Raw genomic sequence first — 144,179 nt, 5'->3', positions numbered from 1 at the left:
ATCATCATCATTATAATCATTATCATAATCATCACCATTTTATCATCATCATAATCTTCACCATCATCATCCTCATCATCGTTATCCTCAAGATCTGACCACATTACTCCTGTTCTCCAATCCCTCCACTGGCTCCCCATACATCAACGTATCACCTTCAAAATCCTCCTTATCGTTTACAAGATATGTAATAATCTTGCTCCATCTTACCTCAAAGACTTAATTTCTTTCCGCTCCTCCACTTCAACTCGTTCTCTTCGTTCTTCCTCCACTCTCCAACTATCACATGGTCCCCGCACCTGCACCCGCTATGGTGATAGGGCTTTTTCTGTAATTTCCCCGTCTCTCTGGAATAAACTTCCTCTCCATATTCGTAATGCTGATAACGTTGATAAGTTCAAGTCATTGTTGAAAACTTATCTGTTTACTCAACTTTAATTATGTTGTTTTGCTGCTGCATGTTATATCATAATACGTATATTTAAATGCTGTATTTTATTTTAATGTCATACTTCTTTTTTTTCCCGGATCGATGCGCTTAGAAACATCAGTATTAAGCGCTATATAAATGTTATTCATTATCATTATCATTATCGTCACATCGTCCTTGTCATAATCATTACATTCATCATTTTTATGCAGTAGCATGCCTGTTACAGAATTCGGCGGTTATTTTCAGTCAACATCGTACAAGGCCTCCGAAAATAATATGGACTGCATGCTACAGTCTGTGGACTCACATGTTCGGAAGGACACCGTGGTTGAAACGAGGTGCTCGCTGAGGTATGGGTAAACGTAGACATTGACAATGGGTGCCAGAGCTACGCCGACTGCCGGCAGGATGGAGGTCACGATGTCGGGAGAAATGGCGTGGCCGAAAATCTGAGGTCTGAGATGTTGGGCTTGCTCCAAGAATGAGGACGATGTCTAACACATTTAGAAGATAACATGATATGCAAATCGAAACTGTAACCCCATTTCATGTTTCAGTCGACTACAACAGCTAGAATGAAATGCAATATGGCTGCAAATTTGTACTCAAAATGTAAAAGAACGATAAAGACGTGGTACTTTAAACAAGATTTCATGAAACAAAGTAAAGAAAATCGAGAGAAGGGAAAGAACCGGAGAGAATGCTTGTGTTCACGGCACAACTAGATAATTGGTCTTAGCTTAGAAACAACTGTTTTATAGCACGTCCTCAACTGTTAAACCATGTATGTAAAGTTTGAAATATTTACAGCGATTAGAAGGCATCTTGAAGGAAACCAAAGCCCCAAAATGAAAAACATGAATATTTGTTGAATGAAAAAGGAGCAACATCAGTAGACATGGTAGAACGCGTCGGTTAACTTAAAAAAAAAAAATGTGACAGTCAGGTTTTTTCAACGTTTTGGTGTCGTAATCGCTGGATAAGGAGTTTACTACATTTTATGACATCAGAATGGACAACACCAATCGAGAAAATGTAAAGAAAATATAACATATTTTTTTACTTTTCTAGCAAAATCAGTTGAGCCTCACTGCTTGCGCTCTTAAATTCCTCCACATCAATATTCTTCTTCCTACTGTAAAGACTACGGAACGCGTGAACAGCTGGCTTTGTTGTACTCACTTCACTTCATTGCTACTGGTCGATAAATCTTTCTTGAATTGTTAGTACATGTATGTCTCTTCTGAGGACCCACATGTCGAGTTTTATCTTACCGGTATTGTTCAAATCGTATTATTACATTATATTGTTAACATCGCGCCAAAACAACTGTTCATACGTTTGCAGAATTTGGTTATTTGTTTCCACTATCTGTATTCTTAGAAGAATGTGTTATTTCCTCTGGTATCCTTGCCTTTAATTTTTGTTTTCTATATTTTGGTCCTAGATGTTGCACCCGTGCTCTTCATCTGTTTTTTTTTTTATACTCTGTACAGGACATACGCTTAACAAGTTTGCTTTTAAGTAGGTTCCATCATATTTCTTTAGCATTTATGAAAATGGAGCCAAACTTAGGAAGATTGACCGCCATGTTGTATATGTTTACAATAATTTACAGTGCATCTTAGCCGGATATTGTGATTCACTTTATTTTATCATAATTGATGTACATTCCTTCATTGAGAAATATGAACATAAATTGAATTGAATTGAATATTAAAGAGTATACAACCAACCTCTTTCCAAAAGCATGGAAAATTATATTACCCTGACATATCTCATAACAGGTTGATGGAACGTGTATTTTTATGAAAACTATTTTTTGTAAATTCTCCTTATGAAACGAATTCTTTTCATGTTGTCCGCAATGAAATAATGTAGTATAGGTTCCTTATCCAAGGATGACTCACCCGAAACTTTAAAAGTTCATAACTTTCGTCTGGATTATCCATTTTACCTTTAATATTCACTGATTTTTCTACTAATATTGCCACTTTCGAGCAATTAATGTTTACAATTGGACGTTTCAAAGTCATTCATGGAAAGACTATAAATTCTTAATGTTGAATCTAAACTGAAGTCTTGAAATGTAGCATTAAATGGATTACATGCGGTAGTTCGTTGGCTTACAGACTTCAGTAATATGACACTTCCTGTAAAAAAAAATAAATAAAGTTTTGAATCGGGATGATGTACTATAACTAGCCAAGAACTAAGACCCCGTTTACAGTGCGGGGCTGGGCTGCGGCTCGGCCGCGGCCGAGCTCGCCTCCATTTCAGTGTAAACGCGCAAAAGGCCAAATGCGGGACCAAAATTGGAGGTGGTCTCGGCTGCGGCTCGGCCCGGCCTTTTCTCAATGTAAACGCAAACTGGGCCAAATGCGCGGCCAATTTTAGTCTGGCTTCCAGACCCTCTGCCCGTACTATTTCGTTATTCAGGATATTGACCCTCTCAACGTCAAAAACTAGTATAGTTTAAGGTGGTTTTGTCCTGCAAAAGGTTTTTCCATCGGCAAAGGCCTTTGCCCGAACGGGCCGCGGAATCCATTTGGCAAAAGGTCTGAAAACCAGACTATACCAAATTGCGTTTGTTTAGCAGAGCGCCACTACGACAAAATATTGAAAGGTTTGAATTAAAAGCGCGGCCGAGCCTGGCAGTCTGACAAAATTGCGGGGCTCGGCCGCGGCCTTGGCCGCGGTTCGGCCCAGCCCCGCACTGTAAACGGGGTCTAAGTGTCCATCGGATTACCTGGTAGCGTACAATACCATAAGGTAGAAGGGCCGAGAGCAGGAGAGAGGCGTATAAGATTTTCAGACTTGACACCACCATGTCTTCTGAAATGCCGCTGACGCTAGCAAAGTTTTGCACATAGATCCTGCCATAGTACTTGGGTGGGGTCTCGGGAGGTGTAGTTGGTGGGGGTGCGGCCAGTAGTGCTGGTCCCGGTTGTGATGTGTCTGCAGTGATAACGCCGCCGTCGTTCGAAGCGGTTGTTGGGCCAGGATCGAGGACGCCGATCAGAGGGATGGTCTCGTCGACGACGACTTCCATATCATCGACAACGGTGGATGACAAACAGCTCGGACATGAAGTACATGAGATCTTGTCTCGGATCCAGGAACAAAGATTGCCACACGTAGACTTGAGTGAGCCGGTAACTGTTTTATGTGCCACTTTAGCGACCGTTACAGCTGGTGTGGTACCTGCCCTCAGCGAGAAACAAATCCACTTAGTTACTTCAATTATACTGCAATGCTTGATGCTTCGATAACTGCAATATCTACCAATTTCCTGTACAGGTTAGTAACGTCATACAAATTTGCTAACTGGTATACTGGTTCATAAATTTTGGAGGAACTGAAAAAAAAAAATGTTTACCTGATGCTGTAAATTTTCACACTCTGTCACGTTGTCTCCTACGCAATAATAACATACAGATTGAACACAGATAAAAATAACTCTTGGTTTGTGCCATACACTGTATTATGCAATTGGAACAATGATAAATGGAACAAGTCCGGTAATGTGTTTTGTTACTCTATGTTTTATCTTTGTTGTTGTTGTTCAGACAATAACTTCGAAAGGCCATGCTGCTTTGAAATACCAAAGGAGTGGACTGACGAAACATGTCGTAACTTTTCAAAATCGGAGAAAAAACAGAAATATGAATATCAATGTTAATTTTACATTTTGGTGGTGGACCGGACACAGTGTTTTGTGATTTAAGAATCTACTCAAAGCGTCGTCTTATTTTTCATGGGGGTAGAGAAACATCCAACTGTCGTGTTTTTTGTTTAAATATAAAAAGTTTTGCTTGCATAATATCATTAAAACTGGTTAAAGCCCCTCAATGTGGCAGGTTATCACGGCTATACACTCACTGCAGACAGCTTGATGGGTCGTCTTGTAATAATCCTTGGCGTAAACGAAGAATCCCATGATTCCGAGGTTGACAATGACGACAATGACGAAGCCGACGAAGAAAGAGACTCTTGTTTGAACGAACGTCAGGCTGGTGTAGGCAATCAGAGGAGCAAACTGCAGCGCGCTGTAGAGTCTAAAGAAGAGAAGAATCAAGATTGTAGTTTAAGTTCCAGACAGTCATCTCGTGCTAATTTATTCATTTGATTAAGTCATTATTTCCAAATATTCAGACAGAAAAGAACGTCATGGTTTACACTGAATAATGTCAGTCGCATAAAATTTGAATGTAGCCATTATTTTTCATTGTATCCGGTCAACGTTGACCAAAAGGAAAAATCAAACTCACAAATTAATAGGAACATAACAATGACCGAATATTTCTATCCCCTCCTCTTATTGGTATACAATGGGGGATCGGGGGGGGGGGCGCACCGGGCGCGCCCCCCCTTTTTTTTTTTGCTAGAACAAAATAAAGAAAATAGAAAAAAATGAAGGGGACGGGGAAAGGTGCGTCCGCCCACTTTGATTTTATAAAGGCACCCCTTTTTACGGAATTCCTGGATCCGCCCGTGGGTATACACTAGTGGACATAAAAAAAGTCAGTGTAGTGTGTATTGCCAGTGTGTGGTGATGCAGTTGACAATTATTCCTTATCCCGAAGGTTTGTTAATCCACAAATGCAGAAAAGTTAGTTATTCCGAGGAAAAGTTAAACATCTAAAAATGGAAAAAGTTTGTTATTCTGGAGGTTCGAAAATCAAGTTTATCCGTAAACGAAATAATGTATGTAATTCCGAAGGCTCCTTAGTACGCACTTTTTTTTTACTTTCTAAAGGGTTTGGTTTGTTTTGTTTTTTTTACTTTTAGACTAAAAACCGTAGGAATAAAGAACCTTTGAATCAAAGCCGCAGATGTTGCAATTAGCAACGATCTTAGAGAACGTTATTTCATTTTCGGACAACAGGATATCTTGGTATGAGGAATTTGTTTGTTTCAAAATAAAGAACCGTCGGAACAATGAACCTTAGTTCACTTTTAAAAAATACAGCGTACAACAAAAGAAAAAGAAAAAAACTCTTACATGTGGAAAAATGTTTGCAAGACGGCATCACCGTACCGCTCAACCTGTGAGGCAGCAAACGGAGGTGCCGTCGTGTTGATGGCTACGACTCCCAGGCCGATCAGGAGCCGACCAATGAAGTAATAGATTTGCCTCTGATATATGGGTAGACCGTACTGCGGACCATATTGAGCCCAGTCGAAGGAAATCAGAGGAAAGACGCAGGTACCTGCGTGGACGTAGAGAGAACGAGAAGGTGGGTCAGGGTGGTCGGTGATCGGTGATCGGTGATCGGTCAATGTGTAACGTGATAGAGCAGAAATTGTGAGGAATGTCATCTTATCATTTAGTCTTCATCTAGTGTACAGTACAAAGAAATTACTCCTTTGTTTTCATCCGATTTCGTTTCTGTATTTGTCCACAGAGTGTCACTCGGTTAAGATTTGTCCCCGTTTTTTTTTTTAATTGAAGAGACGGTCAGTAACAAATATGTATTAAAAAAGGGCAAAAGAAGGACGAGAGAAGAGCGCATGGTCTAATTGCCGTCACGAGAAAAAAATTAACGCTGATGACACCAAGTCAGGAAGTGACAACTACTATTGTTTCCTGACTTTTTGATGAAAATAACTGTTTGCCTATACATACCAAAGTCCTTCCTGCGTCTCTTTTCTTATACCTCATCTCCTTTTCTTTCCGTTCTTTTCTCCTATCCCTTATCTCTTCTTGTGCGATCGCCTCAATTCTCTGCTTCTTATTCTTTGTGCGTTCTATATTAGTTGCTGTTTTTGCCTCTTCAGTTTCTGGTTTGAACACTTTAAAGGTCCTGTCTATCTTTGGGAGGAGTGATTTAAAACAATGTTCATGATATCACATTTGATGCATATGTGTAAGTCTGTTGTATCACAAAACATCCTACCATATAAAATTTCCACAATAAACCCTAAAATATAAGGAGACACAGTATTTTTCTTTATTATCAACACAACTGTAGACAGTCTACTCTGGAAACATTTTATTATAACTATTGTTCGTATTTTGTGTATTTAACAATCCTCAACATCAATAATAAGGATTCAAATTTTTAAAATTGTTGTTTTTATCCCTAACTCATATTTTAGAACTATTTTAATGCACTAATGCTAGATTTTTGTTTCATCTGCAAATGGTAAATTATAACTTTAATCGCTCGAAACACACTGCACTTGAGCTAAGATTGTGTTTCTTAAGATGTATATCACTCACCCAATAGGCAAGATACACCACCCACGTGCATTACTGAGTACGGCCCCGTGCAAGAGTCAGATATCAGTCCAATGATGGGGAAGAGGAGAATGTTGATGGCGAAGACAATGATCTCAGTGGTTTGGGCTTCGGAATAGCCATAGTCGAGGAATTCCTTGGTGAATAAGGTGAGGTTGGTGGCCACGGAGAAGAAAATGAGTTGGGCGGAAAAAGCCCCCAAGACGATGAAGAAGGTGTTGTATACAACCTCCTTCGGAACCGGTGCATTGCCGTCTGTGCCATCTATCAAGTCCCCCAGGTGCGACGCCATGTCGGAGAAGAAGCCCCCTACGATTGATGGTGCAACATCACCCACAATACTAACGACTTCAGAGACCGCATCCTCGGATGTAGCTGAAACGCTGTTATCCGTTGTGTTGGTTGTTTCATTCGCCTGAGACGATGTTGGTGGCGCAGGATTAGACGTCGTGGAAGACATCGGATCGGAAGGAGGGTTTTCCGAAGACATGCTGTCTAGATTTGCTCTTGTTATAGGTTTGTTTAGTTTATCCTGTGTGTTTTTTTTTTATGCCGGCCAATAAAGATCCACCTTATGAAGTGAGGAAACACCTAATAGTCGCCTGTTTCGAAGTAAAGCAAACAGAAGTGTATCTAGCCTGGAGAGGTCTTGCTTGAGCACTTTCATAGGACGTTCCTCGTTCCGGCCGTCAAGCAGAAGTACTGGTTGCATAAAGGACTCAGTTGATATATAGACGTCCTAACCATGCAGGGTGTCTTCTCAGTCTAGATGTAAACAAATACCTACACGCAGATAAAAAGCTATTAATTTGTTATTGCTAGAAACGATTATTTGATTCGTGGCTGAGTGCATTGCCCTTAATTCTCTTCCAAATGTTCTGTCAATTTTGAAGTCCGACAGTAGTAGTTTAACTCACCGCTTTTCACCAGGGCGAATTAAATTAAGGAGAAACTGACGAACTTAAAGCAGACGCCCAAAAAAGTGTAGAAATTATAAAAAGTTGTATATCAAATGTCGACTAGGAAAAACTTTGTTCCTGTAACTCGTGTTTCTTTGTTCATCATTCCTTATAGCTAATGAGTGTTACACTTAATAAGAACGCGACGTCATTTGATTTCCTTTTCCTTTATCATGTTTATGTCTACAGTATTTGCGAATTCTATATTTCAATATTCCAATCTCAACATAGATTTCGTTTTATTTAATCGGTTTCATTTTCAGCAAAAAATACAAACATAGAAACCATGATAATGCTGATTAAAAAAAAACAATGCACATGTTCCAAATATGTCGAAATATAACAAATTACAATGATAGTAGGTTGTAAAGCAAAACTACGTGATGTTTACTCAATAATGTTGAAAACGAATGTTAACTGAGTTGAAGGGATGGTATAATTTTGGTTGAGATGGGGATGCGTTTTTTTTTTTGTGACTTAATGATTAGAAACTACATATGCAAAATATTGAAGAGCATGCAATTATATGACCAACTAAAGATTTATCTGATGAAAATTAATTTTGAAATGGCTATATAAAAAAGTGAAACAAAGTGGTCCTAATAAAAAAAGTGATCCCACATTTCATTAGGATATGTTTCTTTCCGGACATCTCAGTTATTTCAAAACCGATTTTCGTCAAGTAAACTTTAAATTCCTCTTAGAATTGAATAATCTTTAATATTTCATCAATAGGTTGTTTCTTATTATCTTGCCAAAAAAAAGAAAACCCAGAATCCCAATCTCAACCAAAACGATCCTTTTAATATCCCAAAGAGTCACAATATAGTTTAATAAAGTCCTTGCCAAATTTGTAGTTTTCGTAAATTCCAAGAATTGCAGGACACTCTGGGATGTTTATGTTAGCCAGCAAATGCAATGTAAGCCTGATAGGGGTCATAATTATTTCCTCAACAGTCGCCCTCTTTCCGTTTAAATGCCAATGAGTTGTTCTTTCTAGTCCCAAGGGGGTTGGGGTGGTGGAGGAAGTTTCTCGTCAAGCATAATATTATGGTATAAGCATTTTACCAATCGATCTTGCTGGTAGCAGCTTTAACGGGTCAGTTATCTGATCTCATCTTCATCAAGGGTCTTGAAAGTGCAATCCCATTATCAGTTCCAATGTTAAGAATAACAACATCAACAACAACAACAACAAAACAACAAAGTTCATTGCAGCTAAAGTTTGGCGGCTGATTATATCTGGCAAAGATGTGCATAATTTTGAGTACATAACTTTATCACTCATAGTTTTTAATCATGCTATACTTTTATCGTACATCTTCCGTTGTCGTGGTAATTATCTATTCATTCTATCTATTCTTATTGTCACTACTGTCACTCTCACTTTCGTTCAACGTTGGCATCCCTTGGACATAAAACTCGACATGCTTGATATATATGCGTCATCAATACTGCCATATTATTTACAAGCTACCAGCACAATTTCCAGAAAATTAGTGGAATCGACGAGAAGCACAGAGCAATATTAATGTACAATTGATTTTATAAAGCACTTATTGAGAGTTCAGGTTCAGCACACACACACACACACACACACACACACACACACACACACACAAACACACACACCAACACACACATGCAAAGCACGCACGCACAAAATATCGTCAAACTCGCTTTCCTTTCACAATAATTATGATCAATATAATTATAAAATTACTTAAAGCAGTGTTTGCTTGTTTTCAAGTAACCGTCTAGGCTGTAAAATACACTCAGCAAAAAAAGAAAGAAAGTAAACGCTTTTTCAAGTTTAGATTTCTTATAGAATATTGGGCTGAAAGCTAATGTATTACACCATATTGAAGGTAATTTAATTGGCTATCAATCTGGTAGGTCAAGATAAAGGGAAACTTTACGCATGAGTGAACACCATTATTATTCTCTTCCAGGACACAAAAGTAAAAATTGGAAAAACTGAACAAGTTGTCATTCATACGTATTTGCTCTTCCATAGAACAATAAGAACAAACTACAAATTTCACACAAAAAGAAACGTGAACTGCGTTGAAAAAAAGTAAAGCCCAATAGATCAATGAAGGCTAGAAATAATTAAGGAAAATAAAGCATCTTATGTCAAATCTAAATTCAAATGAAATAAGAGAAGAAGTAATAGTCCTATTTAACAAAAACGGTTGAAATTGGAGGATTTTTTTTTCGAATTAGTAAATTGTAAATAACTTTCGGTTCTTGAAATTGTCACATGGATTAATCACTAGCTTCTTTTTAATCACTAGATTAAAAGAAATAAAGAAATTCTGCTCCTTTGATCATCTTTATGCTTATTATTCTCTATGTCATTTGAAGTTTGACTTGAAAGAAAATTCTTATTTTTTTCCCTTTAGTCTCCTTTGTTTTCCTTAGAGGTTATAAAGAGATAAAGAGAACAAAAACTTATTTTTCCTATGTCATTCAAGTCTTTCATTGTGTTAAACTGGTCTTTTGTTGTCCGAATGTTATCGTGAAAGAGAACATGTCAATTTTTGAAATTGTTAATTTTGTGCCTTGGAGGACAAAACGAATGTGCTCACTCATGCGTAAAGTTATCTTTTTAATTAACCTATTAGCTTAATAGCCAATTAAATTACTGTTGATATGGTATATAAACAATTGATTTTCATAAAAATCTTCTATCAAAAACATGATCTCGAAAAAGCGCATTTCTGTCTGAACCGTCTAAGTCAAACTTGTGCCATATTCTCACATTCATGTTAGGAAGCTGAAGACACCAAAATTACTGATTATCAATTGGCTTTAGAGAAAACTGAGTATGCTCGTTCAATTTTATTTGACTTTGTGAGGCAATTAATGACTGTTTCAGTGACAATTTTTTACTCCCATAGCTTCATTTGCCCCCGATGTCAATGTAGCCGGTAATAAGTACGATCATGTTGCTGGAATTAACACAAGAAGAAGCATTGCTCTCTCTCTCTTGAGAGTGAAATGTAGGCTAAAGTGGGTATAGACGAAACGGAACATTGTAACCCTTTGGCGTTTGGCTTTATGATCATTATATCAATGTAATGTCATCGGTAAGCGTGAGTAAACGTGTTCAGCGGCTTGTTATATACAGGTACATTGTGTTTCATCAAACTTAATCCTGGTCAATGAACTTTAAAGTCGCATATATCACCTCCCCCCTTCATGTGCAAAGCAAGGGGGTCAATCTCCTCTCGAACTTTTCTTTATTGATATTTGTATGTGGGAGGGGGAGGAAGGGAAAGCGATTCCCGTATTTTAATGATTCTATAGAGCTCTCTACTTGCAAACGAACTACTACTAGTAATTGGAACAAAAATATTCTGTTATACCCAAGCTGTAACTTCCTATGCCTACACATAACCATAGGACGACTTGCAATCTATTTTCTTCAACATCATGCAGATTTCCTTGAATTTCTTGGTTTTTGTCTGCTGCTTTTCAGCTCTGATTTATTCTAATGGACATTTCCCCCCTTGGCAAAATGAATAAAATTCAATTGAATGAAATGATTTACCTTCTTATCATGCCATTATACGTCACACTATATTGTGACCCTGCATCACAAAACGAACAAAAAGTTTCGGACCTTGATTTTGTGTGAGGATTCTAAAATGGTGAAATGGGTCAACCCAGTCAATGTTGAGTTTTTCATATTTTCCGAAAAAGCTATCCTTTTTCTTCATAATTCTTTAGTTGGAATCATAACATGAATGGGAAATTATGTTTTCAGCAGTTCCTCTACAACCCTTTTTTTTTTTGGGGGGGGGGGGAGAGTATAGAATGATCGGGTATGTCTTAGATGGCCCTTTTCGTTTCTTGAAATTGTTTGCACGCTCTTCACTCTCAGGTCTAATAACTTTTTGAATGGATAATGCTACTTCTTTGAAAGTTCTCATTAATCATGAATTTTAGGATCAGCCTTTAACTAAAAATCGAATCTGGCGGTTTTATGTTTGTTTTGTGATGCAGGGTCACATAATTTTCTTTCCCGAGGGTCGTGGAGTAAAAATACAACTTTAACATTTTCGAAACCGAAGATACTCATTGGTCTTTGGTGTGACACACACTTTGTTTCATAATCTAACACTCTTGTTACTTGAAGATTATTTGGACATAACATTATTACAACATCACAATATGTAATATCTTCAAACAGCATTCTAGTTGTTCTAGTATCTGTTTTACTCATTAAATGTATTTCTCATGTGGCTCTATGGCTGTATCTAGGAATGGGGCTATCACAGTGTGCGTTTATAATAATTAGTGACACAGGTAATGATAACTTATTATCATCTGCTGTCAGCTCACAATCATTGCTCTTACTATAGTCATCTGCTTGATCATCAACGTTATTGATCATAACGATAATAGTGATCATCCTCTAAAATGATTATTTGAAGACCACTCAACAGCTTGATAACGATGATTTATGTTATTATAGTGCTATGATGCACTAACTAGGGTTTCGCACTGCGCTTTCAAACTGAATGATCATAATTATATTAAAGCGTGTGGGCAAGATAAGCGTGGAAAAATTGCCAGGTATATTGTATGAACTCTGATGGTCCCCAATCATCCTGTGCTCTAACTATACACAGCCCTGTCGCTGTACACAAGTTAGTGTAAGTCGCGACAGGGCTGTACCGTGTGGACACTACGTAATATTGTAATTCCGGGGCGCCGACTCTATTTTCAATTTACTGCACCATATTCGTTACTAAGACTACATAAGATGAAAACTTTATCTTCTTAGCTACCGCTTTGAAGTATTGATATTGACATACATATTTCACAACTTACCAATAATGACACCTTTTTTAATCCAGAAATCGTAGAAATCGCAGAAATGATTCGAAATGTCGGCGCATCACTGGGCAAAGGGGGTGCTTAATAGTCTAAGAGCATAAGGTAAAAAAAGGCTTAAACCTGGACATTTTTGGTAACAAGCTGATTTTTTTTCAGGATAGGTCCAGAAAAATGTCTAGAATAACATACTGAAAGTCCTCATAAATCCTCTTTGAGCGTTTTCCGCAATCCAAGATGGCGTCCAAAATGGCCGCTATTTCCAGAAATTCTTAGAACTTCTCAACCTGAGGACCAACGTACTAAATTTAAATGTCTAAATATATGTTTTGAAGCATGAAGAACTCAATAAAACACATATCAAGAGATTTTGGTGCACGCAAGTACGGTAATCCAAGATGGCGTCCAAAATGGCCGCCATATTTTGAAATTCTTATAACTTTCCAGCCAGGTAACCCAAATACAAATTTAAATGTCTAAATACATGTTTTGAAGAATTAAGAACTCAATTGAATACATGTTAAGAGATGTTAACGGACACAAGTACAGTAAGCCAAGATGGCATCCAAAATGGCCGCCATTTCCTGAAATATGTCAAATAGGCAACCCAATACAAAATTTAAGTGTCTATTTTTCGAAACATTTATAAAGAACCTAATGAAATACATATGATGTTAAGAGATGATGACGCACGCATGTAACGATTAAACCGCTCGAGCTCTTCCTAAACCGCAGAATGGCGTGCAAAATGGCCGGCAGTCACAATTCTATCTCACAATTATGTAAATAAATGTCAGTATAGTTTATAAGAAACTTTTTATTTAAAAAATAGTTCTAATGAGTAAAGTATACAAATAAAACATTTTGATGTTAAACTCATGGCGTGTGTCCTTGTTACGAGAGAAACATTTCACCATCAGATTTGTTGGTAAACAGAGAGCCTACTAGATCTTTTTACCACATGGTCTATTTTCGTCACCTCAAGCATATAAAATGAAATATAGTGTTAGCCCTTTTTTATTACCAACGCATTTGGTGTCTACCATGAGGTGAGTTCCATTTGAAACTGTCACTTATCACTCATGAAGTAAAAACAATTCTTTCTGATGTCTGTGCTACGTAAATGTTGAAAATTAGTGTCTCCATGTGCGACAAAATGATATGTAATTCATCACATGACAGTGAATCTCTTTGCTGCAGTATATTGCTCCACCTTAACACAAAGTGTCTAAATTATCTTATTCATTTCGTGTAGATTTGGTAAAATTATATTACAGATAGAAATCAGAGAATGTGGCACTCATAGTTATTGGTACATGGACGATGAATACTCCTCTCCCACACGAGGGATCTTCTTTTTTTTTACTCGAAAGTGAAACAAATAGTGAAAACGTTTGGTAAGATATTGAATTGTTTCCATTAATGAGTTAGAAATATATAAAGTAGTATTCAGGGAAATGGGCAATATATGGGAGGGGTGGAAGGGGGATCCCCTCCCCCTCCCCCAATATGAGGGAGATTTTGCATGTTCAGACGTGATATTCAGACATCTGATGCACCCTTTTGGTGAAATATTAAATTTTTGTTTCCATACATAAAGGAACAAAAAGTTATGTAATCATGGAAGTGCGCGGTCATAGGGATGTCCGCTCCCACACGAGGGCAAAATTTCTTATTTTCAGACTTGAAATTTACAGATCTGTTGCACCTATTTGGTGAAATATCTGATATTTGTTTTCTTTTTAACGCTGGAAGAAATATATATTCAGGAAAGTGTCGGGGAGGGGGAAGTGTGTGGGGAGAATACTCCTTCCCATACGATGGGGATTTTGGCATTTTCCAATTTGAAATTCAGAGATTTAGCGCACTCTTTTGGTGAAATATCTGAGATTTGTTTTTGTCCTAAAAGTAAGAAAATATATATTAATGGAAATATGCAGGGGAGGTGTAAATGGGGTGATGCACGCTCCCACAAAATGGAGTTTGTTTTAATCAGGTTACGGGTTTTATGGTGCAAAATGTTGATGACATACTAGATTTTTGTTTCTATTAAAAAGTGTGAGTAGAATAAAGACTAGTATATCCAAGGCAATGAGTTGTAGAGGATGTAGGGGGATCCCTTTCGACTGGAGGGAGTTTTGCATTTCTATGATCATTAACCGGCCTAGTGCACCTTTGGTGTTATATTGATAGTTCATCCTCAAAGAGCAGATAATTAATTGTCTCGGTATCCCCATCCCCTCCAACTCCAGGGAGGTATATTACACTTGAATTGAAATGAAAACAATTATATCACTTACACACATTTGATGGAATATTTGGGAATTGTTAATCAAAGGAGTATTTAATTTATTGGGGAAGTTAGCGGTGGAAGGGTTTTGTAGGAAGGGCAAATTACCCTTACTTTTGCATTTTGTAAGTGAAAGATCTAGTGCACATTTTTGATGATATATTCGAAAATTTGTTAATCTCAAAAGTGTACAAAGTCTAAGGAAAGGGGCCGAGCGAGGGACGTTTTGCATTTTTATGATTGCAATTCAATGACAAAGTGCATATACTTCAGGATGAATATTTGGAAAATAATGATTGTACAGGCCACCCCTTTCCCCAAGGGGAAGGGGGATGCATCCAAGCGAACCTTTACCAGTGGACCATCTGAGTTGTTGAATCTCGAACATTATGTTGAATATCTTTGTCTCTTGATAAACAAACGGCGGCCATTTTGGGCAACATTTGGTTTTCGCGAAGAACTCACGTGGTTTTATTTGTACTTACGTGCTTCATGGTCACTGAATAAGTATTTTGTTGGGTTCCTTATGTCTCAAAATAAATATTTATACATTTAAGTGCGCATCGCGGTTACGTAGTTGCAGGGTTATGAGAAAAACAGGAAATGGCAGCCATTTTGGACACCATTTTGGATTTCTGAAAGTGCTCAAGTGCTTTATTTGTGTTTCAAAATCTCCGAATAAGTATCATATTTGGTTCCCTGAGACTCAAAACGTAGGCCTATATTTCGACATTACAATTAGTGAGTACAGTTGAAATCTACTTGCAAAATTATGAGAAAAAACAAATCAGGAAATGGCGACCATTTTGGACGCCATATTGGATTACGGTACTTGCGTGCTTCAACAACTCTTAATAAGTATTTTATTGAGTTCTTCATCCTTCAAAACATATATTCAGACATTTTTTTTTAATTTTGTATTTGGGTTACCTGGCTGAAAAGTTATAAGAATTTCAGAAAATGGCGGCCATTTTGGACGCCATCTTGGATTACGGTACTTGCGTGCATCGACATCTCTTAGTATGTGTTTTATTGAGTTCTTCATGCTTGAAAACATATATTTAGACATTTAGATTTTTTCATTTGGGTTCGCTGGTTGAAAACTTATAAGAATTTCTGGATATGGCGGCCATTTTTACGCCATCTTGGATCGCGGAAAACGCTCAAAGAGGATTTATGAGGACTTTTAGTATGCTATTCTAGACATTTTTCTGGACCTATCCTGAAAAAATCAGCTTGTTACCAAAAATATCCAGGTTTAAAACTAATGCTCTTGGACTAGCAGTCGAACGCGTGGACGTACAAATTCCGTAGCACCGCAATTTGCATCATTCAAAGCTGGGAAAGATTTATTTTGAATCGCCCAGCGATGATCACAGCATTTCGGGTTAAGATTGGACATTTTGCTCAGTGTATGTTGCGCGAGGGCTCACTATGGACTGAAATACAATGCTCACAGTCCAAGCATCTCAATTCACGTGAGTGATTCGTAAAATTTGTGATAAGAATGTAGAAATTTTCAACAGTTTTGTTGTTGTGTGGCCGTGTTCGAGGGGTTTAGTAGATATGTGTACGGGGTTTAGTATGTGTATATCACACCGTCAGACGCCGTGCTAGCGCATGGCGTCTGGTCGGGCTACCTGTTCACGTAAGTCTGACAAGCAGACGAGCGAACTTCAGGCGATGTGAGTGCGCCACTCTCGTAATTTCACATCTCCGGTGCATCAGGGAATGGAAGAGCTCTCCCCCACGAAGGTGAGCGGATGACCAATCGGGCAAGCTCACTAATGGAAGATTGCTCGACTTCCGGCTCGGGGTTAATGCAGTGTGCTTGATTGAAACTGACTTTTCTCGAGTACAAGCCGCCATTTAGGCGCGTAAACGGGCTTTTCACCGGGATACATCGTGAATTATTATAGCTTGGATGGTTATCGCAAAAGCGAGGGCGACCGATTGTGCTTGAATGGTAGTGGTCCGACAATTAAGTTGATAGTTCACTAACCCCATAAGATAGGAATAACACTTTGGTGTGGAAGATGATTCTTACATCACGAAAATAACTTAAACTTGTATTTGCTGCTCGTAATAGCTGAGGGCCGTGACGATTTTTGTTTTTTGTTGTTATGAGGAAATTTGTAACGGATTCGGACTGAGAAATTAATAATCGCTCGAAGCATGGACTGTTCCACAGATTTAATCTCCGGATCCACACGGTTATCGCCAACGCCTTCCATTCCCGGGCCGACTCGGTGGCATGGCGTCGGCAGAACATCGGACACCAGACCAACCCCATGTACAACCATGTGTACCTGGGGGCATCGGCACCTTCATCAATGTTAATCGACCACTACGAGCAACGGAAGAGCGACGAGGAGTTTCGCAAGCTTCTGGTGAGGAAGTTCGAGCGCTGTCTCTGCAACCGCGGCGCCGGTAAGATGCTGACGAAGCTAGCGTATGCCCGCTTCTGGAGAACTCTGAGAAATGTCGATACGGTAAGACCTCCTTATATCCCAGAATCATAGGAAATCAACTATTTTTCGATTTGAAGCAAATTGCAGATGTCATGTCAGATATGTATTATTTTTTCCATTTTTTTTTTATTTTCAAAACTTCCAAAACCTAACGCACATTCTCCGCTTTTCAGAACCCTTATTTCCCTTGAAAAATAGAATGTAAAAACGAAGCAATATGGCTTGTTCTGTCAAGTCGTCGCAGCAAGAGGCTCACTTGTGAATGACTAAAAGACAATAGGACAATAAAAGACAAGAGAGTGATGAGTAAAATTACAGGCTAAACATCATTACTTTTGCGAGACATAGACTTCTATAAGATTGCACGACAGGAAACTTAGACGACCCAAATCCCGAATATCACAAATTATAACTCCTAACTTATGCCACAATAATACTGAAACATAAGTCCCTATATTTGGATCAAAAGTGAGAGAAAATCAGCGAGCTTTTGCATCTACACTCGTCTGGAAGGATGGAGATCAATGTGCTACGATTCGGTATCCACAGGATGAGATTTTTGTGGACAATAAAAACTTGCACACACACACACACACACACACACACACACACACACACAAACAAACACACAAACTATAGAGGGGCCGTCAAAGGCGGCAGACCCACGCCTTAGCGGCGCTACAGAGTAGACATGCTGTGCATTTGGTCACCTACCAGAATTCGGTCTTTTACCAGAATAAATTATCACCAGCCAGTGAGTTCTACCAAAGATCGTACACGGAAGTGTACGATCTTGGTTCCAAAGTCACATCACACGCAAATCACATTATTTCACGTACCGGAATATTCATTCACAACAGGAACGTCCTTTAATCTCCTCCAAAACTCCATCGAAAAACCCAAATTCCACCGTCAAAAGTGCAGAATCAGAACTTTTCCAAGCGCGCGCGAATTAAGTCCAGTTTTAAGAGTAGGGTCTACGGGTCTCCGAAAAAGCGCTGAAAATCGAGAAATACGCCGTTCTCTTGCGGGATATTTTGCTTATAGCAACTACCAAAGCCGAAAGTGTGATGGTATCAAAGGTCGTATAAGTGCACGATCTTTGATGGTATCCACAAAAGCGCAAAAGAAAACCAAAATTTACGTACGTGCCGATGCAATTATTGGGTCTAGGGCAATTTCCTCCTGGGCAATTACCCCTATAACCGGAGGGCCAAAACCCCCCAAAACTCGCTTACTTTTCGAGTGAATTCCACTCTCTCTACAAACTAAGTCGACCATGCTTTTTTTCAAGTTTTAATTGTAACAAACAACATTCCACTGGTCTACCTCAAAAAATTTTTTGCGAAAGCCTCCAAATCCAAGATGGCGTCCAAGATGGCCGCTATATTTACTGAATCTGTTATTTGAAAGATAGAATTTGACAGAAACATCAGACTGCAACAAATTTGATGTAATTATGAAAGAGAATAAAATTTTCTACAAGTTAGATACCATTTTTGTGGGTTATTGTGATAACTGGATTGAGATTTTAAGGAAAAAACACTCATTTTTTTATATTTTTCTGAAAAAAGGAAAATCATGAAAATGCTTGATTCAGCATAAATCAGAGAAAGACTGAAGGATTATCTTGAAACGTTTCAAGAATTTTGTTTGATATATAACTAATATTTGGAGAAAATTAGGGGTCAGTACCATTTTTGGTTCAGGAGTAATAATGTCTCAAACTTGAAAACTCACTATGTAAAAATGGCCACTTTAGTTGTGACCGAGACCTTGCTGGTCGTAAAAAAGTCTGCGCGTGCCAAGACTACTACTGGCACTGGCGCTTGTAGCATTGCTAGTGGTAGCAGTGTTTGGCACACGCAGACTTTTTTTTTGACAAACAATTAAAGGGTTTGTGCCTGCAAACTAACTTTTAATACCAAGTGGTAGCTCAGGTGACGCTGATCGCTATTATTTCAATGTAGATTGTTCTAAAGCAGATGAGATGAAGCAAAAAATATTTTTCAAATAGAGGTAGAAGCTTGAAACAGCCTTGCTATAGAAAGTTTAAAACAAAATTTAGATCAATCACTCAAAAAATTCTAGATTGCAGGCCATCAAAGCTGACATAGTGTATTACGCCAAAGTAAATGTATTATTTCGATTTTGATACAATTTTGTCTGTTTTGCTGTCTATTTATAGGTTTTTATATATTCTGAATATTGTAATGCTATTTCAAACCGTCTTAGGTTTTTATGGAGACATTTTTCAGAATGCACCATGAATATTTCTCTAAAAAGTAAGAAATTTTTTTTTTTAGAAATGTTTATGAAAACCATGTAGAAATTAACATCTTTCCCATATAATTAATATTTGGAGAAAATTAGAGGTCAGTATTGTCTTTGGTTCAGGAGTTATAATGTCTCAAACTTGAAATCTCATTTTACATAATATCATGTATTTACATGCATCTGTTCCCAAAGACTTCACAGAGTGTCAAATCCAAGATCGTGCTTACTTTTCGAGTTCCACTCTCTCTATAAACAAGACCATACATAATATCAAACATACTAAGCAATGTTCCAGAAGTACACCTCAGTAGATTTGTTGCAAAAACCTTCAAAGTACAGATGCGGTCCAATAGGGCCGCCATTTTTATTGAATTTAACATTTCAAATATAAAATTTGATAGAGACTTTGGATTGCAACGAATTTGACGTCATATGAAGGAGAGGAAAACTTCCTAAAAGTTGATACCATTTTAGCTGTGTATTGTGATAAATGGGGGGTCGTTTGCTTCTCTATGTTTTTTTTTTTTTTGGGAGGGGGGAGGAAATCTATATTTTTATATTGTTTTGAAAAAAGGAAGAAATGTGAAAATGCGTGATTTAGTATTTATCAAAAAAGAAGTGAAGGATTATTTTGAAACCTGCGATTGAGATTGAGATTTACTGAGATTGAGACACAATTCATATTTATGGAATTACAGGCAATATCATACACTGTTGACAAACTTGAAAAAAATTATATTTATACATTATAAATTTTGCATACAATGTGTTTACATGGTCACATGTAATACTGTAATAGTCTAATGACTTGCAAGTGCCTGCAAACTAAATTTTCATGCCAAGTGGTAGGTGACGCTGGTCGCTATTACTGTAGCATTTCATAGTAGATTGTTCTGAGGCAGATATGATTGAACAGAAAGTATTTTCCAAAAAGAGATAGGAGCTTGGAATTTGGCACAAATTTTGCCAATGTGTCATATTTAGCGACAAAAATAGTATCCACACGAAATTCAAGATGGCGGTAATTAATCGAGGTTGTCGTTAAAGGCATTATTCACCATTAGTGCACGTGAAACAAAAACTCAGCTTTAGTTAATTCCACAAACTAGTTCTAAACTGTGAGTTAGGGATAGAACAACTAATGTACAAACTTAAATCAGTATAATTAATGCTAAATATTGTTAGATATACTAAATAGATCTGATAAGAATGTATTTTTTTCTTTATACTAAGCTTTCAACAGTTATTATGGTTATGGTTTCTTGAAAAGAAATGGTGGTATATTATCTCCGTATGTTTTAGGCTTTATTATATATATGTTTCTTTTTACATGGTAGAATGTTTTGTGATACAACTAACCTACACATATAAATCGAATGTGATATCTCTCCCAATGGTAAACAATACCTTTAATGTGTTGTGTCAAAGTTAAATCTCAACTTATAATTTGATATAATTTTTAATCTTCTTATATTGCTGTCTATCATATGCTTCTATACATCCGAACGATATTGTACTAGTGTAAACCATATTGAGGGTCTTTTTTTTTTGGGGGGGGAGGGGGGGGGGGGTGGAGCTCATTCCAGTGTTTGGGTAAGGCCCGATCTTTGATAAAAAAAGTCATGCTTCTGTATCAAAGATATGCTTTTTTACTTGTATGTTACTCTGCTGTTGTAGAAACGTGAATGATGATGGTATATGTGTAATAATGTCTGATCTGATCCGTAGATGTCCTTGAAAGCCCTTCTGATCCGACAAAAAAAAAAACGCCCCCCCCCCCCCCCCCCGAAAAATCCGACATGGCGGCAATTTCTCAAATTTGCTCTTAAATGTGTTGTGAGAGAATGTCTCAACGACATCAAAGCCTGGTCCACTGCCAACAGACTCCGTCTGAATGAAGACAAGTCTGAACTCATCCATTTCTCATCACAGTTTAGGAGCACAGTTCCTCTACCAGATCTAACTACTCGGGATGGGATTATTAAGGTCTCTGACTGTGTTAGAGACCTTGGCTTTACTTTGGACAAACACTTAACTCTTAAACACCATATCACAAACATTTGTAAGTCTGCATCATGGGGTATTTTCAAAAATAGGGAAGATCAGGCGTCTGCTTGATCAATCATCAGCTGAGCGGCTCGTCCATGCCTTCGTCTCCTCCTATCTGGACTACTGCAACTCCCTCCTTGCCGGCCTCCCTCTTTCTCACATATCCCCTCTCCAACGTATCCAAAATTCAGCCGCTAGATTAGTCTCCCTTAGTAGGAGACATGACCATATCTCTCCTGTTCTCCGCTCACTCCATTGGCTTCCAGTCCATTCCCGTATTACTTTCAAGATCCTACTTCTGACGTACAAAATCACACGTAATCTTGCACCCATATATCTTCAAAACCTAGTCTCTCTCCGCTCCTCCTCTTCTGCCAGACCCCTCCGTTCATCTTCCTCTCTCCAATTACTTCATGGCCCACGTACAAAAACCCGTTATGGTGACCGAGCCTTCTCTTCCATTGCTCCCACTCTTTGGAATAAACTCCCTCTTTATATTCAGAATGCCTCATCTGTCGAATCATTTAAAATTCTTCTTAAAACTCACCTGTTTAATCAGCTGTAATTTTTTTTTTCTGGAGGCGCACACAGTTATCAATTATTGTACCATTGTATCACATGTATTTTTCTTTTCTTTTCTTTTCTTTCTTCTTCTTTTGTTACTGTTAACGTTAATTTTGTTAATGTTATTGTGTTTTCTAGTCTATTTGTATGAGTAGCAAAGTGCGCTTAGAAACGTCAGTATGAAGCGCCATATAAATGCAATTATTATTATTATTATTATTATTGTGCGAAATTACTTTTCAGTATATTGTTCGAATAAAACTGTCCTAATTGATTATTCGCGCTGTATATTCACATTTATAAATAAGCATGCTGAAACTGTATTTACTGTTATCAGATTTTTCTTACATTGTTTTAAGGCTGATTTCATGTGGGTTATAGTGTCACAATTGATCTGAACTTGTGCCATTGGTAACTGCTTTCCCGTATTAGATATCAGGATCACTCGAGAGTGAAAATGTTCATTTTCATTCAATTTAGAGTGACCTCTGGGATCACTCGAAGAGTGACGAGTGATCCCTGAGATCGAAATCGAGTGGAAGTTTTCACTTTTGAAGGAGTGAATAACAGAAAACAGTGAATTTAGAGTGAAGTTGGAGTGAATTTTGAGTGAAAATGTTCATTTTCACTCATTTTATAGTGACCTCAGGGATCACTCGAAGAGTGACGAGTGATCCCTAAGGTCACTCTAAAATGAGTGAAAAAATGCGGAGAGTTGACAAAGACATTTTCTCTATCTTTTCACGCTCTTTTACTCTTCCCGTCGACAGTTAGGTGTATACAAACCTCTATAGAATGTGTATACACTCGAAGTAATCAGGGGGGCATTTCAAGAATCTTTTGTCGGATATTTTTTTTTCCTTGAAATATCATATGTAATAGAATTGAAACTATTTTCATGCAAGAGATATAGAATGCATTCCAAATCTATCCAAACCGTGTCAAATAATCGGGTGCTGTTCGTTATTCCGAAGGTTCGTTAATCCGGAACACACAAATTCCCTATACCTAGAAGTTCGTTAATCCGAGCATTTGTGGCGTTATTCCTAAGATTCATTAATCCGAAAATGAAATAGGATTTGTTATCCCGAAGATTCGTTGATCCGACAATGAAATAGGGTTCATAAAGAACCTTCGGAATAACGAGCTTTGTTTCACTTTCGGATTAACGAACCTTCGGAATAACGAACCCTCGGACTAAAGAACCTGCGGAATAACGAACCTTCGGACTAAAGAACCTTCGGAATAACGAACCTTTGAAATAACGAACTGTAACCCAGATAATCAACAGTCATGTTGTTTGACAGTTTTACCGCAAGCTTCTCCTAGCTTCACATCAAATTAAGCACGGCACCAGCGATGTCACGAGGCATAGAATGACTCTTAAACTTTTGTTGTTTTTTGTTTCTAGGGTAGGTTTATCTCTCAATCGAAGTAACATGCTTCATAGACATAAATTGATTTTTAGAAATGTTTGAAATGGCTCAGTAACCCTCATGTACTACAATTTTTCGCTTGTTAATATACCATCAATCAATGATTACAATTGTAGCAAACTACGTGCGTTTTCAAAGTCATTCCTCAGGGGAAAAAAATGTAGCAGCGTAATTCTGCCCTCACCTTCCTAAACAGTTGTCAGACCTTTTAACTACCAGCGGGAAATCACTAGGCCTATTGGCGTCCATTTATCTCTTCATCATGACTCTTCTTTTTTTTCGGTGTACTTAATTTCGGACACGTTCCTGGCAAACGTAAAGGGCGATGTGACGTGATTATTTGTGATTATTTGAATTAACGCCGAGAAATAGGAGCGGACTTGATGGGGAGAGGAGGGGAGGGTAGGGATGTGGGAGGGGAGAGGAGGGGATGAGGGCTCGTGAAAGGGGTGGAGTTAAAGTGGGTGAGTATTCAGTCCGGAGTTTATTCATGAAACGTCCTATTTGAACTAAAGCATGCATATGGAAGGGTAGCCTTCCTCCCCTTTTACTTGCCTCTAGGGATCGATACTGTGCGTTCGTACGGATACAATGTACAGAAAATAGCATACTGGATAATACAATCTCACGCTATTCATTGACCTCATTGCTTATACCGAAGTCTCTGTACCCACGGCTAATAGCTATGTGATTTACAAGTTTCCAATGTTTTCTGTTGCAATAGTGATACATAAAGAAGACAAGAAAGTTTACAGTGTAATGCGTTGATGAAACTTTGCCTGGGCCCCGTTTTATCAAGATAAAATTAGCGTTGATTGTGAAATCAACGCTAACTTTATCCAACTCAAGTCTGCTTTAACTTTAAAGGTGCATAGTCCCGGTAGTGTAGAGGGCGCTGTTGATGATACTGCCGATTACCGCTAGCATTGATACGAAGATTGCCGAAATTGAGCTGTCATCAAGAGTAAAGCGTGTAGGTGTTGCTGAGTAAATTTCATAAAAGGAAAAGACCATGATTACATGAAAGAAACGCAACTAAATGTCAGAGAAAGTGAGCAGTTAACAGACAAACATTTGTGACAAGACCCCAGCTAGACTAGGAAAGTATGACAGTCATCTCTCTTCTGTAATTTGCCTTACAATTGAGTCTACCTAGCTTCTAGACTATCTTTACTTAAAGTTAATATTTTATCAACTTTAAAGTTGTCATGGATTTGGAGCGGTTGACAAAACTTACTTGTATGTGTTGATTATGGAAGAAGTTAAAGTTGTTTCCGACTCTGGGTCTCTTGATAAAACGGACTTGAAATTTATTTGGAAGTTAATAATTGATTAAGTGGACTTAGAGTTGATTTGAAAGGTTAATCATAGATTATCTTGACTTAACGGTAAATTTATTTTTTGATAAAATGGGGCCCTTATATATATTATACAAATAATGACTGCTATGAGGGGCACAATAAATATTATGGGCCCAAGGTGATGTGACAACCATAACTATGCCCGAAGCGAAGCTGAGGGCACAGTTATGGTTTTCACATCACCGAGGGCCTACATAATTTTAACTGTGCCTCGAATATCAAGCGGTCATTATTTGTTTTATATACCGAAAACATAGATTCCGAAATATAGATACCGAAAATATAGATTCTAGTCCCTTTTACAGCACTCGTGATCAACGCTGATCGACAGCGCGGCGGTCGTATCATTGGCGTGTACATATTATGAGTGATCATCTAGGTGTACGGCCGGGGTTGCGACTGTCTCCAAACCTATTTACAGGCACAGTGACCGCGTCTCTTTTACAGCACGCTGATCTAATGCGCGGCGGTCGTATCATTGGTGCGTACATATGAGCGATCTACGTGTACGGGGTCGCGACTGTCTCCAAACCTTTTTACAGGGCACAGTTGATTTACTGTGCCCCGGCCCCGGGCACAGTAAATCAAAAATGGGGCACAGCTATTTTCATGACTCCACTTTTAACCAATCAGATGAGAGGATTCTATATATCGAGGTAGTGTATATAATGATTTGTAATTAAGCTATTTAAAAAGATAGTCGTAAGTGTACTGTACTACACTATTTCTTTGAAACAACAAGACATAGTTCATGTAGTTATAAATGATTTTTTTATGTCATTACTTCATATCGATATTGTGAGTTGTAGACATTCATTTTTCATGAATTTTCCTCAAATCAAGCCTCAAAGGCCGCTGGTAACCACTTGAATGCTGAGTAACTTACAACCCTTACATGCCTCAAGAATGATACCAGAATGTTTTCACTTTGATCATTATTGACATTTCATGCATTGGGAGTAGGCCTACTTAGATTAAAGATATAGTTCGTCTGTACCAGTCCTATAGCCGATTTGATGGCATGAAGAAGTTCAATGAGAGTGGCTTTGGGCACATGTTGGTAAATCCAATATAGTCAGGAAAGATTTGTAATGGCATACATAAATCGCGTTCCAGAATTACATGATAGATGGCCAGACATTTATTGATGATTGCTCTAGAGGAACTCGCATTCTTCGATTTTGTGGTTCTCTGGATGAGTAGTGGTAAAACTGAAGAGGATATCCTAGGTAAATAAGACCAAGATGTGACCCGCCCAGCTCAAGGCGCACAAATAAGTAGGCCAAAATGAATTTCCACTTTTCTTAAACGTTCATTATAAAGAGTAAGCACTAAGTTTTAAGGTGATTGATACATAACTTGGAAAAACAATTCCAACCCATTCAAATAGTGATTTCAATACGGTAGAGTTAGGAGGAGCAGTTTCATAGAAAAGAGAGAAGGGATGAAACATTAGGTTCACTCAGGCGTCCCGTGCAGTAGTGTCAATGAAAACATGTTGTATTTCACAGTGAAAGCAGTGCCTGTCAAAAAAAAAATATATATGGTCAAGAAAGTCTACTAATATCTCGATTTCGGTTTGGTTCAATCTGCCAAAGATTGACAGTAGGTAGAGAAAACATTACACTCCCAGATGAGACCAAAAAAAAAAGTGAGTCTGTTAACCCGAATGACAAACATTTTGTAGTTTAGTCCATTGCAGAAAGTCTTAATCTGCGAATATTTCTGGGTTTCGAGCTGGGCTATGACATATTACAATATTGTACATCATTTACCATCCTTACTTATTCCCTTTCGACCTTTTTTACTGGTCTTCTTCAGGGCTGGATTTGTGGCAGTGGGCATGGTGGGCAGGTGGGAATGAGTTGGGTCTGGCTGGAAGCGTCTTGGGTCAGTTTGGCACCATCAAACCTGACTCAGTCCACTTCCATATCACAACTCAAGTCTTGAAGAGGATCAACCCGAAGGTCAAAAGGTTGGCATCCAAAAGGCTACGTGAACAAAACGGCAACGTCCCACAGGCCACTAGCTCTTTTTTTAGTTATTCAATACACCACATTATTATAGCCTCTTCCAAGTACAGTCGCGACAAAATCATGGAAGTTATTGTCGATACATAATGTCGAGAATGGTATCGTATCTGACTATGACGTCACTGTCGTCTGCGGTTGCAGCGGCTGCGTTGCGGTGTTGTTGTTAGCGGTGGTGCCACCATCGTCGGCAGATTCGTCCACCTGACCGTTGACGTAGTCAAATCCCTTAAAAAGCACGTAGAGTACAACGGTATTGACGGTGTTGATGGCCGCCAGAACAAGAAAGTAGTAGGCGAGATGGCCGTTGTTGATATCGGGTGGATACCACTCATCCCCTGGAAGCATTGGTGATGATAATGAGAAGAAATGAGCTTCATGATGATATAAATTGGAAAATGATAATGATAATATTAAACGATGACAACAAAAATGAAAACGGTGAGAACACATGCAAGAAAAAAAGCTTAAGTTAGCCGATAGTTGTCTTTGTATAATATAAGTGTACCTCGAAATATTTCTTCGTGCGATTGTACTAAAAAAAAGAGAGCTTTTCACACGTGCTCATCCTTTCGCATAATGCAAAGAGAGTCTATATACATGTAGTAGGTATTGAACTGGAGATGAAATAAGCAGTCACTCATACTGCGTCATAATAATTGTTGTGTTTTAGGTTAAGATGTCCTCTTTTCCAACATCGTCAGAAGTCCCAAAATGATTATGTTTCAAGCTACAGGTAGTTGTCACAAAGAGTCGATACTTCGATCGCATTGGTACGTTCAACACTTGATAACATACCGATGGAAAGTACAGTATGTCCCCCCCCCCCCCCAAAAAAAAAAAAAAAAATAAATAAAATAAAAATTACAACGGGCCCCTCCGCAATGATATCTTTACAAATAGTGAATCAATCTAAATACAAATTCTGGGTATGAAACTATAACTCATTGCCCACATCTTACAGAAAACCCCACTCGATTTGCTTCAGTGGTCAAAGAGAAATACGGAATTTCGTAGAGGATGTCGGTAATCTCTTCTGTCCAAGTTCTGTCTATTATTCTCACACACAAGATCAACGAAATGCTAAACTCGGAAGAATCCGATTCATGACATGCTTTACAACAATCCACATTTCTCTGTGACCGCTTAACCAAAGCAACTGGCCAGTGAAAACCACTTGCTTTTGTTTGTTTGTTTGTTTGGTTGGTTTTTGTCGAGCCCACCGGAGGTGAGGGAGACTAAGGGATCGCCTGCCGCGTCTGTCAGTCCGTCCGTCGTCCGTCAGTCCGTCCGTCGTCCGTCCGTCCGTCCGTCGTCTGTCCGTCGTCTGTCCGTAACGCTACAAAAACTTCAAGAACTCTTTACTCTGGGCTTCAATTGCAATCAAACTTCGAGGGAAGTGGGGTCATGCAAAGTTTCACATTTTACCATATATGGAGGTCACCTCAAGGTCAAAGGTCACAGACAGGGGTCAATGAACTTTAGGGCCCAATGTTAAGTTTTTATGGCGCTTTTTTATTATGGGTCATAACTTTCGATCCATAACTCCATTTGAGACCAAACTTGGATGGTAGATGTCTCTTGGGGAGTGGATGGTCACCACAACTAAGGTCAAAGGTCACAGGCAGGGGTCAACGAACTTTTAGAGCCCAATGTTAAGTTTTTATGGCTCGTTTCTATTATGGGTCATAACTTTTGATCCATAACTCCATTTGTGACTAAACTTGGATGGTAGATGTCCCTTGGGGAGTGGATGGTCACAAGGTCAATGGTCAAAAGCATGGGTCAACAAACTTTTAGAGCCCAATGTTAAGTTTTTATGGCGGTCTTCTATTATGGGTCATAACTTTTGATCCATAGGTCCGTTTGTTACCAAACTTGGATGGTAGATGTCCCTTGAGGAGTGGATGGTCACCACAAGGTCAAAGGTCACAGGCAGGGATCGACGAACTTTAAGGGCCCAATGTTAAGTTTTCATGGCATGTTTCTTTTTTTCCATAATTTTTTACCCGTTTATATCTCTTTTTATCTGTTATATCCCATTCGCGTACAATTTCTTGTACGCGAATTGGCGAGACACATTATGACACTTGCCTTTTTTTTGCGCTGGATCTCTGTTCTTGTCACAGCCATATACATCTTATTCTCGCTCACTACGTTAGTTCAGTTGCTTGTTGTGCTGCATAGGTGACAGCTGTGACAATTCGATGACCTCAAATGAAATGCATGACTCAGTTATATCTACACCTGGAATAAAAACCGGAAAGACCAAACAAATAGAACATACCTGCTGTAAGCGCGTTTATGGCGGGAACCAGAAGGATTCCTACCAGGTGACCCAAAGTGAAGTAAAAGAAGAAGATACCTGTCAAGGTAGCCGGGAGGAGCTGTAGCGACTGTTTGAAGGCGAACTCGAGTCCTGGATAGAGAGAGAGAGAGAGAGAGAGAGAGAGAAGGGGAGAGAAGGGGGTAAGAGATTGAGAGTCACAGAGAGAGGGGCGGGGAGAGGAATTGAGAGATTACACATCATAGAGTTGCCTTATACATCGTCTATATTTATCTTATTCGTAAGCCCCAGTCACATATAAATACTGATCCTCATGGATCTACACGGCAATCCCCGGATCATACCGGCAATGATCCGGGGAGTTTTAGGATAGTTTTGCCCTAGATGGAGTCTCGACGAGCGTTGATGACTGTACACACGGTATCAACACGGCAGCACAACTCATGAGGCCGGCCCAGCACGGCATCTGCACGGCATCTACACGGCGCTTCCACGGACCATGCCGGACCCACCCAGCGTCTACACGGACCATCAGGGCGTATACATGGACCAACATGGCAGCTACATGGAGCAACGGCAGCTACACGGACCACGTACGCCGGTAGACGAAAATCTGCCATAAAAAGCGAGCTGATGTTAGATTTTCATCAATCTTCTCGTTCTCGTCACGTAGGGACCGTGTAGATCCGTGTCCATCCTTGTAATACCGTGTTTGAATGTGATGGTCCGTGTAAATGCCGTGTGGCTGCCGTGTAGGTCCATGTAGCTGCCTTGATGATCCGTGACTGTCTTTGGACTGCCAAGGATACTCACGGCGCCTTGGCGATCGTTCTAAGCAGCCACACGGACCTTTACGGCAACTACACCGCAGCCACACGGGTCATCCCGGATTGCTCGGCCAACGCGGCAGTCCCCGGATGTCCCCAGATCTACACGGACCTAAATGGTCCTCCAAGGACGCCCAAGACGTCAACGCGGATCTCTCCCCGGATCACCCCTGATCAGATCCGGGGTGATCCGGCATGTTTATGTGACTGGGGCTTTACTTTGTAAACTCTGACATACTATAATAAAGTCGGCCTTGACAGCGTAGATTCGCAAGCATATAGCTTAGATTCCGAACTCGCAAAGAGGAAGAAAAGGATAAATGCTACGTCTACACTGATTGCTCAATAGATGACCTATAGCTGTTCTTCTCAAGCAATATTGCCTCCATCTGTGGTGCGGATTTGTTACGTTCTTTTTTTTTCGAACATTTTTCAAACTTTCCTTTCCTATATTGTCGTTGATGAGAAATATATATTTTGTGGCCGCCTCCGAAGAGGTCGCCTGTATTAGACATGAGATTGTGACGTCATTTCAAGAGCTTTCGTCGTAATTCATTTCGATTAATCACACAAGTCAACGTCAAGAAACCAATGCAAGCCACTTCCCCCCCCCCCCCCCAAAAAAAAGCTCTTCGTATTCTTTAATAGCCACACTCTAACTTTATAAACATATTAAACTTTGCACCTTTACCAATGAAATGTACAACTTTGCACCTTTTCTCGTCTGAAACGTGCAAAGTTGCACCAGTACAGGTGTTCCTGCTGTGTCTTTGGTCTGCACCTTTAAAAGTGCAAAGTTGAACGATTTTTCCTAGTGGGCACCATGTCAGTGTCCTGATTTGGCTAACATCACCCATTTCTTTATTTCCTGTTATTTCCCTCTCTTTTTCTTCTCTAAATGACGTTTCCGAATAATTGTCTGCCTCTAGCTTTATTTATCAAAGGGAACAAGCACACCAACCTGAAATATATACGAGAACGTCGGCTAAGGCCATGAGTAGGTACTGTGGAATGATATAGACCAGGGACAGATCGGACACGACATACTCGATGCCATCTGCGCTTGTGATTACCGAGCTCCCTCCATCGGCAATGATGTTCAGCCGAGCGCTCTCTACGGCAGCGGCAAATAAAACCGACAGCGTGGCGCACACGAGGCCCCAGACTGGTCCAAAGCAAACGAACAGGAGGCAAGTTACTCCAAGCTAAAAGGCACATGCAATTCAATGAATGCTATAAGGGGACAAACAAAAATAACTTACGACTCAAGCTTTCTCGTCCATTAACCAACGTAGCTCTGGTGTAATTGTTGGATGATTTCTGGCCTCCCTTCAGAAACACGATCTCTAGTTGGAAATAATCCATTTGACCAAATCAAATCGCAGACGTTCTAAAGACGAATTCCTAAATTCATTCATTCATTGATGTTTTATTTTCATTTGCAAACAAAATGCATGGGTAATACAAACGTCAAATGATGGTATATCCCTTGTAACATACAATGTCACACGATCAGTTGAAATACATCGTTTCATTAAGGACTTGATGGAAATGAAAATTGAGGGGCTGCTAAAAGTAGTCTAAATATTGTTTTCTTCATCATCATTATCATCATCATCATTATCATCATTATCATCTTCATTACAATCATCATTATTATCATCACCATCCTTATCGTCATCATGACCATGACCATCATCATCCTCATCATCGTCACATCGTCGTCGTTGTTGTCATAATCCTCGTCATCATTACATTCATCATTATTATGTAGTAGCATGCCTGTTACAGAATTCGGCGGTTATTTTCAGCCAACATCGTACAAGGCCTCCGAAGAAAATATGGACTGCATGCTTCAGTCTGTGCACTCACATGTTCGGAAGGACAGCGTGGTGGAAACGAGGCGCTCGCTGAGGTATGGGTAGACGTAGACATTGACGATGGGTGCCAGAGCCACCCCGACTGCCGGCAGAATGGAGCTCACGATGTCGGGAGAAATGGCGTTGCCAAAAATCTGAGGTCTGAGAAGTTGGGCTTGCTCCAAGAATGAGGACGATGTCTAAAACATAAAGAAGATAATAATTATGATATGCAAATCTAAACTGTAACCCCAGTTCATGTTTCAGTCGACTCCAACAGACGGAATGAAATGCAACGTGGCTGCAAATTTGTACTCAAAATGTAAAAGAACGGTAAAAACGTGGCACTATAAACAAGTTTTCATGAAACAAAGAAAAGGAAATAAAGATGAGGAGAGAGAAGGGAAAGAACCGGAGAGAATGCTTGCGTTCACGGCACAACTAGATAATTGGTCTTAGCTTAGAAACAATTGTTTTATAGCACGTCCTCAACTGCTAAAACCATCTGTGTAAAGTTTGAAATGTTTACATCGATTAGAAGGCATCTTGAAGGAAACCAAAGCGACAAAATGCAAAACATGAATATTTGTTGAGTGAAAAAGCAGTAATATCGGTAGAACGCATCAGTTAACTTTGAAGTAAATTTGACAGTCGGTTTTTCTAAAGTTTTGGTGTCGTCATCGCTGGATAAGGAGTCTACTACATTTTATGACATCACAATGGACAACAATTAATGAAGAAAATGTAAAGAAAATGTAACATATTTTCACTTTCCTGGCAAAATCAGTTGAACCTCACTGCTTGCGCTCTTAAATTTTTCCACATCAGTATTCTTCTTCCTCCTGTAAAGACTTCTGAACGCGTGAACAGCTTGCTTTGTTGAACTCACTTCATTGCTACTGGCTGGTAAATCTTTCGTGAATCGTTAGTACATGTATGTTCTCCCTTATTAAGGCTTCTCATGTTTCTTTTGAGGACCCACATGTCGAGTTGTTTTTTTTTTTTCCAGTATTGTTCAAATCGTATCATTACATCATACATTGTATTGTTAACATCGCTGAAACAACTGTTCATACGTATGCAGAATTTAGTTTTTTGTTTTCACTGTCTGTATTTTGAGAATAATGTGTTATTTCCTCGGGTATCCTTGCCTTTCATTTTTGCTTTCAACATTTTGGTCCTAGATGTTGCATCCGTGCTCTTCGTCTGTTTTTTAATACTCTGTACAGGACCTACGCTTAACAAGCTAGCTTTTAAATAGGTTCCATTATATTTCTTTAGCATTTATAGGAATAGAGCCAAACTTAGGAAGATTGACCGCCATGTTTTATATGTTTACAAAAATTTTACTATGCATCCTAGCCGGATATTGTGATTCATTTTATTTTATCGTATTTGATGTACATTCCTTCATTGAAAAATATGAACATAAATTGAATTAAATTGAATTGAAAATTAAAGAGTATATAATACGACCAACCGCTTTCCAAAAGCATGAAAAATTATATTGCCCTAACCAGGTGCTAACATATCTCAGTAACAAGTCGATGAAACGTGTATTTTCATGATTGTTTTTTTCGTTTCATATTTTCCACAATGAGAATAATGTTGTATAGGTTCCTTATCCAAGGATGACTCAACCGAAACTTTAAAAGTTTATAACTTTTGTCTCGATTATCCATTCTACCTTAAATATTCACAGATTTTTCTACTAATATTGCAGCTTTCACGCAATTCATGTATACATTTGGACTTTGTTTTCTTTTAAGGATTTAGAAACTTTCAAAGTCATTCATTGAAAGACTATAAATTTGCAATGCTGAATCTAAACTGAAGTCTTCAAATGGAGCATAAAATGGATTACATGCGGTAGTTCGTTGGGTTACAGACTTCAGTAATACGACATTTCCTTTAAAAAAAAGTTTGAAATCGGAATGATGTACTACAGCCAAGAACTAAGTGTCCATCGGATTACCTGGTAACGTAGGATACCGTAAGGTAGAAGGGCCGAGAGCAGGAGAGAGGCGTATAAGATTTTCAGACTGGATATCACCATGTCTTCTGAAATGCCGCTGACACTAGCAAAATCTTGCACATTGATCCTGCCATAGTACTTGGGTGGAGTTGGTGGGGATGCGGCCAGTAGTGCTGGTCCCGGTTGTGATGTGTCTGCGGTGATACCGCCGTCGTTCGAAGCGGTTGTTGGGCCAGGATCGAGGACGCCGATCAGAGGGATGGTCTCGTCGACGACGACTTCCATATCATCGACAACGGTGGATGACAAACAGCTCGGGCATGAAGTACATGAGATCTTGTCTCGGATCCAGGAACAAAGATTGCCACACGTAGACGTGAGTGAGCCGGTAACTGTTTTCTGTGCCACTTTAGCGACCGTTACAGCTGGTGTGGTACCTGTCCTCAGCGAGAAACAAATCCACTTAGTTACTGCGATGCAATTGTACTGCAATGCTTGATTATGCAAAAACGTATAACAAATTTCGATAACTGCTATATCTACCACTTCCCTTCACAGGTTAGTAACGTCATACAAATTTGCTGACGGGTATACTAGTTAACAGAATGCTACTGGTCCATTAATTTTGGAGGAACTGAAAAAAAAAATGTGTACGTGATGCTGTGAGTTTCCACACTTTGTCACGTTGTCTCTTACGCAATAATAACATACAGATTAAACACAGATAAAAATAACGTGTGGTTTGAGTTACATCATGCAATTGAAACAACGATAAATGGAACCAGTCTGGTACGTGTTTTGTTACCCTATGGTTTATCTTGTTGTTGTTGTTGTTCAGACAATAACTTCGAAAGGCTAAGCTGCTTTGAAATACCAAAGGAGTGGATTGACGAAACATGTACTCACTCCATGCTTTACTACAAACCTACGGTATAATGCAAAAGGACCCTTTTTGAGGGGTTTTGGTATATTCATTTTCTATGATGCAGTGTACTTTACTTAATGAACCTTATCTTTAACTACACCAACTCAATTTTAAACTCAGTTCATGGACCAAGCTTAAGTCTGCAATTATTGTAAATTGTATCAGGGAGGGGAGGGTGGGTTGGCAGTCGATATCTCATGACTCTAAGAAATGTATAGTTTGACATTTTTTGTCACCTTATTATCACTTGTGATGACAGTGATGTGCTCTAAGATAGAGCCAGTGTTGTACATGCTTATTTTTCTTTTGTTTGTTTTTGCGTTTTTGTCTAAATGTTACATTTTCGTATTTATTAGCAATGCCAAGTGTGCATGTCTGCTCTTAGGGAAGGTCACATGTTCGCAATTCTTAATTGAACCTACAGGAATGTTATTCGCACCAGTTGAATCTATGTATCCACTGTATCCGTTGTATACATTGTTTCACGCGTTATCCAATCGAGTGACACATTCCATTCGTGTTTGCAGAACCCCAGTACTTTTTATTCGCTCACTCGCTATTTGCACTTCCGAATTCCATGCGTTGATGCTGGTGTATTTTTCCCCGTTCTTACGTAAACATGTTTTCCCAATGTCGGCAATAGCTACTCAGGTGCATACATGTCCCCAGGACAAATATTATACCGTGTCTTTTACCACCATGTATCTTGGTCAATGGCAATATGTCATGTTTAGTATTCCTGCTCATTTTGTCACATTTCTCAACGAAAATACTGTGGAAAATAGGATGATTTGCATAGAGTTTTATCCCAATGAATATGAATGATACTCTTGCAGATGTTCAGTTATCGGAAGGTGGAAGTTCCGTAACCACTACAAATAATGAGAACGATGATAATTTTGCTTCTAAAATGTTCTTAAGTACAGAATCTGATGAATTAAAACTAGATTTTGATCTAAATGACATTCCAGCATATATGTTTTCTGCAAATTACTGCTCAGAAAAAGATCTCATTTCATCATCCCATTCTGACCCAAATCAACTTTTCATTTCTCATTTTAATATAAGGAGTTTAAACCAACATTTTGATCAATTTCTTCTATTCATTGATGAACTACGATTTACTCATGGTGTCATCGGCCTCAGTGAAACATGGTTACAGGAGAAGTCACCTTCCTCCTTGTTTCACATTGATCAATTTAAACTTATAACAAACAATAGATTATGTAAGAAAGGAGGTGGAGTTGGTTTTTATGTCACAGAAAATTTAAACCATCGGTTATTAGAGGAGTTCAGTTTTATGACAGAATTTTTTGAAAGTATTTTCATCGAGATAAAAGTACCAAATAAAGGAAATGTAATTGTCGGGGAAATTTACAGGCCACCAAATTCGAATTTAACTGAGTTCGTTGAATTACTCGATGGCATTTTGTTGAACCAGTATTTCAGAAATAAATCATGTTTTCTTATGGGTGATTTTAATTTAAATCTTTTAAACTACGATAACCATAATTGTCAAGAATTTCTCAATCAAATGCTGTCTGAGTCTTTCATTCCTCTTATAAGAAAACCTACAAGAACCACTGATATTTCTTCTACTTTAATCGATAATATATTTGTTAACAAGTTATCTTCTCCTATTTCACCTGGTATTGTGGTTACTGATATCTCTGATCATTTTCCTGTGTATGCACTTATTGGTAACGTTGACACTCTGACAGAAAGTGTGCACAACACTTCCGGTTTTCGTGTGATGTCAGACTCAAATATTAACAGGCTTAGAAAAAAGTTAAAACTCGTTGATTGGTCGATTGTTTATAATCAAAATGACGTAAACTTATCATTTGATATTTTCATAGATATTTTCATTACTCAGCTCAATACTGTTATCCCTTGTCGTAAATGTTTTAAATCAAATCATAAAAAAGTACCTCGGCAGCCATGGGTTACTAAATCACTTTTAAAATCCATTAATAAGAAAAATAAACTGTTTCGTAAATATCGTAAAGTACCCACTGTTATGAATAAGTCCCGATATACTCGGTATCGTAATATCCTTACTTCTTCATTACGGTTAGCCAAACGGATGTATTTCATGAATCAATTCGATAAATGCAAATATGATGTGAAGGGTACGTGGAGGGTGATAAATCAGGCGTTGAAATGTAATACTGACAATAATGCTCCTAGTTATGTTCAAGAGGATGATGTTCGTATTGACGACCCCATAGACATAGCTGAAGTTTTTAATGATTACTTTGTACACATTGGCCCAAATCTGGCTGACAAAATCCCTTCAGCGCACCAGGAATTTCACTCTTTTCTGGATAATAGGAATGTGGCATCTTTATTTTTTGTACCGATTGTTGAAGATGAAATAATAAAGATTGTTGATAGATTAAATAACAAAAAAAGTTCGGGATACGATGGAATCACAAATTTTTTGGTAAAGAACGTGATTCATGAAATAATTTCACCCCTTACTTTCATTTTGAATCAATCCTTATCTAGTGGTAAAGTTCCTTGTAAAATGAAAGTAGCCAGAGTTGTTCCCATTTTTAAAAAAGGGCGAAAAGATTTTGTTAGTAATTATCGTCCTATTTCCCTTTTAACTTCCTTTTCAAAGATACTCGAAAGACTTGTGTATAAACGTACCCTTAATTTTCTTCTTCAGTCAAAAATATTTACTGATTCTCAATTTGGATTTCGCAAAAAACATAGTACAACTCACGCATTACTCAAGTTTATTGATAAGATAGCTCATGCTATAGATGATGTATCTCATACTGTTGGTGTTTTTCTTGACTTTTCAAAGGCGTTTGATACAATAGATCATGATATTTTACTTTATAAATTAAATCATTACGGAATTCGGGGTAAGGCGCTAGAATGGTTTTCTGATTATCTGACAAATAGAAAACAATTTGTAAGTATCCACGGTCACGATTCCCAACCTAAGTTAATTTCTTGCGGGGTTCCTCAGGGTTCCCTGTTAGGTCCACTTCTTTTCATTTTGTATATCAACGATATTCAACACTCATCTAAGATCCTTTCCTTCGTTTGTTTTGCAGACGATACAAATTTGTTCTTTTCTCATCCAAATCCTGATGACCTTATAAACATAATAAATGAAGAACTTGTTTCTGTTCAATCTTGGATTTTTGCAAACAAACTTTCCTTAAACCTTGAAAAAACTCATTATATTTTGTTTAGTAATTCCCCACCTGTACTACCTATTTCTGTCAAGATCAACAACATTGATTTGTCACAGGTCAACAGCACAAAATTCTTGGGTCTTTACATTGATAAGTCACTATGATTTATCTTGGAGAACCCATGTTGGTTATGTAAGTAGAATTATTGCTAGAAATACAGGGGTTCTAAACAAACTTAGTTATTATTTTCCATGTAATATTCTACAGAGTATATATTCAACTTTGATATCTCCCTATCTTAATTATGGGATTCTGGCGTGGGGAAATGCTTCTAAAAATCTTATCGATTTGTTATTTATTGTGCAAAAACGCGCTATTAGAATTGTAAACCACGCTGGATACTTATCGCATACGAATGAACTTTTTATAAGCAATAAAATTTTGAAAATTCCTGAGTTATTTTCTTACAACGTTTGCCTGTTTATGTTTCAATTCTCAACTGGCCAATTACCAGATGCATTTTCCAAAATGTTCACAAGAAACTATACAGTTCATGATTATCCAACCCGCCAACGTTATGCGTATCACCTTCCACGTACCCGAACAATCATGTTCACTGGACCTAAGTACTGGAATGAACTCCCTACGGAACTTACAAGCTGCACCACTTTAACCTCATTCAAACGAAAATTAAAACAATATCTTTTGAGCAGCTACGGCATGCATATTGTATAGTACTTGTTGCTCAGTATTTCCTCCCTTGTCTTTCTCATTTATCTTCTAGTAGTAGTCCGACGGGATCCTAACCATGTACATTATTATTCTTCGATCAGTCTGCCTGTTGCGCTCTCTAAGTTTTTATTGTTACACTCGATTGTTGGAATTCTTGCGCGTGGCAGCTGTCTGTTACCATGGTCACACGGCCTGCATGGTTTAGGACCCCGCTGGAATTTGACACCTGAGCTCCATTGTCCTTGTGTGTATATTTTATATTCACGACAAAATTCTTTTAGCCCACCTTCCATTTATGTATGTATGCCAATTGTTACGTCATCATCTATACCTCCACACCCACTTAAATCCTTACAATCTCAGTCGTTGTTCTCTCAATGTCCTTACTTGTAGTAGGTTATAGTTGCAACATGTGACCTTTCAGTGTTTTATTCTGTATTTTATATAGCAACATTTGATTTGATCTTGTTCGTTTTAATCGGATCCCCCAATTATAGTATGGTCTAAAAATATCTGTACTTATGCTTCCCCTAATCTGATTTTACCACGGGACCTGCGGCTCTATACAAGCTTGCTTTTACGCAGGCCCCATCATATTTTTTTTTCGCATTATGATCTCAGTTTAACTCGCATGTATACAGACCTTCCGGTGAAGTTCTATTTTGAATTATGTTCTGTATAGATTTCGTATCAATTTATTTTATATTGTGATATATGTGAGAAATATGAAAATAAATTGAAATTGAAATTGAAATGAAATGTCGTAACTTTTCACAATCGGAGAAAAAAAAAACAGAAATATGAATATCAACGTTAACTTTACATCTTGTTGGTGGGCCGGACACAGTGTTTTGTGATTTAAGAATCTATTCATAGCGTCGTCTTATTTTCATGGGAGTAGAGAAACATACAACTTTCGTGTTATTTTAATATCAAAAGTTTTGCTTCCATATTAAAACTGGTTAAAGCCTCTCAATGTGGCAGGTTATCACGGCTACACACTCACTGCAGACCGCTTGATGGGTCGTCTTGTAATAATCCTTGGCGTAAACGAAGAATACCATGATTGCGAGGTTGACGATGACGACGATGACGAAGCCGACGAAGAAAGAGACTTTGGTTTGAACGAACGTCAGGCTGGTGTAGGCAATCAGAGGAGCAAACTGCAGCGCGCTGTAGAGACTACGAAAGAGAAGGAGCAAGATTAGTCTAAGTTCCAGACCGTCAACTCGTGCTAATTTATTTATTTGATTAGGTCATTATTTCGAAATATTCAGCTAGAAAACGATTTCGTAAACGAAATAATGTGTGTAATTCCGAAGGCTCCTTAGTACGCACCCTTTTTTTTTTACTTTCTAAAGATTCTTTTTTTACTTTTACTTTTAGACAAAAAACCTTAGGAATAAAGAACTTTTGATTTAACTCCGCAGATGTTCCGATTAGCAACGATTTTAGAGAACGCATTTCATATTCGGACAACAGGACATCTTGGTATGAGGAATTTGTTTGTTTCAAAATAAAGAACAGTCGGAACAATGAACCTTAGTTCAGTTTTAAAAATACAGCGTACGACAAAAAAAAAAAAAACTCTTACATGTGGAAAAATGTTTGCAAGACGGCATCACCGTACTGCTCAACCTGTGAGGCAGCGAATGGAGGTGCCGTCGTGTTGATGGCTACGACTCCCAGGCCGATCAGGATCCGACCAATGAAGTAATAGATTTGCCTCTGATATATGGGTAGACCGTACTGCGGACCATATTGAGCCCAGTCGAAGGTAATCAGAGGAAAAATGCAGGTACCTGTGGACGCAGAGAAAAGTAGAACCAGGAGATGGGTCAGGGTGGTCGACTTGTTATCAGCCAACTTGATCGGTCAATGTGTAGCGTAGATAGAGCAGACATGGTGAGGAATGTCATCTTGTCTTTAAAACTTCATCTAGCGTAAAGTACAAAAAAGTGGCTCCTTTGTTTTCATCCATTTTGTTTCTGTCTTTGTCCATCAGAGGGTGTCACTTGGTTAAGATTTGTCCCTTTTTGTCTCGCCCACCGGAGGTGAAGGCGAGACTAAGGGATCCAAATGGCGTCCGTCGTCCGTCCGTCGTCCGTCACAAATGTTAAAGTTTACCTGCAAGACTCTCTTATGATGCATAACTTGCCAACAGTTACAGCAATGGCAGCCACACTTGGGTGATAGATGCACTAGGGGTATCTTCATGTTATGGTGTTGTCGGAGGTCATGTGATGATGTCAAAGTCATTTGAGGTCATATATTAAAGAGTATGTGCAAGACTCTTTTCTATGTTAAAGTTTACCTGCGAGACTCTCTTTTGACAAATAACTTCACATAAGTTGCTTGGATTACAACCTAACTTTGGTCATAGATGCACTGGGGGTACCTTCATGTCATGGTGCCGTTGGAGGTCACAGGATAAGGTCAAAGGTCATTTGAGGTCATACGTTAAAGTTTACTTGCAAGACTCTCTTATCACACGTAACTCGACACATGTTGCTACAATGGCAATCAAACGTGGGTGATGGATGCACTTGGGGTACCTTCATGTTATGGCGCCGTAAGAGGTCACATGATAAGGTCAAAGGTCATTTGAGGTCATACGTTAAAGTTTACTTGCAAGAGTCTTATCACACGTAACTCAGCACATGTTGCTACAAAGGCAATCAAACTTGGGTGATGGTAGATGTCTCCTGGGAAGTTGAAGGTTACCACAAGGTCAGAGGTCACAGATGGGTCAACGAACTTTTAGGGCCCAATGTTTAAGTTTTTAGGGCGCATTTCGTTTATGGCTCATAACTTTTGATCCCTTTGTCCGTTTGTGACCAAACTTGGATGGAAGATGTCCCTTGGGGACGTGAAGGTCGTCACAAGGTCAAAGGTCACAGACAGGGGTCAACAAACTTTTAGGGCCCAATGTTATGTTTTTAGGGTGCATTTTGATTGTGGCTCATAACTTTTGATCCCTATGTCCGTTTGTGACCAAACTTGGACGGTAGCTGTCCCTTGGGGAGTCAAAGGTCATCACAAGGTCAAAGGTCACAGAAAGGGGTCAAATTTTAGGGGCCCAATGTTAAGTTTTTATGGCGCGTTTCGATTATGGCTCATTACTTTTGATCCCTTTGTCCGTTTGTGACCAAACTTGCATGGTAAATGTCCCTTGGGGTGTTGAAGGTCACCACAAGGTCAAAGGTCATAAGCAAGTCAATTAACTTCTGGGAGTTATAAAAAACATTAATTCCTTGTACACGAATGGGCGAGACACAATTTGGCACTTGCCTTGTTTATATGAAGAGACGGTCAGTAACAAATATGTACACAAAAGTGCAAAAGAAGAAGGACGAGAGAAAAGTGCATGGTCTAATTGCCGTCACGAGAAGAATTTCCCTCTAATGACACTCAGTCAGCTACTATTGACAACTACTGTTTCCCGATTTTTTGACGAAAATAACTGTTTGCGTATATATACATACTTCTGGGGCCACCAAAGTCCTTCCCGCGTCTCTCTTCTAATACCTCATCTCTTTTTTCTTTCTGTTCTTCCTCCTATCCCTTACATCTTCTTCTGCTTAATTCTCTGCTTCTTATTCCTTGTGCGTTCGATGTTAGTTGCTGTTTTTGCCTCTTTAGTTTGTGGTTTGAACACACTGCACTAGAGCTAAGACACCACTTACCCAATAAGCAAGATACACCACCAACGTGCATTACTGAGTACGGCCCCGTGCACGAGTCAGATATCAGTCCAATGATGGGGAAGAGGAGAATGTTGATGGCGAAGACAATGATCTCAGTGGTTTGGGCTTCGGAATAGCCATAGTGGAGGAATTCCTTGGAGAATAAGGTGAGGTTGGTGGCCACGGAGAAAAAAATGAGTTGGGCGGAAAACGCCCCCAAGACGATGAAGAAGGTGTTGTATACAACCTCCTTCGGAACCGGTGCATTGCCGTCTGTACCATCTACCAAGTCCCCGAGGTGTGACGCCATGTCGGAGAAGAAGCCCCCTACGACTGGTGGGGCGTCTTCATCCGCAATACTAACGACTTCAGAGACCGCATCCTCGGCTGTAGCTGAAACGCTGTTATCCGTTGTGTTGGTTGCTTCCTTCGCCTGAGACGATGTTGGTGGCGCAGAATTAGACTTCGTGGAAGACGTCGGATCGGAAGACATACTGTCTAAATTTGCTCTTTTGCTTGTTATGGGTTTGTATAATAGTTTATCCGTATGTTTTTATTCCGACCAATAAAGATCCATTTATGAAGTGAGGAAACACTATATAGGCGCCTGTTTCGAAGTAAAGCAAACAGAAGTGTAATGTAGCCTGGAGATGTCTTGCTGAGCACTTTCAAAGGACGTTCCTCGTTCCTGCCGTCAAGCAGAAGTAATGGCTGCATAGGGTTCAGTTGATATGTAGACGTCCTATCCATGGTACGTATCTTCTCTAAATGTGAACAAATACCTATACACGCACATTAAAAGCTATAAATTTTTATTGCTACAAACTATCATTTGATTCGCGGGAGAGTGTACTGCTGTTAATTGTTTTCCAAATGTCTTGTCAATTTTGAGGTCCGACAGTAGGCACTAGTAGTTTAACTCACCGCTTTTCACTAGGCACGCTAGGGCGAATTGAATTAAAGAGAAAATGACTGACGACGAAAGCAGACGCAAAAAAAAACAAACAAAGTATACGATAGAAATAATGAAAAGTAGTATTATAAAATGGCGACGTAGAAAAACAAACTCTGTTCTTGTAACTCATGTTTTTTCTTCTTTATTGCTTAAAACTGATGAGTGTTATGTTTAATAAGTATGTGACGTCATTTAATTTCATTTTTCTTCATGTCTACAGTATTTGCAAATTCTAGATTTCAATATTTCAATCTCAACATACATTTCGTTTCATTTTAAACAAAAAATACAAATATAGAAGCCATATAATGCTGATTAAGAAAAACAATGCACATGTTCTAAATATGTCGAAATATAACAAATTACAATGATAATAGATTGTAAAGCAAAAATACATGATGCTTACTCAATAATGTTGAAAATGATTGTTAACTGAATTAAAGGGATGGTTCAGTTTTGGTTGAGGCGGGAGCACTGGTTTTAACTTTTTGCGAAATGATCAGAAACTACTTACATAAGATATCAAAGAACATACAATTCTAAAAGGAATTAAAAGTTTATTTGAGGGAAATAGATTTTGAAACGGCTGTATGTATTATATATATAAAGTGAAAAAAGTTGGCCCCACCTTTTAGTAGGAGATCTATTTCAAAACCAATTTTCGTCAAATAAACTTTAAATTCCTCTCAGAATTGAATGATCTTTAATATTAAATCTATAGGTTGTTTCTTACTATCTTGCAAATAGTAAAAAAAAAAACCTGAACCCCTATCTCAACCAGAACTATTACTATCCCTTTAACATCTCAAAGAGTCACATAGTTCAATAAAGTCCAACAATTGCAGGACACTTCGGAATATTTATGTTAGCCGGTTAAAATGCAATGTAAGCTTTACGTAGCTACCAGAAAGGCACTTTCTGACAATGTTTCTTACTCTTAATTCTCAGCAGTAAGGTCGTACATGTTACCGGTGACATTGACATTGTTCATAGTTCAAAGTATTGTTCATAATATCAGCATCATATATCAATTCAATGAGTAAATGTACAATAGTATATAGAAGAATTTAAGATGAATATGTTTTATTGATATAACAAATTGGTGCTCTTGTTGTTTTGTTCCAGTGTTCCACGTCTTACAAGCTTGGCTTTTTCAGTGGAACACTGTTTTCCATCATTGTGATTATTTACTATTTTTGTTGCCATGGCAAAGTGCATTGTTTCTTTCTTATGACATCATTCGTGCATATACTTAATATTGTATTTGGAAAAAAAAATCCTTTATCAGACGAGTGTAAAAAAAAATGAAAAAATTGTATCACTTTGGATTATGTCAACTTTTTCTTTTCTTTTTAATGATGGAAATAAATAAACTATTGAATTGAATTGAATTGAATTGAATTGTGGACAAACGAAGGTATGAGAGTAAACACTCACTGAAACGATCATTCATATCCTCACAGAGTGAAATGAAATTGATTTGAATAAACTCAATTTTCCCTATATCCAAGTGATAAACGGGAGACAGTAATTTTGGCCTCGTCAGCGTCCTATTACATGAATATGAGAATATGGCACAAGTTTGATATAGGCGGTTCAGACAGAAATGTACCAGGTAGTTATAAAGAGTCATATTTCGTAGCCTAAATGGTTACTCGCAAACAAGCAACAACTGCATTTCCATGCAAACAAAGGAAAGCCAAGTTTGACGTTTTGTGTGTGGTGTGTGGGTGCGTGTGCGTATATGTGTGTTAGCTGAACCTGAAATCTAAATAAGCGCTTTACATGATATCCATCAATATGATAATTATGCTCTGCGCTTCATGTTGACTGCACTTATTTTCTGGAAATTGTGCTGGTAGTGTGTAAATGATATGGCAGTATTGCTGACGCATATCGAGCATGTCGAGTTTAATGTCCAAGGGATGCCAACATGGAACGAAAGTGAGAGTGACAGTATAGTGACAATGAGAATAGATAGAATGAATAGATAATTACCATGGCAACGGAAGATGTAACAAGTAAGGATGAAAGTATGATAACCACAACTGCATAATCCTGCTAAAGATACCCAGTAAACAAGTGTCAATTTCTCTCACGTTCTTTCGTGATTCACACTGTAACATTTGAAGACTATACTTTTACATTTCGGCAACTCAAGCTTCGATATGAAAGGAATATTGACGACAAGCATAGCTACTTGTTAATCAAATTTCCTTTTACTCAACTTTTTTTATCACGTTTATCGTCAGTTTTCATCAATGAAGTGTGCAATAAAGTGCATACTTTGGGGTACTCAAAGTTATGCACATCTTTGCCAGATATAATCAACCGCCAATCTGTAGCTGCAATGACCCCTGTTGTTGTTTTTCTAAACATCGGAATTGATAATGGGATTGCACTTTCATGACCTCGATGAAGATGAGATTAGATAATTGACCCATTAAAGCTGCTACCAGCAAGATCGATTGATAGAATGCCTATGCCATTATATTATGCTTGACGAGAAACTACCTCCACAGCCCCCCCCCCCCCCCCCCCGCCCTTGGGACTAGAAATAACAACTTATTGGCATTTAAACGGAGAGAGGACGGCTATGGAGGAAATAATTATGCCCCTTTGAATGACACTTAACAAGGCATATCTTTCTTGAGAGTGAAATGTAGGCTAGAATGAGTATAGACGAAACAGAATGTTATAACCCTTTGGCGTTTGGCTTTATAATCATAAATATCAATGTAATGCCATCGGTATGCGTATACTCATATCTTAGGGTGGGATTTCACGGAGCACGCGAACGATTTGCGAAGAACGCGAATGGCAAAATCCAGCATTCGCATTTTGGTCTGCAAAAGATCGCCAAACGAACGTGAGGGTTCGGAAGCGTCGTCAATTGTTCGCGAATGTCGTTTTTACTTCGGCGAGAGTTTCAAAAAAGTTTGAAATTTTCTGCGAACCTTTTCCGCACACTTGGTCGTGATTTGCCCGTGAATTGTTCTCGAAAGTGTCTTTAAAGCCTCGTCATATGCGCAAGACCTTCGCAAGACACGCGCGATGTTCGCAAAATGTTCGTGAAACCCCAAACAGTCTCCGAAACTTTGGAGAATGTCTCGCGTATGTTACGCGAAATCTGCGAAGTTTTTCCGATCATTTTACGACGTAATCGCAAACTGTTCGCGTACCTTTTGAGACATTCTCGCGAACGTTTAGCGCACGTTTGGGGGATGGGTATGACCTATACGTTTTCTACAAATAAAAATCGTAACATACATCTAAACATCAAACAATTATTAACAACTATAGTAACAAAAGAAATTAAAGACTAGCAAAGAGAAATAAATGTTTGATAAAAAAAAAATCGCAGAATACACTTAAAATTAATCTAAAATATGTAAAATTTCATTTGAACTACATGTATAGAGATTATGTGTTGGAGGAACTGCGAAAAAAGATCAAATGCTTTACTATATAGTGGAGATATATGTCCTAGGAAAAAAAATGTAGGCTAGCACACGATAGAGAAATGAGAGAAAAAGAAAGGAGAAATAGAGGAAAGAAAAAAATTCAACTCAAGACAGCTTCCACCTCTCCTTGGGTACATTTTCTCCCATGATTATTGAAAATTTTTCATTGTTCGCATTTCCGTCGCGCGTTCTTCGTGTACGTAACATGCTGTACTTTAGCAATGATACACACGACATTCGCACATACGTCGTGGAAACTTTGCACAAATTTCGCAAGAATAGTTTTCGGCTTCATTATCGGAAAACATTCGGAGAAAAACTTTTCCGAATGTTGGATTTTGTCATTCGCGTCCTTCGCAAATCGTTCGCGTGCTCCGTGAAATCCCACCCTTAGGGGTAAGCCATTTCCGGTGGCTTGTAGTTACAGGTACATTATGTTTCATGAAACTTCATCCTGGTCAACTGACTTTAAGTCGTATACATATCACACACCCTTGCATTCACCATAAATAAGTTCTGGCTAAGAAACTTAAATTTACTCGGTTATAATTTTGGCATTCCACACTCCGACGATGTCTCACTAATTGGTGAGAAGAGCTAGAGAGCTAACGATACGCTGCTCAAAAACAACAGCATGACGGCTAGCAGCAGTGCGCAGCACGCACCACGCTGGACTACGAGACGAATAGGCATAATTTTCATCACGTGTGTATTTTGACCAATGGTAATGAAGAAATTCGCTTCAAATCAGACATCGAATTTGATTTGGTGACGAATGGAGCTAGCCACAAATGATTTGGAATCCGTTTCATAATGATTAGTTTCTAATCATAATACTAATACATAACTAATCATTTCTTTTTTATTAGATCACCTTACATGCCTTATGGTATCATAAGGCATGTAAGGTGATCTAATAAAAAAGAAATTATTAGTTTGTTTTTAGAGTTAAGGGCCGGGGTCAATTTCCTAATCAAACTTTTCTGTATTGATATTTGTTTTTTGGAGGGGGAGGAAGGGAAAACGATTTCCGTATTTTAATGATTCTACAGAGCTCTCTACATAGAAACAAAATAGTACTAGTTATTGGACCCAAGCTGTAACTTCATATGCCTACACATAACAATAGGACGACTTGCAATTTGTTTCCTTCAACATCATGCAGATTTCCTAAAATTTCTTGTTGTTGCTGCCGCTTCTGCTGCTTTTCAGTTCTGATTCATATTAATGCACATTTCACCCTTGGCAAAATGAATAAAATTCAATTAAATGAAATAATTTACCTTCTTATCATGCCATTGTTGGAGACCACATAATAAAGATCATCTAAGTTATCAGAGTGATATGATGCAAGAACCAGAGTTCACACTTCGCTTTCAAACCGAATCATTATAATCATAAGTGTGTAGGCAAGATGAGCGTGGAAAAATCGCCAGGTATATTGTATGAACTCTGATGGTCCCCCCATCATCCTGTTCACGTAAGTGTGACGAGCAAACGAGCGAACTTCAGGCGATGTGAGTGCGCCGCTCTCGTAATTTCACATCTCCGGTGCATCAGGAATGGAAGAGCTCTGCCCCACAAAAGGTGAGCAGATGACCAATCGGGCAAGCTCGCTAATGGAAGATAGCTCGATTTCCTGCTCGGGGTTAATGCAGTGTGCTTGATTGAAACTGACTTTTCTCGAGAACAAGCCGCCATTTAGGCGCGTAAACGGGCTTTTCACCGGGGTACGTCGTGAATTATCATAGCATGGATGGTTATCGCAAAAGCGAGGGGTATCCTGCAGGGCGACCGATTGTGCTTGAATGGTAGTGGTCCCACAAGTTGATAGTTCACTAACCCCATAGGATAGGAATAACACTTTGGTGTGGAAGATGATTCTTACATCACGAAAATAACAAAAACTTGTATTCACTGCTCCTAACAGCTGAGGGCCGTGACGAACTTTTTTTTTGTTACGAGGAAATTTGTAACGGATTCGGACTGAGAAATGAATAATCGCTCAAAGCATGGGCTGTTCCACAGATTTAATCTCCGGGTGCACACGGCCATCGCCGACGCCTTCCATTCCCGGGCCGACTCGGTGGCATGGCGTCGGCAGAACATCGGACACCAGACCAACCCCATGTACAACCATGTGTACCTTGGGGGCATCGGCACCTTAATCGACCACTACGAGCAACGGAAGAGCGACGAGGAGTTTCGTAAGCTTCTGGTGAGGAAGTTCGAGCGCTGTCTCTGCAACCGCGGCGCCGGTAAGATGCTGACGAAGCTAGAGTATGCCCGCTTCTGGAAAACTCTGAGAAATGTCGATACGGTAAGACCTCATTATATCCAAGAATCATAGAAAATAAACTATTTTTCGATTTGAAGCAAATTGCAGATTTCATGTCAGTTATGTATTTTTTGAATCTTTTTTTTTAAGTTTTCAATACTTCCGAAACCTAACGCACATGCTCCCCTTTTCACAACCCTTATTCCCCTTGAAAAATAGTAAAAATGTATTCAAAGAAAGGAAATGAATGGCTTGTTCTGTCATGTCATCGCAGCCAGAGACTCACTTGTGAATGATTAAAGATGCTTAAAACAATACGAGGGGGTGAATAAGATTACAGACTGAACATCATTACTTTTGCAAGACATATAGACTTCTATAAGATTAGACGACAGGGAACTTACATAACCCAAAATCCCGAATACCACAAATTATATCTCCTAACTTATGCCACAATGATACTGAAATATAAGCCCCTTATTTTGGATCAAAAGTGAGAGAAGATATCGGCGAGCTGTTGCATCTACACTTATCTGGCATTACGGAGATCGACGTGCAAGGAATCGGTATCCACATAAGATGAGCTTTTTGTCCTGTTTGCGGACAATAAAAAACTTTAGAAAAAGAACAACTCTCAATCTTATTGCTTTTCCGTAAAGGCCCAGAGAAATTCTTTTCAAAATTTTGCTGGTGTCGCCCACATATTGCAAGGGGAACGCATGCATTAAACTTTGAGACATTTTGTAAAAGCGATTAGTGGATGAAAGTCTGTATTTTGAGTCGGTATATTTGCTCCGATGTATAATGCGTGCTTGATTATCTTGTTCGTGACTATGTAGGCCTATGTGTCAATGTGTTTGTGTGCATAAAGTGCAGACCAATATCTTCTATCAATTTCTGCCCATTGTAATCCCGTGGAGAGTTGACAAAGATATTTTCTGAATCTTTTGACGCTCTGTCACTCTTCCCGTCGACAGTTAGGTGTATGCAAACCTCTATAGAATGAGTATATACTCGAGGTAATCAGGGGGACATTTCATGAATCCTTTGTCGGTTATTTTTTCTTGAAATATTTGCTCTCAGCCAATCAGATGCAAGGATTTCGGTAGCTTATAACAGTTTGTTAAAAAAAATCTGACAAAACGCTTCGTGAAAATGTCCCCCAGATACATCTTTGATATATAGACGGAAAATTACATAATAGTCAAAGCTATACAGTATATATCATTGATCCACGACATTATTATCTACTTATTATTTTTTGTCAAATCCTTCTGATCTGTAAGACCAGGGCCCCGTTTCATAAAAGATGACAGGATGGCAACTCTTTGCTGGAATGTCAACTTTCCATTGCAACAGCTAATCAGGAAGCTGGACGCTTGTCGTTACCATGACAATTCCATTCCAGCAAGAGTTGCTATCATAGCAGGCTTTTATGTAATGGGGCCCTGATCTTCCGTTAAGCAGGCATTTACGATATACGATGTGGGATTTCACCAGCATGTTCCTGCTAACAGTAAGGTCTATTTCCTTTATTCATGTAATTATCTCTCTTTTTTTTTTACTAAGGAGTGTACAAAATAATTATGCAATACACATTATACTTTCCTTGCACCCCCCCCCCACAATGCAGGAATGTCTTTAGTTCTTTTGTTTTGTTTCATCTTCAACGGTGCGTACGTTTGACAGCGATGTAATGCACACAAAAGGAATAAGATAATGGCAAATGTACTCAACCCAATGTTTGCAATCTCCGTTTGACAATAACAGGGAAAAGGTATACACACTAATTGGCACACGCTACTGCCGAAAATCGACTTAAGTGAACCTCTGGTGTAGCGAGTTTACCATTATTGTATGCAATCAGAGCTCTCAAGAAAGATGGACAGCAGTAACAAGATATCTCGACTGATTCTGTAATTGCTCAATCGGCTCGTGATGTTCTGCGTAACTCCGTAGAATCATCTGAGACCACACGCCCTACTATTAAACAGCCGTCACTTCATTTTTCTGTAAGAATACTTCACCAACGCCTTATATTGGCATACCAAGTAAAAGTGCCAAGTTAGTACAGATGCATCTGTAGAATATGAAACACTGAGACAGTAACAAAGCTTTAAACACCAAACATCCTGATTACGAAAATTTTCGAAAATCTTTTCTCATTCTCATTTCGTTTCATTTCATTTCCAACACACATGATTACGACATTTGAATAAACATTTGTTGTTTTCGTTGCATTGTTGCTTTTCATTGTATCGTTTATTTCATTTCCAACACATACGATTACAACATTTGAATACACATTTATAGTTTTTCATTGCTTTGTTGTATTATTAGTATGTGTATTCAAATGTTGTAGTCATATGTGTTGGAGATGAAATAAAACAAAACGAGGAAATAAAACAAAACGAGAAAATGAATTAATGCGCAATGAATAAAGATTGTTATCATACTTGAAAAACAATTCATAATTACTGGAGTTCCCTCTTTAGATATACACCAAGACGCCGCTTGACACAGCACGTATGACCAAGGAAGAGATGCCCATTTTCCGAATAATTTTCTATGACGTCGTTAAACTGTCGGAACAGAACGTGCAGAAATCCTCGCAATTACATAAGTTGTTGTTTTTCATATCTCTCTCTCTCTCTCTCTCTCTCTCTCTCTCTCTCCATCTGTAGTTACCTTCTACCGAAATGACATTTCCCGATAAAAGGTTGGTCTAAATGGTCAAACGAATTCAAATGAATGTAAATGGCACTTTGCTCTCCAGTAGAGAGCATATTGTCAAGATCAAAGGCTGTCTCTAAACACACACATGACTTTCTTGTGTGTATGTGTCCTGTGTGCGCTCTCTGTCACTTACAGAATACACTTAAGTGTGTATACAATTCTCAAATTTCCCGTTGGCATGCCCACCTTCTGTCGTCGAATGTTATTTCATTGCTCTCAATGTACACCCTGTAATGTCTTCCGACGTCATGTCTCATTCCTTAGAGTATCAAGCAAGGGACTGTACAGATTAGAATGTGCTAATTCAAACTGCGAACAACTATTAAATCATGAGGGTTCGCAATATCTGTCTCTTCACCCCATAGTCGTGCTTCTATTACATTTTTTACAAGGCAATAATTCCCAATTGGTTGTCATTGGTTGTATGTAGGAACATGACATAGCTTTCCGCACTTTGTACAAATCAGGTCAAGATCAACATATGATCAAGACAAGATCAATACAATTTCGAAGACATCGGCCGTAAAATCAAGTATGTAGAGCGTGTATGTGTATGTGTGTGCGTGTGAATGTTTGTTTTCCTCCTGGCTGTAACCCAGTCCTCATAATGACACTAACGATGATAGCAGCCAATCACATGGCGCGCAATAATTCATCACCACGACGTGTTCCTTGCATCTTTTGCTTTCTACATGTATGTACCCTCGTCGTGTTTGTCAACTGGAATGACGACAAATTGTTTTTCTCATGTGCAGATTAATTTGTCTTGGACTGTGATTGTCACACACGGGACCACCACCCCCCCCCCTCCCCCCCCCCCCCCCCCCCCCGCCACCACCACCACAATAATTTGTCCTGTACTACAAAAATATAACATTTCCCATCAAGTGCGTATTCCAATCATACATGTATCCTTGATTCAATCATCATAAATATCATTCTATACAATCCTTGCATGCAACAGATATTTCTGTTATCAACGATTAAAAAAGAAGAAGAGAAGATTCACCCATTTTTCACCAGAGGAAATGGAGGGAAATGGAAGGAGAGCTACAATTTGTAACATGCTACACCAGTGTTGTCAGTTTGTACTTGATTGATCACAACTTTTATGATAACAACAGGTATGAACAGAACTCACAATTTTCTTGGTTGTGATCAGAATTTGCTCAAGCGTTCACAGTCTTGTTTCTGTAGCTCTTCTGTTTCTATTCACACAAACTATATCAGGATGGACTTCCCCTCTGTACTAGTAGCTCATACTGCTGTTGATCATATTTTGCACACGAAAAGTTAACGATGATGACAGTGTGTGATTCTACGTTGATGTAGCATTTATTACTTCATCTTAAGATTTCAATTATGACCTGACTTGTGTTCTTATCGTATAGGGCCTACGAGTACTTAAAAGTTGGCTATTATGTAAGCAGAATTGACACTATTTTCATACAGGAGATATAGAATGTATTTCAAATCTATCCAAACCGTGTCAGATAATCGGGTGCTGTTCGTTATTCCGAAGGTTCGTTAATCCGAAACACACAATTCCCTATACCTAGAGGATCGTTAATCCGAAAATGAAAAAGGGTTCGTTAATTCGAGCATTTGTGGCGTTATTCCGAAGGTTCGTTAATCCGAAAAATGAAATAGGGTTCGTTATTCCGAAGGTTCGTTGATCCGGCAATGAAATAGGGTTCGTAAAGAACCTTTGGAATAACGAGCTTTGTTTCATTTTCGGATCAACGAACCTTCGGAATAACGAATCTTCGGAATAACGAACTTTCGGAATAACGAACCTTCGGACTAAATAACCTTCGGAATTACGAACAACGTTCAGGATGTTTGACAGTTTTACCGCAAGCCTCTCTTTGCTTCACATCATTCAAATTAGGTCCGGCACCAGTGATGTCACATGGCATAGAATGACTCTTAAATTTCTGTTGTTTTTGTTTCTGTGGTTATAGGTTTATCTTTCAATCAAACTAACATGCTTCATAGACATGAATAATATTATTGATTTCTAGGAATGATTAGAAATGATTCAATAACCATCATGCACTGAAGCAATTTTTCGCTTTGCTAATATACCACCAATGCTTACAAAATAATGTAGCAAACTTGGTGCATTTTCAAAGTCTTTCCCCAGGAAAAAAAAATGTAGCGGCGTAATTCTACCCTCTATATCAGCTACCTAAACAGTTTTCAGACCTTTTAACTATCAGCGGGAAATCACTAGGCGTCCATTTATCTCTTTATCACGACTCTTTTTTTCCCCTCGGCGTACTTAATTTCGGACACGTTTCTGACAGACGAAAAGGGCGATGTGACGGGAGAGCCATTATTTGAATTAACGCCGAGCAATAGGAGCGGACTTGATGGGGAGAGGAGGGGAGGGGTGGGGGTGCGGAAGGCGAGGGGAGAGTGATAGGGATCGGGTTAAATGGGTGAGTATCCAGTCCGGAATTTATTCATGAAACGTCCTATTTGAACTTAACCATGCATATGGAAGGGTAGCCTTCCTCTCTTTTTACTTGCCTCGAGGGATCGATACTGTTATATACGGATGTACAGAGAATAGTATACTGGATAATACGATCTCACGCTATTCATTGACCGACGCAAGTACTTATTCCCAAGTCTCTGTACCCATGGGTAATAGCTATATGATTTACAAGTTCCCATATTTTCTGTTGCAGTAGTGATACGTAAAGAAGGCAAGAAAATCCAACTAAAGTGTAATGGTGGAACTTTGCCTGATCTTATATAATATTGATTTGTAACGAGACATGAAAACTCGTCACATTGAGGACGAGTTAGGTGATACGCTTGTGGTCATCAGATGACGGTCATCTGTGATCGAGAAGAAAAGAATGTGATATAGGCACCTTGAAGTTATATTGAGCGTGCATGCGAAACCGTTTCTGTAACCACTCGGCCACGGGTCATCCACGGAAATGGTAAGACAAAAAAAAAAAACAATGTATAGATATAACAGGGGGAAAGTCAATGCCCACTCAACTAACGTGGCCGCGTGAACATGTATTGCATTGCTAGACAGAAATGCGGCCTTGTAACGACTGATGTCGCTATGCCATTTCTGGCAGCTTGGGAAAAATACGTCCCGCAGACATAAAACCTATAATCGGCTGGTTTTGATACCTTGCCTTTAATCACAATTTTCAATGTGATGACGTCATCAAAGTACAAAACAATGACATCGTCTTGAAAGACAATTGTTCAAAGTACGACACCTCCGTCGTCGTCATTACATACTATGATCGGTTTGACAAAGTCAGCCTGCAAAATTTTGCAGCAGTCGAAGCAATGTGGTCTCCAACACAAAAAAGAGGGATATGGTGTGTGTCTGTGTGTCTGTGTGTGTGTATAGGTGCGTTTATATACGAACGTGATTTCTACATGGACGAATATGTAATACAAAATTGAAGAAAAAAAAAGTAAAATAGCTAAGTATTTTGTTTCGTGATCTTGTGGGGTTCGAACCCGCAACTTCACGTCTCTGAGACCGTCGCCTTTAACCACTCGGCCATACGTCTCGGCGAGAAAATATGAGGAACGTAAACTTATGTATGTGAAAGCTGAATCGGGAATCGTTTTGTCCACATTCCATTCTCATTTTCAGTTTTAAACTGCAGAATTGTCAACCTGATGATGAGATTTCAAAAAATAAAATGCATGATTACTGCAGCTTATTGTCTCAGCTACAACATACTTAAGTTTCAGAGGAAATGAAGCAAAATCAGCTGAGATAAATGTGCTTAAACGTTGTCAAGTCAATGCATGGTTTAAAAAAAAATCACCTCCCATAGACATAACACGTAAACTTGTCCGATTTTGCGTCTTTACCTTTAAACACAATTTAAAGCATGATGACGTCATCAAATTTCAAAACCATGACATGGACTTGAAAGGCAAATGTTCAAAGTACAACATATCTGAATTTGGGATAATATTGAGCTTAAACAACAGAGATACGAGCAAATGAATGTCAGAAACAGTACCTCAAAAAAATTAATTCCACTTTTTTGATTTCAGATGACGATATGATGACGTCATAATGTAATTATGGAAATAATGATACTTGAAACGTCATGTCCAATTTATATGCTTTTGTAATATGCAATAAAAACATAGGGTCACCTGACGTTTTAAAGAGCTATGGCGAAATAAACAAAGACATGTTTTTTCACTATATTTGCACATAGACGCGCACGCGAAATTTGAACTTTGACGCAAGTGCATTGCTTTGTTATTTGTAGGAATCGATTAGAAATCAATGGATATTGTTGCTCAAAGTATCAGGAATCCAAATCTGTCAAAAAAAGTGTATTTTCATGTTGCTGACGCGCTGTGCGCGCGAAAATGCGCGGACGGACGCGCACGCGCAAAATTGTTTGAAACGCATAAAATTGTCTGAAACTTCGAGATTTCCCATTGGAAAGTTGTTTTGAGCCTTTTAAAATTTTGACGCGCGCTTACGCGCACTTAATGATGTCCTAGGTAATTAGCATCAAAAGAAGTAAGATAGAACGTGACCTGAACTTTATGTCCACAAAAAATGATACAGAAATGACCTTTAGTTATGAAGTTATGATCGATCATGTAACATGGTCCAAAAATCACAAAATGGCGCCTAGACGACGTCATAGATATGTTACTGTCATGAAAACCTTATTGTGGCTAGATATTGTCATGAGACATGTTCCCTGAAAATGTCATGTTATTCCGTAATGTCATTCTTGAGATATTGATGACACAAAATTGTCCAGAAAGAAAGAAGAATAAAAAGAAACGAGATATGAAACTCGTCACGCTGACGAGTTAGGTGATACGCTTGGGGTCATCAGGTGTCGGTCATCTGTGATCGACAAAGAAAAGAATGTGATATAGGCACCTTGAAGTTATATTGAGCTTGCATGCAAAACCGTTTCTCTAACCACTCGGCCACGGGACATCCCCGGAAATGGTAAGGCAAAAAAGAAATGTATAGAAATTACAGGGGGGAAAAGTCAATGCCCACTCAATAATCGTGGCCGCGTGAACATGTATTGCATTGCTAGACGGAAATGCGGCCTTGTAACGACTGATGTCGCTATGCCATTTCTGGCAACTTGGGAAAAATACGCGCCGTAGACATAAAGCCTATAATCGGCTGGTTTTGATACCTTGCCTTTAATCACAATTTTCAGTGTGATGACGTCATCAAAGTACAAAACAATGACATGGTCTTGAAAGACAATTGTTCAAAGTACAACACCTCCGTCGTCGTCATTACATACTATGATCGGTTTGACAAAGTCAGCCTGCAAAATTTTGCAGCAGTCGAAGCAATGTGGTCTCCAACACGAAAAAAGAGGGATATGGTGTGTGTCTGTTTGTCTGTGTGTGTGTGTATAGGTGCGTTTATATACGAACGTGATTTCTACATGGACGAATATGTAATACAAAATTGAAGAAAAAAAGTAAAATAGCTAAGTATTTTGTTTCGTGATCTTGTGGGGTTCGAACCCGCAACCTCACGTCTCTGAGACGTCGCCTTTAACCACTCGGCCATACGTCTCGGCGAGAAAATATGAGGAACGTAAACTTATGTATGTGAAAGCTGAATCGGGAATCGTTTTGTCCACATTCCATTCTCATTTTCAGTTTTAAACTGCAAAATTGTCAACCTGATGATGAGATTTCAAAAAATAAAATGCATGATTACTGAAGCTTATTGTCTCAGCTACAACATACTTAAGTTTCAGAGGAAATGAAGCAAAATCAGCTGAGAGAAAGGTGCTTAAACGTTGTCAAGTCAATGCATAGTTTTAAAAAAAATCACCTCCCATAGACATAACACGTAAACTTGTCCGATTTTGCATCTCTACCTTTAATCACAATTTAAGGTATGATGACGTCATCAAATTTCAAAACCATGACTTGGACCTGAAAGGCAAATGTTCAAAGTACAACATATCTGAATTTGGGATAATATTGAGCTTAAACAACAGAGATACGAGCAAATGAATGTCAGAAACAGTACCTCAAAAAAATTAATTCCACTTTTTTGATTTCAGATGATGATATGATGACGTCATAATGTATTTAGGGAAATATTGATACTTGAAACGTTATTTTCAATTCATATGCTTTTGTAATATGCAATAAAAACATAGGGTCACCTGACGTTTTAAAGAGCTATGGCGAAATAAACAAAGACATGTTTTTCGCTATATTTCCACATAGACGCGCACACGAAATTTCAACTTTGACGCCAGAGCATTCCTTTGTTATAGGTCGAAATTGATCGGAAATCAATGGATATTAATACTTAATGTATCAGGAATCCAAATCTGTCAAAAAATGTGCATTTTCATGTTGCTTACGCGCACTGCGCGCGGAAATGCGCGGACGGACGCGAACGCGCGGAACGCTTAAAATTGTCTGAAACTTCGAGATTTCCCATTGGGAAGTCGTTTTAAGCGTTTAAAAACTTTGACGCGCGCTAATGCGCGCGTAATGATGTCCTAGGTAATTAGCATTAAAATGTAAGATAGAGCGTGACCTGAACTTTACGTCCAACGAAAATGATACAGAAATGACCTTTAGTTATGAAGTTATGATCGATCATGTAACATGGTCCGAAAATCACAAAATGGCGCCTAGATGACGTCATAGATATGTTACTGTCATGAAAACCTTATTGTGGCTAGATATTGTCATGAGACATGTTGACTGAAAATGTCATGTTATTCCGTCATGTCAATGTTGAGATATTCACGACACAAAATGTGCCAGAAAGAAAGAAGAATAAAAAGAAAGAAAGGAAGATTTTGACAAACACAATAGGTGATACGCTAAAAGCGTATCACCTAATAAAGAGAGATTTTGACAATCACAATAGGTGATACGCTGATAGCGTATCACCTAATTAAGCTATCTAAAAAGATAGTAGTAAGTGTACTGTACTACAATATTTCTCTGAAACAACGAGCCATAGTTTATGTAGTTATAAATTATTATTTCTCATGTCATCACTTTATATCAACATTGTGAGTTGTAGATATTCATTTTTCATAAATTTGCTCAAATCAAGCCTCAAAAGTTACTGCTAACAACTTGAATGCTGAGTAAATTACAACCCTTATATACATGCCTTAAGAATGACACCAGGATGTTTCTACTTTGATCATTATTATAATTTCATTCATTGGGAGTACTTAAGTTAAAGATAGTTCGTCTGCACCAGTCCTATCGCCGATTTGATGTCATAGAAGTTCAAGGAGAGTGGCGTTGAGCACATGTTGGTAAATCCGATATACTCAGGAAAGATTTGTAATGGCATACATAAATCCCTTTCCAGAATTGCATAATAGACCTGCTTTATGGCCAGACATTTATTGATGATTGCTCTTGAGGAACTCACATTCTTGGATTTTGTGGCTCAAACTACTGGAGTTAAAGTGCAGTATATATAAGAAAACTGTGTAATAACAAACATATGAATCTTGCTCTGAATTGTTCAACGAACTAGCCCTAATGGATACAGACTTTCATTTTATGTGCACGCTGCTTGGAGACACGACTCTTCAAAATGTAATTCTACTTGACGTCACAGACATGATCATGCCGCCATCGTGCGGTGCTCCTGTAGTCTTTTTTTTTTTCTTCTCGAAGACGACATATCCCTTCCAAATCTTACACCTCACTATCATACTAAAGAGTATGTTTTCCTCTCTGTCTCTTCTCCTTCTTTCTCTCCTATTATTTTTCTTTAATTTTCTCCTTCTGCTCCTCCTATTGTTTTTTTTTTCATCTTCTTGTTTAGTCAGCGTCTATGTGCTGTGTGCTTCAAACCATAGGAGCTGCAGCTCCATGTTCAGACGTGTTTATACTCGGAACATTCATTGCTTGTGATATTTGAGAATGTATACATTGGACTAATCGATGGAGAATGTCTATGTGTAGCACGCTGTCGTGGTCGTTCCAATCAAATAGGTGGGCATCCATGGATGTCATGAATCGACACTCACGATAATTCACTATCGACTGAGCCACGATCTGCCAAACACAAGACAAGGCACTCTCCAGAGCTGGTGCCGACAGGCGTAATTGATCTCGTGTATACTGTTCACGTCGTGCAACTGTATGGGACGATCGCAAAACTTACAGAAAAAAAAGGAAAAAATACATCCTATATTGATATTTTGTGAGTTAGCTCAGTCGGTAGCGCGTCTACCTCACGATCAAACGGACCCCGGTTCGATTCCCGGGTCCCACTGAGCAATGCTGTGTGTAATCTTACCGCCTCTGGCCAAACACTCTGTCCTTTGGATAGGACGTTATGGTATATAAGTGGAGGTCCGGTATGTGAGAGAGTCACAACTCATGCAAAAAACAAAACAAAACAAAAACAAAAAAGATCCTTCATTTATTCATCGCAAAGGGCAAGGTGTTAACCCTTGAAGTGGTCCCGCCTTACATCCAACTAAGGGCTTTTTACACTTTTAAATTTTTGCTTATAGTCCCGTTCCAACGGTGGGGCTAAGGGGGGGGGGGCCTTAGCCCCACCGTTGGTACGGGACTATCCTTAGCCCACTTTCTGTTTACACTCGTTTTTGCCAAAGTGGGCTAGCCCCACCGATAGTACGGTACTATCTGGCCCTGCAAAATAGCAGAGTTAGCACCGCAGTTGCGGTGCCAAGCAAGACTAGTGAGTGTAAACAGAACGAAAAAATAATCCTGGGCTAAGCGACGGAGACGAAGTCCGACCCTCACTGACCAATCAGAAACGAGGTAATCAAGTGCTGCCGGTGCGTGCGTGTGCGTGTACAGTATACACAGCGTAATCATGAATATTCATGTGGTTTGGAAAGTACCGGACTAAGAAATACGAGTGTAAAAAGGTCAGTTTTCTCCTTAGTCCCGGACAAGAGATAGTACGGGACTAATTGGCCAGTGTAAAAAGCTGAAAAAATTGGTACGGGACTAACGATAGTCCTGGGTCAGAGAAAGTCCGGGGTTAAAAAGGCTCTAGACCCCATGAAAGACAAGCTATACAGCTGAATATGGGCTATCCAGCCATCTTCTCAGATGAATGAAACAAATGAAACAAACAAACAAACAAACAAACACAAGCCTTATGATAATCAACATAATGATAAGTATGGTCTTATATTTCTCCAGGTTAGCCTATAAAGCACTAGCACTGTATTCTCCTCGAGTCTCTGCCATTATCATTATCATTATCATTCGTGAATATACATTGTGGATAACATGCCCCGCCCAAGGATGTAAGCACAGGGTATGATTTGAAATCATGAATTTACGTCCAAGAGCTTGACGCCGCATTTCACAATCCCCTCTTCAATTTGCACGTACAGCTGCAATGAGATGTCTACGACGCGTGCAGAATCATCGCAAACTACTTAACCTGCTTAAAGCATATGAATAGAAGAAATGTATGCTGTGAAAGCGAAAAAAAGGTCACAAGATGAAATGTCAGACATCTGGCAATTTACGTTGAGTTCAATGACTTGTAGGTATTTATTATACCATGTACACCCTGCCACAAATTTGCACTCGTGCCATTGGGTTAATTCTAAAGATCTCATGGTTACAATTCGTTATTGCTAAGGTTCGTTAGTATCATCTTTATTATCTAAGTTTTGTTTTTCTGATTAACGAACCTTACGACCAACAAACCTTATTTCATTTTTGGATTAACAAACCTTCGGAATAACGAACATCAACCATTTTGTATCTGCATGAACACTTACGCACAAACTCATCACTAAAAACACACGTACATATCGTACTAAACGTAACAACTCTCAGAGAAAGCTTGCAATGTTATGTTTTATAATTTCAGTTATGGGAGTAAAATCCTCATCTCTCATTGGTTGTTGCCAAGCCGCTGCCATGGTAACTGCCTTCACAGTAAGACGCAAAGAGGAGTGCATTTAAACCTACTGTAATCTGTTGCTTACAATAATATGACACCAATGGAAGTGTTCAAACCTAATTGCTTGTTGTACCAAACTACTGCAGTATATGATGTCCTTCTGTACGTATATTTTATAGTAGGTTTAAATTGTTATTAAGCGTCGATGCACTTTGCATGTCATTTTCATAATTATTTTGATCATGCTTCACCTGAAGAACCAGGGATGAGACCTTCACTTTCGGAAATTATCATGAGAAGGGTCCCCCCGTTTCTCTATAATTATCTCTCTTTTTCTCGCTTGTGGGGATATCACCGGTAAATTATTTAGGAGCATATTATATCCAGCACTAATTGTTATTCCCTCCAGAATTCATCTGTTCTAATGTGTTTGGTCTAGTTTCACCCGATTCGATAATCAACAGAAGCAGCTAGCTAAACGCGTAATAACGATTTGGGTCCATAGTCATGTAGTAGTAGTAGTAGTAGTAGTAGTAGTAGTAGTAGTAGTAGTAGTAGTAGTTGTTGTTGTAGTAGTAGTAGTTGTTGTTGTTGTTTTTGTTGTTGTTGTACAAATACCGGACGACCAAGTTTTTGACTCTTTTATTTAAAAAAAATACATTTTCCAATTTATGTTCATGTGATGTTAAAAATTCGTGTGGAGAAAACAAGGAGCATGCTCAGTGCGATATGCGTTTAACCTTGCGCCTCCACCTAGGTAATCAAAATAATGTTTCGTTTGCTCATCAACGAATTGACCTTAAACTGCAATTATCGAGGAAAGTGATGCGTTACCTGGGAGGATCGGGCTAGCCTTTTTTGTGGCCCCTCACACTGTCATATTGTTTGTTTGTAGTTTGTAGTTCCATTAAGTCATTATTCGTTCTCTTGTGTATTTTCTTATGGTCCCATATCGTACAAGCTTTGCTTTTTGGTGGGACCCTCCATTTCCATTTCCATTCCAATCCTTATCTAATTTGTACCGTGCATAATGTTTATACCTTAAGAAATACAATTATGTTGTTACTCATGATCACATGTATTTTGTTAATTTACGTTTTTGACATTATTAGAAATATATTCGGCTAATGCATTGTATGTAATTTTCCATGTTTATTTAATAGAAATGAAAATAAAGTTGAATTGAATTAAACTGAATTGCCACAGCAGTGGCAGTCGTGAGCGAAGAGTTGGATAGTGAGTTAGAGCGAGGGTCTTTTGAGATCTGCGATTATGATTATTCTTCAAGATCGGAAGAAAGCCTAACCAAGCATCACTCTTTCCAATCAATTTAGTCGCTGAATAACTCAGTTTGTCACTTAGACTAATAAAATCGATTCCCCTACCGACTGTCAGTACGAAGTGTGTATGCACGGGGTTCTTTTGACGGCGCTCTCCTGATCTCGATTTTTGCTATCAAATAATGCTAGTAGCAAGATTCTGGGATTCAAAAGCGTAAGGTATACAATTTCAGACCAAACTTGCTGAGTCTTGGCTCTCCCTGGTATCTTGACTAGTCTCTCGTCATAATGGTTCTTTACTTGCGATCTTGCAATCACTACAGGAGGGGGGGGGGCGTTTGGCAAAAGCTAGAGAGGAGCTAATCCCCCACGAGGGTTATGACGCAATAATCCCCTTATATAAATAATTATCAATATGTGTAATCAGTTCTTCATTCGTGTTCTAATTTTGTTTCGGTTCTAGAATCTCCTAGGAAAAATGTATCCTTATAGACCCACTGATCGATTTCACTATCCCTGCATGCCTGGGCATTTGTGGGCATCATTAGGCATGCAGTCTTATGAGGGGGGGGGGGAGCTATGAGGGGAAGGTAATAACATGAATAAGCTTTAGAACGCAGCATTCGGAGAATGTCATTGTATTGTGGAAGACCTGTAGCGGATGAGTTGTTTGTTTGATTGTCTGTTTCCATTCATACAAGCACACCATTGTAGGGGCAACACATTATTAATCAAATACATGGTTGCCATGCGAGGGCTACCATCTTTGAAAAGAAGTGTATATGGTGCTCCAACCCATTTTCCATGACTGACTGCCATATTCTATGTATATAATCCATTTTCTGTGTGTATAAATACCGTATTTTACTGTCATTGGCCTCTCATGTCGATCATGCAGCTTTGCATGATCAGAAACTGTGATGATGATTATTGCCGCGTGCCAATTGGAAGAGAGAGGAAGGCACTGAATTTTGCATCGATTTGTCTGATCCCAAGTCACCAATTAAAGGCATTAACAAGGAAATCATCAAAAGTACATTACACATCGAGGCTGCAGGTTTTGGTATGTTTTCGTTATGATGAAATTATCACCATTAACAATGCGTGGTTTTCACTGTGATCCATATTCCTACATCAACCCCTATATTCCCATAAAAAAGTAAAAGAAAAAATGTAGTGGCAATATATGTATAACGAATCTTGAAAAAGGCGTAGGACGCCGCAAATTTGAGTCGAATAAACTCATGTTTTATTGGCCAAAAATGCATTACCAGTTGTTCTTCATTTTTTCTTGGAGTCAATGCGTGAAATCTCAACATGTTTATATATATGTATGATATATACAGTATTATATCATTTATATATATATATATATATATATATATATATATATATATATATATATATTTCTTTGCTCAAAGTTTTCTATATATATATATGAAATTTGAGATCACTTTTCATTGAACAATACACGCTCTAAAATCCAATGGGGCATTTTGGCAAATAAGATGAGGTATCGAGGTGCGATTGAATAAGTTTCCATCTGTGACTGCATTCCTAGATGATGAGAATAATTACGTTCCAGGAGATATTGATGGCGTATGATTACTCCTCATGGGCTCCTGGGAGCAAAATGCCGGAACACTATTCATAATTTAAAATGGGCCAGACGTGTCTTTTCGGGGAGGACCGCCATGATTTCACGCCTCGATTGATTGGCGGCTGATTAAAATGGAGAAATGATACACTCCCAGAAGGACAGAGGGGAGGGTATTATACAAAAACACGCGCGCACACGCACACATATGCGCGCACACCAAGGAGATACAGCTGTATCATTCACCACATAATCTCTTTGGGCCGGGCACAGACACATGCACGCACACTCAGGTCAGACAGCTGTGATTTTTCGATTCAGAGGCCTAAACGACTCGAATTCTGTTTGTTGTTTTGTTTATTTGTTGTTGTTTTTTTCTATGGGCGGGAATAGCTCAAAAACATTGCACTTGTTCCGTCAGGTTGGGGTGAACCTTGCACGTGATTATAATCCCATTATCTTTGATGAGTGTGATCCTGAAAATTATGCAAGTAACCAAAATGTGCACAGATTTGCAGTGTGTGACTGTATGAAATTTTAAGACTCATCATTTTAGACCTCTCAAAAAGTTTGCCTTTTTTCGTTTGTTTCTTTGTCTGTGTGTATGCATGACAGAGTGTGCATGGTGTACACATTCATTATTGTCATCATTGCGCATTCTACACAGAAAGATATCACCTGGAAATACAAATAAGCCGGTGGCGTTTTTCGTAGGCGATGCTGCAAACAATATTTTGTTTTCGATGATGGCACACATGAATAGCTCCATCGACGAGATATAACCACTTCGAGTTTGAAAGCTAAAACTTCGAAAGATTTCGAGTTCAAAAGATAAGTCACACAGAGACACAAGATCGCAATCACATACAGAACAATGTTGGGCGTTTCAGTGATGATGAATGTACAAATTTGATGACATAGGTATTGGAGCGGTGCCAGGTAAAAATGGCAGAGGTAAAAATGGCAGGGGTAAAAATGGCAGAGGTAAAAATGGCAGGGGTAAAAATGGCAGAGGTAAAAATGGCAGAGGTAAAAATGGCAGGGGTAAAAATGGCAGGGGTAAAAATGGCAGAGGTAAAAATGGCAGAGGTAAAAATGGCAGAGGTAAAAATGGCAGGGGTAAAAATGGCAGAGGTAAAAATGGCAGAGGTAAAAATGGCAGAGGTAAAAATGGCAGAGGTAAAAATGGCAGGGGTAAAAATGGCAGAGGTAAAAATGACAGAGGTAAAAATGGCAGAGGTAAAATGTTAGAAGTAATGAGGGTGATTTCGTCAGCGATAAACGTATGAAGAGGTTTTGAATGATAACCTAGCCAGAGCAAACTGTATTTATCGAATTATCACATCCAAACTGCAGATTTGAAGAATGTTTATTGAATGTTTTAAAAAGATTAGAGCACTCTCAGTATTCTGAGTATGAATTAAGTGCAGTGGCGTAATCTGTCTGTTCAGAGGTATGATAAACCAGCTAAGAGCCTAGTAGGCCTATGGGAAATTATTTTTGTTATTCAGTATTATTATTATTGTTATTATTATTATTATTATTATTATTATTATTATTATTATTATTATCTATCATTATAAGGGGGTTCCAACAATGCTGCAAAGCCCTTAAACAGTATAATCCTACGTTGTTTCGCCAAATGAAGTTATCATACACACACACACACACACACACACACACACACACACACGAACCCACTTTTGGTATAAACATATACTTCTACACGCAGATATACATACTCTCACATACACACTCTTACACAAACGAATTCCGCTCATGTCCAGGCTGGCATTGTCATTTATTTTTCATTTTTTGAACTGTTTAGTGTAAAGAAGTGAAGGAGACATGCGAAGGAAACCGCTAATTTTTCACCTGTTCTATGTTAATTTCTCACATTTAGGTTTCGTAGGAGCCTATTTATCTCACAAGGCCTGATCAGGACATAATGTAGAAGTAAGAAATGAATACAAAACGCAAAAAAACAAACTAGAGCAGATGTATCGGCAGACATAAGTAAGCTCTTGCAAAATATTTTATTACATTGTTCAAGTATCACATGGCGCAAAAACAAATATCTCGAAGTTTAATGAACACTTTGTGGTCACTTTACAAACTTATGCCTATTAAAACTGGAGACGAACTTTAGCAATAAACTGTTCTAGTGAGAGAAAAAAACCGATAGTTTGCCATGGGATTTCTTTCAATCATTGTTGAACGAATCCGCAGGCGAAAAAATGTAAATGTTTGATGCCTTTCAAACTTAGCTGTTGCCCCAAAGCATTGGCGTAAATCCCGGAACACGCCAGAATCAGGTCAATAGCACCATTAGACCCAGAGATAATCGCAACTGTAGATTTCAAATGGCGACCATTTTGAAATCCAATATGGCGGACATAAAGAGAGAATTCCAAGTGGCTCAATATCTGAAAACGTTCGCAATATGTTAATGTACATTATTTGTGCCAAATTTGGCGCTTGTATCACAAAATGCGCGATAGGTTTGCTAAGCTGCGCCACTAAGAGTATTTAGTGATACCGCTATAATATGAAACATTGTTGTGTAATTAATGATTTGTTTAACCCCTAATTTGGGGGGGGGGGGGGGAATGGGACATCAAGAGGGGAGAAATGAGACAACCTGGAGAGAAATTGGATAACCATCATGACCAAAGTAGGATTTACATGTGCCGCGGGGAGAAATGTAACCGTTGACTGCCCTATTAAATTTCTCCCAGTGGTAACAGAAACAGTAAAAGATCCATGCCAATTTTTCATACCTGCATGTCTGCTATCAAGCAATTTTATTTTCAGAAGTTTGCACACTTATCAAAATACCTATTAACATAGTATAGGACCTACCAGATCTATAGTAAGTTTGATATTTTACTGATAAGATGAGTGTACCTGTAGAGCTGTAGAGCGGTTAATATGTCCATTTTCAGGTGTACCGAGGCTTATCTTTTTACTGATATAATTGGATTTTTGCCTGGCCAAGCATTTTTCAAGTTACATGAGTGTCCCATATTTCTCCCCGTGTCCCATTTCTCCCCGGTCTCCCCCGTGCTTTATTTCAGAAGGCACGAAAAGCGCGTATTTGGAGAAAGGTGTCAGAAACATGAAGAAAAAAAATCTGTCACTTTTACCTCGTCCTCTTGCATTTCAACGACTAAATTTTTATCAATGGCATTTTTATCTCTAGCATTTTGACCACTGACATTTCGACCACAGACAACTTTACCTCTGACATTTTTACCCCTGCTATTTTTACCTCTGCCATTTTTTATACCTCTGCCATTTTTACCTCTGCCATTTTTACCTCTGCCATTTTTACCTCTGCCATTTTTACCCCTGCCATTTTTACCTCTGCCATTTTTACCCCTGCCATTTTTACCCCTGCCATTTTTACTTCTGCCATTTTTACCTCTGCCATTTTTACCCCTGTCATTTTTACCCCTGCCATTTTTACCTCTGCCATTTTTACCTCTGCCATTTTTACCCCTGCCATTTTTACCTCTGCCATTTTTACCTCTGCCATTTTTACCCCTGCCATTTTTACCTCTGCCATTTTTACCTCTGCCATTTTTACACCGAACCATTGGAGCATGCATCCATTGAGTAGGCCCCGTGTCTCATATCTCAAGTTCCTAACTAAACTATTCGTCTCTCTCTCTCTCTCTCTCTCTCTCTCTCTGTTTTGTTTAGTTCAGCAATTTTAGCATTCCTCCCCATTTCCAGCATTTCTGTATACTTTCTTTATTATGTAAACCTATACATATCTTTTCTCATACATTATGATGTAATCTATGCATTCAATTTCGATAAATTATGTATCATATGTTTCTGCTGGAAATGGAAAAAATAGATGGATGAAAAAATGAATAAATGAATGAATGAATGAATGATGACGCCTTTCCAGGCATGGCGCTGTCTCTTGGCTTAGAATAATGAAACTAATTACTAGTACGTTGGACTGTAGATCGAAACTGTGTTAATAAAATATCAAACAATTTCAATACTAAGAATAATCGCATCTTCGTGTGTCTTCGTGGCATAGTCACAATAAGAAGTATACTCGTACATATATGTCCGCAGCACATGCAACGATGGTTAGCATATCACGAAGAAAGGAAATGGCATAAAGGTTGTTCTCACCAGCTTAGCTCGGACTGTGCGAGAGTAATCACATTTCGGCGCAGAACTTATTCAGTAGTTGATGATATAGTCGATGAAAAAAAAAAGCGCGACAGCTCTCACAACGAGCTTTGATATTGGTAGCTGTATCAAAAAACGTGGCATAATAATATCCCGTATTGATTTTGTCTCTTCGATTTGGTAGATGCTACGCATGGCAAAGAACTGTATAGCAGGTGACTAGTTTATAGGGTAAAGGGGGGGGGGGTGAGAGGGGAGGGGTTAAGTGATTTGATATAAATATCAACTTCTTGTCATATGACCCAATCTTTTCTGACCTTATGTCTTTCTCTTATTTTCTTTCAATACCTATCATACGAAGGTATTTTCGTCGACACATTTAGATAAAACTTTCGGTAGACTTTGATGTAAGTATAAAGAAAGTGGATTTTCATGATTTCGTGTTAGAAGCGTTATGCCTAACAACTAAAGCGTTTTATCACCAAACAGTAAAACATTTAATATCGCAGATATAATTATTGCTGGTCCTTACTACCAGTTTATCACTAAGTTTCCAAACATTTCAGTCTATCTTTTCTGTTTTTATTATCTTCTAGTTTCTGTTTTATTATCTGGTTTCTGTTTTACTATCTTCTCATTTTCCTTAGATCCTAGAACGTCGTAGTTCGTTTGATGTTTTCCTTGTTTGTAATCGTGTTTTTCATGCCTTGTTTTCACATTTGTGCAAGACACTTATCATGATATGTGAACGAATCGCTCCCTCCATCACGCGTGCGTTAGCATTGCGTGTCCACAATCTCATAAACTCGCGTGAAATGTCCAGAGTCGGAATTGCTAACGACAGTTGCCGCGGGCGAGCCGGCATACGATACGTCAGTTATAGAGGCTCGAGCTGGTTCGATTGAAGTGTCGGTGGATACAATTCCAATTTGGTTTAAAGGACCTGGTGTTCATCTGCATTGTTTAAATCGTTCCATATGACCTATGTCTTCAAAACAACAACAAAAAGTCAGTGTCTTCTGATAAGTTACATGGAGACGAAACTGTGCTTTCCCTTTAATTCTTGTTTAAGCAGTAGGGCTTACTGCCAAAATGCCTAAGGGGATGAGATATTTTCCACGAGACCGCCATAATTTCAAGGTTTATTGATGTCCTTCAAATTAGCCCATTAATGTGAAACTTAGACCATGAAAGATAACAATTAATAATTGTAATAAAAATTATGATAATTGTGCTGGAAACAAGCGCATCGTCGATTCCTTTGATCTCATTGTCGTTATATTTAAACTTTAAAGATTGTGATTATCATACTATGAATGTAATATTGTTTTTTTCCTATTCTGTTGTCAGACACACGTGTTGTCATTTTCACATATGATTTCCTTGAAAAAAAATGCAGGAATAAAATCGAACTGGACTGAACTAAACTGAACTAATGAAAATAATGGATATTAAATAATATTAAACATGATAAGATTTTGTTAAAAACGATATCATAAATGCTGATGATAATGATAACAACAGCAACAATAGTTATAATGATGATAATGATGATTAGAAATGATAATGATATTAGTGATAATCGTAATCACTATTTAACACACAATCACAAGCATCCATGTATCTGGTGTAGATGAGGAGTATTATATCCAAATTGATTACATAATTCACCCAAAATTATTACAGGAAGCAATGACACAATCACCTGAATGTCGAATACCACTTTATTGTTATTATCATTATTGTTATTATTATTATTATTATTATTATTATCATCATTATTATTATCATTGCTATTATTGTTATTAATCATTATCATTATCATTATCAATATCATTATCATTATATTATCATCATTATCATTATTATTTATTCAACATCTCAGACATGCGTACATGGGTAAACACAAAACACATTTGACTTCACATATCAACTAGAAAATAAATGATAACGCAGAGACAAAGCACAAACTAAGAAAAGAAATACACTGCAGATTGTGACATAAAAAAACAACTCTGCCAGGGGCACGAAAAGGTAAACTTGATTACCATTACCCGCAGGTCTTCTACCCCACACCCCATAAACTGTGTCAAAATCTGTGCGTCAAATAGCACTTGATACATTGTATTAGTCGCAGTAAATTAAACATGCAGTCATACAGGAAGAAATGGGGAGATAGATAATCTAAATATTATGTCATTTTATCTCCAGGAGACCCGAAAATGTCGCTTCGATACTATTGAAGTTAAAGGAGGTTTGACGAGTTCTGATATCCCTCTTGTGATGTCATCAGCTAATGTGGTATAGAATGAGCTGATACCCTGCACAAGCCATTTTTGGTTTTAATGTGCTATCTTCAGACAACTGTTAATGGAGAGTTATAGATAGAGAGCTTCGGCTCTCGTCTGTTATGGAGCCATTTAGCTCATCGCTCATTTGCGCACAAGCAAATGTCAGCATTCTTAAAACGAGAATCTGTGATGAGTGTGATGCGTGGATCGAGCGAGGACACTGCAGCTCTCAAGAATGATCACTAACCGGTTTCATTAGGCCCATCCCTCCTCCATTACGTCATGATCGCACCATCCTTTCCAAAGTTACCGAAAGGGAGATGGACAATCACAGTGCGGTGATCGATTCGTACTGTGGTACTTTTTTTTTTCACGTTTACATTTTCCCCTTTAATCTGCATTGCTGTTTTTTTTTTGTTTCAAACAATTATTTTATTTCGATTTCATCATCCATCATTGATTACAATTCAATATTTAGTTGTGTTGCTTGCAGCGTGACATTTCAAACGTATATCAAAATATTACAAAATAATTCTTAGGACTGTCATTGTGTCAATTTCCGATTGTTCTACTACTAGTATACAATACACAGTAACTGCTTCACAAATATAATCATCCCCGCAATAATTATAAGGTCAATTGTTGTTAATGCCTAATGGGTCAGCAAAACCAAAATGTACACTTTACGGTGATCGATTCTTATCATGGTACACTGTCATGACTGTATTCATTTCAGTTCTTCCCATTTTAATAAGCACCTCTGAGATTTATATTACGCTCTTGCGTGACTCTTTTTTCTTCTTTCCTGTTTAATTAGTGGAGCAATAATACCTGATGAAAATATACGGGTAAAGACACTCTCACCCTCACAAACACACATCGTATAAACACATAAACATACGCACATACAGAATGCAGTTTCCAGGATAATCAGGATTAGTTTAGCAATTCATCATTACTAGTCACTATTCGAAAATTCCTTCCTTGGAAATTTATAGCATTTTGTTCGCAAGTTGGACATTATTCATTACTTTAACCTAAATCGATGAGTCGATTATGGTTATGTTTTATTTCTACATCTAATGATATATCAAACAACAATGACATAATAAAGAACCATAAGTGTAAGTAAATAATGACAAAAATAAACCAGAATTCACTCAAGAGATAGTGTGTAAATGCGGTATTGAATGAGAGAAAAAAAGAGGATTAACAGAACATACTACTATCATTAGAAAGAAAGAAAGATGCGAGGAAAATTCAAGCTAAGGCAACTTGCAAGGTCAATCTGTCTAATTTTTGCTGTAAGGTTGGTATGACCTCCGAGTGCATGCAGACACGTGGATGTTTTATTGTTTTCATTTGGTTAAAGAAATATACCCCCACTTTTGGTAACACTGTCATATACACATTGTACTCTAAAATATACTGAATGGACGTTTTGTGCCTTTTTTCATAGGTAGTTTTGGGTGTGTGTGTCTGTGTTTTGTAATCTAATTCATCACATGGCTATAAGAACAAAACTAGGAGTTGTGTGATACCTACCTGGCAGGAATGAACAGAGCACAGAAAAATGAGGGTATAGACAGTCTTTCTTGGCAAGTTAAAAGCTTTACCTCGAGCAGTCGAGTGGAAAACACACTCGTCTTATAAAGGAGGGCGTCTGCTATTCGATCCAGGAGATAAATCTAGCCATGAAAAAAAAACACACAAAAAAAACAACAACCAAAAAATTCAAATACGACGAAGACGAAAGATGAGTCACGCTGCATGCACGTTAGGGTAATACCTGTAATGTGTGTTTATGAATACCTCCTTCGACAGAGCCTTATCCTCTCGAGATATAAACGCGAAACGACATGCACATGATGCAGAAAGACGAGGATAAACCGAGGGACCCATTAGATAGCAGACGACATGACTTCGCTCATTCTCATTGGTCAAACCACCTTGGGTTAATCCATATCTAATACGATGGGTATTGGCATACGAAGAACAGCAGGAAGTGATCAGGGGCATGTCGCTGACAACTGTCATTAGTATGCATACCTGCATAATCAATGAACAAATAAACACTGAAGCCATTTCCATCTCGAGTCATTTTTTTTAAATTTCATCATGTTGATACATAATTATATGTTTTGCTCCCCATATTTTCTAACAAAACAATTAATCACTCAATCAATCACTAAAATCAATCAATGACATTGTCACTAATATAAAGATCAAAAGAAATTAACGAATGACATTCAATTCAATTCTATCAAACCTTTTCGTTTTATTCGTGTCAGTTTTGATTTCAGGTAGTTTTATGATTGAGTTGAAATTTGATATTGAGCAAGAGGGCATTCGAATTTGGTGTTGTGAATACATGTAGCGTTTTCTGACGTTTTATTTAATATTCTTATGACCAGATCGATTCTTATCGCACGACCAGTAAGGATTTGCTCCGCGAGCTCGACCGCTGGTTCCTGGCCGAGTTCGACTTCCCCTTCGAGGAGCACGAGACGTGCTGGGACATCCGGCAGCGGGGCGAGGTCGGTGAGACCATCCTCCATCTGTGCTACCTCAACAACACTGAGGTGCACATCGCCATCGCAGAACATCTCCTTCATCTCTACCCCAAGCTCTGCCTCGACGTCTACGAGGGGTTTGAATACTATGGTAAGTTCCCGACGTCAAACATCGGGCAACCTGTGGAAGAGTTTATCTCTTCAATGGGGTTTGTAGATTTCATAATTGTTTTCCCTAAAAATCCAACCCGAAATAGGATGTGGTGGTAAAGGTGGTAAATGAAGACCTGTACATTCGTTCATTTCCTTCATTCATCTTCCATCTCCTACAGAAGCATGTAGATATGAATTCTTACAGAATATGAAGTGCATAATATTGACATTACAATGTACAATAAACGGGATTTATAACTGTGCAATTAGTAAAGAAGGCTTAAAAAACGAACAAACCCAAACATTTAAGTGTATGAAAGTGTATGAAAATGCTGGAGACAGGCGTGCTGAGGATTAGGCAACATGGGGGATGGCTCATATACTTGTCTCAATGACTATCGCAATAAAAATGAATTTCATCAACACATTCTTCTGTATGGAAGGCTTTGTTTGACCCGTCAATTTCTCATTGCTTATAATGCAATATACATTATGTGATCATTGCCTTGTATTTCTGCTCATATGAAAACGGTCTAGTAGCAACAGCTAGAAATATTTTCACCTTCTCTAAAATCAGGCGAGTCGTGTCTTCATCTGGCAATAGTCAACGGGGATCTGAACTCGGTGAAGCTACTGTGTCGGTGCGGGGCAAATCTTCAGCAGCGGGCAACAGGCAGGTTCTTCCGGCCGACGAAGATACTCATCGAAGGTAAGAAAAATCGCTGAATGTCGTAGCAAAGAATCCGTCACACTGACGAGAAAGCCCTTACCAATATAGTCTGGGTGCCAAAGCCACTTTTTGGGCCTAACCTTGTTTTACCGTCCACCCAATGTTTTTTGATGGTTTTACCCTATTTCGGGGGTGCTGAATCCGAATCTGGATGATGCAACTCTTGCATCCTTGAGGGTTTTGAGATATTCAAGATGGCCGCCAAAATGGCCGCCAAAACCGGAAATTCCCACGTATTTCCTTCTAAATGGTGAGATATTGAAAACAATTAATGGATTTACCCTATTTCGAGGGTGCTGAATCCGAATCCGGATGATGCAACTCTTGCATCCTTGAGGATTTTGAGATATTCAAGATGGCCGCCAAAATGGCCGCCAAAACCGCAAATTCCCACGTATTTCCTTCTAAAAGGTGAGATATTGAAAACAATTGATGGTTTTACCCTATTTCGAGGGTGCTGAATCCGAGTCTGGATGATGCAACTCTTGCATCCTTGAGGATTTTGAGATATTCAAGATGGCCGCCAAAATGGCCACCAAAACCGAAAATTCCCACGTATGAGTCCTTCTAAATGGTGTGAAATTGGAAATAATTGATGATTCTCCCTATATGGAAGGTGCTGAATCCGAATCTGGATGATGCAACTTATGCATCCATGAAGTTTTTGAGATATTCAAGACGGCCGCCAAAATGGCTGTCAAAATGGCCGCCAATTAAAACCGGAAATTCCCATGTATTTCCTTCTGAATGGTGAGAAATTGAAAACAATTGATGGATCTACCCTATTTGTATAGTGTTAAATCCGAGTCTGGATGATGCAAACCTTGCATCCTTGAGGGTATTGAGATATTCAAGATGGCCGCCAAAATGGCCGCCAAAATGGCCGCCAAAATGGCCGCCAAAATGGCTGCCAAAATGGCCGCCAAAATGGCCGCCAATCAAAACCGGAAATATCTATGTATTAGCTTTTAAATGGTGAGAAATAGAAAACAGTTGATGGGTTTACTCTATTTCGAGGGTGCTGAAACCGAATCTGGATGATGCACCTCGAGATAGTCAAAATGGCCGCCAAAATGGCCGCCGAAACGGAAACTCCAATGTATTTCCTTCTTATAAATGGTGAGATATTGATAACAATTGATGGTTTTCGTCAATGGCACAGTTTGAACTTGCTGTATATACAGTGAAACCAGCTCTACTGGGTATCTTTGAGTTGGTACGATACAAGTGTGCCAGCAATAATTAATCCTTCAAGACTACAGATGCGGTTGAATAATTGCAAGATTACACTGTTTCCTCTACACATAATGGACAAGTTTTGAACACTAACAATTAATGCACAAGACATGTTCATCTAAATCATATTGTGATAGTGATGTAGAGAAGGGTACTGAAATTACCCAACATTACCTGCCTTAATCCATGAGCAGTTTTAATCTCTTTATCCATGAACACTCAAATTGGTTATTTGGTTTATATTGGTGGTCTTGATGACATTGTTGAAGACACGAGTGGGACATTTTTATTGTTATGCTTCAATTTTTTCTTCAATATGATGTAACATTATGTATGTATATATGTATATAATCTATTACAAACACACACTAGCGTGAGGGGACGGACAAATCACAGGTAACGCGCCTTGGAAAAGAAAAACTGAATAAAAATCAAACGACAACATGGAAGGTAATAGTTGATAATCCAGTACTTACGAATATCATATAATCGCGCAGAGTGCTTTTGAAATTACCCTTATTGATATCTACTATAGTGGTCATGGATGCAACCATTTCCAATGACCTAATCAGAATATGCGACAAGTTTCACAAGAATACGAGGCGAGACTCGTCAGAATACAAGACAAGTTTCAACACCAAATACCAACATGCCATAATTTGATTTTACTCTATTGATAGCCGAAAATGATTAACTTTACATCTATGGAGCCATATTATTGGAGACCACAAGCATTATTTCATAACAATTATGCATAAAGACATTTTCAATCGTATCTTTCTTTGCGTTTGTACGTTTCAGTATGATGTCAATATCACTTCTTCTTTTTTCCAGTACGTGTTAAAGTTCCGTTTGAGACATATCGGAATATCTCAGTATATTACAATACCATTGTGACTGTCATTTTGACTTTCAATAAATTTTGGCTGATTTGACAAATTCGCTCAACTGAGTTGAATTCAAGAATACGAATTATTGCTTTTCACCCTGCATGGGTTTAATCTCCCGCTTCGCGTTGGAGCACAATACTTCACCATTTCATTATATAAGAACATGTTAAAGGTAGGGAATCCCATTTGCATGCCTTAAATGAAGAGTTGTATAAACACAGTGGTATGTTGAAGAGAGTATCATTTTAGAAACTCCCGTAAAGTATTGAAAGCGGAAGGTAACATTTAGTACATTTTTATTGACCGTTAGATTTTGATTTGAATTTTTTCGGGGCTCACCGTAAATTCCAGTACATTACTAGGCTAGCTTTGCAGACCCATGCACTGCATATGTGTCCATCATCATATTTTGTGAAGAAAGTTCATCAAAACTTACAAACATTTCTATAAATACATTCTTGCCACACACTCTATATGTTATTACATCAGCTCTTATACTTTTAGATTTGTGTTTATAGATGAAAAATACAGAAGACTGCAACAAAAAGGCTTAGGTGTGGCTGACACACAGAACTACTGAGTAGTTGAGTTTTGTGCATTATGCAAATTGTAGATAACTGTTGACTTTCAAATTTCTAAGCAGTGGCCTAAACAAGTCCCCTGAGGTTCATATGTAATGTTTTGCTGCATTTTGGGAGTTCTGTAAAAGGTATCCCCTACCTTTAAGGAGTTTCCGTTCATACAGGACATTTATAGATGTCCGAAAACCTTAAAGACCTTCAGCACCCTCGAAATAGGGTAAGACCATCAATTTATTTAAAAAATTTTACCATTAAGAAAAAATATATTGACATTGGAATTTCTGCCACTTATTTTGGCTGTCATCTTGGACGTCTAAAAACCCTAAAGAATGGACGAATTTCAACAACCAAGTTTCGAGGGTGCTGAATAGGGCCTAAAATTTACCCATTTTTGACAGTTATTTTGGCGAAATTTTCGTTTTTGACGGCCATTTAGGGGCCATTCTGGCGGCCATCTTTATTATCTCAAAACCCTCAAGGAAGTAAGAGCTGTATACTGGAGCTTCAAATTCAGCAAACTCAAAATAGCGTAAAACCACCAACTGTTTTATATTTTACACAATTTAGAAGGAAATAGGGGGTCTACATATGAATTTCCGTTTTTCGCGGTCATTTTTGGCGACCATCTTTATCTCAAAACCCTTAAGGATGCAAGAGTTGTATCCTGAGCTTAGGATTCAGCACACTCAAAATAAGATAAAAACCACCAATTGCTTTCAAATTGTCACCATTTAGAAGGAAATACATGGGAACTTCCGTTTTGGGCGGCCATTTTAACGGCCGTATTGACTATCTCAAAATCTTCAACAATGCAGGAGTTGCACCATCTAGATTCTGATTCAGCACCCTCGAAATAGGGTAAAAAAAATCAATTGTTTTCAATTTCTTACCATTTAGAAGACGCAAAGACGTGGGAATTTTCGGTTTTGGTGGCCATTTTGGCGGCCATCTTGAATATCTCTAAAACTTCATGGATGCAAGAGTTGCGTCATCCAGATTCGGATTCAGCACCCTCGAAATAGGGTAAAACCATCAATTGTTTTCAACATCTCACCTTTTAGAAGGAAATACGTGGGAATTTCCGGTTTTAATTGGCGGCCATTTTGGCGGCCATCTTGAATATCTCTGAAACTTCATGGATGCAAGAGTTGCATCATCCAGATTCGGATTCAGCACCCTCGAAATATGGTAAAACCATCAATTATTTTTAATTTCTCAACATTTAGAAGGAAATACATGGGAATTTCCGGTTTTAATTGACGGCCATTTTGGCAGCCATCTTGAATATCTAAAAAACTCCATGGATGCAAGAGTTGCATCATCCAGATTCGGATTCAGCACCTTCCAAATAGGGAGAATCATCAATTCTTTTCAATTTCACACCATTTAGAAAGAAATACGTGGGAATTTTCGGTTTTGGCGGCCATTTTGGCAGCCATCTTGAATATCTCAAAACCCTCAAGGATGCAAGAGTTGCATCATCCGGATTCGGATTCAGCACCCTCGAAATAGGGTAAAACCATCAATTGTTTTCAATATCTCACCATTTAGAAGGAAATACGTGGGAATTTCCGGTTTTGGCGGCCATTTTGGCGGCCATCTTGAATATCTCAAAACCCTCAAGGATGCAAGAGTTGCATCATCCGGATTCGGATTCAACACCCCCGAAATAGGGTAAAACCATCAAAAAACATTGGGTGGACGGTAAAACAAGGTTCAGCCTCTGGCACCCAGACTAATATCTTTCCGCGTGATCTCAAGGTGTGAACTGATTGCTGCTAAAAGAAGACAAAAAAGGAAGAGGAGCGGAATCTGGCCCACCTTAAAACACCTCAGAGCAGTTAATTTGAGCCTAAACATGTCCGTTGGGAGAGAAGGGGGCGTTCAAGTTCTTCCCATGGAGAATGACACCGGCGGTAGCTAGGGCTAGAAATTTTACACAGAACTATACTCCCCGTTGGTTTCTTACTTCGTCGATTGCCAACAGCGTCATCAATCAAACCTCGTATCTCCTCGGCACACCAAGCCACTTCCGTGAACACCGAGCACGGGAATGGCAACGTCCAGGTGTTTTTGTTTTCCCTATGGTGCGCCAAAAGGAATCATGTCTGGTTCTGTTACATATCACTTCCCCACTAAGATCTTTGTTACAAAATAAATCGTCAAATGGTGATTTATTAATATTGCTATCGATTTTGACATGAGAATACACGTTTTGGGTGATTTTGTATCGAATTATCGATGTAAAAAAAAAAGGAACAGACATGGTTTCTTTTGGTGCGCCATAGCCGTGCTCGGTGTGGGGAGGCCTGTAGTGAATATTCTTAGTGTGGAAATGGACTTTTACAAATAAGGTAAAACAAACACAACCGTGGTGGTTTCGATAAATTTGAGTTTATACAGTTTATACTCTTTGCATTTTGATTATTTTGTCGCGCTTGTTGCTCCAGGAGAGTCTGGCAAAGACAAAGACGTCGGTGATGACGACGGCAGGGGACAGGCCTACTACGGAGAGTTCCCCCTGGCATTCGCCGCAAGTCTCGGCAACAAGGTCATCTACGACTTCCTGATCGAGGAGAGCGTGCGGGTGGAGCGACGAGGAGAAGTGGCCTCGAGGGGCTACGTGAACCCAAACGATCAGGACTCCTACGGCAACACCGTACTGCACATGGTGGTCATCAACAACCAACTGGTAAGACGTCACCATCGACAGAAGAATCATACGCTGAGTCTAATTTTGGACGATTGGATGATTGATTATCATTATTTTTCTGCCTTTTCCATTGCAGTTTGATTATTTCTTGTCGAAAGTTTGCCTATAGCTTCACAGGATTCACAGGGAATTGAATTATTGAATAGAAGTACATGTCGGCCTATATTGTTTAACGTGGCCGTCAAGGAAGCAATGGGCTTTTCTTAGAGAGTATCATGGGACTGAAGCCATTAAGCCCATTTCAAAAGACTTGGTATTGAGACAAATTGTCTTGCCTATAGGGGCACAACCTCTGCTGCTATCGGGAGATTCGAACCACGAACCTCCGACAGTAAGACCGTAGTCTTATATCCACTGAGCCACAACATCTCCTCATTACGTAGATGTCCTTGTTTTAACAAATAGGTCCTACCAATGTATTGCCATCTTAGCCTAGCAGATGGAAATCATATTGATAACAAAATTTCGATGAGTCACAAATTGTCTAACATTCCCTACAGGATATGCTTAGTCACGTGGTACGTCACAGCATCATGCCGGCCAGTATAGAGATGCGGAACGAGGCGGGTCTCACCCCACTTGAGCTCTCGTTCCGACTCGGTCGCTGCGGCCTCTTCGACAGACTTCTGGATCTAGGAAGTCAGACCCAGTGGAGCTACGGGCCCCTCTCGTACGTGGCCTACCCCCTACCTGGTCTTGACTCCATTAGACCTAACGGACAACTAGGTAGGAACACTCCATTACACACTCAAAGTGGATCTGTTGTAGAAATTCAGACCAGTAAATTTTCTGGACAATCGGGTAAAAAGAGAATGAATTTACCGAAATTAAAGGCTTCTATTTGCAAATTTTGGTATCGACTGATGCAATTACACACATTTGAACTAAGACAAGAAGTTAAGTTTCAATGTATATCTCAGTACTGTAATAACTTTCCTTTTTTAAAACTATTCTTCATTGCTGAACATTGCAACTCTCGAATCACCTGGTAGACAGGTTAATATTTCTTTATACAGAATTTCAAAGATTTGTTGTTGTTGCTGTGTGTGTGTGTGTTTGTTCGTGTGTTTTCAATTTGAGTGCAAACAATTATGGAAGACTTTTGATAGTACCAATTAAGACGTTTCTACTGTGTTTGACTAATATTACATATACGTGTATGCTTATTATATGACAATGATCTTGAAAGTGAGATGATGTTCCACTTTAAATGCAGTTAATTTCTTTCTAATATTTCAACTATATAATACATTGTTCTCTGATTCTATTTTATTGTATTGTATTGCATTGTACTCGGTTCTATTCAATATTCTATTCTATTCTATTCTATTCTATTCTATTCTATTCTATTCTATTCTATTCTATTCTATTCTATTCTATTCTGATAAGTGGATATCAGACGAGATGGATAACCTTTTTTCAGCTCCATTCTTTGTTGTATTCTGAGAAGCGGATCGAACACAATGATGAAAGATGTTTTTTGCGAGAACGCTACCAGAGAGAAAAAAAAAACATACATAACACACCGTATGAAAATTGAGATAACTCATCTCTTTAGAAGCAAACCAAGCACAAACGTCAAAGAAATTGGTCGTGGTTGATTACCTCCTCTCGTCAGCTTCAACGCTTAACTCGTCGAGCGCATGTCACTCAGAACATGTTGTGTTTGATGCTGCCAGCTACGCTAATTAAGGTCTTGTCATTATCGCTCGTGAGTCTACTTCTTCAGCTACACTCCACCGCATTAGTCTCCACCGAAGGAACTTGCCCACGGATGAACATTATCATTTCCATGACAAGCCTCGTGAGAATTCAGGAAGAACGAGGAAAATTGTGAATCACTTATAAGACACTCGCGTTCATTGGAGTTTTATATACGAAGTAGGTACTGGAAACGATCAGAACAGTGATACGCTCAATATCTGAACAAAAACATGTAGCTCAAAAAGTATTGAAAGTCATTTCTCTTTTATTTTGAAAACAAGAGAGAGATAGAAAGAGAAAAAAACATTTACAACTTCAAATAACGAGAATTATAAATAGTATAACTTCGTAAGATATGACAAATTCAAAAGAGTAAATCTGACCGAAAGCTCTTATTTGTTTGTTTGTTTGTGTGTGTGTGTGTGTATGTGTGTGTGTTGATCTATTTTATTTCATCAAATCCTACTTCCAGTTTTAGGCTGATTTTCAGCAAAGCCGTGAACACTTATAACAACGGGAATATTTACAAAAGAAGAAACAATGAAAAACACGTACATAAATCAAAACTTATACAAATTAAAGTAGTAAAATGGAAATACTTACGACAGAAATCAAGATAAGATTTCAAGAAAAAATAACTCTTATAGGAATATACAACAGTTAGATAATAATGTATAATACGTCACTATTATTGATCATTTCTCTTCTTTGAGCAGAAAAAGAGAAAGAAAGAAAGAACGAGAGAACAGTAAATACAATATGAGATCTAACCATCGTCATTAAGTATGAAACATCTTGTCGGTCTTCTTGCCGGGCTGGACCACGCCCCCCCCCCCCCCCCCCCCCTGCTAGAAGACACGACCCAATTATGTCAGATGATTCGATCTCTTCATTTTGGCTGTCATTCTTATTCTTGATGTCCTCTTGGCCATTCCTTGCTCCGATGAATTTACACAGAGAGAACAGGAAGAAGAAATTTCCTCCGCAGCCAGCCATATGGACGGAGAATAGTGGCCGGAGTATTTGCCTTTACGGGTCTATCAAACAGCTACGCCATCATGACAACAAAAAGAAAGAAAGAAAACTCTTTACTGTATGTGGCAGCAGAAACTCATACATCATCATGTGAATGTTAGCCCAATATTTATTAGCCCTGCCAAATGTAGCAATAATAATTGCTAACATTCAAAGTAAAAAGATCTTTCATCAGTTCATGAACTCACCGTTGTTCAGTATTTAACAATAATATGTTATGATTATGTTGCTGAATTTTCAAAACTCTCCAGGTTTATAACTGTTTCCTCTTTTGGCAACATATTTTAGAATATCAACGTTCTCGTTTCTTTCCAAAGGTAGCAAATTTTAAAACATCTAGCGATTTTGCGCAGATTCATTGCATTTTGCCAGTTTCACGTCTTCTCAATACAGGATAGGATGTAAAGCAGTAAAATTAAGAGTTCGCAATCTAATGAAGACGACATGATGATAACTGCAGGAAAAATTACCCGAACACTTTATATGATCATTGATGATAAAAACAAGTTCAGTTATTTGGCACAGGCGTATACTCCCACTATCCTTTCCCTTGTTGCTCCTGCTGGGGCTTCATTTGTCATTGATCGTCGATTATGCACTTAAATGGTTCCGGAGCTTTCCAATTTCCACAATACCGTGACTGGACGTCTGGTATAGGTAATCCATTATGCGAGGTAATGAAAGCGGCTTGAAACAACGATTCGTAACGAAGTATGCTACCACAGTCTCCGCTCTGAACGAGTCAGGGTGTGTCTGTTGTGGTACCGCATTACTCTGCACTGAAGTTGAACTTCATTAGGGCTAATGGATTAGTTGCTGAGTAAGCTTGCAATGAAATGTTGCCTGACTGATAGGCGTTTAGATTAGAGAGAAGGGGTGGAAGAGGGAAGGGAGAGAGATAAAGAAATATTGCTCACGAGATGGAATGCACACCCACACACACGCTCAACACAAACACACCCTACACACGCACTCCATCACATGCACACCACCCCCTTTTTTTTGGGGGGGGGGAGGGAGGGGCACAAAGCTAATGTGACCACATAGTACTTATCATAGTGATAGCCCATTAGTGTTCAGGATTTCCCCTTGTGCCAAGACATCGGTTTTTATCCAAAATTGCCATTGTACTTAGTATTCTCAATCAATTATGAAAACAAACAAACAAACGAACAAACAGGGGTACTGGTTTCGAAGAGCGCTTGCGTTCGCTAATCAATTAAGAGATATCAGATGTCTATCTAACCGAAAAGCGATATGGCTTGTCACAGCGATATGAAAATTAGCAACGCAATAATGTGACCAACCCCTAACGCCCAGTTGGTTATTCACAATGTATTTCATAAAGAACATACTTTGGGCCATGATTCAAAACTACGACTCTGTCCACGTATATAAGGCCGATATTGAAACAATTCACGTTTTTATATCAAAGAGAAAATTCATAGTGAAGGCTTAACTTTGGTATAAGTCAATACGAGACACGTGATATGTGGTTGTGACATCATCCACTCATCTAATTTGCATACATTGTATCAGGTAGTTGCTATCAGTATCACATTTGAATATTTGGAAATGAATCATTTTCGTATACTAGGTCAGATTTCGATAAAAGTCATCCGTTGTTTGCTCAATATTACTCTACTTAGATGCCAATTTTAACATGGTGTGTTATTTCAATTCAATTCAAGTCACGTCAATTCATTTTATTTTCATTTTTTCCGAACGAATCATAACACAGAAGTAATCAGGGATTATAATTAACATAGGCATATATTCGACTAGCATATTCTGTGGTCCACAATCTACAAGCATTGTTTTTTAGTGGACCTCTCAGTTCTCTTTTTCCCCTCTAAGCATAACTTTTTATTTTCGGTATGTTTACATAACGTATTAACAAATAGAGATAAACATGTATACCACCACCAGCTAAATGCAAAGTCGTGTTTAGAGAAAAAACAACAACTGAAAGGTCCACTAAAAAGCATGCTTGTGTATTGTAAACTACTCAAAAGATTCTATAAGAATATTTGATTCCAAATACTTAGCACAAAAATGATTTATGACAAGACGAAACAAACCAGAAGAAACACTGAACATGCTGGACAGGAGAATGAAACACTGAAACAGATCGTCTGAACCAAGTGCGAAATTGGCAAACATAATGGTACAAAACAAAGCTACCAACAAGAAGCATAAATACTGTAGAGCTGAACAAATACAACCATACTGAAACTTAAAACATGGTCTGCAGTACTCCATAAAGCTCATAAACAGTGTTCCATTAGACATCAGGATCATTGTATGATATAATCGCTTTCTTTTATGGTCCGAATTGCCCTTGAGCCCCCATCTTTAAGGATATCAGCAAGGTCAGTGGTTTAAAACATAAATAAATGATAATACATACACACACACACACACACACACACACACACACACACACACACATAATAATACAACACCACTCGCTCCTGAGGATGACTTGCCGACATGTTATTATAGACAGGATACGTTTGTCCCTCTTCAACTCATTGCTCTTTTTCGTCTTTTGTTCGTTTGTCTGTGACGACCTCCAGACGAGAGTTCAGCCTTAATGACCATCGTGCGGTGCGGACAGGCGCAGCATCTGAAAATGTTGGAAGTTCCAGTCGTGGACTATCTTCTCCAGGAAAAGTGGAAGCGGTATGGCAAGGTAACCATGGCAACCACACTCCTCTGGTCTCCATCTAAATATTTGGCAGGTGGAACAGTGAAATTTTACATCATGCTCGGGCAGATGTCAAGCAAATAAATGACATAATAATGACATATGATAAATGACAACCATGGTGATTACAATGATAATGACAGTTATTAGAATGTGGAATCGTTATCATTATAGCTTTTTCTGCCTATTGATACTATGGCAAATTATTCCTCATCATGAATGTGTATCTAAGGGAAGTAGATAGAAATGTGATAGTATCGAGGAAAAGCAATTTACAAAAATCTAGCGAGTGTAATGTTTGCCAGTCATTTTTTTTTTGTTATTGCATTGTGACGATCGTTATCCAAGAAAGTAAGAGATTTTGAATGAAATTTCTCCGCAATTTCTTCTTACCAAGTGAGTGACACGTTAGTTTACACGTAACCTTGGTGAGTGTTTTCTTTTTCCTTTGCATTACTCTGAGCCAACATGAATGTAAATTCAAACAAATAATATATATGGTAGACTATCCCGTAATGGATTATGCTGAAACGTGGGAAAGAACTCAATTAGAGGCATAGATCTCGACTGGCCGGGGTCTCCTTGATCGATGTGCACTGCGCCTGTGGCAAATGCAGTGTATGAAGTATAAGGGTATAGAAAAAATAACATTGAATCATCTGAAATTCAGTTGACGGCAAGTATTATTGATCAAACATCGGTTCCGCGACACTGCCGTGCATATTGATGTGTAAAAGTTCAGACTAAGAATTCTCACCTACAAGCTATCGATATTAAATCTGTATCCTCTTCCCATTCTAAAAATAATTTTTCCTCCTTGTCTATATGATTGTGTGTAGATTCGGGAGAGCTGCGTTAATTGCTCTTTAACCCTCTGCACGCCACATTTATTACCTTTCCATAGGTTGTGTGCGAAATTTGTGCACATTTGACTCATTGGCGTATAGAAATGATTACTATAAGCTGTTTATTGGTTGTATCAATAATGACATTGTGTAAGTGGAGGGTGATAAAATGTAAAAATCTTGAATTTCAATTTCTGAAAAACGTATGTAATATAATGTGTTATATATATATATATATATATATGTGTGTGTGTGTGTGTGTGTGAGTCGCAAAACAGGTTGTAAGATTATAAACGTTTCAAAATGACGTCATTAGACGTAATTGAAGACTTGGAATACAAGTCAAATGCATATCAAACGTTTTTATTTTGCCTAATCGACGAGACTGGGCCCCTCCTAGCCTGCTGATGCAGCAAATAATCAAATTTGACATGACTTTTGATTATCGATGAATAGAATGCACATTATTATGAACGAAATTGCTTCTTTGCTCTATAATGTAAAATGGAAACAAAGTAAATGAATACCTATATACGTTTTAGATTAATTCCGTGATATTTCAACCTGATTTTTATTCTTTTCCTCTTCACAAAGCAACGGTTGCTGCTGAAATTCATAGTTACCGTGATGCAGCTTCTCGCCCTATCCACGGTTGCTATTGTCCGGAGGCCGAACCATACAGGCGGTCAAATTCACGTCGAAAGACGCCCGTTTTACAGTCGAAACTGCCAGGATAGCCGCAGTGGTGTTTTCACCAAACTGCTCGTGGTGAGACTACGTATAGTCTTATATTAATCTTCCAATCCGAAAATCCGAGCGCGCATGAAATCACCAATGCAGGCGTCACACTGTCACGAAATTGAGTAAAGATGCACACTCGATGAAGGAAATGGTCAAAGTTCGCCCTAATTGTATAAGAATTGGGCCATTCCTGAGGGCATCTAAAGCCTATGGAGTTTTTGAGAATCCGGTAGTAACTTCGTGAGCTGTGGCACAATCTTTGTCAAGCCGAAAAGAAAAATAGTCACATCTTTGCGTAGCCAACATCATGCGACATTGAAAATTCCATATTCGTATGGCTATCTGGTGTCAATTTCTGGGACAATAAGTATTTTACGCAACTCTCATATTTAAAGAAACGATGTTTTTTGCTTGAGTTAGATATCTGACCCAGTAGCTTCATTCTCATTATCATCTTCAAGATATGATCGCTCTGGCTGATATTGATATCATTATTAGCCATGTACTGTTATTATAATCCTTATCATTATTCCTGTTATCATTATCGTCATGCAATTATTGTGTTTGTCCAACGTATAGCTTAACGTAACGAAACGTAATGTATACATTTTAGTATTGATAAGTACGATGCATGATTAGAATCCCCTTGATTCGTGCCCCTTTTCTTTCAGACACGATACGTAGCCGAATGTGTCGTTATACTGATTTGCGTATGGAGGACAGTGGAGTTTGGTGTCGAAATTCACTCCAGACGATCGCTCCGGAGTTATGCAAAGACGCTGGTGAGATGATTTGCATATTCCTTGTTTCGTCATGATTGCACTCTCTCTAAACTGTCAAGCATCAATTCCCTTCTTTACAAGGAAAATTTAACTGAATACATGTGCGATATGAGTGAATACAACAATATTAGCAGAACATATTAGCGAAAGTTTGACGAAAGTCGGACAATCCGTTCAAAAGTTATGAATTTTTAAAGCTTCCGTGCTGTCATCGCTGGGTGACGTCACGAACAGAAAACAATATAAAGAAAACAGAAGGAGATTCCATATAATTTCATTTGACATTTTACATAAAGTGCCCTACTATATAAAGGGCACAACCAGAGGGGCACAACAGTGATCGCTGGTTGAGGGATTCGAGCCATGGACCTCACTGCTTTCTTTAATTTTATCTCTGCGCATGAATTTTCTTTGTATTCTAGATTTGTTTGGTTCCATTTCCTAAGTTTGGCTTTGTTTCAGCTTGTAATCTTGATAAATTTTATAATAATATATATCACTATGGTCATGGTGAGAACAAAACAACACCGACAATCTGCACGTTACCTGTCTGTCCGTCAGCTTCAATTCGTCCGTCCTCATGTCCGTTAGTGTATATACCCAACTTTGTAAGCTATCTATACACGCAGTGTACCCCTAAATGTGTATTATTGGATTGTTTTCAACAGATCGAGCTGCCAGAGAAAGGCTTCATGTTCATCGCCACCATCCTCTTCTTGCTCTGCGTCCCGCTCAGAATTCTCTGCTACCAACTGGAGGAGGACGCCCTCATTGTCATGGCTAGCCCGTTGTCATGGATGTACTTGCTCTACTTCTGCCGGTGAGTAGACTGCATTGTTGGATGTTGTTTTTGTTTTTGGATGTTGTTGTTGTTGTTGTTGTTGTTGTTGTTGTTGTTGTTGTTGTTGTTGTTATTGTTGTTGTTGTTACTGTTTTTGTTGTTTAAGACTGAAAAGGTTAAAATTTCCCCAAAAGGATGTCTTCCTCTGACGAAACCTATAAACACATATAAACCTATATACACAATCTATTTCTATGTACAGGTATTCGGTACTAACAGAGCAACGCAGTGAATCTGTTTCTACAGACACATTGTCATTTTGTGATCGAGTTATCAACCTAATCGCTTGTATTCTTTTTTACAAGGTAAAATATTTCGGGATCTTCCATATAAAGGTAGTATTGTTTCTATGAGTTACCCCTTCCACAGGAGGCCATTAATACTTACGAATTTATGCACGGAATTTCATTTTCAATTTCTATTTCAATTTCTATTTCATTTTTCTTTTGACAAGAAACATATAGATATCACTTTTTTTATGGTAACAGAAAATATAGTGCGTAAAACTATGTAAGATGAAAAGAGTGTACAATAATTGTAGAAAATTTAGGAAATTTCGTTCTTCATTATTGTCATCTTCAGTCAAGATGGTTTGTTTTTGTAACCTTTCCAGTGCTAATCGCAACCTGGGTCCCCTGGTTGTTATGTTCGGACGAATGTGTATCGGTGATATCGCCAAGTTCTCCATCCTTTACGTTACTTTCGTTTCCATGTTTTCTGCAGGTAAGCAAAGAGTTGATGTGTCTTAAAGGTACAGTTTACCATTGGGACCAGTGATTAAAAAAAAAAATTTTTCGAGATAACACATTTGATACATATGTGTAGGTCAGTTTTATCACGAAATATCCTACCATATAAAGATTTTGTAATAAGCCTGAAATATATCAAGGAGATATCACTATTTTCCCCACTATTTGTAGACTGTTTAATCTAGAAACATTTTTATCATAACTATTGTTCACATTTTGTATATGTAACAATACTAAACACTGATTATACTGATTCAAATTTTTACATTGGTTGTTTCTATCCCTAACTCACATTTTAGAACTACTTTGAAGCACTAATGCTGGGTTTTTGTTTCATCTGCAAATGGTAATTAATGCCTTTAAGACTTTGCTATTGCATCACTTTGCTGACTTGTGTATCAATTTGTAATCCGTCATCGCAAAAGCTTGAAGTATTTTCCATACGATCAAACTGTCAAGACTGCAGATTGATAAGCTTCATTTAACGTCAAGAAGCTTCTTCAGGTGTAGATGCACTTCTAGAATTGGACTCGCAGTTTCTAAATGAGGCATTTTGCACAAATTAAACACCTGTATTGTGCCAGTTATGTGCACCTACATGCACGGGGAGTGGTTGTTGAATGTCTGTGGCTTTGTTCTTTTGTCTGTATTCAAAGTTTTCCACATTGCAAGTAACACAGAAGAATTCAACAACTGGTTCGATTCCATGGCAACAACTTTCTGCATGACATTTGGCAGATATGGGGTGAGCACAATACATTTCAACCTCCGTATACTTTATACTTAACATAAAAGGCATATATAAGATTGATATATCATGAACTTGTATGATTGACAAAGCATTTGCTCACTTACTTCTCCGAATCAACGACTTACTTGTCAGAATTATCCTGCGCTTAAGTTCTAGCTCCTAGGAGAGTGAGCAAATCGGTGTCTATCGCACTATCACGCATTGAAACAATTAAATGTCGCGTTGGCATTTTGATATTCGTATGGCACATTAACCCCCCAGCCCCCATCCAATAAATCTATTCCAGTCCAGTGTACAAGGTGACTCCTGCTCCTGCGAATAGGGCTTCCCAGCACATACTCAGGAACTGCTTAATTAAACATCCGAGATACGTACAGTACTCTCCGCGTAATCGGGTATCGCTTAAACGGGTACTCCGTTTAATTGGGTAGTATTGTCAGAGTCAGTTCCAATGCACATTAAAATTACCTGATAATCGGGTTGCCTCTCCGCATAAACGGGTAAAAAAAATTCTTCTAATCTATTTTCTACCCACATTTTATCGCAGATATAACACTTTAAGAAATCATGCATGTCAATTTTTTCACGGCTAATCACATTTTCTGCTATTTGCAAAGAAGACCGATCATTTTGGGAGTGATTAAGCATGCAAACACTTTTACACATACCGATTTGCCACACGAAAACGAACATTACAAATGTAGCTGGCACTCACAACTGCATAGGCAGACAGGAGTTGAACACATTTGCGCTCCTGCCTTGCTCCGCAACAACATTCACAATACGAGATGCTTGCAACGAAAATCAGGCCATGCACCATCTGGCCAGCTCCATTTAATTTTGCTGTTCCCCAGTCACTTTTCGAAAAGTAACCCGACGTTCAACGTGACTTGTGCACGCAAAGAGACGTGTTCATTTCGGAAAACGTCTATAGTCAAACGACAAAGTGTTCTGAAGACATATTTGTCCATAAAAAAGAGTGTAAATTTTATTGCTCGTGACTGAGCAAGTGTAAGGTATTTATAATGTGCCGTGCAAGCACGGGTGTTAAGCATATAGTGTAGGTGTTTGGTGCAGTATACAATGCATGTAAATACACATTCTGTGTGTCAATTGTGAATGAAAAGGGTTCTTCTGTTAATCGGGTACTCCGCTTAATCGGGTAAGAAACGCTCTGCCCGAACCTACCCGATTATGCGGAGAGTACTGTATTGTGATCTATTATCCCCTGTTCACACCATCAAAAGTCAACATGTAATTGATATCAAATCACTCAGTGTCTGCCTAAAAATGGTCATACATGTATTGTGTCCCAAACGACTTCAAAGAAAACTCGATACATGCTCCCCTACATGTATGGGCTACAGACTGATTTTGATATCTATTCATTTTCATAGTCTTAGGCAGATATATAGATAAGTGAACGTATATTAAAACAAATAAATAGTTAAAACAAGGAAGTAAAGAAATAGATGTAAGACAATACTCTTTTAATGACTACTTTCAGGTGGTCAACACCATCAGCGTTGCTAAGCAACCTGTGGTGGCGGGCATTCTGATGGTCCTGTTTGCCATCCTGGTCCCGATCCTGCTTCTCAACATGCTGATCGCGATGATGGCAAAGACCTATTCGGAGATCATGGCCAGGGCTTTGATGGAATGGAAACGACAGGTAGATTATGACATGGCTTCATCTCCTTGATCCCCAACCTCTCTTCACTCTCACTGAATTGAATTCGCACCACAGCGTCCAACATCGTTTGTAGTATCACATATTAGATTACTTTAGTGTCTAAAACGTAATAATTCTTGTTTGATTCGAATTTGCATACAATTTTGACCTCCAAAACAACAAACACAACAACAACAAGCTAATGATAGGCAAATCCTCCAGCAATACTACTACTACTACTGATAATAGTAGTAATAGTAATAATGATAATAATAATAATAATAATAATAATAATAATAATAATAATAATGATAATAATGAAAATAATACCATAAAAACTTGGAGACTTATTGAAGTTTTCACCGTCATTATTCTTATTACTCCATATACAAGCTTGACTTGTGAATGATTGTTAAGCATGATTCACTCTTACGTGTTGAGGAATGACTTGAATGAAGTAAAAGTTTTTGTGGAATTGATTTTCTTATTTTTTTTTAATTTAAATAACATTTCAGTGGGCCATGATCATCGTGCAAGTGGAGCGCTCTCTCGGCCCTAAGCAACTCGCCTGCTACCAGAAGAAGTACTCGGCATCCATCACGTTCGACCAACCACAGGCCACCAACTTGGATACTTCGACCAAGACAAACTTCTCCCGGAGCCTGTCTCCACCGACCCTCCTCAGTGTGAGCAAGGAGCCGCCGGGCACCCCATCAGTGAACATGCGCCGCCGTTCATGGGCTTCGTATAGCAAGGACCAGCAACAGTTAAGTGTGATTGAAGTGAGGCGAAAGGGAAAAAAAATCTTTTTGAGAACGTGTGACTACATTCAAGGTAGACAATAGTGTATCTGGGTGTATCTCCATCATTATGTAAGCAGAGTTAGCACTGGTTAGAGAGAATTAAGTTTAAGGAGGAAAGTCTTTGTCACGTGATTTTCTATTCTGATTCAAAGAATATAATTATAGAGAATAATATACATGAATCATAAACTAAATCACGTAATGTTGTCCATTTTGTCACATTTCAATGTCGATGCAGTATTGTGGATACGATGAAAATACGTATAACACTGCTATACCATTTTGCAACACGTGATCTATATACTATACAATGAGTGTTTGTATAATCATATTGTATAAACATATAAATAAACGTGCATTTAAGGGCACCACTGACGTTGTAGCAGAATTATCGAAATGCACACAATCATTTGTTTCCTTTTATTCATTTGTTTTGTTTTTTTAAATTGCCCGCTTGCACAAAAAAACCCGTAATTACTTAAAAACAATCTAAATATAATGACGAAACAAGATAACGTACCGTAATCATTACATAATATCGACATACGGGTACATAACTGAAATAATACACACACGAGTGTGAATATTTACATGTTTTGAGGTACAATTTCAGTGGCCATAAATAAAGCAGTGTTCTTGTCTGGGATGATGGCCTCGGAGGAGGGTATATTCAGCATTAAAAAAGAATCAAAGTTTTAATTGGCACTGTAGAAATATTTGAACCTTTCTGGATCTACCGTCTTCATTTGCAATTTCTCGTCTTTACACTTGCAATCTAATCTTCGTTCTCCTCGTCTTTATATATGCAATCTAATTTTCGTTCTCCTCGTTTTATTCGTGATATCCCGCAGCATCGAAATCGAGGAGGACGTGTCACTACTTCGCCGAGGCAAGGACGTGCTGTCTCTTTCCATTCATGGACCAAAAACAGGAAAAGGGGTCAGCTGCCGGGCCATTCTCACGAAAAAGCTCATCGACTTGCAACAAAAGGGGACGTAAGGTTTGGATCTTGCACAGCTCATGTATTATTCGACCACGGACCTACTACACACATGGACTAGTAACGAAGGTCTTTCTTTGATCCCATCATCACCGCCGCCTCCCGATTATGAGCGTCTTAAACAGTGTTTAAAAAGGTACATTCAGATGTTTGGACAATGACGATTGTGTAATTGTACATCGTCATTGACAAAGAACCTTTTCCCTCATTTCGGTCTTATTTACCTGAGGTGCTTTTTCAGACTCAGCTGCATTTGAATAAACACCAATGATAGAGAGCAGCAAACCTGAAAACATGGTAATTTTCCTGTCACAAAATTGGTAATTACTGAAGTGGGTAGGCCTACTTTTGCACACGCATTCTGTAACGCTGCTTAATGGTTATTGTCAATGTTTACTCTGAAACAATGTTCGAAAAATGGGAAAATTAGATTACAAATTGCAGTCAGCCTGCCAAAATATTTGCCTTCCCTTGTAAGGTACGTACATTTCGCATATGAAATTGCTTGAGAGATAATTTCCCAATGTACATTGCAACTGCACATGCATTTTCTTGATTTAAGAGAATTATTGAAGAATCTTCTGCACATTTACTTTTCAGATTTCTCTAAGCACGTCTCGTTTATGATGATGATGGTGATGAGATCAAAGCAGCAGAGCATGTTGAAAATGTTTTGGGGACACTTTTGACAGAAACAGGTGCATAAACAGGTGCATGAATTCACAGCAAGCGACGAACGTCCATGTGTAATAGGTCCATGATTAGACTGGTCGAATCAATATTCAACATGACCGTCGTGATGTGTGACGCGACAATGGCATTAAGATCTTCCGCGCCTGGGTCAAGCTGTGGATCACGGCATTATCTCAGTGAAAACGGGATTGCCCATATTTACATTTGCCCGATATACCCAACAATTTTATTTTTGCCAGTCCTTGATAGGGATTTGATCTACATTTTCATTACTATATATCATATACATGAAGGAGGAGTCACATCCAAGGCAACTAATTATATTCAAACTTGAACTTTCATATTCGTGATATTGAAAGCCTGGTTTTAACTTTAGGATTGGTTTGATGATTTTAAGGTTCAGTGCGTAGGTTAGAGTTTCTCAAAGGCGGTAATGATTCGACACCGTTCTTGTCCTTGATGACAATAGAAAGTGATCAAAATGATCATTTGATCTTGCCGCAAGTTTGTAAATATCTTAACAATTTTTCCTGTAATACAGAAATTTGTGTGGAAAACCGAAATTTGAATGGTATGATATAGGCCTATAGACAACAATTATGACAGGCTATCATGATGGTGATAATTATACAGAGTGCAATATAATACTAGTAGTACTATGTGACAGCTTATTATGATTAACATTGTGCCATCGGGAGATAAAGGGGTGGAGAAGTGTCCATTTCCCCATCCACAGGAAAAACACACAAAGGTAAGAAAGAAAAACTATTTATACACACGGAATGCACTAGAAAAGCCAATCGTGGTATTTGAAATTGGCGCAGGTGTTGATATCTGGTTTTTATTTTCCTACTGTCCGTTGCATTAACCTTATACATTTATCCTGTTTATATGAAAATAATCTTGTTGGTTGCCATAGCTCGATATGCAAAACAAAACATCGAAAAAGATGCAATCAGGATTGTCAAGAGTATCTCTGTTTCTTTGGTTTTTTTCTCTGTATGTGCATGAAGATATGAATCCTAAAGTTAAACTGGGATGAATATTCTCCTATCGCTATGTCCATCACATTTTCTCCGCGTAATTGGCTTCAGAATTTGCGAGATTTGGTCTTTACTGCGTGTATTTCGAGGAACATTGCTAAGATTTCTGCGGTAATACAATGTAATGGTAATATTCATAATCTATGAGGCATCTTCTTAAGTGGCCTATTTAGGAGATCACGTTATCTTAGCTACTACAATACTGTTGGTTATTATGTATGTAAACTTAACTATAGTTTTAAAGATCAATAATTCAATGAAATGATTTTATACTGTCTCTAGAACGCGAGTCAACTACACTATTTTCCTATTCAAATTTCCCATCATGGTGTTATGTACCGTCTTTAGCATTCTCCATCCGCTCGCTCGCTCGCTAAGTACTAACGATTCCAATCATCATCACTCTCATCATAGACTGAATCACTTCCATCAACGTTTTCTTTAAAACAAAAACAGACATGAGAAACTTTGTAATTCTTCAAGTAACCGTCGTGCTATGTTTAGCATTGTCTATAACTTTGTAACTTCGCTCTATTGTTAACTGAATAAAATAAAACAAAGAACAACGAAAACCTTAAAACAATGTTCCATTGGTGTTGTCAATGTTTATACTTTATAAAGAATTTGACAAATACTTCAGCGTGAAAAAGTTCTTAGAACTTTTTTGAATGGCCCATCATAAAACTTAAATTTGTATACTACCCCTGAACTAGATCATGAAAAAGACCATGAAAAAAGAGAAAGACTTCACTTATAACGTAATGATTTCATCGATGTCATTTCCTCCAGTTCTTTGTGTGTGAAAATTTCACCAAAAGGTGAAATTTATGACATTTGCTAGTGTCACTACTAACACGACTAACATTTTATGAATGTGATAATGTGCTCTACAAGTACTGTGAATTATTATTGTTATTATCACTAAATTGTAAGGTTACCTGTCTCCCGTTCTTGACGTAAACACTACATTATGTAACAGACTCTTCTCACATACCTCATTTAATCCATTCATTTCATGATTTCCTTGAACGTCATATTCAGTTTCAGTTTTAATTCAGTTTATTTTGCTTTCATGTTTCTCAAAAATAAACAACACATTGTCATAACGCACAATACATAACATACAAAAGACATATATATGATTTCAAATCTCAGGCAGTCATACCAGACCAAAAAAGAAAAGAAAAGAAAAGAAAGAGAACATGAAGGAAACCCACGAAACGTTAGAGGTTTTAGGAATTGCAGGTCTCCATGAAAATGTCGTTTCTTTGTTTCAAAATGAAGATTGGGAATAACCAAGAACAGACCAAAAGATTATATATGTATGTATATATCTTCTATCTGTATTGTAGCACAACATGTAATCTAGAGTAGTTAATAATCTGTATTGTTTTGTGTTAAATAGATCTTGAAAGAAATACTTCAGTTCCAGTTGAATTATTCCAAAAAGAGGGCAAACAGACAGGCCTACAAAAAGTTGAACGAAATTAGGAATTCTGACACCGTTCACAAACACAGCCAAGTGTTGTACACATAATTACACCTGTAAAAACTTAGGCTGTTCTTAACAATTAGAACGTGAAAGCCTACCCAATGACTATACCAGACATGGCAATATCATAATCAATGTATGCAACCGTATTCCGAGTCAAATGTTTACTCATTAGGAAAGTTAACCAAAAAGTGCACGACACCAAAGGTCTTTTTCGGGGTAGAAATATTCATATTAGACAATGTAACAATATTCCTACACTCAACTATGATGCGCTAAAATGCTCATTGGTAAAATACCAGATCCGCCTGACCCTGACACAGTGCAAAAATCGCAACAAGTGATTAACAAGCGAAGAGACAAACAAACACATAGACGAACACACTTAAGTTTCCTTCTTCTCTTGAATAAAATGAACATTAGTCGACAAAAACTGAACGAAGAGACAAAACATACATAAATACATAAACGTACGCACACCAACACTCACATAATGAATACGTGCATGACGTCATTATCCCCGCTGTTATGTGACTGTTCACAAGCAGTGCTAACCTTCCTAAACACCACTAAACACAATCTATCGACTGACGAGGCGTTTGTGTTAAATACGGATACATAACTTATACAGTATATGACAGAATCTGTGTATTAGAATCTGTGTATTAAATGTTAGTGAGCTTTGACAAAGTACGAAAGTAAATAACTTTTCTATTTGCTTTATCATTATCAGCACAAACGTTTAGAAACAGTTTAGCTTTTGAACCATCCTACTATCAGCACGCAAACTTACAGGTTTCAGCGTTGTTATCTTATCAACATTAGATTCACACTTAAACTTCGTTTATATTCACTTTGTTTTCCCTTCTCTGTTAAAAACACACCACAAAAAATCTTGTTGCTACTGTCGACTACGTTCGATTCTCTTTCTTATTGCATGGAAAGAGCTCAAAGAGGCATGATATTTGCATGAAGGAAGTTATACTTTGACTTACTGCATGAGACTCACTTGAATTCGTAAACTTTTATCTTTCTTTTTAGGCAGCATCCTGGAGAACGTCGAAGCAAAACTAGATGTCAAACATTTCAGCCCTTCAGCACAAGTTACACTGTACACCACTTTCCAAAATGTTCTCCCTCTTTGTTTTATCTGCCTTACATTGTCAGACCTTCACATCTTTTTACGTTGATGGCGAAGAGAGACGTTATACATGTAATATAACTTATGTATATTGACCATGTGCGGAATTTGAACTCGGAACCTATTTTTAAAGTCCCGAGGCCTAATCCGCTACACAGTTGCAGTCACAAAGGGAAAAACAAACGCGATTGTTAATGCTGCATTCTGATAAAAGCCTAAATATAAACTACGTTTAATAAAATCAAGCTCGATGCAATAAAAAACATGATTATAGTTGCATGTCACAGGGCTACTATGTTAGCTACAAACTTGAATTTATTTTATATACTTATTTACGGTACTATGAACGCTCCTGAGTATACTCCTAAAAGGTTGAGAAGAACATCGTATGAAAAAGATTATTAAAAAAGGATATGTTTACTGGTATATAACCTGACAATACCAAAGTGTGCGAGAATGATTCTCACAGTATGTGCATTAAAGAAGGTCAAGTTGAAGGGTATAGGTGTTATCTTTCGAAGGTTAGCGACAGGTAAGTGTGTTCAAATTAATTTCAAGACCTCGGATATGATGATCATAAATGTTATATACTTTAATCAACTTTCAAGAGTTTTATAAACACCCTTGACTAGAAAGTTCTTGAGTGAGATATGAATTATAGCCTGTATGGGGACTCATGGTTATGCTACGAAGGTATTGCTATATCATTCTGATAGAAATTCCGTTGTATTTTGGTTTCAAGTTATCTTTGATATATCACCAAAACAGTGATGTAGAAAGTGATTAAGTGAAATCAAATTCAACGAAGGAAAACTGTTCTTTATCACCGCAACATATTGGGTTTATGTATATTCAGAAGCCTGACAAGTTCAACTTTGTTACATTGTATAGAGATATCTCGCAAGTCGGTGAAACGCTGTCAGTCATACAATGTATCAATCAACTAGTACATATAGGATACCGCACAATGTAGATCTTCAGGTGGTGGCTAGATGGTCGTGACGTCACCGGTGGGAAGTAGTTACCATGCGGTCGTCCCTCTCAATCGGGGTCCCACGGGGAAGTGAGTACATTGTTACGTAGTCGAGGCTTCCATCTTGGTCATTGAACGCGGTTTCCGAATCCTGCAGTTCCAACAAACACAACTAAATAAAGCATCGGCGGAAGTGTGAAAGCCTTAAATAGACCGGCTGGTCAACCCATGTATTCAGATTTATGACTGTGTTCTTTGTTTTTTGTATGGTCTGGTTTTTGCAGAGAGCATCTGGAAGCAAAAACCTCCCTTCACTTTTGGATTGGGTTCATGGTCATGTAAGGGTGGTGATCACCAGTGCCATTAGAAATCTGCATTGAAAACAAAATAAAGCAAGCCAAACCAAACCAAACCAAAACAAAACAAAACAAAACACAGCAGCGACAGAGGCATGAAAATCATCGACAAACAAGCCGGTTTACAGCTGTGCTCAAGTTAAAGAATGCTCGAGTTCAAGTTTATTTTCGTTCATTTTACATTATTGATAAAAACTGTCAAAACTGGCACAAAATTGGTCACAGGTGATGTAAAGGTATAACATTTAAATCGGTATAAAAACCTGTTTAAAGCTCTTAAGTGAAAACAGGATAATAACATTTGTCGGGAATAAACGAAGACCTGCCCATGGCTTATCCTAAGTTTACAAAATATGATTAGTAAATGGATACAAATGACATGAGAAACAATATTAGCAACAACAACAGAGGACAAATTCGCATAATGTGGTTAAAAGTTGTACGAATGAATCATTTTTGCGTTAATTTTTTTTTCTTTTAGCAAGAAAGAAAAAGCATTTTCTCAATTCCGCCTTAAGACAATTGCATAGTTTTTAGACCAAAATATTTAATTGTTGTGCGGGAAAATTCTTAAAGATAACTAGGGATATAAATGTAATTTGACTGCCTCAATTGTGAGATTAGGAAAAAAAGACCAATTTTCTCGCAAACAGTCACAAAAAACTTTGGTAAATATCAATGCACATTTGAGAACATAACGTTTGCATGTTGCAATTTGTATTTGGAATGTTTATTTTTTTTCAAAAATGTATTACTTTTAAGTTTTAATGCATTCAAAGGATTTACTTTCCTGCCGAATACGCTTCAATTGAATAAATCCGGATTGGACTTCATGTGTATTTGTTGCTGTGAGTGGCAAACTTTCTGGTTGTTTGTTTTTATAGCGTTGGCATAAAATATTAATATTATGTTATTGAACTGCATGGTTTATTGCCGTCCTCTTCATTTTCTTATCATAACTATCAGTGCTATCAATTTTTTGAACTAAGGCTAGTGTTATATGCCAGGCCGTATAGGGTATCTACATGTCATGCAAAACAATAGCTGGACTTTGAATACTGTTATATTATTCTTTGAGTTAACATACCATTCGTGATATTTGTTTTCACCATCATTATTATTTTCATCGTCATTATCATCATACTGATTGCGGCAAACAAGAAGTTTGATTATTGGGGAAGTAGTTTATTGAATCTTTTGCGTAGAAATAAGAGATATAATTGCTTATGACACCAGCTGGTATAGAGTCGAGGGGGATTTTAGCCCCCCCCCCCCCCCCCCCCCGTTCCAATTTAAAAAAAAAATGTACAGAATGTAATGATAACGTAATACGACGAATAAGAAACTAAAGAATGACAATCAAAATAGTATCATGACCATTCCTGTGATTTTTTGTCACAGCAATATTGCTGGCTTTTAAAGGTGCATTCAAGCCCCCCTCCCCTTTTTTTTTCTTTTATACACAGTCGACGCATTATGATTCTTTATATGTACTCCAACGTACCTGTCCACATGGCGTTTCAATTCTGGTGCTGGGAAAACGTAGTGATTGGTATCTGTGGTCGCTTTCGGGAAGTACACACGGAGGGTGGGTAAACGCATCTCGAGCAGGTCCTGTTGCACCTGTTTCTATTGCGGTGGCGTACGTCGGGGCACCTGCGCTGGCATTCTGACATGTCTGAGCAAGTTGATCATAGTCATGATAGTCCTGTTCTTCTGACGGTGGTTGATCGATAGCGGTATAAGGGGGTGGCGGGTATGAGGGATGAGCAGGCTGGAGCTCGTCAGGCTCAAAATACGTGATATCGGAGCGGTGCCTATCGGAGCGTGGTCTCATCTCGACTTGCTCGATATGGTATGTGTGATCAAACAGAGGTGGAGGGTTCGGTTCGACGTATGATTGCTCTCTGCATGGACCCTGGGAGATGGCTGAACATCGCGACTGCAGAGCTGGCATCTTGTTCTTCTTGTTACGGTGGATCAACAAGCCGATGACGACGAAGACGATGACCACGATGACAAGACTGACACTCAGAGCTATAAGAGCCGTGTCACCTAGGCCTGCTGAATTAGGCACTGAGAATGTAAAATACAAGAGACAAAATGTAAGCGTACAACGGTCCTTCCATTGAACCTGTTGTACATTTGTGTGTTTGTTTTTTCTTTAAGAAGGGAACTCTGTGTGTGCGTGTGTGTGTGTGTGTGTGTGTGTGAGTGTGCGTGTGTTTGAGGGGAGTTAAAGTTCAAGCCCCTGCCCCAACTCAGAGACTCAATTATGACATACGTATAAGAAAAAAAAAATAGATTGATTCTCTTTACGAAAATCTACGACAATTTTATGCATATTTTTGGTAAACATAAGGCCTATACGATTCATGCTGAAACGTAGCCATTGACATCCATTTATTTGATAGAAAATACATACCATTAAAATCACTTTTTTGAACTACGAGTCAGATTAGATTTGCCACTCAGACCGCCTTTACTTTCACTCTTACAAATTTTCTCCACTGAACCCGTCAATCGGGTTATCCGTCATTGCACACGCATTCAAAACTGTCCGATGTGGCGATGCAATCTCCGTTGTCGGAACACGTAGAATGTGTACATTCTACACACCAGAAACATCTGACATTTTTGATAATGTAAATTTCACATTGACTGTTAATGCATATAGATAAATACAAAAATATTTTCATGTTTTACTTGATTGTAGTTCGGCACTTCAATGAGGAGAGATAAAGCAGGGAGAAGAGGGACAGATTGAGAAACTGAAGAGAGAGTTAGAGAGAGAGAGAGAGAGAGAGAGAGAGAGAGAGAGGAGAAATAGAATAAAAGGTGAATGCTTAAACTGCAGAGTATTAACCTCAGACATCATCTAAAAGTCATTTTTGAATGATGACGACTGATAGACTGGCGTCGTATAAAAGAAAAGATCTGAGAACTTTTCTGTCTCATTTTCTGCAGTGCATTCTCTTCTGTTCCACCATCTCATCACCACGCATCTACAGTGCCATTGACATTTCAAGTGGCAATGGGGATTGGAGGAATAGTCTAATTTCAGGTGATCTTTGCCGCCCTCTGAACAATGCTGAACACACTTATACACTACTTTCCAAGTGTCGTTGTTGTGACCATAAAGCTAAGATTTCATTACCTTCTCCTTCATCACAGTTACGCCCGGTAAATCCCGCGGCACAAATACATTCGTAGTCCCCGATGTAGTTGATACAGGTGGCTCCGTTCAGACACACACCCAAGCTGCAGTCGTTAATATCTGTTAGTCAACCGTTTCACAGTAAGAACAGGAAAAGAATTTAAAGATGTTGCATTATTTTGTCATTCTATATTAACAAAAAGAATGCTCACAGTTTTTAAATACTATGAGATAGTACTAACGTAATTGCAAAATTAATAACGCCTGACTAGTGCAAAATGAATAACCATTTCAGGGAAGGCTTATTTTAGATAACAGGAATGATGCCGTTTACTTAACATCTAACTAGGCAAAATATGAAAAATTCTCGGGGCAATGCAGAGATGTGATTGTTTTGATCCCAAAACTATATCGCCTTTATCAGAGATAAAACTTCAAGTTAAAGTTAAAGTTATCTATTTCCTTCCCAACAAGATTTAGATAAAAGAATGTTTGAATACGGAGTGCACATAACACAAAATCAGGACAACAATGTAATGAACAACAAAGAAATTATGAACTGAGATACAAATATAATTACATTGGAAACAAATTTGTTTGAAATGAAATGGACTGCTAAAAAGCAGCGTTTGTAGTTTGCAGTCCCTTATAAATATATATATATATATTGCTCTTGTAACTATAATAATAGTAATTAGTGTAGCATTTTCTATTGTATCACAGTAATGTGATTTATTCAGACCTACTGGCATTCCTGAGGACATCGCGCATATATAGGCCTCGATCTGAGAACTTTTCTGTCTCATTTTCTATAGTAATTTCTTTTCTGTTTCAACCTCTTCGCACACCAGCCAGTCAACAGTGGCAACGTGAATGATGATGATGATGATGACGACGACGACGATGATGATGATAATGATGATGATTATTATCATTATAGATAACACTATATAGGACTTAATACCGCATGCATCTACGATACAAAGTATTTTAATTAAAATACATGATAAAAATTACCAATATCGTGATATATACACATATATATACACTCAGCAAAAAAAAAGAAAGAAAGAAAGTAAACACTTTCCCCAATATTTGTCATAGAAGATTTTGATAAAAATCGTTGTGTCATATACCATATTAAAGGTTATTTAATTGGCTCTCAACCTGGTAGGGTAATGCAAGGAGAAATTTTACGCATGAGTGAACACATTTGTTTTTATCCTCCAAGACACAAAACTAAAAATTACAAAATTTGGCATTTTGTCATTACATTTGCAAATGCCCTTCAAGATAGCAATGATTACAAAAGATCAATCAAACACAATGAGAGACATGCATGAAATAGCAAACATAAGTTTTCGTTCCCTTGTATCCCTTTATAACAAAAACAAAGTGGGAAAATAAAGGGAAAATACGAATTTTCTGTCAAATCAAACTTCAAATGACACAGGGAGTAAGGCGCAAAAGCTGCCAAAATGGTCATAATTTCTTTATTTCATCATTTTATGTGTTCACTCATGCGTAAAGTTTCCCTTTTTATTGACGTACCAGGTTGATTGCCAATTAAATTACCTTTAACATGGTATATACACCATTTTAAAATGTAGCCTTGAAAAAGTGCGTACTTTCTTTATTTGCTGAGTGTATACACACACATATATATATATATATATATATATATATATAGCAATAATAATGTCACAACAGAGGAATGCATTAAATGCCAATCTTGATTTTATTCAAAAATTTTTAATTAAAATCAAGATTGGCATTTAAAGATAGTAAAAAGTTTTGGTACCTCAAAAGTTTCCCTGAATTTCCGTGTTTCAGGTTAAAGTACCTTTCAAAGAACTAACACTGTGAGACTTACTCGCCCCAAAGTGCTCTCATTTCTTAGTAATCATGCAATTAACTGCGACCAGCAGCCCCATACGCATAGCGACCAGCAGCCCCATACGCATAGCGTAATGGGGCTTCGCATTGTAGCATTCAGGATCATGACAGATTTAGTATCGCGGGTAAATATCAACATAAAATCCAAAAAATTCTTCAATTTGAAGACTTACTAATTAAGTTGAAGTCTTGAAAACAGGCTTCGGGCAACGTTTGGTTCTGCCAATAGTCCCTTTCTGTTCGAATTGATGACTTCTGTCGAGAGGACCTTGGGAGAGCTACACACACTGATTACTACGGCCAGCGCATACGCACACATCACATGCGAACAAATTTCAAATCCACGAACGGATAAGATGTTTGTGTGCGCATGCGCTGGCCGTCAATTCAGTGTAGCTCTCCCAAGCAAGGTCCTCTCGACCGAGTCACATTCAGTCATCAATTCGAACAGAAAGGGACTATTGGCAGAACCAAACGTTGCCCGAAACCTGTTTTCAAGACTTAAACTTAATTGGTAAGTCTTCAAATTGAAGAATTTTTTGGATTTTAAGTTGATATTTACCCGCGATACTAAATCTGTCATGATCCTGTAAGCTACAATGCGAAGCCCCATTTAGCTATGCGTATGGGGCTGCTGGTCGCAGTTAGCTACTCAGTATGCGTATGGGGCTGCACGCTGCTGGTCGCAGTTATCATGCAATAATGGTTTCGTACAATACGTGTACTACCTCGCCGCCGTACGGCGGCGGCTCTGGTACGAAACCATTATTGCATGATTACTAAGACATGGAGCACTTTGGGGCGAGTAAGTCTCACAGTGTTAGTTATATGAAAGGTACTTTAACCTGAAACACAAACTAAGACAAGGAAATTCAGGGAAACTTTTGAGGTAATACCAAAACTTTATATTATCTTTAATGCATTCCTCTGTTGTGACATCATTATTGCTATTTCTAATACTGCCAATACGCGGAGCAACTACAATTATACATATATATATATATATATATATATATATATATATATAGACACAAAATATTGTGAACAATGGATTAAAAAGATGAATTTTGAAGGAATGATATAAACTTGTCTACACTTTCAACGTTTTGAATATGAAAAAGGTGTATGTACCAACGCGATGGATGAATGGAAGATAATGCCCCATTTCTAGAACGGGTACAAGTATGAGGACCACGAAAAATGCGATCAGATCTTTCTGTAAGAGACAAAAGTCTGGCAGCTGTATTTTGAATTCAGTGAAGTGGTGCAATGGGAGGAATAGTTCTATTTCAGGTGAGCCTTGCCGTCCTCTAAATACAGTTATGCATTACATTTCGAGTGACGTTGTTTTGACCACAATTACAAGATTTCATTACCTTCTTCTTCACAGTTACGCCCGGTAAATCCCGCGGCACAAATACATTCGTAGTCTCCGATGTAGTTGATACAGGTGGCTCCGTTCAGACACACGCCCAAGTCGCATTCGTTAAAGTCTGTTAGTCACAGTCACGAAAGGGGAAAGGGATGTAGCATTACTATGTGATGAACGATGAGAAAGCTTCACAGTTTTTGAAAAAATATTCGATAATCAGGATGATTCTAAAATGCCAAACTGATATATTCATGTCATGTAAGTCTGATCTAGTTATTCAACATGGTTTAATCAATATCTATCTGTACTAATTATATAAAAAGAAGCAATGAATGCCAACTAGTTGTCAAGACACTTAGACTCATGTATACGCGCTGAAAAAAAAATGAAAAAAAAATCATTAAAGAGATGGTATAGTTTTGGCAGAGATGGGGGGCTCCGATTTGAACTTTTATACAATTAGAATTCACTGTTAAAGAGCGTAAGATTCTGAGAGGGATTAAAAGTTTATTTGATGAAAATCGGTTCTGGAATGGATGAGATATCCGAAAGTACAACTTTGGTTCTGGATATCTCAGCCATTTCAAAATCGCTTTACATCAAACAAATTTTAGATTCCTCTTGGAAGTGCATGCTCTTTAATTTTTCATATGAATGGTTTCTAATTATCTCGCAAAACAAAATCTGAATCCTCATCTCAACTAAAAACTATACAACCAACCCTCTAAAGTACATGCTTGATTTGTTGTAAGAAATCATTAGTGCCAGCCGTTACCAGCCAGTGACTGAAAACATGACAAGTGTAGTGCCGCATAAGTGTCGTGACATTTGCACATAACCATTACCGTTGCAAATTACAAAGTGCAGATTTTTTTTTTTTTGCTTTGTTTTCATTCGGACTTGAGATGTCTAGAGTATACTCAGGGTTGGTTTCTTCACATAAAGAGCGGTGCAAATATTTGAGGCCCATAAAAAACATGGAAAAGTAGAAATTACGCGGTGCGTAATATATAAATGAAATGGGAACAGAAAAAAGGTGCAAAATCTGACTGACATGGTTGTCAGTTTATGGTTGCCATGGCAACAAGCAACATCAAATATAGCTTAATTATATATCAAAATGTTCCCATTAAGATTTTAGGAAAAATCACCAAATTTGGTTGAAATCGGATTAAGGGCGAAGGAGTGGCAAATGAAAATCTGGTGGGGGGGGGGGCACAATGTGCCCCCCCCCCCTTGGGCTTTATAGGGTTAATGTTATCAAGGTTGGATGATAAATTTAAACTGACCACGCCATTCACATTAGGGTCAGCACAAATACAATACTTTGAGTGCTTGTAAATCTTAAGAGCAAATTCCAATTCTCACACATAAACACACATCTCTCTCTCTCTCCATATCATATATATATATATATATATGTGTGTGTGTGTGTGTGTGTGTGTGTGTGTGTATGTGTGTGTTGAGATTTCACGCATTGGCTCCACGAAGAACTGAAGAAACAAACTGGTAATGCATTTTTGGCCAATAAAGCATAATTTTTTTCGACTCAAATTTTCGGCGTCCTACGCCTTCTTCAGGTGTCTTGTCTAGACTCCTGAAGAAGGACGCCGAAAAAAATAAATGCATGCTTTATTGGCCAAAAATTCATTACCAATTCATATTATATATATATATATATATATATATATATATATATATATATATTATATACATTATATTGTACATTATATTGTACATTATATTGTACGTATACATAGGGCCTATAAAGAGAGTGATATATATGAAAACGTCACCTTTTACTACACTGTCTATAGCACTCTTTGCAGTGTATTACATTCTTGTAATGCATTCAGAACTATATATACTTATATACTCCCCCTCCCCCCCCCCCCAAAAAAAAAGGGGGGAAGGGGGATATGAGTTACATTATCATATGTAGACTTGTGATAGCTAGAAATATTGTTTACCTTGATATTGGCACGTGTCACCAGCATATCCATAAGCACATTGGCAGGAAAAGCTGCCTACCGTGTTGGTGCATATCCCTCCGTTTAGACACACATCGTCATCACATTCATTTACATCTGGGATAAAGGACAAACGAAGAAACGAAAAAAAATATTGAAAAAGGAAAATTTAGAAGATGTACGTTTTATAGATAATAGATAACCTTGTTATCTATTCAATAATATTCATCAATGTATCTATCTATCTATCTATCTATCTATCTATCTATCTATATATTAATCTATCTATAGATATCTAGATATATAAATATAAAAGCGTGTTGGCGTACGTGTGTGTGTGTTCGTATGTTTTGTTCGTTTTACTTCAGTCACTTTGTGCAATAAAAATTGCACGAATATAAAAGCACTTTACTGCCCCCAATTCCTCTTAATCTGTGTGATTGTTCTGTCCTTGTACAGCAATTTGTATGTCATGTTCTTTTTTTTTATTCATAGCAATGATGATGATGATGATAATAATAATAACAATAATGATAATCATTATTATTATAATCATTATTATTATCATCATCCTTATCGTAGTTACAATATGCATCTCACAATGGCGAGTCACTTTTTTCTCGTCTCCAAATCCTAGTAGCCTGTATTACTTGAAATACATTATAGTAGGAGAAGGGGTCAATTACCCTCATAGGGTAGATTGCATAGACTGCAGGGTTGGAGCAATGAGAATCACCTTGGCTGGAGAGCCTTTCCAATTTGTGTGCCTGAAAGAAGGGGATAGGGCTTTTTCTCTTGTTTTTTTTTTTTTTTTTTTTTAATGGTGTAATTTCATGAAATCCCCGCCGAAGTTACTTTCCCCACCAAGAGATTACTAAAATAATTGTCTCAAGGGGAAATATAACTCCTATTAAGTGACTTTCAAGATTTATATTACAGCAGTAGACAAGGCAGTTTTTAAATGAAAGAAAGATGTTATTCAGAGGGGTGAAGGTTCAGCTAGGTGAAGGCAGTTTTTGTTATGAAGTATAATAATCTACATAAATACATATTGTTTCATTCTAGCCTCATCGACAACCAGTCAAATTCTATATAGAATAATATCTGCCGTGATATCACTCCTCGTAATAATCAGAACGATTTCTAACTTCGCTGCATTAGTCACGTGACTGCACTATACGTCCAATCACCGATCAGTACTTATGTACATCATATAGTACATATATATATATATATATATATATATATATATATATATTATATTATATCAATACTCATTTAGCATCAAGAAAATAATCTTCGGCGAGAACTGTGTGTATCAATAAGTTGGCTCCAAAAAGTTCTGATTAAGGGTTTGATGATGGTGAATGGGTATGATGTGTAAAGTATCAGAGGGATGAACAAACTAACTGCATTGAATTAGATTGATAGACATTCGGAAATAAGAGAAATGTTCGATGACAGAACACGTGCAGTATAAAAGGAAACTGGACGATATGATCATTTAACGTACCTTCCTGACAGAGCCGTCCTTCGAATCCCGTCGAGGCACAATCACATGTAAAATTTCCAATAGAATTGATACATTCACCATCGTGTTGGCAGATGGGTGTTTCACATTCGTTGACGTCTGTAGAAATAGTCCAAGGAAGTTATTCATAATGGATGCAACATCGCTATACAGCAACACTACGTATGGCGCAGTGTGCACTTGTTGTCCTTGGACCAACTATCATGAATTTTGATCGACATCTTATTGACATCTTGTGTGTATTTCTTTTTTCTTGATCTTTAAAGTCAGCCCTCATTCTATTGCCTTCACAACAAATTTATTACAATCAATTGTGACTTTTAGTTGTTTTCTCTTATCCAATCATCGAACATCCTCATGAATTATACAATTTTTTCGACGTCATGTCTTCCTTTCCCTTTTCCTGCCCCCTCCTGTAAAGAACAATTTAAGATCAGAGATGTCCAAACGCATTTACGTTTATTTTGTTATTCTTATTATGATTATTCTGTCATCATCATGATCATCACCAACATTACCAACAGCACTTACAGCTCAAAAATCTTGCGCCCGAGCAATGCTTATTACAGTGTACATAGGCAATGCATTCATGGTGGGCCTTTTTCAGTAGGCCTACATATATACCTGCCTATACACATTGCTAAAGACCAATAATCAGTCAGCGGTAACATTAGCTAATAAGGCTATGGACGTTTGGGACTGCATTACCAACAATGTCAACGTGCATTCTATATAATGTTGGGATATATATCAATTAAGTACGAAGTGTATTTTTCGCTTCACGTTAACCATAATTATGCCTGAACACATGTTAAAGGTTTACATCAAGTTGTATAACTGTATCATTTGTAAAGTCAGTCTATAAAGGACTATATAGAACTGTATTCTTCGAATTCAGTAGAAATTGTCACTATTTACTCTGGCGGTTTTCAAAATACCAAACAAATGCATTCCATTATAATTATACTTTTATGACTATCTTATAGGGAGTTTCCCCACTCGCATGAAGTACGTACCATTTTCGCAATTATCTCCTTGGTACTCCTTGGGGCATATGCACCTGTAGCTTCCTTTTGTGTTGTTACATATTCCCCCATTGTAACAGATATTGGTATCACATTCGTCTACATCTAATTATTACAAAGAAGAAAAAAAAAGACATTCAGTCAGACAAATAAATACAGATTGATATATAGAGAGATAAATCTAGATGGACAGGGAGAGAGAGAGAGATTTCTTTCACTTGTTCGTTTTGAATACGTGTGTAATTTGTAGATTCTTTTGGAGTATATGGGCTCATCAAAGTTTAACCGTGCTACGCAGGTTACAAACCTGGTCAATCTAATCATAGAATCAGTACGTTTGATGGTATCAATGTAATCTTCATTGCATTTCATACCACTGATGTCATTAAAGAGTTATACCTACAATTTAATTTCAAAATTAAAGATATACAACTGGCATACTGGCATCTGATACTTTTTAAGTTTTGGATACTGCTTTGTGCACTTAATACCATTTCAAATCAAAGAAGTCGGCATCGTATTCTATACAGCAAAAGTTCCCTGAGCTGCAATTACCTTCCTCGCAGAAGGTACCAATGAATCCTGGAACACAAAAACATGCAAAGCTCCCAATAGAGTTGCTACATGTACCACCATTTTGACAGGTGACTGTAGCACATTCGTCGATGTCTGCAATAGAAAAAAGATGAAAGTAAAAGAAAAAAAGGCAGGGAAAATATTAGGTTAACTATTTGAGCGCAAAATGGATGGTAAAGAAGAGCTGCAAGTCAAACTATTTTTTCCCCAAAAAATGCGTTTTAATTTGCCCTATGCCGTGTTCGTTGCTTCATTAAAATGCCAGCTGAATTGGCTTTCAGAGTATGGGAAAAATAACTTTCCTGTTATAAAATGTTGATAAAGATGAAATGGTAATCAATATTTTAGTCATAGATAGCGATGGATCGCAAATAACATAGGGTGCAGTGTGCGCCCTCAAATTACTTTCAAGCCGCAATCTGTAATAATAGTAATAATGGATAAAGCACTATCGATCTTCGGGGTGGGATAGGGGTTGGTAGAGGGCATTTCACTTAGGTAGACGTGTTATACATGCATGTTAAATGATCAATTCTATATAAATAAATTACCGAATAAATGACGAATAGATAACTTGTTAACTTTGTGAATTTCTGTACATAGGCCTAAATGATAATGGCTGCCATGTTAGAATAGATTTTTTTTTCCTGAACATTATAGCAATTACATTGCAGAGGAGTTCTACCCGCGTCACAAATTTCCAATTTACTTCCTTGTTAATGCGAGTAGATGTCGTTGGAATCAGCAACTAAAATCTTCGTAGTAGCATCCTAAGCGTCGGTGGGAGATATGAAAGACAGTTGAAAACCCTTCGACTTTAAGGACAACAAAATCATCTCCCTGAACATGTGCTGAAGCATAATCATAGTTCTATGCTGACATTGATGTTTATGTCTCTTGTGTCATACCAGTTTCGCAGGTATTGCCTGAGAACCCCTGTGGGCAAGAGCAGCTGTATCCCCCATCAACGTTGGTACAAGTGCCGCCATTTAGACAGACGTCCATTTCACACTCGTTGATATCTGTTCATAACAATGGATAAACGCACACACAAATAATGAATCTTTCAAACAACACTCAGAGCAAAATTTTATTTTGAATTTCATGTATATGAAATATTCATAGCACAGTGGGAAAATATTCTGACCGATGGAATACTTGCATATGAGGAAACGTTCATAGATAAGATAGATATCTCATTTTTCTTAAATGCACTTTTAAAATATCTTGAGAACTTCGGAGTGTTTTTTTTTTCGTCCTCCCGATTTTGTTTTTGGTGTTTTTTTTCTTTCGTATAAGCTCCTTATGTTTTTCTGAGGTATCGACTACAATCGTGGTGCAGTGTAATTTGTGTGGCTGAGAATATGAGAATTACAACATCTCCAGTTACAAAAAACGTAAATCTAGACACTGCGAGATTATGCAAGTCGGAATATCACTTTTTCCCAAGAGCGCAGTCATGTGGGCACTTGAGATAAACATTTTTCTTTTTGAAGGTAATTGCAAGTAAATTTTGGAATGTAATTAACGGAACTGGTATTCCTGATAAACTATACGTTTACTATACATACGGAGATAAATTTACTACGTTAGAATAAGTATCCTGACTTTCTATAGAAGCGGAATGTGTTGTTCTGCAAAGAAACTGGACGATCCCTCAGGTTCTATTCATCACAACCTCGGAAATCAAATGCGCCATCACCAAAGATAACTGAAGTAAGTCACTAAAATTGGAAATACCATGCATCGTATAAGTAAGCAATAGATTAGCGTACAGTACCTGAGTCGCAGTCATGCCCGGTGTAGCCGTCAACACAAGTGCACCTATATCCAGTCTCGAACGTGGTGCAAGTAGCGCCATTCTGGCACGGCTCTGACAAACATGCGTCTTGCACTAAAATAATAAACGTACACACAATGACACAATGAAAAGTTTACTTTAGAAAGGGAAAAGATGTTTTTTATTCATGAATACCTTCGCTCCACTGTCACTTAGATAAAAGAGTTACATCTTCGTAACCTCATGAAGTATCTTTATGCAATGTTGTTGCTTTCGATTATTCATTATGCTCAGGTTAAGGGAGGCATTTTAGACAATGTTAGAAGATGCACTTCTTTTATTGATATCAAGGAACAAAAAGTAAATACATTCTCCAATTCAGAATGCATGGTAATCAGACACAACAATGAATGACAAATGAAAGACTAGATGAAACCAAAAATTGAAAAGAATCATATGCATTACTAGATTTCTCACTTTACTTAAAAAAAATAATGACTTCAAATTCAAGTTTGAGCACTCTAAACATAACCCCCAAAATATGAATTGGAATTGAATATGACCAAGAGGCTGATCTAAAATGTGCAGGTCATTCTTCCTACCGTAATCATTCACGCTGTTAATTAAGTGTGAGATGTGAGTTTATTTGGTCGAGAGACATGGTGATGCGAGCTAAACAGAAGAAAGCTGCTCCATAGAAGCCAATTTATGAAAGTTGTGATAGATAAAGTGATAACAAGCTTTACATTACACTTACGAAAACTGCATGTGTCCCCTTCATACCCCGCAGGGCAACTGCAATTAATTACACCGGGAGCAACATCCTGACAGGTTGCTCCATTTTGACAAGGTGCATCAGCGCAGCTTATAGCAGAACCTGCGTGAAAAGGAAGCACAAATACACACATACACACACAAAAAATAATGTATTATATACTGTATAATAGCGAAAACAATGGAGTAACCAGAACATGGAGGGGCGGTGTAAGGACAGTTGTATATATATATATATATATATATATGAAAGACAATAGAAAAGAACAAGATATGAAGCAAAATCTCTTTCCGGTTATGCAGGATTCGAGTGTACGCTCCTTTCCAACTGGACTTGGGAACTGATGTCTAAATTACTGGGGCCGCCAAAATGGACTGGGCTTTGGTTCTTACCCCCTCTCCCCCTTTCCATTATTATATTGGCTACAACAAAATAGGTCCTAAATTTGTGTCACACACCTTTTTTTTAGATAGTGTACATTCAAAATCTGCTTAGAAAATGCATCAAAACAATTATTTTGGAGGGACTCCATACTATGGAGCCCACCAGAAGCGTTAAAAAAAAATGATTAAACTTCCGTCTCTGTAGCTCGGTCAACACTTTTCTTTCATCTGTGTATTTCCAATTTCACACACTATCTAAGCATTTTTTGATTTCCCACCATCGGGATACAACTATAGATGATTGCATCTTTGCAAATCGTTCCCATTATATAGATCAGACTAATCGCCAAATTTGATCCGCTAAAGGTCGCGGGAGTACTATACTTTATCACATTATAGAGAGCAAAGTCGCAAATTCCCCAAATCAAGGAGGTTTACAAAATCATAGTCGTCATGCATGGCTGTCCTTTCTTGCGTGTAGGAAGTTGTCTTGCTTTGTGGCACAGAACAATGCTCAACTACCTCAGTCTTGTGAACGAGCCATATCACGTGTGACACCTCATGATGTACAAAGTACAAGTATCAGCGGCATGGATACAGCCGGTACACAAACATTTTTCTCGCACCCAACTTCCTCTTTCAACCAATAGCTGCGTTGGTTATGTAAATAGCTAAATAACAGATATCAGTTCACACTTCTGTAGTAGTTGATGAAGAGTAATCACGATAATGACTACTGTTATCTGTAATAGCTGTACCTACCTACATGAAACATTCTGCATGAGTTGGAAAAGTAGATTTTACAATACTGAAAAAAAAATGTACTGCAAAATTAATGACAAGGACAAGGTTTACAGTGCGAAGTCACTTTAGATTTAAAGATAATCCCCAGAGTTTGCCCGAGAGGTATTTTTCCGTCTGCAATTAATGGTAACACAACCCTTCATACTATAAACCCTTTGCCTTGGGCAGAGGCAATTTTTCTTTGCAGTAAGCAGAATTTCCCACGATAATGTGTGCTGATATTTTCTATTGAATGTAGTACGTTTGCAAAGCTATGTTTATAGCAATGGCATGCAGAAAAAAAAGAATCATCTTAACACTCGAGTAGTCATTACAGATGACACCGCTTTCATTCCATACTTTTGAGCATGGATATACGTTATATCCATGGACAAAACGGGATGGACCTTTCGAAAACAATGCGGTGGAACGGAATAGACAAACGTCAGTTCGTGATTGCCGTGGATGCCATGTCAGATTTTTACACTGTCCAAAAAAAGAAAATGTTACGGCAGTCCCGGTTCTAACAAGAAAACTTGTAGGCCGTGATATAAGGAGTTAACGCAACAAAACGCAACGGCACGTTATAGGCCGTAACAAAACTTGTAGGCGGTCCGATGAGTGGAAAGCGGCTGAAAATATTATGCAGTCTAGCTTTGCTTTACCAGACGCCGTGAGAGTAGCGTCTGATAGCTTTGTTCACCGGAGCGAGGACTGGAACGAACAAGACTAGAATTCGAATGAGGAAAAACAGGAGAATATCCCATTTACCCATGGCGCACTACGTTTTGAGCGAATGGGACTGTCGTTGCCGCCGGGAACACAGGGTTAACGTACAATTTGAGTGCAATTATGCAACTTACAATACATGTAGACGGATTTAAACAGAATAGTATAATGATAAAATTACGAGTGAATGCAATAATATGTACAGAGAAAGATAATGAGGGTTGACGTGTGGTGACAATAGCGATGGGTTGTTATGGTATACACGTTTTACAACCTGTAAAACCCATTAGAATGAAATCCTCTATTCTGTAACTACTCGGGATCCCAGATATATTCGAAGAATAAGAAACAAGCAAGTATTATTATATGTAATTTTACTATTGCTAGGAACAAGACTGTTCAATGGTTTGTAATGTATATTTTTCAAGTTTTTTTATGGAAATCAGTGAACGACTGGTTGCCCTAGTTCTATGTTTATTGTTGCCAAAGAAGCATATGAAGTCACGCTAACTTGTGAAAAGTGTGAAAACAAGAATAAGTTGGGAGCATAAAATGCATCTTTGTGAAATCCACATTGATAGTGTGACATTTCTGGCATCTTTTGGAAACTTACGTAATACGCTCGTTGCATTGAAATGTATTCCTCTTAAAGCTGTCCCACCATTTGAAACAAGTTCTATGGTCATACGACGCGTATTCTCCACGATGTTCGCCGGTAATGTTGATCCCCCTCCTTGCCATACTGGATTCGGCGACTCCATAATGGAGACGATCAGGTTGTCCTGATCTCTGATGTCGAAATCGGTGAACACCAGCTCAATGTCGGTGTGAGTGTCGACGTTGTCTATGATCCATTTCACATTAATCCGTCCCGTTGGTAGAGTGGGGTAACCAGGTGTGGTTAGCACTGCCGTGGTCGAGCTGTCTTTTAGGGTGGCCGAGATGCCGAGGGACGGGATTGGCACACTGTCTGGTAAAAATTGCCCTAAAAGGAAACGCAAAATGTGGCATGTACAAGTGACTAATATTTGAATGAGGAAAGAAGCGCATCTGTATCAGATGCATACAAAAAATGCAATACTATTGAGTGATTATTATTCTGTATTGTCACTATACAGAAGTGAATTATTTTCTTTTGTTTTTTGTTTTTGCTGCATTTAAACATCTTTCTTACTTCATTCAACATCTTACGTGACCTTCAAAATGAATCGTTATTCTCATCATGATCATCATGATGTGTTTGCTCTCTTCATTTTGAATCTTTATTTTCGTTTTGATAGTAATATCTTTTTAAATCCTCAATCTACATAACAACTATTTTCTTCTTCATGTGTCAATATCATATAGACGTTTTCAACATTCAATTTGAAATAGAGTACAAGTAGTGTACTTTTTCAATAGATAAAGATTTACTTTGAAAGCTCCTTCCATGAACTTATTTGTCTATATACGAATTTTGATATTCGGAATGAGCTTGCGAAAGGTTACGACGAAGTTGAATAATCATTGCCGAAAATCGATACGCAGTCGATGAATTACAATGCGCAATGTGAAATCGGTTGCCACATCAGTTAATGTCCGAAAAAACAAGAATTGAATCACGATATACATGTCGATGCATTGGCGTGTTTGACGAAAATGAATGCTTCGTTAACGTGAAATTGTATGAAAAAAAAAACTGCAACAACAACAATGACATAGGCAGGGAAAACCCAAGATACGGAACCGAAACTGTCGTAAAGAAAATCTAAGTTGTAATTCACAGATTTCTTTGCTGAAGATTTAATGGGAATCCCCCAAAGAGAGCTTACTCTTTACATTGTTCTGCATGAGCAACATCACTGAAAGGAATGTAAACAAAGAAACGAAAGCACAAAGGCAACACAAAATGACCAAATTATGTACTTTGCAATGTGATAATAACTTTTGGACATTGATTACTATATAATAACCACGATAACACCTTCTCAATCTCTTGTAAAAAATCCAGCTTCTTACTATATTTGACATAAAATGTAAATTACAAACCGATGCATTGCGTGTTACATTCACAATTCATTACCCCCTATTTGTGAATTAAGTTTAAATTTACGAGAGATGTACATGTATATAACACTGCGAAAACTGATGACTTATATTTACATCTTCTTAGATACGTTACATCATAAAGTATATCAAATACCAAAGAGTATGCTAGTATATTTGGAATTCTATGCCTGATGAGATGAAATTATGTACATCCCTTGCCCGTTCTAAGCGTAAATATAAAAGAATTTTGATGAATGATAAGTATCCGATGAAATTTAATCAAATAGTTATTGAATTGCTGCAGTATCAGTCCTTTTCAGCACTACAGATTAACCATTACAGCCATAGATTATTTCAATTTCTCTTAAGTACATTTTGAACTGTAGGCTTATAGAATCTCAAGTGGGACCTGAGCCGTAAAAAGGCCAATGGCCTCAGCTGGCCCTTCCATATTCTCTCTCTGAATTTCATTTTTTTCTCTCAATACGTGTAGTATCTTTTTTCTTGATAATACATTCCAATATAATCCAATATTTCTGTTTTTACCCTTTTTTGCATTTTAATGAGAATGTAGAAATGAAATGAAATGAAATAGTGTTATTCGGCAATTTTCCCTCGCATAAGCAAAGATTAATTACATGTTTGGTTTTATGTCACACGACAACTTAACACAAGGGGTAGTCATCTTTATAAGATTACTTTATTTACTGTTTTCAATGGTTAAAAATAAAGTTGTTCAATCACAGGTAACGTGCCTTGAACTACAAAAAAAAGACAATCAAAGACAAACAAAACAAATGACAACATAAGGTTACAGTTAATAGTTCAGCTAGTACATATATATGAATATCATAATCACGCCGAATGCTTTTGAAAATCACGTGCATGTTGATATCTACTATAGTGGTTGTATGGATGCAGCCAGTTCTAACGACGCAATCAAAATATGCGACAAGTTTCACAGGAATGCGAGGCCAGATTATGAAGATTACCAGACAAATTTCAACATATATATTAATCATATTCACGTGAGTGTTTTGAAGTGCGTGACTAAACAAAAGATTTCTATTTAATAGTTTATATATTTGGATTAATATGCAGTGGATATATTACCCAAAAAAGCAACACAAAGAATGTTTGTTATTGATTGACCAGTGTGCGTGTGCTGTGTGTGTTTGGGTGAAGTCAGGATATTTCAGGATGAATAATGATAATGATGTGAGGCAATCATGACTGTGATTTCTGTTTTACCTGTTGCGCTTCCTTCCATTAACACCCCTGTCTCGAAGTCATTCCAGCTCTTAAAAAAAGTGACCGTCAGCTCTTCGTTCGGTGAGATCGACGTCATCGGAAATTGATAATCCGTAGCTATGACTGCCTCTTCGGTGGTCGCAAGACTGACAGTTTCCTCGCCTTCCGTAGTGAACACGCTCATTTGCCCATCGTGGTCGTAGGCCAGAAACTCGAGCTTGGCGCGCTGCGCGCTGTTGCTGCGGAATTTCATGGTGCACTGGTATCTGACGTTAGAGACCGTATGGCCGAAAAAAGGTGTAGCGACCTTCAGTGATCGGGATTCTTCGAGAGTTATTTCTGGGTTGCAGGAGGGTACGACGCTTCCATTGCCGCTCAGGGAAAATGAGTCTGTTTATGAGGCAAATACATACTTCGGTAAAATATATAGTAATTGTTTATCAATTACTATCAATTAATCAATCAAATTAATCAGTTAATATAATTGTTAACAAATAATAGCTATTGACGCTGTTAGTAATGACAGCTAGTGAACTTGGCATCATGCAATTACTGCAAATAAATGTAATTTCTGTGGTTCTTGGTTTGTTTGTTTTTTACATTTATTACAACTTTTTGTCTGCAGAACATAGATTTCTTTCGGGACGCCCCCAAATAAACGAACACACACACAAAAATAATGATCATTTGAACTTACAAATTTAACTTCATCGGCATCTTATACGCTTACAAGACAAATTTATCGCATCTTGAAACTAAAAATAAAAATAAAAAGTGGCATCAGCAAAGTTTCACTGATTCAAGTGGTTGCCTTAACCAAATGCAAAATATGCCCAAAAAAAATTATCTGAGGGCGAAGAATGTGCATGATAGTCTGTAAGTGTGGGTATAGTAAAAGTTCTATTTAAATTCGTCGCTGCAGTTGGCAGTCAACAAAAACAATTTTGTTGAGGCTCACCGGCAAGGGAAATGTTGACGACCATGCCAGTACCGAGGGTATGCACACTTCTGACCCAATAATGTAACCACACCAGTTCACCGTAAGAGTACCAGGTGGTGGAAGTGGTCGGAGGAAGACTTCCGGTCATGCTGACCCAAGTCCCAGCGTCGTCGTTCGTGTCATAGATATTCATTTGCGGGCCAGTGCCGGCATCCATGCTGATAAGGTCGACCCTAAGCCAATCGGTCGGGTTTGGAGCAAAGAAATACCAGTTGAGATCGACGTCGGCAGTAGTAACGGAGGAGAGGTCGGAGCTCTGCAGCATCAGGGAGGGAAGAGAGGCTGAGAGCGAGAACGTACCTCCACCGGCCAGCAAACGATCGTCCGAAACTGCAGCAAGTACGTCATCTATAGAGGAAATGAGTTCATTGATGAGAACACGTTTTGTGCGCAGCATATTGGGACACTGTGATCTTGGATTGGTCCCATTTTCCCACATAATGGATATCGTAATATAGAAGCAAACAGAGTTAAAAGAAAGTCATGCAGACAGAAAGGTGCATAGAGGAATAAACAGCACAGCTGGACTTAAAGGGTGCCGTGTACAGTTCTGGTTGAGGTGAGGATTTAGCTTTTAACGTTTTGCGAGATATTCAGAAACAACTCTATGAGATGTCAAAGAGCATGCAATTCTAAGGGGTATCAAAAGTTTATTTGATGAAAATCGGTTTTGAAATGGATGAGATATCCAAAAACAAGGTGGAACAAAGAGATCCTAATAAAAGGTGTGGCCTGTCGCCTTTTATTATTATCACTTTTTTGGATATCTCAGCCATTTGGAAACCCATTTTCATCAAAAAAAAAATAAACAAAAGCTGAATCCTTCTTAGAATTATATGCTCTTTCATATTTCATAAGAGGCTCCTCACTCATCTCCATGGCAACCTACAAATTCAGTCATTATCACCATTAAATTGTCTTTTTGATTTTGACAAGGAATGGGGAAAACGACAAATTGGGTCGATAGCATCACTTCATCATGTCTTGATAATCCTATAGAATTCGATTTATTTTTGTTTTGTTTTAAATGCTACACATTTCAGATTTTCTTGAAAGGAACACCTTTTCATATGATTACATTCTATATCGTCAAATGGACTTGATAAACACAAAAAATAAAAACTCTTTGATTATCTTTGAGAAGTACAGAACATAATTAGGGTGTATACATAAAGAGAACTCGGAGAACATTAGATAAATTATGAAGAAGAATGTGCGTGTGCGTGTGTATGTGTGTGTGAGTGCATGGGGTGAATGTTCCAGGACGATAAAAATTGTGCAATGCATATCTACTATAGGGGACGAAAAGTAATATGGACATGGGCCACTTAATGACCATAAGACCAAGACACATGGAATAATGTCTTTCTTTCGATGAGATACCTTTGTGATATCCATAAATCTTAAAAATTCAAATTTTTGATGAAGCATATTCACATGATTGTGTGGTGTGACATCGTGGGTCTTGAACTCAAAATTTGATTCACTGCAAAAAATGCGGTGTTAAAAGTGTAACACCAACCGGGTGTCAAACTGTGGGTGTTAAATTTGGTGTTAAATTGACACAATTTGACACCCTTCGGTGTTAATTTAACACCAACATTCTCTCATTCATTGGGTGTTAGATTCTCGGTGTTAAAATGACACCCAAGTGGTGTTATAGTTTTGTCATGAAAAGGGGGTTTTCACTAATAACACCGTATCGGTGTTAGTTGTCCACCAGAGAAAGTCACGTGTTCGCAGTCCGATGATCTCATTGGTTACACATGCCAATGCCTGAAATTTGTTGCTGTGGCGCGGAGTCGTCAACGTCTGTCATCGCGATAGTCAGGTTTTCGATGTCGTCTGGGGCTAAAAATGACATTGAATCTATGATGGTGACTTTGCTATAAGTCTGTCAGCGGGGATAAGTATCTTTTAAGGTAATTATTTCCTGTACCAGTTATTTTCTATCATAAACGATGTGCATGATTTTCACGGATTTCATCGCATATTATAGACAACTTTGTCTTTGCACGCACATAATACTATAGTATACTACGTAGCGCAGCATACTACATGTAGCCTATAGTGTTTGCCATACATAATAGGCCATAACACCAACGCGCTGCAGTGGTGCATTGAGTCCGAATTTCGCTGAGGGTTCCTTTGTCCAATAATTGCATTTTAAAAATATCATCAAATTTTAAATATAAAAGGTTCCGTGGCATTTTGTATTGTTATGATGTAGTTTTCTTACCTCTGAGGCTCTGGTGCGGATCTTTGTTAGCGCGCAAATCATTACCCGCTACTGACGTGCACGAAGACGAAGTTCGAACAATGTTTGTGTGTACATGTTCGTAGGTTTGTACATGTTCGTAGGTATACTGGTAGGCCCATAGGCCTACTATATTTTTTGTAGGGCCTACTGTAACTGTTCTAGGTCCAAACTGTTAGGTTTAAATTAGTACTAGGTACTAGTAGCAAATATTGCTCTAAAAAGAGCGTAAATACCCGATTAAAGGGGCTGGGTGGGGGGTTTTCCCGACCCGATTTTTGTTGTATCACAACAGGTTACGTGATGTTTTCAGTAGCTACATGTAGGAACGTAGGGGCCTATATAGGACGCTAGTGTTTGCGTGTGGATCTTACGTTAGAATCTACTAACTAGTTTCTAATATGAGTACTACTATTTATGAGTTTGCTAACCGCTTACAAATTTACATTATATAAGAATATGCTCTTATAAAGTTGATGACGTCACATGCATGTAAAACCGGTATTTCCACCGAGTCCATGTTATTAGAGTATAGACTCTAGACTCTAGATCTAATTGTAAGGTGCGAGTTCAAGGGTAGCGAGAAACAGAATCACAGCCCATATTAATAACTAAGTGGCAGTTGTTCTCTGTCTGAGAACTGATCCTAAATTTCACAAATGAGTCAAAATGGAATACATGTATCATCGCTTTTTTCATGATTCAAGTGAGGGAATATACGTCTATTTTGATGGTAGTATTTGTTGAAATAATCTCTTGAAAAAAAAAATCCCTTCTGGAATATGCCTCTTCCCCATACTTATGTTATTGCCACACTTAATGATATTGGCAATAGTGCACTTGAGAATCTTGAAAATGACAGAATTGCAAAAAGACCTTTTATTATCTATCTAAAAAACCTTGAAAATGAGAGTAGATCAATTGCAAAATGGCATTTGATTTTTCCATTTCTCCTCAAATAATATTTGCATAAATGTACACTGCATAAAGATGATGAATACCTGGAAGCAGGATATTATTGCCCCCCCCCCCCCCTGGTGGCTAATTAAAACGAACATGAAATTATGAGCATATCTCAAGTAGGTATATAATAGAATCACCGACTGAATTAATCTGAAGCCACCTGAACAAAACCCTTTGTTTTCTGCAGTTCTGATCAAAGCTTTCATGCACACAAGATAAATATGTTTCACGCACTTGTATACAGTAAATACACTAGTGCAGTTATGTGGATGTTCAGTACTTTGAATCCTAAGCCAGTGCATCACACCTTGCGCACCAGTTTGACAGTTTGCGGACTTGTAGCCACTTGATAATTATGTATGTTCATGGTCCTTACACTTGCAGGTTGAACAGTACTTCTCACTCCTTCTCCCAGGCAACGATGCCAAGCTTTTTTGAGCAGTGGCCAGTTTTTGGTGGAAGGTCTTGTCAAGCTAGCAAGAGGAAAGCCTTCAGAAACCACAGTCAAGCTGTTGAGTTTGCTGGGAGAACACATGCGGAAAACTGATGTGGATTCATGAGACTTGGAGCAATCATCAAATAGTGTACCACCAGACCTGGTAGCAGTCAGGGTATGCACAATACTATAGGTTTTGAAAGCCCCTTTTTTATGTTCTAGATGTCTATCCATCCAATATCGTTTCTTGTGTATCATGCCGCAAGTTGAAAACAATCATCTGTGAATGAAACTTGGTAAGGCTATGTAAATCCAGGGGGCGTTCCACAAAACTTGTCATTGGTGACAACTGTTATAAGTAGCTGAAATCTTTGCATCTGACAATACATTTTATCAAACGTTTCCCTGGAGTCGATGAGGGTCATGAGGTCAATAATCAAGGGTCAGGAGCCCTTCATTATGAAAAAAAAAATGCAGGAAATATCTTGTGACTTTGATTTTTCAAAGGCAGATGAATGGATTTCACCAAACTCAATTGTAATATAAAAGTTCACAGTCACAAATCAATATGTAATGTAATTTTCTTATTTTGGAGATGCTGATGAAATAAAGAAGAGTTTTTTTCTTGTTTTTTTTTAAAGAAGTCACACAACAACCCATGGGTTCATCCTACATGAAGGATCATATGTTTTTAATACTTAATGCTACCTGATTATGCAGTGCAATTCCCTGATAATTTCTGTTGATACCTGGATACTTTGTTAATGAGTCGTAGAATATATTGTATATAACATGCATTTCTTACAACACAGCATAGAATGTAAGTAACCTGCAAATCCTTCTTGTACTCTATCTGCTTCCACCTGTGAACCAGGGCGCAAGGATTGTGCAAGATTGCTGTGGCTTTGGCTATAGACTACCTTATCCGATTTCAAAAGGTAAGTCTACATGACTATAAGGTTTGTTCAAATATGATGCGACAAACCCCCTGACATTTTTAGTGTTCAGATATGGTGCGCCGAACCACGCCACTTTCATTATGTTAATGAATGCACATGACTAAAAAAAAAAAATAAGATAAAGATAAACTCATGACATTGTATCTTCACTTACTTTTGAGCTTGATTGCACCATAACTTCTTGCCACTATGTGGCAAAATATATTCCTCTTGCCTCAGTGTTTTTGTTTTGTTTTGTTGCATTTTGATCTGTTTATTTGTTTGTTTTTTACCATCTCATATCGCATTGATTTATGCACTAAAATGTTGCCGGAGTTTGACTCATCATATCTGAAAAAGCCTTTATGAGTCATTTTGGACAGGCAATTAGAACTCACAGTACTTTGGTATTCTGAAAATGAAATTGATTTTTACGAGTTTAATTGAATTTGCATTTTCTACTTTCTATGATCTGTTTTTGTATTAGAAAAGAATTTAGAGGTCAAGGGAAATTTTCTGGGGTTTTTTTGTGTTGTTGGACTATGTAATTTATTGAGATCACTTGCTCTTCAATGTTTCACAGGTTAACTTTTTTTTTTGGATGTTGTGAATATTTTTGCGCACTTGCCTTTGTCAGGGTTATGTCCTGATGTCGACGAGAACTTTACTCGTGAATGCTTCAAAGTCGATCCTTGAATTTAAAGATTGTCTTCCCCATATGTAGGCTAAAATTTTGAAGTTGCTTTTTGATCAGTCACGAATAAGAGAAAAGTGATAAATTTCAAAGCTTCTTTAAGAAAAAATAGGTATAAGTGAGTTTTAATTGTGAAATTATAGTGATCTTTAAGTAAAATGGAATAAGATCCATTTATTATCCTCTGCCAAGAAGTGGTGCCTGAATTGTTATGGTTTTGAGTAGTCCATCCTTCCGTGTGTGTGATAGCTTGTAATCTGTTAAAATAATCATAAATGTGAATAAAATGTGTTAAGCCTATGTATGACTGAGTCTATCAAATTGCATTATGGAATCGAAATAAAGGTCACAGTCAAATTTGTCTAGTTTTTATTTGTAATAGATTCATACAATGTCTGTTTGTTTTTCATTGTTTCCTTACATTTTCAGCCTGATGCTAGTTTTGATCACCACTTGAAGAGGGAAAGCAGAAGAAGATGCAGCTCTTGATGCAGCTTGCTTGCTTGAAGATCAGAAGATGCAGCTTGCTTGACAGAGGACGTCAGAAGGATAACATACATGTGTACCAATATTACTTCATTGTTGACCACTTGGTACTACCCTGCCCTGGTGATATCATTCAGAGTGCCTTCGACACATTGTTCAAAGCACATTAAATATGTGTTTTGTCTACGGTATGCAAAACCTCTCATTAACCTTTGGACATTTGGAATTACCCCGAGTTCGTGAACCGAGATCTAAACTTTCAAATAGATAATGAAGTGATGCATTCTTTAGGAGTTCCCACTGAAACTGCTTTTTTTTCACTGTTTGCCATACGAACATGGACTGACTGATGGACAAACAATAAATTGCGCCCAGGGGGGCTGTGTACGGACATAATTTGATTCGTTCAGTGGTTTTAGAAGACACTTGGAAGAATCATCATTGTGACAATGAAACTGTGAAGATACTCCAAGTCCAGTTCTATGGAGGAACCGAGATAGAGACTGATGATATACAGTTGATGAAGCAGTACTCTCCATTAGTCGATGACAGTTTTTGATGAGGAGGTGATTACCTTTAGTCCAGGGGACATTGAGCAACGACCTTGTAATTTTTACATGTCCTAGTTTACATGTGTCAGTATGGAGTAATGCATTACCATGGTAACATCAAATTTTCATAAAGATTACAAATACAGAATGTGGATCAAGCTACTGTTTTAAATCACTTCTGTTGAAATTTGATTGTCCAGAATTCTGTTGCCATGGCATTTGCAGTTCTTAAACAAATCATACAAAATTGTGTGGATCACGCTGCTCTCTTAGTTTCTTTTTTTTTTAGCATTTAAATTTGAATTTGATACATATGGTCACTATGATAATATGTTATCGTGCAAGACACTTTTTGTGGGGGGTCATAAATCTGTTTCCATGGCAACAGCATCTTCATACAAATCATCCACAAGTACGATGTGGATTCAGCTAACTTCCTCAGATTTTGAGCATTTGACTTTAAATTTGGCACATGTGACCACTGTATTATGTACTGTGCAAATTTTATTTTTCGTCATTGTCAAATAGTATGTTGTCAAGTTAATGGTATTTTGTAATGAGAATCGTATAAACTACAAGTGGATTGAGCTTACTCTCTCAATTTTTAGCAATAACCTTGAGATATGACACCTATATATTGTGACAAGATAAATTCTAGATGTGCAAAACACTTTTCTCGTCAATGTTAAACAATGCGTTGCCGTGCTAACTTATTTTTTTTTTAATACAAAGCAATCGAAGATATTGTGATTGACTCATAACTCCCTCATGTTTTAGGCATTTGACTTGAAATTTGGCACATGACCACTGTAGTCCACTAATGTGCAAATGTCATCTTTTGTATCGGTCAAAGAAAGTGTTATCATGGCAGTGACATTTTCAAATTAAAAACTTACACAACAGTTGATTATGCAATCTCCCTCAGTTTCTGAGCATCGGGCCTGAAATATTGCACAGAGTGCTAATGTAATGGCAACCATCTTTTAAAATGAAAATCAAACAAAAAATACTGTGAATTGGGTGAGCTCCCTCAGTTTTCTAGCATTTGACTTGAGGTTTCGCTCATGTAACCAGTGTAATCTTAAAATGAGTCTGACACTGATCTCACTGTTGAGTAATCTTGCTATGGTAACAACTTTTGTTACATTGTACTTTTTTTTCAACTAAAGGCATACAAGAATATCATGAATTGAGCTAACTCTCTAAGTTTTAGGTGGGGGTATCAATTACATCCAGTTCGAGTTGAAAATATTGGCCCAAGAAGGCCTTATGTGTGTCATTTGAATATTTAAATGATCCGAATTTCACATCCTTGTATCGTCACTTGCAATAGCATTGATCAAAAGAAAGAGTATAATTTTTTTTTTATGTTAACATTTTACAACCAGACTGGATGATCTATGTTGAATATTTGAATTATACAGCTGAGTAGGCAATTCAATTTGAACATTTGAATGATAGAGCCAAGAAGATATAATACTAGTATCAATTTCATTTGAAAATTCAACTTGATAGTGCCAAGAAGGCCAAAGGTATTCAGAGTGAGTATTTAAATTTGATATTTTAGCCTACAATAGCCATAATGTATGTCATTTGCATAGATAATCAAAGAACCAACTGACAGGGTCAAAGGTATTCCATTTTGATACTTATATTGTAGAGATGAGGATTTCATTACATGTAATAGAATTATTGTGTTTTGTTGTGACAGACAGAATTTATTAAATATTTTGATCAACCTAGTAGCACGTGACTGTCTTTCACCTACTTACATTACTGTGTTATTTTGTGCGATTGAATGTGGAGAATGTGAAATGATGTCGAGGTATCGACACTTCAAATTGTTAATAAGTTGGCATCACTTGGAATTTATTTCTCACTCTGAAGCGTTGAATCAACACTTCTGTGGTGTCAAATAAACACCAAATAATGCAAACTTATAACACTTTGAAGTGTTAGAATAACACCATGACAGGTGTTGGGGTATAGATTCTAACAACAAATAGTGTTGAAGTTACACCGTAATTGGTGTTAAAGGGTGTCAAAAGAACACCAAAGTGGTGTCAACTTATCAATAATCTAAGCAACACCAAAGCTGGTGTTGGTATATTTTAACACCACGGGTGTTGAACTTACACCATAACTGGTGTTGGGATGTCAAATGAACACCATTATGGTGTCAACTTCTTAACACTCTCTTAAGTGTTGAAAAAACACCGAGGCTGGTGTTGGTATATTTTTACACCCTTTAACACCCATGGGTGTTGGATATTTTAACACCAGAGACGGTGTTACTTCAACACCAGATGGTGTGGTCCTTTATTGAAGTTCGGCCGGTGTTAGATTCAACACCAGTGGTGTTAAATCTAACACCACTGTTTTTGCAGTGTTGGCATTACTTGCTTTGTGCAATATTGCTGTTTTTCCTGGTTTGATATATGACTCACTATATATACAAACGTACTAACAATACAACTAATCAGCTAGGGAGGTGAGACGGACTCACCTCCCTGAACTATTCTTTCTGAATAGTCAAATACATACCTAGGTACTGAAAATCCACCTCCATGGATGTTTGGCGGCTGTTCCCTCCACACCTCTCAAATGTCAAAGTCATCGCATTGGGCAGGGTCACAAAGACGGGATCAAGCGGGATGAAGATGTTGGAGATGACAACTACAGACTTGTCTCTCGCCGTGTCTCGTATCTCCATCTCGTCATTCCCGGGAATGCGAAGGGAGACGAAAGTTGCCCGAACGATCCCGGAGAAAGTCGACGATATACTCCAAGAACAGCTGGTGCAAGAGTTCGACCCATCGTACACAAGGTCCTCGTGACTATGCGTTGGACTGAGGGTTATATTACCTCCGCATGCATTCGCGCTTCCCTGATCGTCTGTAAGTGAATGCACGGACAACGAATAGAATATTACACCAACGGAGAAGTAAGACATTATTGTAGATTATGTTTAGTTATTAATTTGGATCTAAGGAAAATCAACAATTTAGCAAGTCATGTTCAATGAAACCTCACTCCATAATTATGCCCACTTTAATCAGTGTGTTAAGTGTGTTGCAGTGATATAATACCACAAGAATGATAAAAAACAGAATCTGATAATCTCTCCGAAAATGTCAGAGTCTTTTGCCCTTAAAAAGCTTTTAAATGAATAGAAAGCATGGATATGAGGTGCTTTGCTTCTAAAGTGCAAAGTATACAAAGCTAGTGCAATTCTAGCTTGCACTGTGCCGGTTTTACCTTCTCTGCATGTAGCATGTGATGCTCAGTGAACCTTTGTCTACATTTTTTTTTTAATTTGTGAATTTTACTTTCTGTATCGGTGGTAATGTATTTAATTACGATATGGGCGTTTTTGTTGTTGATTTGATTTGATTGATTTGCTCATTGTTGTGTTGTGTTTTTTGTTGTAGAAACATTGCATTCTGTATTCACGACATCTCTGAAAAATAGCCTTTTTATACTTTGCTGATCGAGGGCATTTTATCCAGCGCATAGATGAAATAAAATAGAAAAAATACAACACAAACAAACAATATTGGTAACCGTCACAGGATGTGCAAGTTTGATAGGAAAGTGGTAAGGTCATGGCCTCAAAACCCTCCCATTCAAAGAAAAAATAATAATACGGACTCATTCTTTAAAAAAAAAAGAAATGAAAGAAAACTTTTATCCTACAAAGTCACAAGAGCAAAGGAATGTGAAGATGTGGACATCCGTGCAGGGGGATGGTTCCTGAATTGTCAACGAAGTTAAAATTAATTTTGATACAGTGATAGAGACGAGTATACTACCATTTGTCATAAACCTGTTAAACTTCATAAAATTATTTATATGACTGACCCACTTTCTCCAAGATTCTGAGAACATATTTTTATCTTAAGTTACATAATCATGAACATGTAGGGAATATACAAAATTCAACACAATTCAATTCAATTCAATCATAGTTTATTTCCAATCAACGAAAATCAAAAACATAGTACAATGTATACATGTCATTAACTGATATTGTTCAAACGCTTGCAAAAGATTCATGTAATATACGAGACAAATTATAGAACAACATATATGTACAATAATAAAGAGGAACACTGTACAAATACTACGTGGGCGAGCGGAAAGTAAATTCGATCATGGAAAATAGTGATCCACTAAAAAGCAAAGCTTGTCGGACGTGGATCGCTAGATAAATAATGAGTGAATGATATACTATTCTATAACAATATACATGTAGTTATTTTGAGATACACAGGTCGGGAAAAAAAATATAGAATACCAATGCTATAGTGCCCGGACACTGTTCATTGAACCACATGTACCGGGAAAATAAGACAAGGACAATACATTCGTACACACATTCAATTACCCACACGCATATACACTGTTGGACGCGAGACAGTACCGAGAGGAGAGAAGACGGTAACAATACAAGTCTACGAAGAACAATAGACAGGAAAGGAAAAGGAGAGAAGAAAGAAGAGAGGTCTGCACACAGAACACGCCAAGTGCTGCGACATCAGGACAGGTGAAAGCTCAAGCATAAATTATAGCAATTTAAATTATCTAAGATTATAAGTAGAAAGTAAATGTTTTCTGAGTTTATATTTAAATGTGACAAATTTGGGGGAATCTTTTAAACTATTATCTAAATTTTTCCAAAGTCTGGGTCCAGTATAAAGAAATGTATTTTGGGCATGTGCGGTTCTCATTAACGGAAGATGGAATTCGTCGGATCGTCGCGTGGGATAGTTATGAACATGACTGTTTCGATGGAATAAATCGTGGAATATTTTAGGTAAAAAGGTACTGTTGTAATTAAACATAAACTGACCAAGTTGAAACACATACAAATCATTTACTTTTAATATTTTATGGTCAGAAAACAAAGCATCTGTATGTTCTCGGGTATGTAAATTAAAAACAATTCTAAGCGCTTTCTTTTGCAATAAAAGAAGTTTATCAAGTAACATCTGATATGTATTACCCCAAGCAAGAATCCCGTAGTTTAAATAAGGGAGTATCAAACTAGAATAAAGAGTTAATAATGCAGATGAAGGAAGATAATATTTTAATCTATTCATTACGCCAATGTTACGTGAAATAATTTTACATATGTTATCAATATGATTCCTCCATGAAAGCTTGTTATCAACGCAAACACCAAGAAATTTAAAAGAAGAAACTTCTTCTAAGGGAGTAGTATCAAATGTTATATTGCCTGGGAGGCTATCTAAAGAATTACTAAAAAGCATAACTTTTGTTTTTTGAATATTTAATGACAATTTGTTTGCGTATATCCATTGTATGACCTTTATCAATTCTTCATTGACTGTTCTTATTAAGATATTTGGGTCAGGGTGGGAAAAAAAAAGATTAGAGTCATCCGCGAATAATATGAATGATAGTTTCTCCGAGGATCTATGAAAATCATTAATATAAATAATGAATAACAATGGGCCTAATAAACTCCCTTGTGGAACACCACATGCAATTGTTTTACTTTGAGAGTCAAAGCCGTTGACATGTACAAATTGGGATCTTTCTGATAGGTAACTCGTGAACCACTCCAAGGCCTTTCCACGTATTCCATAATGAGACAGTTTGGCGAGAAGTATTCCGTGGTTAATCGTGTCAAAGGCCTTGGAGAAGTCCAAGAAGATACCTATTGTGTGTGAACGTGTGTCGAGTGCGTGTGTGACTTTGTCGATGAGGGCAAGTAGTGCGTGTGTTGTGCTGTGATTTTCCCTGAATCCAAATTGAAAGTTTGAAAATATGTCGCAGGTTTTAAGAAAACGTACTGTCCTGGTGTAGACTATTCTTTCAAGAATCTTAGAAATAGAAGATAATAAAGATATGGGTCTATAGTTATTGACATCATCCTTCTCCCCTTTCTTATAAATAGGAATTACTTTCGCAATTTTCATGCTATTTGGCACATGGCCAGTTGCAAGCGATGAGTTGATAATATGTACTAAGGGATCCACTATTTGAGGAATTATGTTTTTTATCAAATAGTTGTCAATTCCGTCGTGGCCAGGACTTTTACCTTCTTTCAAATTGGCAACAATCTTTATTATTTCTTCTTTATATGTTGGGTCAAGAAATATAGTTTTAGAGTTAGGTGTATCTAAAAAATCACTAAAAGATTTACTAGAAAGAGGAATATTTTGAGAAAGATTTTTTCCAATTGAAGAAAAGAAGTCATTAAAAATTTCAGCCATGCCAGCGGGAGTGTTGCTGGAGGCATTGCCCCACCGAACTTCAGAAATATTAGATGAATTGTTAGGTGTATTCATAGCATTCTTTAATGTTTTCCATGTGTTTTTAATGTCATTTTTATATTTGCTTATCTGATTAACATAAAAAAATTTCTTCTGCGTACGCAATTTATTTTGATGAGTGTGTTTTTGTATGAAACATATTTTTTCTTATTTTTTTCAGTGGGATTACATCTATATTTATAAAACAAATTATTTTTCCTATTTATAGATCGTAATATAGACTGGGTTATCCACGGGAGTCGTTTGACTTGCATAAACAAGTCGTTTGACTTGCATAAACAACGATATACATAAGTTACATAATCATGAACATGTAGGAAAATATACAAAATGAATTTAACACAGAGTGGTTTGACTTGCATAAACAACGATATAAAAGAAAATTGATGATATGATACAGTATGCATGTCTATGCAACAGGGATTATAATAACAATTATAGTTAAGAAGATATTATGCAGTCTTCAGGTAACATCGCTCATTTTGTTAAGAATTGCCCCGACTATCAAATTGCAATACAAACTGTATGAAGCTGAAATAACATACGCCTTGATAACGGCAACGAAAGAAACACACACACATACACACACACACACACACACACATACGCACAAACACAGAAAACAAATATAGTATTTTGAATTCGTATACACAACACATTATAATTATACACAGAAGAATTAACGACATAGAGAAAGCAGGTAATACGCAACTTTTCAATTCGCAAGTGATATTCACCGTGATGATTTTATATTGTAAGCCACACACTTAAATTGATGATCAATATAAATTTTGGCAGATAAGTTTCAACAGGATGGATATACTATGTAAAATAATGACATATTTTCAACGATGTTGCTGAAATTAAAGATATTAAGTGTTCCGTTCTTTCTGGGACACCCTGTATAGTGTTTTCAATTCAAGCCAACACTTATAAACGATGACAGGAGTTTTCACCATCGATTCATATTATTGGATTGTTTTGACCTAGAGGTGTTAATTTGAGTTTGACATACAGGGACTTATTTGTAACATTTTGTTGCAATGGAAATATCTAAAAAGAAGTAAATACAGCTGTAACTGTTTTCCCCAAGGGAATAAACAGATTTGTGACGTGTGTGTCTGTGTGTGTGGGGGGGTGGGAGGAGGCAAGGAACAAATAAATTATATACATGCCTTAAGACTGATATTTGTTCAAAATGCCTTGTGTTTTTTAAAAGTTAATTGGATGCATGACATGTTTCATTCAGCATTTATCCAATTCTCCAATTAGTTCAAAGATATACAAAAGAACACAATCTTATTTAGATCTAAGTGGTTAAATCCCATTATATTTATATATCATATGATATATATATATATATATATATATATATATAAGAATGATAGAGAGACAACAATTAGCAGTTCAAAATATTACAATTATCATACAGCTGGTCTGTATGTGTGTGTGTCCAAGATTATACCGAATGTAAAATTCTATGATATATTTGAAAGTGATGTGATACTCAGTGATAATCATCATCAATCAAAGAAAGGAGAAATTAATGTAAAAAAATAAAATGAAATGCAACTGGAAAGTTCTGACAGTTGTGATGGCCACCTGAGAGTATAAAACTTCAGGGAGAAATACTTCCAAACAGAAATTGTTTATGATATCGCTAAGCTACCGCTGTATAAGGGTTTTGAAATGACACTGATGTTTCTAAATATATTTCAGTGAAGCCCTGTCACGTCTGCATTTGATCACTTTAAGACCATGAAGACGTTGCGTACATTTCTGACATACCTTGAAATTCATGACTTCCTTCAGTTCAAGAAAACGTTATAAATACTTCATTTTTTTTCTCCTTTCGACGCTTCGAACAGAAATAAAATGGTGTCTACCTCAACTGCATGTAGATCACGACGACGTCTTTTTCGAGTGGCTTTTATTTTAGATTTATAAGACACTTATTCAAATATAATTTTATGAAACATCTCTCTTTTCACCAGAGCAATATTGTACTGATCTGCTCGGTAGCTTTGTCCATAATTCATCTCAGCAACAATCTCCTTTTGTAATGGAAATGAATTATACATTTGGTCCTTGCGAGAAAGAGGTTTTTTATTCTACTTTTATTTCGTTGCACATTGTGAGTAAAGTCGGTCGTGCTTATGGATCACTGGCATTATAAACATGCACTGTATTGTTCAAGCCAGACATGCAGGAAGGCGTGTGAAGGCAGGCTTTCAAATTAATGTGCAACTTGGGAGCAGTTTCGAATGTATCTACAAAATGAATAAGAGTTTGCCAAATATATCAGCTCTTTGATTGGAAACTCTAAAATATCGATTAACATAATAATGCATCCAGGTAATCCCGAGTATGACCTTGCTGGGAAAGCGTATGCTGGAATTTACCTTCACAGAAACAAACAAACAAACAAACAAACAACAAAAACAATAACAGTAACAATAAAAAGAAAATGTGATGTACATGTATCACAAAACTCATGAGACATTAATTCTGATCGCAGAGACAGGAATATTCTTCGATGTCGATAACTGTTTGAATGAACATAGACACCTGTTGCGACGAATAATCAAATCGCTTTTTCGGGCGATTTCATTTCCAGTTCGTTTGATCTTTTCTTTTAATTCAAATATCGGTTTTGTACTTCGACTGGATGAATGAGACGAATTCACACTAGTCTTCTTCGATGTCTATACTTACAAAATACGATGTGGAGGACACACAGGATTAATTGGGCTCGCACGAGCAGGCTTTTGTCGACGATTCTTAGCTCCATTGCCCGATGCGTCGTGCACAGTATTGTTCCACCATTTTGTGACGGAGGGTCAAAAGCATGCAAGCACTCCCAGCCGTTTGACGATGTCACCGTCAATACCCGTTACTGATTCGCCTTATCTTCCACTGATGGGGAAACACGGACTGTCTATGATGGGCGGTTTGGACTGTGTGCGGATGACAGGCCGGGGGGGGGGGGGGGGGGAGGAGTATGATGAACAACATAAGCCTAAGTGTTTGCTGCTGGGGCTGACAGTACGACTCGACGCTCAAGGCAGTGTAAAATAAACAAACTAGTGGATTCCGTCCACCGCTGCCTATTTACTATGATCCATAAATGACGTCATCACATCGGGGAATTTGAAATATCATTTAGTAATCCTACATAGTTCTCGCCTTTACCGTTTTGTTGGTTTTTTTTTTTTTTTTTTGCAATTTCTACAATGTGCCCGGGATACAATTAAACTTACAAGATTGTGATTGCGATATGTAATGAGGTTTGTTTGCTTACTATTCTTAAGTCTATTGATACGAACATGGTTGCGTGTTTAAACAATAAAACAGGATGTGTAGTCTAACTGCTGATAAAAGGTCGTTTAGATCTTTTCAAGCTCATATCAGAGCGGACATCATCGTAAATAACATCACATTTTCCGTCAATAAAGATAAGTGGCCATACAGACATGACTATAGGTTACAAAGGAGAACGGAGGAAGGTAACTGCCATATGGTTCATTATGGTCTCACTAGAGAAAACATTTAATTTTACGATGGCGTGTCGTAAAAAATTGATACTACGGGTCAAAGTTCGTCGCATATGAGGTTATCAATGAGTGCGTGCATGGAACTGCGCTGTGTGCACTGAAGGGGAATTTCCCTTCAATCCCCGTCATTACATTGTAGTCTATCCCGTGAGGCTAATCAACAAACAGACGTTATCATAGCAACACACGTTGAAAACACTTTACTTATCATAAAGACACAAGCTGTTTGACTGTCAGCATGCTTGGTATTACACTCATAATAAACGTGTTTGTTTATCAATTATTGCTTACCGTTTGTTTTTGCGCTTGCGTGGTGTGTATATGGGAAGGGGAGTTATCTTTTATTTTTCACCTTTATCGACCAAATCGCAGAGGGTGAAAGTCCGGGTGGCGGGGGGGGGGGAAGAATTGATACCCCGTTCAATATTACAATATACATTGACAATACACTACACGACAGAATATCTACCCCGTTTCCATTTGTCGTTGTTGTAAAGAAACAGTCTAGAATGCATTCAATGCATGTGCAGTTATCATAAGTGGAGACTATAAGCATGCACGTCATAAATAGTATACTAGTCAGTACTATAGCAGCTGGTGTTATCCTCTCCAAATTTCAGAAAGTTTCATGAAATTCCGTTTTTCTACATTCCGCTTGTATCATAAGCAATGTATTGACTTTTTTCAGTTTTTTCTCTCTTCCTCTCTCTCCCCCCTCTCTCATGCAAATCTCGACGCACATGCACCCACCCACAGTCATACTTATACTATATGAATGTATTATATATATATATATATATATATATATATATACATTATATATATATATATATATATATATATATATATATATACATATATAATATATATTCAGGTTTCAGGTTTCAGGTTTATTTAACACTTTCATAAAAAATCATATATAACAGAAACATGCAGCATTAAAATCAATTAGACTACACAAAAGCATTATTATTACAACAACATTCATAAGAAGTACAGTGTATAACAAAACAAAATGATTGGATAGTATTATGAGACAAGCAGAAAGGCACAGCCTTATATTTAAGCCTGTCTCCAAAAAAAAAATACAATGATATTATATTATTTTTTATTATTTCTATTTATTTCAATATTCTTTTAGCAGGAAGCCCTTTCAGTTGGTTAACTGTTCTACCAAGGGGCCCTACTCACATCATGTACAGACAAAAATGTCATGAACATCAAAGCAAAGTACAAACAATGAAATAACTTATACTACAAATCAACCACTACACCAAAACAAGTATACAAACTCAAACATAAATACAATTACAGCTTGGACAGCTTGATAGGGCAATCAGAAAAGTATTGCCACTTCACCTACTCCCTTATAATTGTATCATTCAATATCATCAAATTTCAGACTTCATTATTATTTCTTCATACAAAAAAAAAACCTTAATGAACTTAGTGATATATAACACAAAATAACATAAACACACGAATCTCTCTCATACATATTCCATATGATGCTTACATAACCCATCAATCATGCTGAGTACCCTGCATAATTTTTTGAAAACAGACAATGACTGCGCATTTCGAAAAATAATGGCAAATTGTTCCACATATTTGAAGATTGATAATGAAAAGAGTTCTTAAAATAATCTGTTTTTGGGGCATTTATGAAAAAGGGACAGTTAACGGCATATCGTGTATGAAATGGTGTGTGTCTTACAGCAATTAATTGTCTGAGATAACGAGGGCTCGTCTCATTAATTATCTTATACAAATATATGCAAGTCTGATACTAAACTCGTTGATGTATTGATTGCCATTGTAATTTGGAGAGCATTTGCTTATGTGGCGTTAGTATACTGGCTTTCAGAACAATTCTTGCATACCGATTTTGTAGTTTTTGGAGTTTATCCAGATGACAATGTGCACTTCTACCCCAAACAACAATACAATAATCTATTTGTGGCAATATCTTCTTTATCCTCCTTTTCGATCCAATTAACATAACTTTCGTTTTTTTAATATTCATAACAAGACAATTCATCTCCAACCATTGACCGATTAAATTCATTTTATCTTGCAAAAGTTGACTTAATTCCTGTACAGTTTTCGAAAGAACAAACACTGCAGTATCATCTGCATGCAAATACATTTTTTAATCATTTCCTAAATCAACTGTACAAATGTCATTTACAAATAGCGTGAAAAATAATGGACCTAACAGGGAGCCTTGAGGTATCCCAATAGAAACTTTTCTAAACACAGACTGGGCCCCATTAATACAAACACACTGTTCTCTAATTCGGAAATAATCAACACACCACTCTAATTCTTTGCCAACAATACCATACCTACTCATTTTTTCAAACAATATAGTATGATTCACTGTATCAAAAGCACGTTTTAAATCCAGAAATATCGCCCCAATAGCATAACTTTGATCAATACACCTTAACATATATTCATTCAAATCAAGCAGAACTGTACTTGTTGAATGCAGTGGACGAAATCCCGATTGACAATCGCTTAACAAATCAAAATCATTCGAATAGCGATATAATTGACCATGAACTAATTTTTCCAATGTTTTCATTATGACTGACACCACAGATATAGGTCGGTAATTTTCTGGTTTTGTCTTTTCACCTGATTTATGTACTGGTGTGACTCTCGTCCGCTTCCACTCACCGGGTATTATACCTGTTTCAATGGATGCATTAAACAAATGAGTAAGAGGCTGTGTGACAAATGGGATGCCCTCTTTTAACAGCCGAGGGTTAATGTCGTCTTATCCAGGTGCCTTGTGAATAGACACAGTATCTAGGGCTTTGGCCACTTCTGCCTCTGTTATTTGAGCAAACATAAACTTACTGTCAGTGAACTTAGGGGGGTTACGAGTATTAGAGCCTGTATTTGACTTCGGTATCTCATTGACTGTAGTGAAGTGCTCATTAAAAGCATTGACAACGTCACCTGCATTCGATAATTTGGTACCATTGACATTCAGGTCAACCTGTCTAGTCTTTGAACTAGTCGTGAATGACTGCAACGCTTTCCACGTCTTTCTAGAATCGTGGCTGTAAGAGTGAAATTCATCAAAATGATATTGCCGCTTTAACTTCTTATTCATTATTAAGTGAATTACGGACCCTCTTATATTTTTTCCCAATACATTGTATCACCAGTGTCATCAAGTTTTCTTTTCAGAAAATCTCTTTCTCTAGACAATTCAAAATAAGTATTATTTATCCAAGGCGAATTTTGATTCTGTTTTCTTCTTGATATCTTGGGGGCATGCTTATCACATAACTTCAAAAAAGATTCCTAAAAAAATTAATTGATTTGCGTCACGTTGCTGATAATAATGTGGACCACGACGGCTCATTGCCGTCGGAACGAAATTGTTCTCAGTCAAACTTTTTAAACGAACGAAATATGCAACTCTGAGAAACATCATGAGGTACTTTGATTTTCAAATTTACATATATGAACGAATGGTCACTCAGCCCCATTGAAATAACTCCTGAGTTTATATTGCTCTTCCCATTTGGTACAAGAATAAGGTCAATGCATGTACGACTACTATCAGTAATTCTCGTGGGCTTGTCAACAATCTGTTGCAACTGAAGGTAAGGACATAGATTATGAATCTTGTCTGACGTTGGGTTTTGACTTAACATGTTGACGTTAATATCACCAAGTATTACAACATTTCTGGAAGTATCTAACACCGTTTCTATGCGTGATTCTAGCTCATCGAAAAACTGTGCTGTACTATTTGGTGGTCGATATACCACTCCGACATATCATGGCTGGGATTGTTTTATATTAATCTGTAACCACAGGAGCTCTAGTTGCTCACATTCTAAATCACATCGTCTCGAATACAACAAATTTGAATTTATATAACAGATTACTCCACCTCCACAGAGGTTTCTGTCTTTTCTTTCCAAATCATAACCATTCACTTGCAATTCATCGTCAGATATTGTGTCATCTAACCAACTTTCTGAAATGGTTAGCACGTTAATTGGGTTGTGTAATAAAAAATATCTTATATGATCCATCTTATTTCTTAAACTTCTTACATTCAAATTGCCAATCTTGAGGCCCGTGCCTTTAAGTTCACTGATGACAGGACTATTATCCATCTCAATTGGCGGACTAACCTTCATGCAATTATTGCTTGAAATTGGTTCAAATTCATATTCTTGCTGAGCAGCATCAACAAAAGGAAGTTCCTTAAATGTGCATGCATTACAAATCCAATCCTGATCACGCTGATATACGTCGAGTGGAACATTGCACTTTAAATGACACCATTGTTTACATTTCACACAGAGTATAGCATTCTGATTACTTTTTACAGGTAAGTTGCATGCAAGACATGGATACTTAACGCGTCTGATACATCTAGGTTTGGAATTAAATTGAATACTCTGAGAAAACCGTCATCACATTGACCTGCCACACTTTCTCCAATATTGATAAAATATTCATTAAATGCATTACTTATTGCACATTTCCCGGTAATATCTTTATCATTCCAATGAACAGTCGTGGGTAGCGCATTTTTCTTAACTCCAGAACCAATAATGCCATTTATTATCTTCCATGTGCTTCTAATATTGCCAGAGGCCTTTTCAAACTTCTTTTTAAAATAGAATCTTCTTGCATTTTTAATATCTTGAGTTACATAATTTCGTAATACTATATTTATTATATCTCTCTTGAGTACGTTTTCTCAAATATCTTTTATACATGATATACTTTTTATTACATAACTTTCTTAAATCCTTATCAAACCATGGCTTGTTTCCGAACTTTTTCTCACCAATCTTTTTCAAAGGAAACACAAATTATAGATATACCGAAATTTCTTCAAAAATTCATCATAGGCTACATTAACATCACTAACATTTACATTCCAATTTACAACATTTACCTCTTTCACAAATTGACAAACAGTATCATAATTACATGCTTATATATTGGATCAGAATTATGAAATTCTAACTCTAGATGAGAAAAAGAAAATATTGGAAAGTGATCACTTATATCTGCCAATAATACACCAGTAAACATATCCTCTAAGTCATTGGTAAGTATGTTGTCCAGTAAAGGGGCTGTACTATTTGCCAGGCGAGTTGGGCTATGAATAAGTGGGTATGTGCAATTTACCATACAAACATCTAAAAAAATCAGCTGCTTTATGTTAAGTTAATGTTAAAATCTCCTAATGAATAAATTAACTTATTTTCTTTATTTACAATCATCAAAATTTCATTCAAAATTTCAGTAAAAGATTGCACACATTGATCTAGTGGGCGATACACAGCACCAACAACGATATTTTCATTAAATTTTTTTATCTCAATAGATACAGACTCAAAACATGAAACATTCACAATTAAATCGTATCTACCCTTAAAATCTAATTTGCTGTTTACATAATGCAACTCCACCACCCCTCCTATTTTCTCTACCATTACACAAAAATTATACCCATTTATATCAAAATTCGAATCTTTAGATCTTAACCACGTTTCAGAAATACCTATATGATTGAAAATTGTACATCAAGAACATTAAGTAATGACATCATATTATCAAAATTTTTATTCATGCTTCTACAATTCACAAAGAGGTAAGAAAATGATTTTTCAGACATAATTTTATTTTTGTTAAATTCATCGGGAGTATAAAAGGCATGCGAGCGTTCAAAGTCTTCATCATTACTGTCATTTGGAGGAGATAGATATTGAGATATACTGCTTTCATATCATATTGTTTCAGAGATTGTAAGAGTGATTTTTTTTTTTGTCAGGCACCATCACAACACACATACACAATACACACTTTAAAATTACGTTCAACACACACACACACACACACACTCCTAAAGATAACTAATCAAGTACAATTATTCAAAACATATGAAAATACTTTAGAGAGAATGAAAGAAAGACAATCTGTTGCACCTGGAGATTTCGCTGTTTTTCATCAAAATGTTGTAAATAGAATAATTTTGAGAATGCAGGATTAACGTAGTTGTTTTTCCGGTTTTACAACATTCTCTAGGTCTCTTCTGGAATGGATCACTTTCTTTGTGGAATGTCCGCCTGCAGAGTACAACGCAACATATAAACACCCGCCCGTCCATGGTCTACGCGTGCTGTATCTTGCTGTTCTGCATCTTCATGTGGTGAAATGCTTCCCAGAGAAGAGCTCTCCTTGCATTGGTGAGATCCTCGTACAGGCTGACGCCCTTGTTTTTTCCTCTAGCTTCCTAGAAGTTGGCGGTACTTGTATGACGTAAGTTTGACAATGATCGGTCTTGGTTTCTTGACCGCACCTTCAGGAGGGAGATTCATCCGCCGGATACGATGACTTCTGTCTATGGCAGACGGGGGAAGGTCAACACCCATTGTCTCCCGAGGCCGAGCAACGCGCATAATGGTCTCGTCGGTATCTTCGGTTTTTTGTTTTGCTTTTTTTTTTGTTTATTCTCCTTTATATTCAATTCAATTCAATTCAATTTTATTTATTCCACATGCTAAAATGTGTTTTAAAAAAACCACAAATACATGTACATGGACATAACATATTGCACATTACGTTTACATAGGAAACAAAAGGAATGATGCAAACAGCTATAGTTAGCATGTGTGGGAATCAGAAAAAGACCATGATAGGACTTATCAAGGCCGATTCCCTTACAAATGAAGAGGCTACAAACTGCAATCAAAGATATACATTTTAGAATAAATATGTACCATTAGAAAATATACATAAAATTGCAAAGAAAGACAAAATGCACACAACAAACAAAACAAAACAAAACAAAACAAAACAAAAAATGCAAATATCCCAAGAATTATTCAGCTGCGCTTTGGACTAAAAGCATTCTATATCTACGTTTAAAAGATGATAATTTAGGACATTCTTTGATGATAGCAGGTAACTCATTCCAGGACTTAGCTCCAATATATCTAATTGTAGTCTTTGAAAACTTATATTGGAAAACGGGTAAACATATACCAGTTCTTTACCCTCTGCTTCTGGAATGCCGAAAAATCTCACACAGTTACATCTGGAGTATTGTTCTTGTTCATCCAGTTTCCTTTTGAGAGAAGCTGACTCTTGTCTGTGCGACTCATTTTCTTTTTCCAGATCCTCGATTACCTTTTCACACCTGTCTATCTTGTTTTCCAGGTCCAGCACTTTACCCTCCTGTTGTTCCAGGCGAGTGACACGTCATTCAGCTTCACTTCCACCGCCTCCATTACAGCCGCCTTTATCACGGCGAAAGCACTTCACTGTCTTGCAGAATTTCTTTCACAAGCGCTTTCGTGTTTCGGGTTGCCATCATGGGCAAGAATTTGGCTTTTGAGCAGGCAACAGATACTGGAGCAGGGAAGAGTCACCACCAAAGACACACGAAAATATCCAAGTGGGACTGAAGTAGTATAAAGAGGTAGTCAGAATTGTGAACACTTACTGGCAAGAGTGTGGGCTTCAAGATCCAAAATAATGATATCCACTCACTCCATTGCTCCTTTGGAATCTTGAGGTAAAGGAAATTGGAAACAAACGGGCACAAACACACTCGCCTCTACACTCTACACTACTATAACATAATACAATATTATTTATATATATATATATATATATATATATATATATATATATATATATATGCATATCATAGGCCTAAACTAACAAAATTTTTAGTAGCTACAATGATACGTCTACCTAGCTGATGGATTATTCCGTGACAATTCCATAAGAAGGTTGTGGATACGTCATTATAAGACTTCGTAGTTTTCTGCCAGTTTTTAGGCCCACAGTTCCGCGCGTAGTCCATCTAGGGGAATCATTGTAAGAGATATTCTATTGTACGATGTGTAATTGCGTTAATTAGTAATCCATTTTCTCCTGTAATTTCCGTATAAATGCATTGATGAACAAGCAGCACCTTTACGTGTATATTTCCGTACATTAGTACAATGTATCGATCGTTATTGTATACGATTTCAAGAAAGAAAATCCGTTAAAAAAATAAAAATAAAAAACAATTCGGGGCGTGAGTGACGACCAGAGGCCCAAGTTAGATATACATGTATTGCCAATTAGACTGTCAAGCATATGGGTGTTACGAGTGAGGATGAAATGAACTTGTATTAGGCCTATATAATATTGATGCCTATCAGAAAAAAAAATCTCATCCCTCCTACAACCCAGGTATAATGCGCTGAAGTTAGGCCCTGCCACGTGTGTTGAACTTGCATTTTAGCAAAAGTGTGGGAGCATTCCGTAACCGACTAACGGTTGATTACAATGGCTAGTCTGGTTCTTCATATTTAGTGTGCTCTGGTAAATATCTGTAAAAAGACTGTATTACAATGTAAATAACACAGTCCTCAAGAATCTTTGAACAGTTTATTGAAGGAGGCAGAAGGAGAAGACGAAGAAGACGAAGAAGACGAAGAAGACGAAGAAGACGAAGAAGAAGAAGAAGAAGAGTAACTAA

The 144,179-nt window shown here is 37.8% G+C and overlaps 4 protein-coding genes across 5 annotated transcripts in view; 1 reads left to right on the top strand and 3 right to left on the bottom strand.

The window, feature by feature from the left end:
* Positions 1-7,167, bottom strand: part of LOC139731139 (solute carrier family 15 member 4-like) — an 11,134-nt gene extending 3,967 nt beyond the window's left edge. Inside the window, exons 1-5 of the mRNA XM_071642023.1 lie at positions 6,660-7,167; positions 5,439-5,646; positions 4,316-4,491; positions 3,183-3,637; positions 741-927 (exon numbers count right to left, since the gene is read on the bottom strand). Coding sequence (XP_071498124.1) covers positions 741-927; positions 3,183-3,637; positions 4,316-4,491; positions 5,439-5,646; positions 6,660-7,167 — 1,534 coding nt within the window. The remainder of the gene's footprint in view (positions 1-740; positions 928-3,182; positions 3,638-4,315; positions 4,492-5,438; positions 5,647-6,659) is intronic.
* Positions 7,168-27,073: 19,906 nt separating this feature from the next.
* On the bottom strand, positions 27,074-42,898 carry LOC139731138 (solute carrier family 15 member 4-like). Its single transcript, XM_071642022.1, has 8 exons — positions 42,406-42,898; positions 40,314-40,521; positions 39,726-39,901; positions 33,908-34,344; positions 31,946-32,132; positions 31,035-31,238; positions 29,247-29,378; positions 27,074-27,297 (listed from the first exon to the last, which is right to left on the bottom strand). The coding sequence occupies exons 1-8, from the start codon at positions 42,896-42,898 to the stop codon at positions 27,074-27,076; spliced, it is 2,061 nt and encodes a 686-aa protein (XP_071498123.1).
* A 5,919-nt stretch (positions 42,899-48,817) lies between these two features.
* On the top strand, positions 48,818-93,513 carry LOC139731137 (transient receptor potential cation channel subfamily V member 5-like). Its single transcript, XM_071642021.1, has 14 exons — positions 48,818-49,144; positions 73,480-73,729; positions 74,309-74,440; positions 79,619-79,860; positions 80,382-80,607; positions 85,200-85,315; positions 86,770-86,943; positions 87,588-87,698; positions 88,367-88,518; positions 89,153-89,262; positions 89,945-90,033; positions 91,547-91,711; positions 92,227-92,493; positions 93,379-93,513. The coding sequence occupies exons 1-14, from the start codon at positions 48,818-48,820 to the stop codon at positions 93,511-93,513; spliced, it is 2,496 nt and encodes an 831-aa protein (XP_071498122.1).
* Positions 93,514-96,303: 2,790 nt separating this feature from the next.
* On the bottom strand, positions 96,304-118,580 carry LOC139731124 (uncharacterized). Of its 2 annotated transcripts, none has more exons than XM_071642009.1 (13): positions 118,469-118,580; positions 115,803-116,174; positions 113,277-113,396; positions 112,520-112,633; positions 111,648-111,761; positions 110,719-110,832; positions 110,155-110,268; positions 109,121-109,237; positions 107,608-107,724; positions 105,642-105,758; positions 102,370-102,489; positions 100,717-101,288; positions 96,304-99,227 (listed from the first exon to the last, which is right to left on the bottom strand). In XM_071642009.1, exons 1-13 carry the CDS (start codon positions 118,563-118,565, stop codon positions 99,168-99,170), a joined length of 2,148 nt encoding a protein of 715 aa, XP_071498110.1. In that variant the 5' UTR covers positions 118,566-118,580; the 3' UTR covers positions 96,304-99,167. The 2 variants fall into 2 exon arrangements, with proteins under 2 accessions (XP_071498110.1, XP_071498109.1); XM_071642008.1 differs by having other exon boundaries at positions 96,304-99,007.
* Between the last annotated feature and the right edge of the window lie 25,599 nt (positions 118,581-144,179).

Source organism: Diadema antillarum, unplaced genomic scaffold (assembly GCF_040938485.1).
Source record: "Diadema antillarum isolate AM-2024a unplaced genomic scaffold, OU_Dant_1.0 seq00000358_RagTag, whole genome shotgun sequence".
NCBI classification, from domain to species: Eukaryota; Metazoa; Echinodermata; class Echinoidea; order Diadematoida; family Diadematidae; genus Diadema; species Diadema antillarum.
Note: the sequence above shows the minus strand (reverse complement) of the source record. Positions and strands in the feature narration are given on the sequence as shown.

Excerpts from the sequence above, each read along its gene's own strand:
- LOC139731137 (XM_071642021.1), top strand. The coding sequence starts at position 48,818 with ATGAATAATCGCTCAAAGCATGGGCTGTTCCACAGATTTAATCTCCGG. Across the intron at positions 80,608-85,199 it reads TAGACCTAACGGACAACTAG|ACGAGAGTTCAGCCTTAATG; the intron begins GTAGGAACACTC and ends GACGACCTCCAG. Across the intron at positions 90,034-91,546 it reads TGACATTTGGCAGATATGGG|GTGGTCAACACCATCAGCGT; the intron begins GTGAGCACAATA and ends GACTACTTTCAG.
- LOC139731124 (XM_071642008.1), bottom strand. The coding sequence starts at position 118,565 with ATGACGTCGATCTCACCGAACGAAGAGCTGACGGTCACTTTTTTTAAG. Across the intron at positions 109,238-110,154 it reads AGGAGATAATTGCGAAAATG|ACGTCAACGAATGTGAAACA; the intron begins GTACGTACTTCA and ends CTATTTCTACAG. Across the intron at positions 105,759-107,607 it reads TGACACGTGCCAATATCAAG|ACTTTAACGAATGCGACTTG; the intron begins GTAAACAATATT and ends TGTGACTAACAG.
- LOC139731138 (XM_071642022.1), bottom strand. The coding sequence starts at position 42,898 with ATGTCTTCCGATCCGACGTCTTCCACGAAGTCTAATTCTGCGCCACCA. Across the intron at positions 32,133-33,907 it reads ACGGTATCCTACGTTACCAG|ACATCGTCCTCATTCTTGGA; the intron begins GTAATCCGATGG and ends TTTATGTTTTAG. Across the intron at positions 29,379-31,034 it reads CGTTCTCGTATATATTTCAG|GACTCGAGTTCGCCTTCAAA; the intron begins GTTGGTGTGCTT and ends CTCTCTATCCAG.